General features: G+C 43.5%; 2 protein-coding genes across 4 annotated transcripts; one reads left to right on the top strand and one right to left on the bottom strand.

The window, feature by feature from the left end:
- Nucleotides 1-9,588: 9,588 nt before the first annotated feature.
- On the top strand, nt 9,589-68,375 carry ELMOD1 (ELMO domain containing 1). Of its 3 annotated transcripts, XM_068144805.1 has the most exons (13): nt 9,589-9,764; nt 31,585-31,679; nt 40,167-40,307; nt 43,617-43,762; nt 43,924-43,952; nt 45,157-45,254; nt 53,041-53,170; nt 56,442-56,575; nt 58,425-58,493; nt 58,806-58,829; nt 60,543-60,593; nt 63,274-63,407; nt 66,944-68,375. In XM_068144805.1, exons 4-13 carry the CDS (start codon nt 43,618-43,620, stop codon nt 67,114-67,116), a joined length of 987 nt encoding a protein of 328 aa, XP_068000906.1. In that variant the 5' UTR covers nt 9,589-9,764; nt 31,585-31,679; nt 40,167-40,307; nt 43,617; the 3' UTR covers nt 67,117-68,375. The 3 variants fall into 3 exon arrangements, with proteins under 3 accessions (XP_068000906.1, XP_068000895.1, XP_068000915.1); XM_068144794.1 differs by lacking the exon at nt 40,167-40,307 and having other exon boundaries at nt 9,590-9,764; XM_068144814.1 differs by lacking the exons at nt 40,167-40,307; nt 58,806-58,829 and having other exon boundaries at nt 9,590-9,764.
- Nucleotides 68,376-86,431: 18,056 nt separating this feature from the next.
- On the bottom strand, nt 86,432-88,770 carry SLN (sarcolipin). Its single transcript, XM_068142361.1, has 2 exons — nt 88,618-88,770; nt 86,432-87,071 (listed from the first exon to the last, which is right to left on the bottom strand). Exon 2 carries the CDS (start codon nt 86,961-86,963, stop codon nt 86,868-86,870), a length of 96 nt encoding a protein of 31 aa, XP_067998462.1. The 5' UTR covers nt 86,964-87,071; nt 88,618-88,770; the 3' UTR covers nt 86,432-86,867.
- Nucleotides 88,771-120,316: the final 31,546 nt, after the last annotated feature.

Below are 120,316 nucleotides of genomic sequence, written 5' to 3'. Positions count from 1 at the left end.
CAGAAAAAAAAAAAGAAGGGAAAAAAGTCTCTTTCCTTTGGAGCATATACTATGCACCACACAACTATCCCATAGGCAGGAGTTACAAGCATACTAAGGACGTGAGGCTAATCAGGCACATTCACCAGCCTCTGAAGGTAATCTTTGGTCAGAAAGGTGGTCCCACGTCTGTCCTTCCACCAGAGTCTGGCATTACATCACACTATACCTTTGATCCATGCAGTGAGTGGCAAGGTTTAAGAAAATGCAGTTTAAGAATCATGACAAATAGGATGCATTTTGGGAGAGCAGTTTGTTACAGAAATAAGAAGAAACCTCTTAGCATGAAATCCGGCTCAAAATCACCCGTCTCTAGTACTGTAGAGGAGTACTGTGGTAAATGATTAGACACAAGATGAATTGTTTTGGAATAACATTCATGTAATAGATAAGGACTTTGGCAAATATCTGTTGACCTAAATGCAAAATGTGCTGCTGCTGCTGCTTGTGATAGGAAAATTGTCCATAACAAACCTCCGCGATGCCAAAGGCTTATATTTTTCAGGAAGATAGCAAGGCTGGCTCTGTGCTGCATGTCATTTTGATTCAGGTTTTGTGCTGTTCAATGCAAGATTTAAATTTTCTTTCTAAAAAAAAAAGAAAAACAGCCAAAAAAAAACCCACACCAAAAACCCAACCACAAATATGAGACTTTATCTTTTTAGCAGTTGTATAAGACTATGAAGAGACATGAGGAATCAAGGCCCTGGTAAGATCAATGGGATTTTCAAATACTAGCAAACTAGAATCTTTTATTCACAGAGACTGAAGTAAGTGCTATCAATATGCCTTCTGATTTCTAAGCTCTGGGCTACACTCTGTTCATACCACTAAGCTTTTATTCATAAGACTTTGGAGTATATTTTTTTTCCCCTTCCTTTCATGCAAGCTGAAATTTTCCTGTAGTCTCTAGATTCAGGGTACTGAAACTTTAAGACATACATTAAATAGCGTAGATCTCATGATAAAATGGTAAGGTCTGGCAACACTGGTTTTGTGGCACAAATGCATAGTTATTGGCAGGGTCACTTCCATCACTAGAAGGTACAATCCCCTTGTGGAGCAAGTTTCTTTAGCATAACAAGACAAGGTGTTGTGAGCAGGAACATTTCAGTTTTGCAGTGGGACATCTATAGATCTTGTCATAGAATTGTCTTGATTGGAAAAGACCTCTAAGATCAAGTCCAATTACTGACCTAACACCTACCATGGCCATTAAATCATGTCCAAGTGCCATGTCTACATGTTTTCTGAACACCTCCAAGGACAGTGACTCCACCACTTCCCTGGGCATCTTATTTCAACGCTTGACCACTCCTTCAGTAAAGAAATTTTTCCTAACATCCAATCTAAACCTCCTCTGGTGCAATTTCAGCCATTTCCTCTCATTCTATCAGTTGATACTAGGTAGAAGAGACAAACCACCACCTCACTATAACCTCTTTTCAAGTAGTTTAGAGAGCAGTGAGGTCTCCCCTCAGCCTCCTCATCTCCAGACTAAACAATCCCAATTCCCTCAGCCATTCCTTGTAAGACCTGTTCTCCATTCACCAACTTCATTGCCCTTCTCTGGACACACTCCAGCAATTCAATGGTCTTGTTGTAGTGAGGGGTCCAAAACTGAACACAGTATTCAGGGGACAGCCTCAGCAGTGTTGAGTATAGGGGCTCAACCACTTACCTACTCCTGCTATACCTGATACAGCTTCCTCCTTCAGTAGCTCCTGATACGCTGTCTCCTGATAGCTTTTCTGCTCACATAAAACTGCTCAGTGAATGCTTCCCAGCCTTCCAAGTTTCACATGCACCAATGCTAATAAGCAAATCACACACTGCAGGCAATCATTTTGCCCTCAATTTTCATTTGCTAAATTTTCTTTGGTCATAATCAATCTTTGAGACTTAGAGCTTTAAACCTTTCCAAAACCATGCTTTTACTGCTGGAAGAATACTACTGGCATTTCCACTCTATAGAACAAGGAGAGCTCTGGTCATGCAGTTTGGAGCAACAAGCCACTGTCAGATTCTCATATACACCTCTATCATCGCAGGTTTGTTTGAAAGTGCTATAGTACTACAATAACACATGTCCATGCACCATCTACCAGAGGCCTGGAGATTATTATATCCAAAAGCCACTGCTGGAAACACATCTCAAAAAAAATCCTGAATTCTCTGTTAGCTCTCTGCTGAACAGGAACTGCTGCTTTCACTGCCCAGGTGACAGTTACTCTGCAATTTGGGCAAAGTCTAGGGAAGGTCTTCTTGTACCGGTCTCATACACTTTTCAGAGTGTCAGAAAAAGAATATGAAGTACTGAAAGAACCTTGCAAAACACTGTTCTCTCCAGCCACTGAAGCCATCACCACAAGATTTAGTTTAGCCTTGAAAGCAACATTGTTAGGAAGATTCAAACAAAATATTTCTGTTTTCCTGAATATTATCATCTCTTCTTCAAAGCCTTGCACATATTTTGCTTTCTGTTCTTGGTCTTATGACTGTGTTCCATGACAAGGCAGGAACTTTTGTTTTGTTTTAATTATTGATTGAATTGTATTATTCTCTTGTGACCCTATAGTCAAAATCTTACACTAACCTGGAAAAAAACAGTTCTGTCACAAGCAGTTCAGATTTGGCAGGCATTCAGAAAGCAATGTAACCCTACACAGGGATCCTCCCTGATATCTGCACCGAGCAGGCATTCTGCTTTCCTGCATATCCCTGGAAACCATAATTTCTCACAGTTGTATCTTCAGGGTATAAATGTATCATAAGGACAATCATGGAATACCAGAGGCAGTGAATTTTTCTACCTCATCAATCAATACATTTTAAGGATACAGTGCTTGTAGTCCAGACACAATCTGAAAAATTGATTTTTAAAGGCACAGTATTGCTTACATATAGAGAACTAAATATTGAATTTCTGTCTTAAGTGAGATCTACAGTGCCTTCAGAGAGACTGGAGAGAATATTGCAATGTAGAATAGAATAGAATAGAATAGAATAGAATAGAATAGAATAGAATAGAATAGAATAGAATAGAATAGAATAGAATAGAATAGAATAGACCAGGTTGGAAAAGGCCTTTGAGATCATCAAGTCCAACCCATCATCCAACACCATCTAATCAACTAAACCATGGCACCAAGTGCCTCATCCAGTCTCTTCTTAAACACTTCTAGTGATGGTGACTCCACCACCTCCCTGGGCAGCACATTCCAATGACCAATCACTCTTTCTGTGAAGAACTTCTTTCTAACATCCAGCCTAAACCTCCCATGGTGCAGCTTGAGACTGTGTCCTCTTGTTCTGTTGCTGGTTGCCCAGGAGAAGAGATTAACCCCTACCTGGTTACAACCTCCCTTCAGGTTGTTGTAGGCAGCAATAAGGTCTCCTCTGAGCCTCCTCCTCTCCATGCTAAACAACCCCAGCTCCCTCAGCCTCTCCTCATAGGGCTTTTGCTCCAAACCCCTCATTCCCTAGTCTGGGACTGCATCCTTTAATCTCCTTTCAGACATCATCTCAGGAAGTCTCATCAGCTGGTGGTCATACAATGGATTCACGTGCTTTGGAAGTATAGCCATGCAACCACATGTTACAATTTTCTGCAGGAAAACATGGTCAGTTACTTGGGTCACCCCACTTGCTGCTCTTGTTACCCAGTTTTCATTGACTTCTCTGTATCTGTATGCACACACAACACATCTGAAAAACAGAAGATGTAATTTTTTTGACTGAGTTGGGGTGGGGGGTGAAGAAAAAGAACATTTAGCCAAACTTAGTGGATTTTTTTTTTCACAAACACTACTTCTCTCTGACTCAGTTTGCCAATCTGCATGACATTTATATAAATATTTACCCAACTTGCCAAGGATTGTGAATGTCCATGAATCATTGTTTTTGTAACACTTTGTAATTCTTGCCTGAAATGTAACATATGCATTCAGAGTATAGATCTGATTAATGGCAGAGGATAACTGAAGAGAAGAATGGAAGAATACATAAGAATTACCAGTATAAATAAAGGATTACCACATCACTTTTCCCCCCCAGGCTTGTTCAAAGGCTGTTCAGTCTGCAGAAGAGAAGGCTCCGAGGTGACCTCATTGTGGCCTTCCAGTATCTGAAGGGGGCCTACAGGAAGGCTGGGGAGGGACTTCTCAGGATCTCAGGTAGTGATAGGACTAGGGGGAATGGAATGAAGCTGGAGGTGGGGAGATTCAGGCTGAATATGAGGAGGAGATTCTTCCCCATGAGAGTGGTGAAACCCTGGGATGGGTTGTCCGAGGAGGTGGTCGAGGCCCCGTCCCTGGAGGTGTTTAAGAGCAGGCTGGCTGAGGCTCTGTCCAGCCTGATCTAGTGTGGGGTGTCCCTGCCCATGGCAGGGAGGTTGGAACTAGATGATCCTTGTGGTGCCTTCCAACCCTGAATGATACTATGATACTATGAAATTCTCTATTACAAGTGTAAATCTTTAGTTTTCACACAGACATAAAATGGTTGGTAGATATTTTAAGTGAAGATTAGGATGCAGTCTGATGTTAATCAGTATATTCAAGCTTGCTCACTGCTGTTAAGATAAAAAGGCATGTATGTATTTAAAATTCACATCTACAGCACTTTATTTTACTCTTTCTGTATAGAAATATCAAACAGAATTATTTAAATTAAAACATTATCACATTAAATGTTCTTGATTCATACAGAAAGTCCTGCCTGGCAAAATTCGTTCCTTCAAGAAACGGGTAAACTAAATGAACATACTGGCTGCTTCACTTAGCTGTCATCTCTCTAAAGGCTACATGAGCAAGCCTGACATACTTCATCTTTCATGCTATCATCATCTACATGCTCTTGTTATTGTCTCCCATGTTAAACTTTACCAAATCTTCAGTCAAAGAAATGTGACTGAAGCAAAGTGTGGCAGTGTAAATGAACAAAATACCAAGGAGAGAGGTTTTAGAACTGATCATAAAGGTTGTGTGCAGATTGCTCTATCAGTGCACGAGAGCCACGTAACACAGCCTCTCAGGACAATTCTGTAGAGTGTTGACATACATTTGAAACATGACAATAATTACAAAATCACCGTGATTCTTGCAATAGACACTATCAATAGATAGCAAGAAAATAGTTTTTAGTTTGGGGAACCAGATTTCTTAAGAAAAAAAAAAAAAATACAGAAGCTAGAGATTAGAAACACTGGTTAGGCCACACCTCGAGTCTTGTGTCCAGTTCTGGGCCCCTCAGTTTAGGAAGGATGTTGACTTGCTGGAACGAGTCCAGAGAAGAGCAACAAAGTTGGTGAGGGGTTTGGAACACAAGCCCTGTGAGGAAAGACTGAGGGAGCTGGGGTTGCTTAGCCTGCAGAAGAGGAGACTCAGGGGTGACCTTATCACTCTCTACAACTACCTGAAGGGAGGTTGTAGACAGGCGGATGATGGTCTCTTCTCCCAGGCAGCCAGTACCAGAACAAGAGGACACAGTCTCAGGCTGCGCCAGGGGAGGTTCAGGTTGGATGTTAGGAAGAAGTTCTATACAGAAAGAGTGATTGCGCTATGGCATGGGTTGCCCGGGGAGGTGGTGGAGTCGCCATCATTGAAGGTGTTCAGAAGGAGACTTGATGGGGTGCTTGGTGCCATGGGTTAGCTGTTCGGGTGGGTTGGATTGGTTGATGGGTTGGACGCGATGATCTTGAAGGTCTCTTCCAACCTGGTTTGGTTTATTCTAATAAAGGTTTATTCTAATTTTGTCACCCCACAGCAGGATGGTTCTCTATAACATACTTCTGCAGTGTTCTGCAGCTCAATTGCAGGAATGCATTTTGGGGGAGAAGGATATCTGCAGGGAAGTCCCCATACACCTGTCCTATACACAGGATACTGTCCTGGGAATGGAATCAGCACCTACTTGCATGTGAATGGAGACCAACTAGAGGAATGCATGATTGAATCACCCGATCCAGGATAATGTTCACTACCTAAACACTGCTCATAATGGGGAGTAAACCACAGATCCCACCCATTAAATCCCAACATGTATATATATGATTATATACCACATTATATACTCAACACTCTCATGTAAATAATTTCTTTCTAATCTAAATCTACCCTCTCTACCCCTTGTCCTATCAGTACACTCCCCGGTAAACAATACTTCATCTTTCTTTTAGGCCCCTTTCAAGTACTAGAAAGCTGCAATAAGGTCTCCCTGCCTGCAGTCTTTTCTTCTTCAGGCTGAACAACCCCAAATCTCTCCGCCTATCCTCATATGGTAGGTGATCCATGCTCAAACAAAATTGTCCTCCTATCTGCACCTTTAACTGAACATCTCATTCAGCTGGATCGTATAACACCTCCCAGAAGACATCCCTAGATGTTTACTTGATGACATCCTACACCTAAGGTAATCTGAGTTCGATTCTTCTGTGAACAAAAGCTGTAGTTACCATCAGACTCACTAATGACAGCACTCCCTGCACCAGAACAAGAGTCTCAAACTGCGCCAGGCAAAGTTTAGGCTTGATGTGAGGAGAAAGTTCTTCACAGAAAGAGTAATTGGCAGTTGGAATGTGCTGCCCAGGGAAGTGGTGGAGTCACTGTCCCTGGAGGTGTTAAAAAAGGGATTGGACGTGGCACTTGAAGGCACAGTTTAGTAGTCATAGGTGTTGGGTGACAGGTTGAACCTGATGATCTTTGAGGTCTTTTCCAACCTTATTGATTCTATTATTCTATGATTCTATGATTTTTTCTTGCTACTGGCTTTATAAAGGCTCCATTTCATGACATAGCAGTGTTTGGTCATTTCTTGCAGAGGTCTAACACCAAGACCCCATACAGTTTCATATAAACATGTGGGTTTCCAATTCAGAAACAAGGTGAGGTGCCTTTTCCTAGGGAGTGAGGGCAAATAGCTATCTAAATCAAAAGCAGACTTCGTATGTTGCAGTAGGAAAGCCATAGAGTTTTTAATTCAAATATTTTCCACACAAGCTAAAAAAGTTTGATGAGCTCAGGCAAAGTAATAAAGAAACACAGCAGCTGGTCTTGCAATACTTAATCCACTATTGTTCCTTTAATATCACAGGTATCATTACACTTAGCAATACGCTTCCACTACAGCAATTTTCTTCTAAATGCACAGCACTGTCACCAGTTGCCATAAAGTATTATGGTCTCTTAAATCTTGCTTGGGTTAATAGAGCCAGAAGATCAAATGCTAAGACATGAAAAATAAAAAATTTCAGCTGATCCACAGGTCTTAGGAAAACTGTGAGTAGATCAAAGACGAGGGTATGGTTCATCACATTCTGATAATACCCAGCTGACACAAGGGTTCCCTGATGCCCAGGGCAGGTGGGGAAGATTGAAAGGTTTGAAATTATGCTGGGAATAACCTGCTTCACCCTGAGTAAAACCTGAACAGATTGATAATAAGGGCTATAGCTTTTGTAAAACTGGGGTAAGACATTTCCTTATGTATAAGGGGGTGGGGAAGGAAGGGGTGTGGTTGGTTTTATTCCTTCTCCATCTATCCTTCCTAGAACTTTCAAGACCAGTCTGGGACTGCTAAGATTGTTAGGTAAAGTGTATTCTTTCTCTTGCCTGTTTTCAGTTTAAAAATACCAAACAAGTATTGCTGAAGTATTTCTGCCATCATCTGTGTTATGAGAAAATTAAAATTGTTATTTGTTATAAAAAGAAAACAAAATAAACCCATAAAAACATTAACTACAGTGTAACTCTTTATGGTGCATTTAATGATGCTTGGGTGGCATGTCTTCTGAGAAAAGTGCTGGATGGTATCAAAACACATTAGGCTCTTCACAAGGGCATAGCACATGTACTCTTTATCAGTCTTGTCCTTATCAGTAAATTGTGCAACAACAGGAGCTTCCATCCAAAATAATGGGGGACTTGAGCTTTGATTGTTATATATTTTTTCCCACCAATATCTGAGCTAGGTATGTTGCTATCTGATTTTTTTCTGCTGTTTCTGTCACCTTCGTTCCCACACTAAATTAATCATGCAGGTGACCTTGGTGGTTTTTATTACGCACAGCAGGCTCTATGAGCTATTGCTGGAAAAGTGTGACATTGCTCAACTTGTGGAGTCCTGTGTCTATTTTTTTCTAGGATGCCTTTCATTGCCACATCTAAGCACAGGATATGTGTTCTGTGACATGGAGTTTCTTTCATTTGTCATAAATCAAAAACAATTATGCCCTTAGAAGGAAAGTACGGCATAGTAAAATGCTCTGTAACTACTTATAATCAAAAGAGCTGGTTGGGGTTTTTTTTATCCAGACCCCTCTAAGCTTTAAAATGCTGGTTTGCCTCAATTTCCCATGAGAACAATGATGATGAATTTAGGAGGCATTGTAATCCAGGTAGCTTCTGTCCCAAGACACTGAGTGAATAGGTACACTGAATTGCAATTTGCCTTTGCAGACTCAATTTATGGCCACTGCAGGACTACACAGTAGCTGTGTACTGCTATGTGATTCCAGAGAACAGGCAGGAGACCATCTGGAAAGTCCAAATCTGTTGATCTGGTTCTCTAAATTTGCCATAATAGTAAAGGACTAGTGTCAATAACCTTTCCCAGCTTAACTTTTCAATTCCTCCACATTTGTGGACAGAGTATGGCATCTGGGAAGGTAGGGCTAGTTCTGTAGCACGGGTCTGACTTTTTATGCCCAAGATGTGTCTTGCATGATTATGAATGGTCTCACAAAGCTCTGTTCACAAAGCTATTTTGGGAAGCATAACTTAACTCTGCAATTGAAGCTCCTGAAAAGTTCCCCAATATTGGGCTTGCTGTGTTCAGAGATATATTGACCTGCTGTGGCTCCTTAAACCTAGTGCCAGAGCACTAACACTCGTTCCTGAGAGGCTCAGGAAGTGAGAGGATGCATCAGTGAACAGGCAGTGTGGGTAGAATTCATTGGAAATTACTGAGGAACTAAAGGGTGAATGTCAGGAAGATGGAACCACACTTGTCTCAGTGGTGTCCAGTAGCAGAAAAAGGGGCAGTGAATGCAAACTGGAACACAGGAGGGTGGCAGAGCTCTGGAAGGGGCTGCCCACAGAATGTTGTGCTGTCTCAATCTCTGGAGGCATTCAAAATCCACCTGGATGTGTTCCTGTGGTTTACTCTAGGAGATACTGCTCTACCAGGGTATTGGAATGGATGAACTTTAGACCTACCATTCTGTGATGGGACAAAGGACTATTTTTCTGGTTGCAGTGATGCATGAAATTAAGCTTGAAACCTTGCTTCAACGTGCAAAACATAATGGAACTACGAGACGAGGTATCAAAGCTGCAGTCTAATGCCCATCATTCAAGCATTGAAGCTTGGGCGCTGATGGATCGCTCAAGCTATAGCAGAGGCTGCTGAAACAGAGCTCTGGCGAGGGAAGGGGCCGGGGGCCGGCGGAGACGGGCACGCAGGGATGCAATGCACACGGAGGAGCGTTCAGTCCCCGGGTACCCATCGCCACCGGTCCCCGGCCCCTTCCCCACCCCACGGGGCGGGCTCAGGCCCCGCCGCAACGTCCCTCCGCGCTCGCCGGTAGGCGGCACCGCCACCCGCCTTCCTCCTCCTCCTCCTCACCTTCGCTCCGGGTGACCCAGATCAAGGCGGCGGTGAGGAAGGACGGCCCGGGACAGCGGCTGCGCCGCGTCAGCGGGGATGTAGCGGCGCGGAGCAGAGCGGTGAGTGCACGGCGGCGGCGGGCCCGCGGGTCGCTTAGCGACGGGAGGTGGCTGCCGGCATCTCATCGCAGCCTCTTGTGCTGCCCGCACACCCCACACCCACGCACTCTCCCCCCCACCCCTCAATCTTTGCACAGTGGTGGGAGCGAAGTTTTGCCCTTTGAATGCGGGACTCTCCTTTGCGGGACTCTCCCTTGCGGCGGGAGGAAATTGGGAGGAAGCTAGGGAGGAGGGTGGTGGTGTGTACATTTGGGGTTGGTGTTTTTTTGGTTGATTGATTTAATTTTTTTGTTTGGTTTGGTTTTTTTTCAACGTCCCATCCTTTGTAATTCGTATAAGGGGCGGCCGCGGGAGGCCGGCGCTGGGCTGCAGCCGGGGTATGGCTCTGCGGCTCCGCAGTGGGCTCTGAGCCCTGCCCCAACAGCCCGGCCTGGTTTGCCCCACCGCTGTGCCTGGCAGATCTCCAGAGGTCTGTGGATCTCAGCTACACCGATATGTGGACATGCTAATGATGATTTTGGTTTATTTCTTTTTAATGGCATGCTTTGCTTCCCTGCCTCCTCATCATCCCCCCGCAGGCCATTGTGTATTGAAGTTACACTTGCTCCTGAGTTAACTCTAGGATTGATGCTTGTAGTCTTTTACGTTTCTCTTTGTCTTTCCGTTTCTGCTTTTTTTTTTAACATTTCCATTAAAATGGCTAAAAAAGAGTAGCTAAAGCATATGGCAGAAGTAGGAGGGGGAGAAAAACACCCTTGTCCCAATTCAGTCAACTCAACAGTCAGATCACAACAAGCTGGGTTTTTTTTGTGTTTGAAACAAAGGAGCCATTTTAGAAACTGAAAGAAATTTATTTTGTGGCTTGCATGCTTCAGTAAATCCAAGTTTTCATTCTTATCTCTTCTGTTCCCCCTTCCCTGCTATCCTAATTTATCCCAAAATGCGGTCCAACAGAAGAAACGTCATCTCTTAAATCCTTCATCATCCCTGTGCACTACAGCAAGCTTAGCGTTGCCTTCTGTTTCAAAGGGGTTTGTTATGCATTTTTAAAGAACATTATTTTGTACTGCTAGCTCCATGAATAGTTGAAGCAGTTGAGCCTGCTTGTGATAAGAACATCTTGTCTCCCTAGGATGAGAACAGCAAAGACTCATTGTGCGCAGTAATTTTGTAGGTGTTGCATCTTACGTCTATTTAGCATATTTAGAAAAGTGCAAGTACAGAGACGAGAAGAGAATAGAATAAACCAGGAAGCAAGCATTGATATAAATTCCATACTGGATTGCACAACAAACAGACACTGGAATGTCAAACTCTGGTAATGGGGTGATTAACACATAGTGAGAAATCATTCATCGGGACCATCCAGGTCTTGAAAAAGAAATGAAGAAATTAGTTCTAGAGACACAGTATATGAAAAATCAATAGATGGGATGGAATGAATTGCCATCTGCATCAGAAATTTCCAGGCTCCCCAGGGAGGAGGTTGAATCTCAGTCTCAGGAGGTGTGTTTCAAAGATGCAGAGATATACTGCTGAGGGACATGGTTTAGCATCAGATTTGGTAGAGTTAGATGGACTCAATGATCTTAAATAATAGGGTCACAGAGCACTAGAAAGATCAAGAGAAGTGACAGAAATCTACCAAGGATAAAATTTAGTACAGGGGAGTCTTGCCTTTTCTGAGGAGAGTGCTTTTCTCTCACTTCCTAAAAAATGTGGACCAATGCATTTCCAAACCAAACAGGTGAAGTTACACGTGGAAATATCTTTTGGCTTTTCAATTCTCATAATACAAATATTGGTTTTGAGCAATATTTCAACTAAAACTAATGCAAAAACACGTTGCTGTAGCAATTGACTTATCACCAAGGTTAACAGATGCTTGGAGATAGGAAGCCTATGATTTTCAGGAGTGAAATCATGTGACAGCATCAGATGCTGTATGTGTCACTCTAGACAGAAAGCTGGTAGAAAATACTTACAGGGAATCACTAAACAATTAGAAAATCCTGTAAGACAATACATTTGTAAATTCTCTGGAGGTTCACTGATACACAGTAAAACATGTTCTGCTAGTATTAAAAACTTGCTAGGCCTAAACATGTAACCAGTGTCTACAAATACTGTCCCTGATCAGCTCTTGAGACACGGCTTTATTAGCCGTGGGACAGCATCGCATTAGCTGCATTGACATTTGTGAACCCAAAGATTTCCTCCGATCAAACATCTTTCTGTCACTCTTGTCAGGGAATTACAGTCCCTTGAGCTAAGCTATACTTAAGAGGGGAAGCTTCAGGGTGATGTTGTGTTAGGTGGTTATTTTGTTATCTATCATCTCTGCTGCAGAAACGGAGTTTTGCTGCTGCTTGCAGTGATGGAAGCAGAGAAACTGCTGTTGCATAAATGTTCCAGACTGCTGCTAGTATTTAACATAACTTTAAAGCTGTCCAAAGAGCTTGTATTTAAGGAATGGTGAGCTGTAACAATGTTAACAAAGATTCTGTTTAGCTGTACAAATAGGGCATAGGTGCCTAACAGGGAGCCAGGCAAGCTTTGTTTTTCCTGAAGGGTCATTTGATGTATTGGCAGAAAATTGCAAGAAGACCAAGCCTGGGGTGCCTGGAGATAAAATCTTGTTGGATTTACTGCCTCTGCCTATGAGACTCTATTTCTTCTGATTTTGTTTGGGTTTGGGTTTGGTTTTTTATGAACATCTGCACAGCCTTCTTGACTGGAAAGTTTGTTTTATTTGACATTCCTTTGAAATCTTTACTTGATGATCTAGACCAAAAGACTGCATGAAATATGTTACCCTCCTTGAATGCAAGCTTTGGATACCCCTTCAGGGTAGGGTTTGCTGTAATACTGTGAAGGAAGCCACAGGGAAAGATTGCAATAGGGGAAGAAGGATAAAGTAAGGAAAAATAAAGTGAAACTAAATGTAAAGCAATGTTGAGAATGGTTCTGATAGTGCAGAACTGAGGCCACAGTTGGGGCTTAGCATCCTCAGCACCTGTGTAACTCAAGCTCAGCCATATAACTGTGCCCAAGTGCTGAGCTGTGCTGCGGGATTTGCCAAGCCTGAGCCTGAGGTGGAAATGCTGCTTGTTCCTGCCAGGCGATAGAAAGAGTAGTCTGACAGCAGAGGCTGCAGGAGCAGCTGTCTGAGTCACTTCTCACTGGTACGAGGGACTGCATGAACACTCCTCTTTAAGGCAAAGCCAACTTTTTGGTGGTAAACTGAACTGTCTGAGTTGTCCTTGAAACGAATTATGGATATGTTTACATTAGCTAATTGGTCTGCAGCCAGCTTGAGTATCTGACACTTCCTATGGAGACCTTCTCCAGTTGCCTTGTGGTGGTTCAGGTCTCAGAACAGTCTCACTACAAGAGACCTGACCTCTCACAATGAAACTAAACCAGGAGGTCTGTTCTGTGAGGATTCCCAGACAGCTACTGATTCATGCATGAAAGATACTGGTTTCCTGAAAATACTTCTCATCTGTAATCATGGGAGCAATTCTCATCCAATTTAGCCTAAAAATAATGAGGAGCCCCACACCAAGTTTGTTGGCTTTGAACATTTCTGGCAGTTCAGTATTCTGGAGTGCTATGTTTTTCCACTCCCCTGCAAAATGTGAGCACAAATTTCTCAGCTTTCTGTTACAACTGAGAGACCCTTCAAGAAGATAGTTTTCCAGCACTTTTAGTAGGTACAGTATCTAGACAAAACCAAGTGGGCATGGTGTTTTTAATGTGTTCTAATCTGTCTGCAGGTCCTCAGGCCAAGTACTCCATTCTGGTTTAGCCAGCTACCATGGCAGATATACAAAGGAGGCTGGAGAACAGGAGAAATACAGGAGATGCAAACACTAGAATTGAGAACAATCAGCAGACTGAGCAGGTGAAATTGCAACTTGTTAGAGCAGATCTAGGAAATGCAGGCTGCTGTGGTCCTTATGTCTGTGTCTACAGGAAACGGCGTACCTGCGAGCTCTCCCCTCTCTGGTGGTATTTTATCTAGAGTTACTTCCCAGGCATTTTTAGCGTTAATGTATATGTCTGCACTAATCTTTTAGCTGAGTCAGAGAGTGTGCTTTTGAAGCAAATGTGCCAGTTGTCCCTGCCTTTTTGTTCTTCACTTTGTGAGCTGGTCTTGGAGCACCTGAGAATATATGGAAGGAACTGTCTTGAGAGCACACCACCTTCAGGCTGGCATTCAGTCCCAAGCACTAGGTTGGAGCTACTCCAGGATCTGTATCAGGGATTTTGTTTAAAAACAAAAAGTCTTTCCCCCATCTGAAATAATAGTTTCCGTTTCAAATTCTTGGTACTGTTTGTGGTTTTTTTCCATGCCAGAGGCACTTCTGCTGGTCTGTGCTATGCACTGATATTGCTGTAGCTTTTGTAGTAGATACTTCTTTTGCTTCTTCAGGGAAGGGTGTTCGGGTAGAGAGATTAAGAGACAGGACCAAAACCAAGATAGTTGTATGAGGTCCTGTCTCTGCAGCTCCCTGTATCATGCTGCTAATCCTCTCACAGTTAACTGGTATCTTCTGAAGGTGCATAAGGAAGGCTCTTTCTGTGAGGAGTGCTTATTTAGGACTGGGTACAACTGGCTATCAATTTCACAAACACAGGAGTTTCTGTTGGCGTATACACCATCTGCCACTCGAGCTCATATTGTGGGCCTGTATCTGAGTGTGCCAAAAGTGAACTGCTAAGTTCCTTAGGACCCCAAAGTTGTGATGCTACTGGGATGAGCATTTTGAGGAAGGACTCATGTGGCCAGTTCCAGATGGCACCGATAAGGAACAGAAGTTTTGACACTGATGTGTTGCTTTTTATTCTTTTTTTCTCTCTTTTCTTTTTTTTCTTTTCTTTTCTTTTCTTTTCTTTTCTTTTCTTTTCTTTTCTTTTCTTTTCTTTTCTTTTCTTTTCTTTTCTTTTCTTTTCTTTTCTTTTCTTTTCTTTTCTTTTCTTTTCTTTTCTTTTCTTTTCTCTTTTCTTTTCTTTTCTTTTCTTTTCTTTTCTTTTCTTTTCTTTTCTTTTCTTTTCTTTTCTTTTCTTTTCTTTTCTTTTCTTTTCTTTTCTTTTCTTTTTTCTTTTCTTTTCTTTTCTTTTCTTTTCTTTTTTCTTTTTCTTTTCTTCTCTTCTCTTTTCTTCTCTTTTCTTTTTCTTTTTTCTCTTTTCTTCTCTTTTCTTTTCTTTTTCTTTTTTCTCTTTTCTTCTCTTTTCTTTTCTTTTTTTTCCTTCTCTTTTCTTCTCTTTTCTTTCTCTTTTCTTTCTCTTTTCTTCTCTTCTCTTCTCTTCTCTCTTCTCTTCTCTTCTCTTCTCTTCTCTTCTCTTCTCTTCTCTTCTCTTTTCTTTTCTTTTCTTTTCTTTTCTTTTCTTTTCTCTTTTCTTTTCTTTTCTTCTCTTCTCTTTCCCCTTTCCTTTCCTTTCCTTCTCTTCTCTTTCCCCTTTCCTTTCCTTTCCTTTCCTTTCCTTTCCTTTCCTTTCCTTTCCTTTCCTTTCCTTTCCTTTCCTTTCCTTTCCTTTCCTTTCCTTTCCTTTCCTTTCCTTTCCTTTCCTTTCCTTTCCTTTCCTTTCCTTTCCCTTTCCCTTTCCCTTTCCCTTTCCCTTTCCCTTTCCCTTTCCCTTTCCCTTTCCCTTTCCCTTTCCCTTTCCCTTTCCCTTTCCCTTTCCCTTTCCCTTTCCTTTTCTTTTCCTTTCCTTTTCTTTTCCTTTTCTTTTTCTAAACTAGTCTTATTCATATATTTAAAACAAAAAAATAAATCCCTACCTTTTATTGTCTTTGAGGATGCTTCAGGGTATTGAGACTTGTAGCAACAATTTGTTACTGCACCGATAACAACTGCATGATCGGATGGGTGGGCAGGTGATAGGAATTTGGCACCCTAGTACAAAAGTAGTCCTGTGGTCATGGAAACTGTAGTTCTTTTCCATAGCTCTGGTAGGCAGTTATAAGAGCAAGTCTCTTATTCCCTCTCCCACTCTGCTTTCACAAAGCTGCACACGTATCAACATTGTCTTGGATGCATGCCATCAAACAGGTTGTGCCTCTGAAACACAAAGATCAATGTGAGGTTTGTTAAATTTCGGCTTGCTAGGGCCTTCATGCTGTCAGTGTTAATGCAGCCTGAGGAGAACAGATGGATTGAAGGAGGAAAAGAGGAGTTCTCGCTGAACCGTGTGAGAAAGGGAGAGGAGTGACGGTGCTCCCAGGGGAAGATATGGAAAACAGGACATACGCTGGGCACAAATCAAGACAAGGCCATACATTCTGCCCTGACTCTTTGGTGGGGGACTACAACAATATCCCCAAGGATCTGAGATAGTCGTGTTCTTTTTTTAACCTTATTTGTTCTGTCTGCCTGCAATACAAGTGGTTTGGATCAAGGTTTGTTGTTTTTATGCATCTTTGGAGTGTTAAGACACTTGTATGTGAACAAAATGCCCTAGAATTGCTTGACTGAGGTTTCTTGTGGAAGGGGAAAACGTTTCATCATCTTGTTACACTATAGGCTGTTTCAGCCAGCATGAGTTTTCTTTCCAACCTCCCTTTTTTTCAGTATTTCAGTATTCCTAAGGTTGGAAGGGACCTCAAAGATCATCAAGTCCAACCTGTTACCACAGACCTCACGACTAGAGTAGGGAGGACACTACTGCCCACTGCAGGCTTGAACTCACGACCTTCCCATTAAGAGTTTTATGTGCTACCAACTGAGCCACCGTACCAGTTCTGCTTATGTTATAGTAATTATTTGAAACCCCAGGGCATTCTTTTTCCCCAGGGGGAGTTGAATGGTTCATCATGAGCAAGGGAGTGCTCATGCACATCTTGAACATCCAGTTAACAACACATGCAAGCCAAACAATTAGGGACTAGATCTGAAGCATTAAAGATTAGATTGTGGTAAACAATTTTGTCCAAAAAAGAACCAAACAACAACAACAACATTGAAAACAGTGGAGAAAACATTTTCTCCACTGAATATTGAGAAATTGTTGGTCTGCACAGTGTGCTGTATCATACAGGTTACTGAGATATTATGGGTGTATCTGCTGCAAGTGTTCTGGAGACTTGTTTTATTTATTTTCTTTTGGAAATTTTATATAATCATCACTTTACACTTAGGAGGTAATATATAAGACTATTTAAAAAACAAACTGAAAAACAAAACCCTATGCCCCATTATTCTAAGTAGAAAGAGATATTAAAGGAGGAAGTATTTCAGTGTTGCATTGTGTTAAGATTAAGTGTGTTATGGCAATGCTGTCAATCATCCTGTCCTAGTTTATATTTTTTTCTGTCTCTGCTTTGTTCTTCCCCCCTCAGTAATGGTTGCAAGAACAGATTGCAGTAGTGTCTCTCCTCTCCTCTCCTCTCCTCTCCTCTCCTCTCCTCTCCTCTCCTCTCCTCTCCTCTCCTCTCCTCTCCTCTCCTCTCCGAACCTCTCCTCTCCTCTCCGAACCTCTCCTCTCCGAACCTCTCCTCTCCGAACCTCTCCTCTCCTCTCCGAACCTCTCCTCTCCTCTCCGAACCTCTCCTCTCCTCTCCTCTCCTCTCCGAACCTCTCCTCTCCTCTCCTCTCCTCTCCTCTCCTCTCCTCTCCTCTCCTCTCCTCTCCTCTCCTCTCCTCTCCTCTCCTCTCCTCTCCGAACCTCTCCTCTCCGAACCTCTCCTCTCCGAACCTCTCCTCTCCGAACCTCTCCTCTCCTCTCCGAACCTCTCCTCTCCGAACCTCTCCTCTCCGAACCTCTCCTCTCCGAACCTCTCCTCTCCGAACCTCTCCTCTCCTCTCCTCTCCTCTCCTCTCTGAACCTCTCCTCTCCGAACCTCTCCGAACCTCTCCTCTCCAAACCTCTCCGAACCTCTCCTCTCCGAACCGAACCTCTCCAAACCGAACCTCTCCGAACCGAAACTCTCCGAACCGAACCTCTCCTCTCCTCTCCTCTTTTCTCTTCCAATTTTCTGCTACCAGGTCATTGTCTGCATGCTTTGTTACCTAAGACTGGGCACCTAAAAGAAAGCAAACATCCAGCAGGAAGTGACAAAAGGAAGGAGAGCACTGTAGCACCTCACACATCCACTGACTTTTTCTTTCCTACTTGACTGAGAAAGAACATCTTGTGCAGTTACTACGTAAGGATGGTTTCTGGGCTGTTCCTGAAAGTGTTTCCTATGCCTTGCTTACTAGCTGGTATAACTTTGTTGACTTTCAAACCATTCTTTACATCTTTACCTTTTGGAGATGTTCATCACCTTTTCCTTTTGCTTATCTTAGAGGGGTGTTTGTGTAACTGTGCCACTCCTTGCTGTGAATGCACCTGTGACCAAACTCCATCCTAGCTTGCTTTCTCCACTACTTGCAGAAGCAGTGCTTGATTTAGGTGCAGCTTGCACTACAGAAGGGTGAAGTGAGTCTTGATACAGTCACTTTTACAGCTGTTTAGAACCCTTGTTAATGGAAATTAAAATTTGGTAGTATGCTTGAGACTCTTCCAAGTTGAAGAGTCAGCTGGTAGCTGCTCATACATAGGCCTGTCTGAACAACAGAGTTGGAAAGATGCATATGAAGTGATGGTTTTAAGAAGGGCTCAAACCTGTTTCAACTAAAGTATGGAGTTTGCAGTGTTTATTGCAGAACCTTAAGAAAACTTCCTTGGTCAAATAGATGGTATCTTCCACTTCTCTTCACCCCAGACACTGGTAAAACTAGAGCAATCTACCCTGCACATATACTTCTGGGCAGGAAAGTGCCTAACCAGAGCTTCTAGCAAGGTCATGTACTTGGAGCTGTCCTGATTTCCTGCCTCCTGGGATGCAGAACATCTCACTGAGCAGCAAACAGGAGATGAAATAGTAGGCCATAAAGTTTCAGGAAAAAAAACCCAACCTGCAGTGGAATTTTAAGTCCTCTTCTCTGCAGATCAAGTATGTTGCTCATTATAGTTTCCCTGGAGATTCCAGGACCACAGTCAGCTAACAACTGGAGCATAACATTTGCTATAGGATTCTCACAGCTTCACAAATGTGGTACTTCATGACATCATCTGACTGGCTTACTGCGTGGGAGGTCATTGTTCTTGAATCCTGTCTTTGGCAACAGTGTAACGGTAAAATTTTGGCCACAATAACCCCATGCAGTGCTAACAGGCTGGGGTCAGAGTGGCTGGAGAGCGGCCAGGCAGAAAGGGACCTGGGGGTACTGGTTGATAGGCTGAACATGAGCCAGAAGTTTGTCCAGGTAGACAAGAAGGCAAATGGCATCCTGGCCTGCACCAGGAACAGTGTGGCCAGCAGGAGCAGGGAGGTCATTCTGCCCCTGTACTCAGCACTGGTTAGGCCACACCTTGTGTTCTGTGTCCAGTTCTGGGCCCCTCAGCTTAGGAAACATATTGACTTGCTGGAAAGGTGTCCAGAGAAGGGCAACAAAGCTGGTGAGGGGTTTCGAGCACAAGCCCTGTGAAGAGAGGCTGAGGGAGCTGGGGTTGCTTAGCCTGCAGAAGAGGAGGCTCAGGGGAGACCTTATTGCTGTCTACAACTATCTGAAGGGAGGTTGTACCAGGTGGGGATTGGTCTCTTCTCCCAGGCAACCAGCACCAGAACAAGAGGACACAGTCTCAGGCTGTGCCAGGGGAGGTTTAGGCTGGAAATTAGGAAGAAGTTCTATACAGGAAGAGTGATTGCCCATTGGAATGTGCTGCCCAGGGCGGTGGTGGAGTCATCATCACTGGAGGTGTTTAGGAGGAGACTGCCGTGGTTTAGTTGATTAGATAGTGTTGGGTGATAGGTTGGACTCGATGATCTCAAAGGTCCTTTCCAACCTGCTCTATTCTATTCTATTCTATTCTATTCTATTCTATTCTATTCTATTCTATTCTATTCTATTCTATTCTATTCCATTCCATTCCATTCCATTCCATTCCATTCCATTCCATTCCATTCCATTCCATTCCATTCCATTCCGACATGTAGAAACTCTCATGTACCCGCTCCTGCATGTCTGTCTCAGAGAGCTCTGTAGAAAAGTTGTGTCTTGCGGGGCAAAGTAATCTGGATGCAGCGATGGGAGCAATTTTCTGTTAGATTAGTATAAATTGTGTCTGACCTTCACCAAGTTCCTGAGTAAATAATTGCTTTATGCTCCTCTAGCCTGAAAGATTTGTCTGACCTTTGTCCTAACACCTCTGGTGTCTGTGCCTATGTTTGTTTGTTTGTTTGTTTGTGTTTTTGTTGCTGTTGTTAGTTAATAAAATAAATATGGAAGTCCTTGGTTGTACAGGCTGATGCTTGGTGTGAAGTTGCATTGATCTGACAGTTGAATTAGCTCTGCCTGATCCAAGCAAATATAACAGATTTTGGAAAGGTAGGAAACGGGATAGAGCAAGCGTCTCTGCTGTGGTTCTATTAATGTTGTAGATCTGTATGTGACCTCATAGTTTCATAGTTATAATTTCATTCAGGGTTGGAAGGGACCACAAGGATCATCTAGTTCCAACCCCCCTGCCATGGGCAGGGACACCCTACACTAGATCAGGCTGGCCAGAGCCTCAGCCAGCCTGGTCTTAAACACCCCCAGGGACGGGGCCTCGACCACCTCCCTGCACAACCCATTCCAGGGTCTCACCACTCTCATGGTGAAGAACTTCCTCCTCACATCCAGCCTGAATCTCCCCACCTCCAGCTTCATTCCATTCCCCCTAGTCCTATCACTACCTGAGATCCTGCGAAGTCCTTCCCCAGCCTTCCTGTAGGCCCCCTTCAGATACTGGAAGGCCACAATTAGGTCACCTCGGAGCCTTCTCTTCTGCAGACTGAACAGCCCCAACTCCCTCAGTCTGTCAACCTGTTGATAGGATGCTTCTAACCCATGAGTGGCAACATGTTAGGAATTGGTAGGACTCTAAAACAAACCTAGACTTCAGTTAATTTTAGTGGCAAGTAAAGACAAGTAAAGTTTTTTACCTCGTACCCTCTTCATCTAGGCAATGAAGTGGAAACCAAGAAGGGAAAACAAAAGAGCATCAGTCATTTGCTGTTGGAAACAGTGATTTGGGATATTTTTCACGAGCCTTCTGCAATAATTAGACTGGGAGCTCATCAGGCACTCTTTATGGATTTTATGCATCCAGTCTTGTAAGACTTATTCCAAAATTGAAGGACTGTTGCTACAAAGTGTGACGTTTTATTTAGAACAGGCTTTCTTGAATTACAAGCTGTTGTATGATATGTCTGGAAACAGAGCGAGTAGGCCAGAAATACTGCATGCTGTGTAGGCACACATGAGCCACCCAGAAGATGATGCTGTTCTCCTGGGTGAACTCATCAGTGGTCAAGTGATTGTTCACAAGCAGTGACTAAAAATGATGCCTTTTTATAATGCAGGAAGGGGAGATGGGGGAAGTTTTGTGGACTGAAGGCCGTTATCAAGCATGAGACTTCATTTTTAGCTGATACATCATCTGCTCAGGCCTCTTTGGAGTAAAATACACTTTCCTCAATAAATAAAGTTTAAGGATGGAAGCATTATAAACAGACACTTGGATGCTTTAATTCCTGTTGAAATTAAGCATCTGATTACATTTCTACTTCCTTTGCTTTTTAACTTTGTATTTAGCACTAGAAAGAGAAGGTACACGGTGAAGTCTTCACTGGTGAACTGAAGTGGTGTCATACAATTTTGTCCTCAGCCTCTTTTGAGAGTGTGATAGAGCAGAGCTGATAGAAATTTGTAAAAGCAGATTATTACCACTGTTCTGCATGTGAAATATGGCTATATACATGCACATTTCCCTTGTTGAATTATTGGGATTTAGTTTGCTTTACAAAGTCAGATGCAGAACCATAGCCTTTTTTACATTAAAGAACAAAGACGACCAATTTACTGTGGAGACGCTTCTACAATGCTGAGTTTTTGTTTGAGGTTATTTTCATCGAGCTGTGGGTTATCACTGAGCAAAAATCTACTGAGGAATTGCAGTGTGTAGGCTGAACTGGCTGGTGCTAGAGGTAACTTGCCATGAGGGGACTGATGAGTAAGTTTTCTTAAACCCAAATGCAGTCCTTACAGGTATTGTAGGACCCTCCTGATGCATCCTTTTCTGTCTTTAAAGAGGCAGAAAAGGACTGAAGTGCTAAGTTAGGACTACAGAATTGGAAAATTTCAAAGCACTGTTCTGTGGATTGTAGGAAGGGGTGGGTTGTGCTCTTCCACCCTCAATTATTGTGATTTTATGCTTTTTGCCAGGGCTCTTTCTTTGTACTGTTTAGTTGTGTAGTGCATGCTTATTCTCACAGGCTCTCTAAGACAGGACTAAAATTCAGTGAATTTTTACTTCATGCCTAGCCTTTCCCTCACTCTCCTGGTGAAGTATAAAATGTCAATGTGTGATGGAGATTAGGAAAGGAAAAAATCTTATTATCTGTGACAGAGTGACTGCAGTCAAGTTTTGCTTATTAGCTTCATCAATCAAGTGTGACATGTTGTTCCAAGACTTGCTTCTAAAGAATGCTTGGAGTACTGCCTCATCTTGGGCACACATAGGTGAAAATACTGGTTTGTGCTGGGATGGAAAACTGAGTTCACACAAAACAAGCATCCTCTGTTGATCTTTGAGGCATGTCCTGCCGGTGGCTGCCTCTATTTGGGTCAGGCAAAGCCATTTCTGAGCCAGCACAAAGCTCTTTCAACTCCATGGAACTGGGGTTTGAGGTGACCTGTTGCTGAGAACCTTTTTGACAGTAAAGCCATTTCCCAGGATGTCTTCTGAGTTGGAGAGGTCTATACATCCTTCTTGCTATAACATTCAAAGACCTATGAAAGACTATGCTCATTTGACATGGTCAAAGATGCTCTGGTTTTACTGGGTTTTTAAATACATTTTGAAGAGATGTTGATTCTACCTTTAGTAAATACATTTTAAAGAGATGTTGATTCCACCTTTAGGCATGAATGCAGGTTGGAAGATGCAGGTTGATATGTTTCAATTCCATGAGGTAGCCTGATAAACAATACCTGCTGGGAATTAGCATGGCTTCCCTAAACTAGGGTCCTAGAGTCATTAGAGTTTCATTTGTGTTTGGGATTTTTCTCTGTTGTATTGATACTGGCAGGACTCTTGTAGTCTTATTCTAGAGTTGTAGATCCCTTTAAATTACTTATTTCAAGTTCAGTGGTGGAGGCTTTCTGGTAGGAGGAGTGAGGAGAGATGAAGCAGAGGAACTAATCCTGTTGCATTCTCAAGCTAGGCTTGTTTCTTGGGAAACACTGCAAATTACACAGGATTTTATTGACAGGTTGGTAGCTCTTAAACTAATAAAACAGCAGGGACTTGGGCACCCTGTCTATTCTATGAAGTACCTGGGCATAACTTAGGATATCTGAGATTTCCCCATAAGAGTGACTGGGGGGAAGCAGAGAATCAAAAGCTGGCGGATGTCCTGCCTAGAGAAGGTGCAGCTTTCTGATGAAATTTTTCAGGTCTTCCTTCAGTTGAGAGTTGAAATCTCTAAGGATGGAGGCTGCACAACCTCAGCCCATGACACTGCCTGACTGTCCTCTTGTGGAAAATTTTTTGCTTTATATCCAAGCTGAACCTCTCCTGTTAAAGTTTATACCTGTTTTTCACTTTCTTGCCCTGCACTGCTGTGAATAGTCCACCTAAGACTTCTCAGTGACTTCTCTCTAGAGGCTGGGTGTGATGTTAGGTTCCCCCAGAGGTATTTCTGCCCTGGGCTAGAATAGAATAGAATAGAATAGAATAGACCAGACCCGACCAGACCAGACCAGACCAGACCAGGTTGGAAGAGACCTTTGGGATCATTGAGTCCAACCTATCATCCAACACCATCTAATCAACTAAACCATGACACCAAGTGTCCCATGCAGTCTCTTCCTAAACACCTCCAGTGATGGTGACTCCACCAGCTCCCTGGGCAGCCCATTCCAATGGCCAATTACTTTTTCTATGAAGAACTTCCTAACATCCACTCTTCCCCAGCCTCCCCATCATTGTCAGTGGCCTTTGCTAAAATCTTTCCAGTTTATTGATATCTTCTGGTTATTGCTGTGGTCCAAACCTAGATATTGACTAACTGTGGTCCAAAGAATGCTGAGCACAGGAAGATAATCCCTTCTCTCAATCTGCTTACTGGCTCTGCTTGTGTTCATGCAGCCCAGGGTGCTGCTGTCTGTCTTTGCAAATCGCTGGCTTCTGGCCAGCTTGCTATCCACTAGGATTTAAGGGACATTTCATAATGTATATCAGCTATTCTTTCCCATTCTGATTCTAGTTATCACAGGATAGAGAAGCATTAACATTTCCACCAAGGGTGGGGGTAGAAAGTAATATACAGTAGCAAAACACTTTTACTGATATAAGGCTCAAGACTGATGTCCCTCACAAGTTAATACTTCGGGGGCTTTAGCGGCTTTTGAGGTGAATAAGGAGTAGGCGGCAATCCAGGATGCTACGGGAAAGAAAGTTGCAAACCGAAATCATCATCATAATGGTAGCTGATGGCTTTCAGCTCAGAAAGAACCTACTTTGAAACTGTAACAACTAAACCTAAAAGTAAATGAATGGATATTTTTTCCCCCTCTGCACTCAAGATAACTACCTGAAGGGTGGCTGTAGCCAGGAGGGGTTGGTCTCTTCTCCCAGGCAACCAGCACCAGAACTAGGGGACACAGTCTCAAGCTGTGCCAGGGGAAGTTTAGGCTGGAGGTGAGGAGAAAGTTCTTCACTGAGAGAGTTGTTAGCCATTGGAATGTGCTGCCCAGGGAGGTGGTGGAGTCACCATCCCTGGGAGTGGTCAAGAGGCGATTGGACATGGCACTTGGTGCTATGGTTTAGTCATGAGGTGTGGGATGACAGGTTGGACTTGATGATCTTTGAGGTCTCTTCCAACCTTGGTGATTCTGTAATTCTGTGATATGACTGCTATTATTACTTTCTATTTCAAACATAGAGGTTTTTGTTGCTTTCGTTTTTCTTTATTTTTTTTGTTGGGTGCTGGTTTTTCTGGGTTTTTGGGTGTTGGGTTTTTTTTTTTGGTGAGGAGAAAAATTTGGATGAACTGTAATCTAATGATCCACATCAACCAAGTCCTATATTCAGCCTGTTCATCTTAACAGTTCTGATCTGTCTTTTCAGCGCAGCTATTCATTCTTCATAATTAAAATATAAACCTCCTAAAAATGTTTGCAATATGCTAGGTGAGTCATTAACTTGCAAGAAAAACTACCTTGGGTTTATATTTTACTCTGAAGATGTGAATATTTATATTAAATAATACATTTTTTCCCCTCAGCTGTATCTGCAGCTTTCTTGAAGACACAGCTTTTCTGAAGACAAACAAAGCAAACCCTTGCCTTCAGATAAAGAAGTGACTTTTTAAGGCTTACTCTTGACTTTCAGCCTCCAGCAACTGTTAACCTTTCAGATTGATGCATGTTGTGCTGCACCACTTAAAAGATATTAGAGTCACAAGAATTCAAACAGTTAATGTTTATTAAAGGAAAGCTTCCTTTATGTTTTCAGACAGATCTTGCATTCATTTTTATTTGATGTGATTCATTAGCTTCTCTTCCAAGAAAAGTTGCATTTAGGCTTAGGAGGGGAAACTCTTCCCTCGTTTAAGTATATGAAACAATTGGCAGTGAATGGATATGTAGGGGTGTTGTTGTAGGGAGGAGGAGGTTGATTTGTGGAATTAGTGTGCTATGGGATAAAGTCCTACAAGCTGAGAAAATAGCACATGTAAGATCCAGACTGTATCATTACTCTATCATCTTCAGTCTAGAGCCTTAGAACATGAGTCTCTTCATGCCAAAGAGCAAAATTTAAGCATTGGGTCTAGGGGATTTCAGTGGTGGTGTGGTGGGTTGAAGTTTCCCATTCACATTAACTAAGCATGACTAACTCAGTTGGAAGCAAATGGAAGCTGTATTTAAAAGCAAACACTACACTCCACAATGGAATGCAATGAATATGTACAAAATATACAGTATTTGCAATATTATACAGGTATTTGCAATTAGAAAATAGCACAGCAACCTCCCCTGCACTCCCTCTGGTTCCCCAGAGAGCAGGGAAGCTGCTCCACTGCCCTCCATTCCCTCCCCCACCCCCCACCCCCCCACCCCCAAAAACCTCCTCTCCCCCTTGTAAGAAAAGAAAAGAGGAGCTGAGAGGAAGGAATGTTAGCTTATCTCTCTCGAAACCAGCCAGAAGCAGTTGTTATCTCCCCAGCAGAACAGCCAAGCCAAAGAAAAAGAAAAGGAATGGGAATGGAAGTGAAATGTGAAAGATGTTATGGTACAACTGCCCAATGAATTTGTTCAGAATAATCTTTTGTCTTCCTTTTTACACCCAATAGTGATTTATTTATATTTTTCTATTTTTCTGCTCAAAATCTGCAGCTGAATTTTAAAGGGATAGCCTAAAACTGCCACAGGTGGATCTGTGGTTTTTTTGGTATAAGCTACTCCTGGGGAATTAATGAAAGTCAACCATCGCTATATGATATAAAATCAGAAAAGGCTCCAAAGCTGCCTATAAAAGGAATAGAGAAGAAGTATCTTGTGGGTTCCTCAATAAGAAAATGTGTGCAGTAGCTTAAAGCTGCAATATTTTCTTAGGCTGCAGGAAAACACAGCTGCAAGTTTACAAGTGAAACAGCATAGAAGTACAAAGTCAAGCTCTCAGAGACAGATGGGTGCTGTGGCCAACAGGTTGCTCACCACCTGCCGGTGCTGGACAGCCTGCTGTGATTGGCACTTCCTGAGAAAAGTGGTATTTCAAAAATGCAGGAAGTTGAGTCTTCAGAAACTTGTATTTCAATCTCTCCAAATCCATAACTACTGTCAATTTCTCATCTAAATTGTGTAATTGTGCTCTTGTGAGCTTGTTAGCTTACAAATATTCATTACCCTGATTATCTGTCACTTAGTATCATAGTATCATAGCATCTCTCACGGTTGGAAGGGACCACAAGGATCATCTAGTTCCAACACCCTGCCATGGGCAGGGACACCCCACACTAGATCAAGCTGCCCAGAGCCTCATCCAGCCTGGTCTTAAACACCTCCAGGGACGGGGCCTCAACCACCTCCCTGGACAACCCATTCCAGGCCTTCACCCCTCTCATGGTGAAGAACCTCCTCCTCACATCCAGCCTGAATCTCCCCACCTCCAGCTTCATTCCCTTCCCCCTAGTCCTATCACTACCTTTTTCTCCTGTGTCTTCACTTTCCCACAAGTGGACCTTGACAGCCTTCTAGACCTGCAGACATATAGCTCTCTGAAGAAACTCTTTCCTTAAGAAAACAGAAGGTACTAAGTCCCTCTCCCTGGCCATAAATCTTTTTTTTACTCCCTCCCCCCCCCCCCCCCCCCTTTCATTCTCAGCACACCTAACAGCAACCAACTGAAACTTTTGTGCAAACTCTGAAGTGTCATTGTCAGCCAAACCTATACTTGTTCTTCTTGTTCACTAAGATGCTGCATCAACTTCACTGGAAGTGAAATAGAATACTAGTTTGTTTTGCATGGGATTTTTTTTTTCCACTCAAAAAGGAGATTGTCAGAAATTAGGTCTTGTGGCTATACAGGTTTATGAATAATTGAACTTACTCAATGGGTTGTCCAGGGAGGTGGTTGGGGTCCCATCCCTGGAGCTGTTTAAGTCCAGGCTGGCTGAGGCTGTGGCCAGCCTGATCTGGTGTAGGGTGTCCCTGGCCATGGCAGGGGGGTTGGAACTCGATGATCCTTGGGGTCCCTTCCAACCCTGACTCATACTATGAATTGTGGTAATCTTTTAAAATAGTTAAAACACTGTTTTCTTTACAGAAAATCCTTACTGAACTCCCTTAGAGAATCACTTAAGAAGGTATATGAAAATAGGGAATGCTTCCCTCTAGTCTCATTTGTTTGAAGATGGCTGTAAATTCTCATCTTTGGACTTTACTTCCCAGTCTAGCTGGGAATTTCAAAGCTTAATTCCATCTACATGTGTGTGTCCACATAAGTGAACTGTTGCAAAACTCACAGTCCACCTTCTAAAGGCAGTTGGTAGCGCATAAGACCCTTAATGGGAAGGTCGTGAGTTCAAGCCTGCAGTGGGCAGTAGTGTCCTCCCTACTCTAGTCATGAGGTTTGTGGTGACAGGTTGGACTCGATGATCTTTGAGGTCTCTTCCAACCTTAGTGAATACTGAATACTAAAAGTTTTTGTTCTTGCCTTTCTGCTCACCCATGGTGTGATGTACCCCTAAAGACATGAGAAGTAAGCTTAGAAATTCCTCAATTAGCTACCTGATAACTGTGATGTGTCATCATCATTTTAGTCTGAGAGTCTACATGATTGAAAAAAAACCTTCCTGATACTGCACAGTGTGATAATCCACTCTTTTGTGTCACTCACTTTAAAATAAAAAAAATTATCTTAAAATCCTCCTAATTTTTGCAAGATACAGGAGAAGTCTTGGCAGAGTGGTTCGTAGGTCAAGAGTTTTCCTCACCATATACTTTGTCCTGGTGAAGCCACATCTGGAATATTGCATCCAGTTCTGGGCCCCTCAGTTCAAGGACGGGGAACTGCTTGAGAGAGTCCAGCTCACAGCCACAAAGATGGTTGAGGACGTGGAACACCTCCCTCAGGAGGAAAGGCTGAGGGAGTTTGGTCTCTTTAGCTTGGTGAAGAGGAGGCTGGAAGGTGACCTCATTAATGTTTATAAGTATGTGAAGGGCAAGTGTCAGGAGGACAGAGCCAGGCTCTTCTCAGAGATCCTCAGTGATAGGACAAGAGGCAGTGGGTGCAAGCTAGAGCATGGAAAGTTGCGTGTGAACAGAGGGTGACAAACCACTGGTACAGGCTGCTCAGTGAGGCTCTGGAGTCTCCTCCTCTGGAGACATGCAAAAACAACCTGGAAGCGTTCCTGTGTGATCTACTCTAAGTGATCCTGCCCTGGCAGAGGGGTTGGACTGGATGATCTTTTGAGGTCCATTCCAACCCTTGATGTTCTGTGATTCAGTGATTTTTTTATCTCTCTACTTGGCAGATGGCAGGATTTGCAAGCCCTGTCTGCCAGACATTAAAGCAAACTTTTACTTTATGAACCAAGACATTCTCAAGCTGCTCCAGGGCAGGTTTAGGCTGGATGCTAGGAAGAAGTTCTTCATAGAAAGTGATTGGCCATTGGAATGGGCTGCCCAGGGAGGTGGTGGAGTCACCATCACTGGAGGTGTTTTAAGAGGAGACTGGATGGGGTGCTTGGTGCCATGGTTTAGTTGATTAGATAGTGTTGGATGATAGGTTGGACTTGATGATCTCAAAGGTCATTTCCAACCTGGTTAATTCTATTCTATTCTAAGACAGCAGCATGGATTCTGTACTTTTGTGCTGGACGTCTTGCTCCTAGGTCTTGAAAACCCTCTTGGTAGAGTAAGGTGGAATTTGATTGCTTTGTGATCCAGTGGAGGAAAATGGCTTTTGCAGCTGTAGCCTTTCTGTGGACCTGGTTATTGTCTGTGCTGTAGAGAACTACCTGCAGAAGACTGCAGGGTGAACTGCTCCTCTCAAAGCTGGATGGTTGGATGTTGATTTCTGTGACATCAAGACTTCAGTTGGAAAATTTCATTCTAGTGACTTCCTGCCCCCTTTTTAATTAAAGGGAGAGAACAAGGAGAATTACTCTTGTAATTGGAAGGGCAGGCTTTTAAAGTTCAAAAATCATCACTTTTAACCACTTGTCATGCTTGCTATGTCAGTTATGCTTTTTCTTTGCAACCAATGACCTTCATGTGAGTTTAACTTTCTGGGTAGAAGGGCAGGGGTTTATGAACAGCAATGCTGACTTCTTAAAATACAGGGGTCTAAACAGTCTGATTTTTAATGAGCATTCAACCCAAATTTTTTAGTTGGCTGTAGCTGGTACCTGTTCTTGAAGGGACAGTATCCTGAAGCTCCTACCATGCCACACTTGGATGAACCAATTCTGGACTTCAGACAAGTGGAACTTCTCTTCCAGTTAAAGCAGCAGTAAAAAAGCAGCATAATTTTCAGCAAGTGCCTTGAGCAGAATCAAGAAGGAGCTGACCTCAGGGGCTGAGGCCAACACACTTTCCAACACACTTTTAGAAGGGGTTGATTTGACAGCTCCTGGCACTTCTGGCGTGTTCCTTACTCTGCTGCCCTTATGGGTCAAATATTGTGGTGAAGCTTCCTTTGTTCAAGTTGATGCTAAAAAGCTGAGACTCAGCTGTGAGAATCTTTCACAAACTGTATCTTTTAAATAGAAAATTATTTGACTGGAGAAGGGGAGCAGGTTACATCCCCTCCAGTTTTTGCCCATCTCCTGTGCTTGCTGCCGTTGAAGACCCATCAAAAGCTGTAGCAGGAAGTGTTAGGAGCCTGCCTACTGTGTTCATTAGTGAACCAGACTCTGATGTTAGCATCTCTGTGCCCTTGCAAGCAGGTGTCACTGCAGCCAGCACCAATTACAGCTGTATTCAGGGGACAGCAACATGATTCAGCCAGTCAGAAACAATATAAATGAAGCCTTCACAGCTCAAGGATTATATATTTTTAGCAAGCTGTATGTGATGTAATCCAAGAAGATAGCTGCATTTCTCTGAACTTAAAGGCTTGTTCTGTTTCTGTCAGCAGGCAACAACATAGAGTAAAACTTGCAGGCTAAAAAAAGGGAGAGAATATGAGCACAGGGTACAGTAACGTGATTTTTATCCCATCAGTACTGATAGGTCCTGCAAAAGAAAATACATTTGAGGTTCTCTAGATTTATCATATTGTGACCAAAACCAAAAACCAACAAACCAAACAAACCCAACAGCAACAAAAACAACCCAGTTTTTTTATAAGGGTTTCAGGTACTTTTCAGCATGCTGTATTCAGTGCTAATGAAAAATGGACTCTTAAATGATTGCTTAACAGCAGGGCTTTCGTTCAGGCCCCTGTGTGTGTTTTCTTGCAACAAGTAAAGATGTTTTATTGCCTTTTACAGGGCATGCAGCACAGTAATCTGAGAAGTCTGCATCTCTTAATCAAATATTGCTTTTATGTGAATACTCCATTTTAGAAATCTCAGTTAAAGAGCTGATGGCTGGGAAGTGCCTTCAGTACCTGGCCAAGGTTATATTCTTCCCGTGAAACTAAATAGCAATCATCATGAAAATTAACTGTAGGGCATCAGATCTTAGAATGGATGAGCAACCTGGTCGACTGTATCTATCTGAAGACCTCGTGTGTATCATTTAGTAAAGTTGGTCACCAGGAAAATTGATTACTTGATATCTATAATGAATTAAATCAGGGCCCAATAGTAGCTCTTTGCTTACATGCTACTTTTACCCAAGGTCTCCAAGCAGCATAGCGAATTCTGGGCAACAAAGGGCTTTTCACAGTGGAGTGAGCCAAGTGTCTCTTCAAACTGCCACTTGGAAGCTGCTGTGAACCAGATAGTTGTTTGAAGGACACAAAAAAGTGTTTGAAGGACACAAAAAAGTGTTTGAAATTGTCTTTCTTCAAGCTTTCTTACTTATTTCTGTACTCTTATTCACATTTTTTACTTTTCTGAAAAGAGACATGGGTAGCAGAGTCCAGTCAAAATATATGCTCAGGCTGAAGAGCAGACTGATATTTCATTTCAGCTTTATTGACATGAGATTTCCTAACATCTTTCCTGTGTGTTTCCAAAGGTGTTTGTTTCAAGAGCAATTTGGAAAACTGAAGTGCCACTTTTTTTTTCTCTTCTATTAGTAAATATATCTCAATTCTATTTTTACAGCACTGATATTGCCCGCAGAGAAGACGCCATCAGTGATCCATCGATTAAGGCTCCAGCAACACAAACCAAGCCACCACCATGAAACACTTCCTGAGGTAACTGCTCTGCATTTTTTTCATGGTGTAAACTAGTTTATATTGGGTTGCTTTTGGTTCACCTAGATTTTGTTACTTAATTAAAGCTCTTTAATTTAAAATTTCCTTTCTAGTTCCTTATAGAAGCCAAAAATGTGGGAACTGTCTTGGAGCTTGGAGCAGTAATGTATTAAATCAGTAGTGACTGATGTGGCAGGGGAAAATAGGAGAAACAGTAGCAGAACAATGCTTGAAGAATGTTGTGCATTTTCTTTCCCATTGTCATATGTTGTTTGGAATTTTTGAGTATTATTTGTGAAAGCATACAAGGGAAGATGCTTGGTGAAGATGTGCAGGTGTTTCTGAAGCTGATTCTGCTCAGTTTGGGGAGAAATGTCACTTACTTACTTGCTCCTGTGTGTGACTTGCAGTTGTTGCTCTGTAAACCAGGGCTAGAATGGGGGACTTGCTGACACGAGCTGTAGGTGCAGGAAGCCCATGTTGTCTTTGTTCTGTAGTCAGTGGAAAAAGCTGAGCAGTTTGATAAAAAGAAGTTGAGTCAGTGGAAAAAGGGATGCCATCCAGAGGGATCTTGACAGGCTGGAGAGGTGGGCCTATGACAACCTCATGAGTTTCAACAAGACCAAGTGCAAGGTCCTGCATCTGGGTCAGGGCAATCCCAGGCCCCAATATAGCTGGGCAGTGACTGGCTTGAGAGCAGCCCTGAAGAAAAGGACTTGGGGGTGCTGGGGGATGAGAAGCTCAACATGAGCCACCAGTGTGCACTTGCAGCCCAGAAAGCAAATCACATCCTGGGCTGCATCAAGAGAAGCACAGCCAGCAGGTCAAGGGAGGTGATTCTCCCCCTCTACTCTGCTCTGGAGAGATTCCACTTGGAGTACTGCATCCAGTTCTGGAGCCCCTATTACAAGAGGGATGTGGAGGTGCTGGAACGTGTCCAGAGAAGGGCCACAAGGATGATTAGAGGGCTGGACCACCTCTCCTATGGGGACAGACTGAGGGGGTTGGGGCTATTTGGTCTGGAGAAGAGAAGGCTCCAAGGAGAACTTATAGTGGCCTTCCAGTATCTTAAGGAGGTCCACAAGAAAGCTGGGGAGGGACTTTTTAGGATGTCAGGTAATGGTAGGACTAGGGGGAATGGGACAGAAATAGAAACGGGTAGATTCAGATTGGATGTTTGGAAGAAGTTCTTCACCATGAGGGTAGAGGTTGCCCAGGGAGGTGTAGAAGCCTCATCCCTGGAGGTTTTTAAGGCCAGGTTGGATGTAGCTCTGGGCAACCTGATCTAGTGCGAGGTTCCCCCATGGCAGGGGGATTGGAACTAGATGATCCCTGAGGTCCCTTCCAGCCCTAACGATTCTATGATTCTATGATTCCTAGAAACAAATACAGATCAGGAGCTTAATTTGTGTATGAACCAAAGAATTCATGTTCTGTCTGGCTGGGGAAAAACTTTTTAAGAGGGATGAAACATATGCTTCTGTACAGAACATCTGTCACTGTAGTTTTCTCTCATTTTAGACTGTTTATAGCTAAGAATCTTATACACTATGGATGTCACCATTATTTTCTCTAGCATAATCATCTGTCAAGATTTTGCTGCCAAACAAGCCTTGGCTTAAGGACCTCTGTGGAGTGTTTGGGTCAGTTTCCTCAGGTATCTAGAGCCAGCTGGAAAAGGACTCTAAGTGGCACATAAACAGTTTAAAAGTATAAAGTAATTATTTACTTGCTAACACCCACAAAAGACAGCTAAGATTTAATGAGCCTTTAGGCTAAGTGTTAGTGTGCTCTCTACTGACATTGGCACCAGTCAGAAGGGAAAGGATTTGCCTCTGCAGCTCTGCAGTCCTAAATCTTCCACTAACGTCACTGATACTGATCCAGTGACCTGATGATTCACAATTAGCCTGGCTAACATCCCTTTGGTGATGTCTCCTTTGTGAAAGGCTCCCAAGTTAGAGCCTTTCTTCTTGGATACTGTCAATGATTTCCATCTTGGCAGCCCCATCCTCTCTAATTTTTTCTTTCTTTCTCTGAACAGACTTGCTCAGCAGCCTGACTCAAGGTCACAAATTGGTACTGTATGGGATCTGGGTTGTTAAGTCCTGCATACATGGGACTCTACCATCCTGTGGGTGGGAGCTTCCATCTAAGGTCACACAGGGTGCTGCAGCTTGCCCCATAATGGCCTGGTATCTTTTGAGCATAGTGTAATTTTGCTCCTTGCTGATGGAGAATCTGAGCCTGCTGACAACTTCTAAGCTCCTGGCTCTTTCCTGATGACAGTGAGTGCCTTGCTACTGCCCATTCTGCCCTCCTTTGGCTATTCTGGCTGATTTGGTGTTCTCTCCATGCTGGATAGAGTGTGCTATTTTGGAACATACGGATTCCTAAGGCTATCTTGAAGAAGCTACCTACTACTTCTTTTCAAGGGATTTCTGAATTCTGAAAGGGAAAGGGATGTCTGAAAGGGATTTCTGAATCCTGAAAGATCTGAGAAGTCTCAATGATGTTATCTTCTTTTGTGTAGCCAAGGTAGATCTGCTGAAAAGCAATTGCTTATCTAAATAGTACAGTTTAGACCTTTGTCACAGGAAGGCCACTATCCCACATGCTGAACAGAAAGTCAGGTTAAGGGATGTAGGGAAAACAGACCACCTTAAATAAGAAAACACTGTTGGAAAAGGAAGGCTATTCTGTTTGCTTACAGGCATGTAGAACTTCTTACTTAAATCCTTTCACATGAGCTGACATGAGTACAATGCTCATATTTTGTAACTCTAGAAGAAGTATGGGGAGATGAAGAAATCCTAATGGCAGGTTTGTGTGACAGGGAATAAAGCAGTGAAGTTTGGAGCTGCAGGAAGATATGCAAGACAAGGATATTAAGCCTTCTGCCTTGGAAATTAGCACAATAATTAGACTGTCATTATGGTATGATGCTTTATTGCTATTGGCATGTATTTACTTGAGGCATAGGGTGGATGGTTTTGGTTTGGGTGGGGTTTTCTATGTGTGTGTAGTTTTTCTTCTAACAACATGCTCTTACAGGTAGTCTTTACCTGTTGCAAAATGGCCTGCCTCTGGAGTTAACCTATCTTTGCTGACAGTTGCCATCTGTACTTTAACTGGAACATTAAATGGTTGCTGTAAAAGTAACTTTAAAAAGATGTATTATACAGTATATTTCTAATACAAAGTCCAGCCATTTAATGGGACAACAAGATTCAAGAAGATGGGTGTTTTGGTGCCACGTAGTAAGACTGCTTTGAATAAACTCTAGTCCTACAATATTTGAACAATTGCAAAACTTCAAAATATGTCCTGAATTGAACTGGTTGCCTTTCCAAGGACTCTACTACACAACTGAATGGCAAAGCTGGAACATGTCCAGAGGCGGGCAACAAAGCTGGGGAGGGGTTTGGAGCACAAGCCCTATGAGGAGAGGCTGAGGGAGCTGGGGTTGCTTAGCCTGGAGAAGAGGAGGCTCAGAAGAGACCTTATTGCTGTCTACAGCTACCCAAAGGGAGGTTGTAGCCAGGTGGGGGTTGGTCTCTTCCCCTAGGCAACCACCAACAGAACAAGAGGACACAGTCTCAAGCTGTGCCAGGGGAGGTTTAGGCTGGATGTTAGGAAGAAATTCTTCACAGAAGGAGTGATTGCCCATTGGAATGGGCTGCCCAGGGAGGTGGTGGAGTCACCATCACTGGAGGTGTTTAGGAAGAGACTGGATGGGGTGCTTGGTGCCATGGTTTAGTTGATTAGGTGGTGATGAGTGAGGGGTTGGACTCAATGATCTCAAAGTTCTTTTCCAACCTGGTTAATTCTATTCTATTCTACTCTAAAGAACGGGGCTGTGCTTGCACAAATGACAGCTACTCTGACATCCAGATCTTTCATAAGGATATAATTTTTAGATTGGAAGATCCTTACTTAACAGAAGCTCATTTCTGGCTTTTCATCTACCTGTCAACAGCTGCTGCTTTCCAATGGAAAGAGAAATTTTATGTATTTATATTTTTTAACAGTCTAGTACTTGGAATAACTAAATACCTAAATTTAGGTGAGTGCTGTTGGGCAGTAAACTACAGGATTCTTAGGCTCACGTCTCCAATCCAAGGCAATGTCCAAACTAAACTAACTGTTCTAGATTTCTTTCTGAGCTCATTCTGGTATGAATTATGTTTGAAGTCTGAAATACCACTTATGAAATAATAAAACAGTTTCCCAGTGAAATATTTAATCTTTCAGTACTTTCTCTTTGTAAAGATATTTTGAGGAGTTTGTCAGTGGCACCTCCACTTTGACTGTAACTTATCTTAAACATCTGAAGTAACAACTCAGAGAACCAAGTAGGGTTTTTTTTTCAATAAATCCTAGAAACTTGACACCTTCTCTTGATCTACTGCAAAACAGTCTGTCTGCAAGCACTAGCAGATTTTGAGCATAAGTTCTGTCTTACTGGAGTCACATCAGATAAAATGAAAGTCAAGCCAGCAAAATGCAGAGCAGAGGAAGTGTAGAAAGCTGCTGTTAAAAACTACTCTCACGTCCTCCCTAGTTGCCACGGTGACTTGCTTTCATGTCTAAATGGAGAGATAAGGTGGATTTCAGTTGTCAAGTCTGCAAAAGCACAGAATGAATAAAATGTGTTTTAAAGGAGCTAAGAGCAGGTTTGCCTGTGGCAGAAACGGCGATTTGTGCGTTACTTCTTGGCTGACCTTGTATACACACTGGAAGTTATACAAATAAACCAAAGGTAGTTAAGTTAATTAGCTTCTAAAACGGTAGTAGCACTTGCTTACTCACCTACTTGCACAGCTTGGCACCCATAACTAATGTGTCCTTGACTTCTCAAGCCGTAATCAGAATTCTCTGGGAGAAAATATTGATGTGTAATGCTTTCTTCTCCGAGCTGAGTATGTCCTTGAGGAAAATCAGTTGTGTAAGAATCTTTCTTATCTATAGGACCTGAAACAGGACATGCAGGAAAGAAAATGATGTGTAGGTAAATTCAGTGGCTTGCATTTTATTCTTTGAAACTAGTAGGATTGTGCTTTTTACTTCTTTTTCTTTTTTTTTTGGTTGGGTTTTGTGTCTTGTTTGCGTCTCCCCCAAGTTTTAATCCCAGTGGGTATCTAGCTGAAGTTTTTGTTTTACCCAAAGCACATTTTTGTGTTTGTTACTAGCTCTGAAAATAGTGAGGTTCTGGAACTATGAGGGAGAAGGAATAAGCACCTTCTAATTTATTAGTTTCAAAATCATTGCACAATAGTTAATCTCTGCTTTCCTTCATGTCAGCATGTTGCATCATGCATACTTCTTCTGTTCAGGCAAACATACCTCACACAGGAAAGAGCTTCACAAAAGTCCTAGACAACTTTGGAAGGACTTGTGCTCCTAACCCCTCCCCAGCTTTGTTGCCTTTCTCTGGACACATTCCAGCAATTCAACATCTTTCCTAAATGGAGGGACCCACAACTGGACACAGTATTCAAGGTGTGGCCTAACCAGTGCTGACTACAGGGGCAGAATGACTTCCCTGCTCCTGCTGGCCACAGCCAGGATGCCATTGGCCTTCTTGTCCACCTGGGCACATTGTCTAGAGAAGCCTGACATCTTTAAATAAAAAGCCAGATTTTCTGAAAATGTGATGTCATAGTGTCATTGGAGAGAGCTGTAAATTCTAATAATCATCTCATGCTGTTCCCATCACACAGACCAATATCAGCTGGGGTAGTTGAGGACAAACCTTGACATTCCTTGTTGAGAACCACTTCTGTTACTCCCTTTGCAATGTCAGAGTGTGAAACAACATGCTTGGAGCTCTCTGCTTCTTGCCACTGTGAATTTTTTACCCCAGGCAGTGCAGGATGTGCTATGGAGAACAGAAGTGCTGTGACTGGAGCAGTAGTATACTTTGTGTGTTTTCCTCCCAGGCTACGACCAACAGAACAAGAGGACACAGTCTCAAGCTGTGCCAGGGGAGGTTTAGGCTGGATGTTAGGAAGAAATTCTTCACAGAAACAGTGATTGGCCATTGGAATGTGCTGCCCAGGGAGGTGGTGGAGTCATCATCAGTGGAAGTGTTTAGGAAGAGACTGGATGGGGTGCTTGGTACCATGGTTTAGTTGATTAGATAGTGTTGGATGATAGGTTGGACTCGATGATCTCAAAGGTCTTTTCCAACCTGGTCTGGTCTATTCTACCCTATCCTATCCTATCCTATCCTATCCTATCCTATCCTATCCTATCCTATCCTATCCTATCCTATCCTATCCTATCCTATCCTTTCCTATCCTATCCTATCCTATCCTATCCTATCCTATCCTATCCTATCCTTTCCTATCCTATCCTATCCTATCCTATTCCTTTTTTTTATCTTTTTGGCTCTATATGTCTCTGTTTTGCAAGGATCCTAGCAACTGTAGATCTTCCATTCTTCATCCCCTCCTGCAGAACCTCTGCTGAGCCCCACTATTGCTAGTAGGGATGGGTGGGTTGCCTGGTTTCACAGCATTCTTAATAGCCTTCCTAGGTAGTGACTGCCTAACTCCTTTTTTGGTTAAAGCTGTTCTTAGCAGAAAATTAGAGCTCAGAAGGAGAGTGACACACAGGTGGGAAGATATTAAAAGAGTTAAAATTAGAAAAGCAAGGAAGGAGGAAAGATTGAATAGGTGCATTTACCAGCCCTTAGCTTGTGTTTGCTAATTATACAAAGAAGAAAACTTTACAATTCTTTGGCTGTTGTGGTGGTAGCTTTAAGCATTGGTAGTATTCCATAAATCTCTTCCAGGCCTGCAAAGGAATACTCACTCTTTTGAGAATATTTTTGGGAAGTTTAATATTTTTTCCTGTATATATTTTTCTTGGCAGCAAAGAAACAGTCAAGTATTCATCTCAGAGTTCAGTGGCCCTTTCTGTGAGCCTAATTGGGAGAACTATGATGAATTGTGTTGATATTACTCAGGAGCTAGCAGGTAGCTTCTGATGTCCAAGTGATTGGCATCAACCACTGGGAATGTGTAACTCTAAGCCCTACTGGGAGGACAGCTCTGTTATGTTTCCATCATCCTCAGCAAGGACCTGCCTGTTGATTTGGCCTATATGCATCTGTCTCTGTCCAGAGAGGGAAAGAGACTTTTGAATATTTCTGTGTCATGAAATTAGAGGCGCAAATGAGGCCAAAATAGCAACAACTAGACTATTTATTACACCAATAAAGTGGATGGATCAGAAGGAGAGAGAATAGGAGAAGGAGAGAGGAGAGAGAATAGGAGAAGGAGAGAGGAGAGGAAAGGAATTATATTACCTCACTCCTCACCCCTCAAGACAGCTTGAGTCTGTGGAGGAAGGGTGCTGCAGCTTTGGATGTAGAGGAGATGTTGGGTCAGTGAAGAAAGGCTACTGCAGCTTTGGCATAGAGGAGATGTTGTCCTTGTTGGATGTGAGCTGGTACTTAGGACACGGAGAGAGGGTTCCTCTTGGTCTGCTTCTGCCAGGCTACATGGTGATGTCTTTGTCATTTTTCTCTCCTGGTATTCTCTCCGTTTTCCTTCAGAGCAGCATTGCCCCAGGCTTTTCCTTCTTCCGTGTTTTCCTTCTCAACACCATTGTCCAGGTTTTTTCCTTTTGTGTTTTCCTTCTACTGAGCTAGTAGTTGTTCTTTCATACAGTTTTTATGTGTGTACATTCAAGAGAGTATGGATAGCAGCAGCCTCTGCCCATTTCCAGGGCAGCTGCAGTCTGGTGAGCAACCTTCATCTATGCACCTTCCCAAGAGTCATTCCAGTGACGACTGCCCAAAACACATCAGCTATTGTCTGGGCAAGCAGTGAAGGTGATTTTACCTCTGTTGAGTCACATCGAGAGAGACAAAATTTAGTCTCTCACAGCATCAACATCTTATTATGCCATTTTTTTCTTTGTTTTAGCAGAATAAATGTTCATATGAACTCTTGTAAATGTGTTTTCCATATGTAAGGATAAATCTGTAGATCTGTACAGCTGCATGTAGGAGGAGCTTGGGATGCAGAAGAGTAGAGTGCAAGTCTTCAAGGAACAGCTTCATTTCTGTAATACTTACATCCTTAAAACTCACCTCAGGATCTAAGGTATTGCTGTACACGACTACACAAACTGCTGGTGAAACACACTTTTCTGTGCTGAGAAACTGCAAAGGCAAGCAGGAAAGAAAAACAACCACAATGACAACATACACACTGCAAAAAGCAGGAAAAAATATCCACAAAACACAGAAGAGATTGAGTGAAAAGGAGGTTTGGAATTGGACCCTAAACCTGATCAAAAATTAATGTCACAGTGCTGTAGTCAGATGTAGCTCATGCTACATTTCCACGTGAGTTCTTGTTCATGATACACTGTCTTTTATAGCTGCCAGTGGCTTGATTTTGCTTACATGAACTAGTGTAGTGGCTACCATACAACTTGCCTTATTTAATCATTAGTGTGCTTTTATTGCAGGATGTCTACAAGCAAGAATTCCCTATTCTAAAGAGCAGACTTTTGAAACCAATCCTGTGTTGCTTTTTGTGCTGTTCATGTTACAAATGGAAGATTTCAACTGTTGTAAGCTTGAGATGGATGAGTAGTAGAAAACTGAAGGTACCCACAAAGGCTAACTTCATTCTATAAGCTGCCTAGTCAAAACTAGTTTCTTAGCTTTCTTAGTAATAACTGCTAAGTATATTTTAGTGAATCACAGATGTAGTGTTTGTGTGCTGTGGTGACATGTTTTCAGTAGATACATCTTTAGTAGCTTATTTTTGTGCAAACTATAGCCCAAACAAATCTTTTAATGGGAGAGGTTTGTGAATCTCTCATTGAGCCTAAAGGCAGCATCATGTGATTCAAAAGAAACTAACAACACCCTCACCAGCTCCCCCAGTCTTATCCACAAAGTTTTGAGTAATGAAATGGATTGTGATGTTTCAGCTCTGGAGGCAGTTAAGTGTAGTCATGAACCTTCTTAAAGGAAGTATGTGGGTTTTATGGGAGCTATATTGTTCATTAGAAGGAAATCTTTTTAGATGGGCTGTTAACATGAAATTGAGTCCTCCCTCGTTTCATATAAATGATCTCTGTGGGTAGTGAGTTGGTCTAAACCAGACCTATCCTTTGGGGAAAAAAACAGGTCAAGGGAAAGTAACTCTAATTTCTATTACAAATGTTTAGAGAAAAGCTCAGAATCCACCTTCCAGTTTGACAATAATCCCATGTATTCGTTTCTCTGGACCTTCAGTCTGACTATAGAGCTGGGATGTGCTGAGGAGGCTGAGGGATGGCTATAGATTGTGTCTGGATTCACCAGGGATGGTGGACTGAGTCTGTGAGGGCTGATATCAAATGTCTACTGGAAAACCAACATATCTAATGGTACTAAAGGTGGCAGTTGTAAGTGTGTGAAACTGACTCTTAACTGTCTTATATTTCTTCTGGCTATGGGAAACTGAAAGAATGATTGCTCAGCTGCTAGTGGACTTCCCTTCTAGTCACTACTCTTGTTGTTAATACTGGAGGTGATAAGCTGCTGTGAAGCACATACGAACTCCTCACAGTAGTGTGCTCTGGCACATGTTGTGGGGAGATGGAAGGAGAATGACATGACATTTATAATATTTCAGTGTTGGCAAGTGAAACTTTCTTGTGTATCTTAACTTGATTCTAGCAGGGGAGTGATTCCTCGTTCTTTAGATTTCACTTTGTATCTAAAATAGAGGCTTCCTATTGCATGAAGACAAGGAGGTTGCCTGCATGCAGGCATTTGGGAGTGTTAAGTGAATTAACTTAAAGTGTGAAGATAAAGTGGATGCTTTTAAAGCATGTTAAATACTTGTGTGGATGCTCTCTATTTAGACATAAAATGGTTTTAGTTCCCTTGGCTTAATCTTCCTCCAAAGGAGATTAAATAGAAGTGAACATAAAGCAGATTAAACTCCTGTGGGGGCCTTAACTGAGTTAACTTTCCTTCCCTGAATGTTCTTCTACACCATGCCTCTAAGAGTGTTTGTAGGAAATGATGGAGCTCTTCAGGCTCTCCACTGACAAGGGTAATATAGTCTCCTAACAGATAACTGTCCTTTGAAAGCATCAGTGATGTGTAGAGGAAATAATGGGGTAATGATCACAGTATCACAGTATCACAGTATCACTTAGGTTGGAAAGGACCTCGAGGATCATCGAGTCCAACCTATCAACACAGACCCCATGACTAGACCATGGCACCATGGCACTAGACCATGACTCCACATACACACAGCCTTGGAAAATAATGGGCTGAATATTTCTGACCATTTAATAGCAATCTGGCATATCAAACCTGTATTGATATTTTCCCATAATACAGTCACAGAACATAATCACAGAGGTTGAGGTGAGAAAGGACATCTGCAGGTCATCTAGTTCACCTGAGTGCTCTAGCAGGGCCACCTAGAGCCAGTTGCCCAGGACCATGTGTAGATGGCAGTGTTCCCATTACCATGGCTTTGCATTTTCTGAGATGTGCTTCCAAACCCAAGGAGCCTAGGTGGATTCTCTCCCCTCAGCCTCAAGTGCTAGTGCACCCTGTAGAATCTTCACCTTCATAGCCATAGAGACAAGAAAGCTGAAGTCTCTCCAAATAAGTTGTGCCCATGAAATCTGCTTTTTGAGTGTGTTATGTAATTGTGGTAGCTGTATGTGGGCTTTGGTAGCAGCTGAAATGCTAACAAACTTTAAAATAGGCTTCATACACGAGAAACACTCTTTTTCAGTCCTTCATGGGAGGTAGTTCAGGCTAGGAGGGACCTCAGCAGGTCTGTGGTTCTAGAAGGAGCTCACAGCAAGTCACCTCTGAGGTCAGACTAGGATCCTCAGGGCTTAAAAAATTCTGAGGAAAAGGAAAGGAGACTGCACAGCCACACTGTCCTCATGGGGAGAATATTCTCCTTATATCTAGGTTGATCCTGATATGTTTCAGCTTATGACTGTTGGTCCTTGTCTTCCTGCTCTGCATCACTGTGAAGAGCCTGGATCTGCCTCCTTCATGGTCTTCCCACAAGCACTGGCGCTGCTGTTAGGTAGCTTTGAAGCTGTTTCTGCTCCAGCTCTCCCAGCCTCTCCTTGCAGGGTCTGTGATCAACCTTACCATTTCAGGGAATTCCACTGAAAACCATCTGGTTTGTCAAAGTCTTTTTTGTATTGCTGGGCCTCAAAACTGGATGCAGTGCTTAAATAAGTGCTTTCTTGGCTTGCTGTCAATTCTGTACTTTGAGAAATTGTGCAGCCTCAATGCTGTATAGCAGCTGATCTTGGGAAGAACTGGCAATCCTCAGGACAGGGAAAGCTTTGCTTTCCTTAGTCATCAATCTTCACTCTTTGGGACCTGTTGATTCATATTTGTCAGGATAACCAGCCACTCTGCTTGGAGCAGCTGGATGCAGAGGCACAGCTAAGCCTGGGTGTCATGGTTTTGTGCATCCTCAGCAGCCACGATAGCAGAGTGAGCTGTGCACCTTTCTCATGTAGCCCTGTTTCACCAAAGCATGGGCAGGAAGTATACAGCCTTTTATTTTAAGAGGACAAATCATTTTCTGGAAATACTCTTTTGAAAACTCCATGCTTCCAGTTCCAGTGCTCTGTGTGTGATCTTGGTGGTGTTGGGGTTTTTGTTTTTGTTTGGTTTGGGGTTTGTTTGTTTTGGTTGGTTGTTTTGGTTGGGGGTTTTCTGTTGGTTTGTGGTGGTGGTGGTTAAGGCTAAAAAGACTGATTGAAGACTTACCAGGATAAACATTTGCAGTATGAATGCTGCTTTTGCTTTAAAGGTGCCTTTAGGCAATGGGAATTTGGGGTGAGGAAGTACCTTCTGCTTGGGCGGTGGCCTTGTTGAAACAAACTTTGCTCAAGACTTATTTTCAGGCTTCTTCTATTTGGCAGGATGTTTGTCCAGGTATGCCTGTACTTCTACTGCAAATGCTTGTGGCGCTGCCTGAAATTTGTGGTCAGGAAACTAACAGGGCAATGTGAATTGCAGAGGATCTGTTACAATACCAAACCTGGAGCTGCCAGAACTATGAAAATAGGTAACTGCAAATTCCTTACTTCTGCATGCTTTTGTACCTTCCTGCACGTGCAGAAAGTCACACAACAGTGTGACTTCATTCTTACATGTAAACAAATTGTTCATTGAATCCAATATAATCTTGGCTTGTCTGATGTGCTTTCAAATGCTCTTCTCTTGCAGAGGCATCACTGAAAGGTTCAAAAAGTAAGGTGAGTAAAAGATCTCATCATTCACCTTTTTTGTGGTATCCTGTGCAGTTGGTTTGTTCAGTCTGCTGTTTGCTCACACTAAATCATGTTAAGGTTTGATACAATTTTGTATCAAAGCTGCCTTCTACTGCAGAGGGTCTTGGTTCCATAATAGGCAGGTTAGCTTGCAGAAGTCAGGGAGCATCAAATGCTCCAGGGACAGGCATGCTGTGGTGCTGACGAAATTATGTGTTGTAATTTGGGGTCATATAGCTTCATTCCTTGCCCTGCCTTAACAGTTCTGTAACCTGCAGTCAGTCACTTACACACTTTACACCTCAGGTTTTTTGTCAAAAGCATGGATAAAACAGGCTGAAGGCAGCAGTACCTAGATAGCCCAGAGAGCTTTGATCACTGCTTTCTTTTTAAATACATTAATGGAGAAGAGCCTCTGTCATCCTTTCACTGTAGCACTGATTGTGCTAATATTAATTCTTCTTACAAAGCATTTGTGTATGTGTTAAATGGCATCATTCAGCTGCTCATTTCCCTTTGGCATGAGGATTGGTGAGGTTGAAAAGCTTACCTCAGCATTAGAAAAACTGATGTCACACGGCTCCTTGTTCAGCATAATGCTTCCAAATGTTCTTCTAGCACAAACAGAAAGGCAGAATCTTACTTAAAAGCTTGCATTTAAAGCACTTGTGTAGTTTTGAGACACACCACCAGGGAGTTCGACCTCTTGGGGTTTTTTTGGAGGTCATGGTGATTTTTTTGCATACTGAACTTCCAGGAGCATTCCTACAGTACGATGACATGCAAGGGAAAGGAAACTGGTTTGCTGTGCTTCTGCAACATGTTGGGAGAAGGGATGTCAAATGAACAATTCCAGTGTAATTAGGTGGATGGTATGAAGCTACCTCCTGATCAAGGGCCCAGTGCAGATCATCTTCACTAGCACGCACCACAGAAATGCCATAGACTGGGTACAAGAGCATGGCAAAGCGATTCAAGTTCTTACAGTGTTCTGAAACTCATCAGCAATGTTTAAAACACTATAAAAGTGGAGGGTGGATGTGTATATATGTGTGTGTGTATATATATATAGAGATGAGATTTCTGAGCTCTTAACTTAGAAGGTTTGGGGTATCAAATTCACCATTGTTAACTTGAATTGAATAATAGCTTCCCTAAACATTAACATGTGTTTAAAACCTCTTTTTAGCGGCTGCAAACTTCAGTAAGTGTGCACCCTGATGCTATTGAAAAAACTATAGATGACATCATGCAGCTGAAAAGGATTAATCCAGATGTAAATCCACAGTAAGTTCTCAGTTTCCTTACAAAACAAATAGGAATTATTGATTTCTTCAGTGCTTAGCTCCATGGAGAACTGGTGCTCCATAGCTGTTGTGACACACAGTTGGAAGATGAATTCTGTCTCTCAGTATAAAACTCCCAACTTAAGCTTTGCTGTCAAAAAGCTGATGGAAAAATGAATGCTCTTTCACCATGACTGTAACAGGCAAGTCCTGAATCACACTGCCATAGTGTATTGTCAATGCATTGATTTATGGGGGCCACTTCCCCAGGAATAAAATACCACCAAAGCAGGTGATCCTGGCAGTGACAGTGATGGCTTCTTAGCAAGGCTGTATGTGGCCTTTTTGAGTAGGGAAGAAATTATCACACTCTAACTGATATAACCAGCATACTAGGTTACATTTTAAACCTGCCTTTACTTACCCAAACACAAATTTTAGCAATACAATGTAGATTATATTCTTCAAATGCTACAAGACGTTAGTGGCAGGAATGGATTGACAACAAGCCATTACAGTTACAGTCACATGTTTTAAGAGTAAATGATAACACTTTTCTGTTTGTCTAACCTTTCAGCCCCTATCTTAAGTCACAAGATGGCCTAGGTCAGGCATCAGTGGGAGAAATGTTAAGGATTATATTATCCAGGTGATTGGTGTGAGGTTCACTCCTCTTCCCAAACTTGAAATTGATGTACGTAATCCAAAATAGCCATCCATAAATTGATGGCTGCTCTTCTTTTAAGTGATCAGCAGCATCAATGGGTAAGGTGGTCTCAAGGTCTTGATGGAATACCAAAGCTCAAAGACCTATCTGGTAAAATAGTTTTTGGTTTGGTTTTTTTTTTGGAGGTGTCTCATTACCGCAATGGCCTCCCAGCCCTGTGCTGTCAGTGGAAAGTACAGTAACTGAATAGTCATAAAATAAGGCTTCACTGATCAGAAAGGAATGATCACTAGATGTCTCTCTAACTTGAGAGATGACTGTTGTGGACTTGACCATTGTCCATCCAGATTGAAAAAAAACAGTAACCCAGCCATTAGAGAAGGGAATAAATGAAGGGGAACAAAACAAAGAACATGTATCAGCCTTATAGATGAGAAGCCCTATGAAGTTCTGAGAGTGTGCACAGAACTTTTCCAGGGGTGTCTCTTCACTGGACCTTGCCTACATAACCCTCAAAGGGAGTGTGGGGAAGGAGCAGCTGCTTCAGGCTTTGGCTACTGAGAGGCTTCCCATCTGTCAAGAATTCCACAGCTCTGATATTTTCATATTGCACAGGATGTTGATAGCTGAAAGTCAGAAAAAATCAGTGGTGGCATAATTAGTGAAGGTGGCTTGTGAGGGAAAAACTGCGCTATGTAAATGCGCACCGTTGAAAGCCTGGCCTGTGGACATCAGTAAATGCAGCATTAGCAATCAGGCTGAGTCAAGTACTCACTTCTCAGTGTTGGGTAACTGGGTGGAATAATTAAAAGAAGAAGTAGAGAATTTATTTAAATAGTGTTTTATAAGATACTGGAGATCACCACCTGATTCTTCCCATGGCATTGCCTCTGAAAAAATGCTGTCATTCTGAAGACAGAGAGTGAGCAGAGGTGCAAATCATTTCTGCTTGCTTGAATCAGGCACCCAAATCTTAAGTTACATTTTGAGTGATCTGATCCTAATATTAAGCAAAAAAAAAAACAACCATGACACAAAACAAAAAAACCCAAACAAAACCAGAAAAAAAACAACCAAAAAAAACCCAAACCCAGTGGTGTTCATATGGTCAACAGAGAACAAGAGCTTCATTATTTTTGGACTAGAACCCTTTCATTCAACATTTTCCAGGACTGAGTCTTTCATCTTCATCTCCACTCACAGAATGATAGAATGGTTTGGGTTGGAAAGGACCTCCAAAGTCCAGGCCCCTGCAGTGAGCAGGGACATCCTCCATTGGATCAGGTTGTCCAGAGCCCAGTCAAGCCTGACCTTGAATATCTCCAAGAATGGGGCCCCAACCACCTCCCTGGGCAACCTGTTCCAGTGTTCCACTACTCTCATGGTAAAGAACTTCCTCCTAATGTCCAACTTAAATATACTCTTCTCTCATTTCAAACCATTGCCTCTGGTCCTATCACCACAGGCCTTTGTAAACAGTCCTTTTTCAACCTTCTTGTAGCCCCTTTTCAGATACTGGCGGGTTGCTATTAGGTCCCCCAGGAGTCTTCTCCAGGCTGACCAACTCCAGCTCACTCAGCCTGTCCTTATAGGAGAGGTGTTCCATCCCCCTGATCATTTTCATGGCCCTCCTCTGGACCCATTCCATGTCCTCCTTGTGTTGAGGACACCAGAGCTGAACACGCTGTTGTTGAAGAACCATTTCAAAACAATGAGGAACGTGGGCCCAGGGTGTGCAAGATGGTGTCACACACATAGAAACACACTTTGCCACTGAATGGCTCCTTACATTAAATAGATCATTGTTCTGCTAAACTTTTCAGTGCAGATGCTGAGTTTTACACGAGCCATTTATCTTATACTAAAGCTTTCTGCAGAAATGTCATCAAAAGCAGGTCAGATGTTTCTTTAGAGAGGATTGAGGAGAAACGAGCGGCTTGCCTACTCTTGAATGTGCAAAAAACCTTCATCCAAGCTGTCTTTTTTCAGAAGCTCTAGCCTTCTCTTGCATACTAGAGGCTTGAAATCTCCTGGGGCAAGGACAATGGGACATGTGTCATAGTATATGTGTTTCTGCAAATCTGTATGTAGTCATTTCAGCTAATGTAAGAGCTTTGCAGAGCTGATCTAGCATCCCAGGGGTGTTTGCACTGAGCTGTTCTTGAAAGCTATGGGTTGCTGTGACCTGAAGAGGAAGAAGTGGCCACAGTAATTTCCCTTTGTCAATACCTCTGAGATAAGTGTGTGTTTAGTGGTGGGAGAAGTAGGTTGAATAACCAGGTGGTGACGTGCAGTCTATGTTAACTGTGGAAGCAATCCCTGATATACTCCCAGTTTTGGACTAACCTCCATCTGGTGGAGCACCTGGAGCTGAGTGTAGTGGGAGTGCAAGCCTGGGTAGATTGCTTCTCTGCTCTGAGAACTGCCACTGCCAGCACAGGAACAGCTGCTGATGTGGGGCATCAGCAGTTCACCCACATCCTCTGCTTGGCAAGGGGGAAAGCAAAAGCTTAATGGAGAATAAATCTTATAAGGAATGACTGAGGGAGCTGGGGCTGTTTAGTTTGGAAAAGAGGAGGCTGAGGGGAGACCTCACTGCGCTCTCTACAACTACCTGAAAGGACATTGTAGAGAGGCTGGTGCTAGTCTCTTCTCCCAGGTAATTAGTGATAGAACAAGAGGGAATGACCTCAAACTACAACTGGGTAGGTTTAGACTGGACATTAGGAACAAAATTTTCACAGTAGGCATTGGAATATGCTGCCCAGGGAGGTGGTTGAGTCATCAACCCTGGATGTGTTTAAAGGTTGGATGTGCTGCTTGGGGATCTGGTTTAGAGGCCAGCTTTGAAAAGGAGTGTTATCAGTTGGACTTGGTGATCCCGAGGGTCTTTTCCAACCTGAATGTTCCTGTGATTCTGTGAAAGGGAGAATGCAGGAAATAATTCCACAACTCCCACTACATGCCTCCCCCCACCAAATAACATTGCATGGAACATTCAACTGGCTTTATCAATAAATCCCTCAGTTTAGGAAGGAGGTTGACTTGCTGGAATGAGTCCAGAGAAGGGCAACGAAGTTAGTGAGGGGCTTGGAACACAAGCCCTATGAGGAGAGGCTGAGGGAGCTGGGGCTGCTTAGCCTGGACAGGAGGAGACTCAGGGGTGACCTTATTGCTCTCTACAACTACCTGAAGGGGGGTTGTAAACAGGCAGAGGTTGGTCTCTTCTCCCAGGCAGCCAGCACCAGAACAAGAGGACACAGTCTCAGGCTGCACCAGGGGAAGTTCAGGCTGGAGGTCAGGAGGAAGTTTTACACAGAGAGAGTGATTGCCCATTGGAATGGGCTGCCTGGGGAGGTGGTGGAGTCACCGTCACTGGAGGTGTTCAGGAGGAGACTTGACAGGGTGCTTGGTTACATGGGTTAGTTGATTGGGTGGTGTTGGGTGATAGGTTGGACATGATGATCTTGAAGGTCTCTTCCAACCTGGTTTATTCTATTCTATTCTAATAGAGTGCAAATGTGACTTGCTTTGTGTATGGTTTTGTGCAATTTGGAACTTAAAAATACTTTGTTGTTTGGATTTCATGATGTAAAATCATTCTGCTTTGCCACTGCCTGTAGTGTTCTGCTCTAAACTACTCTGGGGTTAGAGTAGTTAAAAACATCGTGGCTGTGGTTTAGCGATGCATTACAGCAATTTGCATGCAGCCTTATCAGGCTTTCCAGCTTTCTTGGAAATGCAGCCTTTGTGTGAAACTGCAGAGTAGAGCAAGTGAAGCATGTAAAAATAATAAAATGAATAAATGCTAAATTAAATAAATCAATCAAAACCCCCACAAAACAACACCACACACCCCCAGCAAATAACATTGCATAGAACATTCAACTGGCTTTGTCGACAGAGTGCAAATGTGACTTGCTTTGTGTGTGGTTTTGTGCAATTTGGAACTTAAAAATGTTTTGTTGTTTGGATTTCATGATGTAAAATCATTCTGCTTTGCCACTGCCTGTAGTGTTCTGCTCTGCACTACTCTGAGGTTATAGAGTAGTTAAAAACATTATGGCTCTGGTTTAGCGATGCATTACAGCAATTTGCATGCAGCCTTATCAGGCTTTTCAGCTTGCTTGGAAATGCAGCCTTTGTGTGAAACTGCAGAGTAGAGCAGGTGAAGCATGTAAAAATAATAATAATGATAATAAAATAAATAAATACTAAATTGAATAAATCAATAAACCCCCCCCAAAACAACACCACACACCCCCAGCAAATAACACTGCATAGAACATGCAACTGGCTTTATCGATAGAGTGCAAACGTGACTTGCTTTGTGTGTGGTTTTGTGCAATTTGGAACTTAAACATATTTTGTTGTTTGGATTTTTGTGTGTGTGTGTGTGTAAAATTATTATGCTTTGCCACTGCCTGTAGTGTTCTGCTCTGCACTACTCTGAGGTTATAGAGTAGTTAAAAACATCGTGGCTGTGGTTTAGTGATGCATTACAGCAATTCGCATGCAGCCTTATCAGGCTTTTCAGCTTTCTTTGAAATGCAGCCTTTGTGTGAAACTGCAGGGTAGAGCAGGTGAAGCATGTGAAAAATAATAATCAAAAATAAATAAAACCCCCCCCCAAAAACAACAACAAAACCCAACCAAACAAAAAAAAAAATCAGCAAAGGAGGGAGCACACTGCATAGTTTATTCTGAAAAGGTTATTGCCATAAAGAGCATGAAATTGCAGCGAAAGAAATGGCCTGATGGTGACATCTCTGATTCTGTAGACTAATCTCAAAAGATAAGCAATGAAAATCCTTCTGCTCAGAAAATTGAACAGTATTATGGAATAAACAAAATGGTTCAGTATACCAAACAAGGCAGATGAGGAACCTGTACAGCTTAATATCGGTGCAGGCTGTGTTCCACAGAGGAGTGAAGAATTAGATTTAGCTGTGCCCTCCAAATTCATGGTAGGCACTCAGATAATTTCAGGCGTTATTAAAATTGTATGAATTTATTCCCATATAGCATTAAATATTCTTACAAGCAGGGCAGCTGCAATTTTTGTTACAATGAAAAGAGAGCCATTATGATGACTCTTAACATGAGACCAAAAAAAATTGCTGCCTAGAAGCAGATCTTTGAACTATATCACCTTTGGATTGCTGTCCTTTTTAAACCATTCTTACAAGCATGGCAGTTGGGTACTGCATAACTTGTATTGTGTATAATAAAACCTTAGCCTTGAATAAGCTGTTGTTATTTAAAGCCTTGGAAGCCACATATTTGTTGTTTTTTTAATGATGCATGAGGAAATGTAAACTTTTTGTTACAATGAAGAGAGAGCCATTATGATGGCTCTTAACATGAGACTGAAAAAATGCTGCCCAGAGGCAGATCTTTGAACTATACCACCTTTGGGTTTCAGTCCCTTTTATGCTAGTTTTTGTGGTATGGAATGAAAAATAATATTTTTCAGCTTTTTGCTGAGTTTCCCCTTCCCCTCACCCCTTTTTACATTGACATTTCTGGTCTCAGGGCATTGTACGAAAAGCTGTCATTTGAATGAGAGGAAAGATTCAATGATGTGCTTGTTGTAGGCATTTAGTGCATTCAGCGCTGCTGCATATAGTTAGAACGAGATTTCAGTGTGAAAATTCACCGTTCAAAAGTCTTCAAAAATCCCCAGTTTTAAAATCTAAGGAAGGTGCTGAATAGGAGAGGAGAGGTTCGGAGAGGAGAGGTTCGGAGAAAAGAGAGGAGAGGAGAGGTTCGGAGAAGAGAGGAGAGGTTCGGAGAGGAGAGGTTCGGAGAGGAGAGGTTCGGAGAGGAGAGGAGAGGTTCGGAGAGGAGAGGAGAGGAGAGGAGAGGAGAGGAGAGGAGAGGAGAAGAGAGGAGAGGAGAGGAGAGGAGAGGAGAGGAGAGGAGAGGAGAGGAGAGGAGAGGAGAGGAGAGGAGAGGAGAGGAGAGGAGAGGAGAGGAGAGGAGAGGAGAGGTTAGAAGAGAGGAGAGGAGAGGTTCGGAGAGGAGAGGTTCGGAGAGGTTCGGAGAGGAGAGGTTCGGAGAGGAGAGGTTCGGAGAGGAGAGGAGAGGAGAGGTTCGGAGAGGAGAGGAGAGGAGAGGAGAGGAGAGGAGAGGAGAGGAGAGGAGAGGAGAGGAGAGGAGAGGAGAGGAGAGGAGAGGAGAGGAGAGGAGAGGAGAGGAGAGGAGAGGAGAGGTTCGGAGAGGAGAGGTTCGGAGAGGAGAGGAGAGGAGAGGTTCGGAGAGGAGAGGAGAGGTTCGGAGAGGAGAGGAGAGGAGAGGTTCGGAGAGGAGAGGTTCGGAGAGGAGAGGTTCGGAGAGGAGAGGTGAGGAGAGGAGAGGTTCGGAGAGGAGAGGAGAGGTTCGGAGAGGAGAGGAGAGGTTCGGAGAGGAGAGGAGAGGTTCGGAGAGGAGAGGAGAGGAGAGGAGAGGAGAGGAGAGGAGAGGAGAGGAGAGGAGAGGAGAGGAGAGGAGAGGAGAGGAGAGGAGAGGAGAGGAGAGGAGAGGAGAGGAGAGGAGAGGAGAGGAGAGAATTAACCAGGTTGGAAAAGACCTTCAAGATCATCAAGTCCAACCTATCACCCAACACCATCTAATCAACTAAACCATGGCACCAAGTGCCTCATCCAATCTGTTCTTAAACACCTCCAGTGATGGTGACTCCACCACCTCCCTGGGCAGCTCATTCCAATGGCAAATCACTCCTTCTGTGAAGAATTTCTTCGTAACACCCTGCCTAAACCTCCCCTGGCACAGCTTGGGACTGTATCCTCTTGTTCTGGTGCTGTTTGCCTGGAAGAAGAGACCAACCCCCACCTGGCTACAACCTCCCTTCAGGTAGTTTTAGACAGCAATAAGGTCTCCTCTGAGTCTCCTCTTCTCCAGGCTAAACAAGCCCAGCTCCCTCAGCCGAGACCATGCATTTCACAAGACCTTGTTTAATGTAATATTGATCTCTTGGAAATTCTCCCATTGTAATTAAAGTGTCAGACTGTCAATTCCTTGGTGTAACATTACTCAGGTGAATTAACCAGGCATGTGCTCAGTGGTGCTGTTTCACGGCTACATATAATCACGTTGTTCTCCTTCCCTGCCCCCTCAGGTTGGGGGTGTCTCTTCAGGCATGCTTGCTGCAGATTGTGGGGTACAGAAATCTGATTGCAGAGGTTGAAAAGCTGCGCAGAGAGCCCTATGATTCAGAGAATCCGCAACATGAGGAAATGCTTCTGAAGGTAGGTGCTTAACAAGTGCTTAGAGGGACATCCTTTATCCAGGTCAGCTCCAAACAGCCTGGTTTATAGACCTCTTGAAAACACCAGGAGGTGTTGTTGCCTTCCTCCATGGTGTACCAGTTTTTAAGATAAGACTATAGAGCTTATTAATCGGGTCTGGGTGTAACACCTGCCAAGCAAGCAGCTAGCTCCCTGTTTGATAAATGCATGTCCCTTGGCTGGACTATAAGCACTGGATACCCAGCTTGTACTGCTGATAACAGCTCTGGAAAAATAGCCCTATGTCTTACTTCCGTACACCTTTCTTCAGCATGAGAAGGATGTTTTTCTCTCTCAACCAGAATAAAAGGAGTTTTTCCCTTCTGTTTCTTGTGTTTTTTGAAGACATTGTCTGTGTATCCCCATGGCAAACTTCATTGTGTGGGATGGAAGGCTGGAGATGATGACTTACACATTATATTTACCAAATACACTTTCAGATTAAAACAAAAATGAAACCACTCTTTAGCTAACACACACAGAGTGATGAAAACTATGCCAGCTGGGTTTTACTTACTTCATGCTTTCAGGAAAGCCTTGCACTGGAGCAGATGTATGAAAAAAAAAATAAAGAGGTATTTTTTCAGGAAGATGATTTTGCAGCCATAAGCAGAGGGAGAGCTAGAGAGCTCTTATGTTAGAAAAGAATGTTTGGAGATAATAAAGAGGGTTCAAGGTAGTGTAGAAGCGAGTCCTAATATTTCTTCTGATCCTGTTTCTGACCGTAGCTAATGCAAGGTGCTTCAGAGAAATGGCAAGAAACACAGACTAACAATAAGTAGCTTATCTATAAACAGAATGCCTTCTTACAGAATTTTCAGGTCATTTGTAAAAACACACCACCTCTCTGGATGTTTTGAAATGCATTAAAAATACATCTGTATTGAGAATTTCAATGCTACCTGAGCTTCTGCTGCGCATCCAGGGGGATTTGCAGCACGTGATGGTAAAGCTGCCTTCCATGCTCTAGCTTGAAGTGTAGTGCTTTACACAAGTTACTGTGGGAGCTTCTGGAAATTTTACCTCAGAGATTTGGGCATTCAGGTACTCCCAAAAATCCTAGTGACATCTTATATAAACACTTATGGATGCAAGTAACTATTTCTGAAGAATGCCTCAAATGGTCCAGGAATTCCTGTAAGTGTCTAGAAACTTGTCTTTAAGGTTGCTTCCTTGCTGGGAGGTGGGAGTTTCATGAAGGAGCTGTCCAAATCCAGAGCTGTCCCTTGAAGGAGTGGTCTAGCCACCAGGTAGGATGGTGCAGATGGACTTCTTCTTTTCAAGTCCTGCCTCTGTGCAGCCAAATATGCTCGTGTGCATAAACAAGCTCAATGTGCTCATTTTTGTGGGTAGAGTAGACTTCATCTAAAAGGACACACAGGTTTACCCAAGCAAGGTGCACATGTCTTGGAGGTGGGAGATCCAGGTACCAAACTACAGTGCTGGTCCCTGAAAATACCAGGTACCTTGTTGATGGTTTGAGGAGAGCCTTTGGCTCCAGAGAAGCATTTCTAAACACATTGAGCATCTACAAGAATTGGATCTGAGAACTGGAGCTGTGGTCTGTGGTCTCCTTCCAAGCCTATGAGGACAAAAGTCTGATTTTTAGATGTTCTTGAGTATCATGTCAGCAATGATGTGTAAGTGCTTAAAAACATAACTTCATGAGAATAAAAGCAGAACGGACACTGTCTGAGGGGTCATTAAACAATGCAGTTTAGGCTGTAAATCCATAATGTTGAAGAAAGTATCAGCTTCACCATCAGTGCCCAGTGTAACCTGTGTATTAGCACTTGCTTACAGGAGGTGCTTTGCTTTTGTGAATTCTCATGTCAAATGCCAACCTGTCCAAGAGTTTAATTCTGTTTCCAGCCCAAGCTGGGGAAGAATAGGCCAATTGGATTTCATTTCTTCTAGGTATTCTGTTATGTGATCTCTGCAATGGGTAATTGGAGTTCCTAATGTCTATCATTTATTCATGCTTAACAGCAAAGCACTTTATGAATGAGAGAAAGATTAATTTAGTGTGATTGAACTAATGAATAATACTCTATTTACCATTGATGGATGAACAACAAAGATAGCAAATATGATTTTAAAAATGATGATTTATGTAGTCATTATGAAGTGTAATCATTCAAGCTTTAACCTTCTTAAGGCACTTAGTTTTAATGCAGTTCAAATTGCTAACATGAAAAAAAAATGTTTGGGAAATCTGCCTACAGCTTCTTCCTTTGGGTAGGCTTTGTCTAAATGCGTTCCTTGAGGCCTTACTCACCAACTCACAGCCTATGGAGAACACCCAAAGTATATTAAGAAATCAGAGGGGGTGAGCTTGTGATATGCCACGAGGTCTGTGCAGAAGTACCTATTTGTCAAGCATGTCAATTTAGGCTGCTTTTGAGTGCCTAGCAACATGACATTTTGGTGCTAAAGTCATTGGACCAATACAGCTAAGTAGATTTATTCCAGCTGAGGATCTGCTTCGCCTTTTTAGTTGTTGGGTTTTTGGTATCTGAGATCAATGAATTATTCACTCCTTAATTAAATATGAAGGTGGCAACTGCTGTTCTTGTATGGAATTCTTTTTTTTTAATGTTATCTGATTTGCTTTTCAGCACTGTGGTAGCCAAGTCAGCACTCTTAATTTATAACCCTTCCAGAGAGTTGGAAAAGATGATGGAGAAAAGATTGCTGCAGAGCCTCAGGGACCTGGAGGCAGTTTGCCTGACACTCTGCCAGTGATTTACAAACAAATTCCAGGCCATTCTCTGTGCTTATGGAAGCATGGACCCAATTTGGTGCACAAAGCATGAACGAAAGAAGTCCTTGTGTGAGATGTTCTCTCAATGATCCTCGAGGTCTTTTCCAACCTTAGCAATACTGTGATACTGTCTAGTCATGAGGTCTGTGGTGACAGGTTGGACTTGATGATCCTCGAGGTCTCTTCCAACCTTAGCGATACTGTGATACTGTGATGTTACAGCAGCTGCCGATGAGATCAGAAGGGCCTTGTAGGGCTGAAACATCTGCAGTTCTGAAGAGAGGTTTTGGACTTACCTCCCACCCTCTTCACCCCCCAGGAATATAATTTGGTTTCATATTTGGGTTGCTGAGATAGCAATGCTGTGATGTTACATCAGAACTTAACTTGGTTTGGGGGAAAAAAAAAAAAGAAAAAGCCATGCCAATGTGTGGAAGTTTAATTATCTTTTACCTGTAATCTTCCTAGTTGTGGAAATGCTTGAAGCCCAATTCACCACTGAAAGCTCGGATTTCGAAGCAGTGGTGTGAAATTGGTTTCCAAGGTGACGATCCTAAAACAGACTTTAGAGGGATGGGTCTCCTGGGCTTATATAACTTGGTGTAAGTATATTCATCCGTAGAAGGGTTTATGTGTGTCTGAAGTCATTAAAAACCACATTACTTGTAGATTTTTAGCATGTGGGAATAACTTATTTTAAAAGTGTGAGGGACTTCATATAAAAAAAGTGAAATACTTTCTTTGCTGGCCCAGTTTTTTGGAGGACATCTCTTTTCAGCAGCATCTCCTTCCTTTCAGTGTTCCTAATTTAACTCAGTAATACCACTTGCTAAGCTGCTAAGCAGTTTTTTCTTCTTCCTTTTTTTCCCCCTCTCTTAAGTTTCTCTGGCACAGTAAGTTAGCAGTCTCTTCCTATAAGAAAGAAACTGGAAAGCATATTTTCACTACTATCTAGCTCTCTTTGTACAAAATACCCTGGAATTGTGTGGGTGGGAGGGTTATGTTACTGCTCGGCTTTCTTGTTTGGGAATTTCATGCTGAATTCTTAGGCAAAACACTTGAAATGCAGCCACTGATGGCAGACTTCTGTAGTTGAATGGTGTGATGGGTTAATACCCATCCTGAAAACAAGGTGGGGAAGGGCTTGCGAGTGCTTTGCCCTCCCCGCAGGGCATTTACCCGCTGGGAAACTGAGTCTGTTCCACTCCCCCCTCCCTGCCCAGCTGGGGTATGAAAGAGAGGACACTGCAGCCATTAGCTCTCTTTTTGGCTCCTGCCTTCCTGGATGAGTGCTACTGCAGCTGCCTTCCTGCTCCTCTGCCACATGATCAGGCCTGATCTTTCTCCCTGCTGCCTCCGTGCCTCTTCAGAGAGAGACTGGTTTTGTATTCTTGGGGTTTTCTTTTCCTCCCATCCATCCTCATTCCTTGCCCTTGTGAACCTCACCTGTTATTCTGTTATTGTTTTATATATGGATAGATATAGATATAGATATAGATATAGATATAGATATAGATATATAGATACAGATTGTTTAAAGAAAACTCTTTACCTCTCTACTTCCAAGGCAACTCCAAATTATTTCTTGGTGGATTTGCTCCTTCCCTTTCTTTTTCCTCTCTGTTGGGAGGGAGGAGGGGGAAGTGGGAGAAGGATTCTCAGCCTTGCCCCCATCTGAGCCCTTAAGTCCCAGTTAAGGCTCAAACCACCACAAATGGCTACTTGTTTCTGTTGATACTCAGAATTAATCAGCGATTTTGCATCACTCTTCCTTCCTGCATCACATACTAGGTGTTAGTACCACATCTGTTGTTGCTAATTTGGGAATTGATCAATGCCTGTCATTTCCTCCAGCCAGTGTATCTAATGCAGGTAAAGTTATGTAACGTGGAAACATTTGGTAAAATAAACCTCTCCCTATAAGGGCAAAGAGTAGTATTTTCAGCTTTTACAGGTTGGAGGACATAAATCATCCACTTTCTGAATGTCATTCTCTAGCAAAATTCAGGTGACAACCCAGACTCTTAACTCTGTACTTGAGCTTCCAGTGGAGATGAATCCCTGCCATGTATTTCACTTAGTTTCCCATGGTGATTCTTATATTGCTTAATGAATATGCCAGGTCAAGAAGCCTGGATTGCTTTCTCTTGAGCCCAACAGCCAAAATGCTCTAGTAATAAGCAACAATTTACTGCAGGATGGGTAGAAAGGGGACTCTGGTAATGCACATTCACTAAGCACTTACAGGATTGCATTCATTACTTGAAGCTACTTTCATCTTTCATTTTGGGGGTATGTGTGCTCACTTAATGAATTTAACATGTTAAGTGCTACTCATGTTGCATAACACATGTAGTGACCTTTCAAATGGTGTGTATGGACAGCTTAGTATGAGTTAAGATGCTTTTTATGTTCTGTTTCTGTAACAGCCCCAAATATATATGTCTGCAGGTATTTTGCTGAATGGGACACTGAGATAGCCCTGCAAGTTCTCTCTGACTCGCTTCATCCTAAATACAGGTAATGCCTGAGACAAGAAAAAGTAACTTAAAGAGAGTGCTATGCTGGCTGGTGTTTGGGGGAGGGGGCTGGGGTTTTGTTTTGGCTTTATTCTTTTTGTTTGTTTGGGCATATGTTTGGGTATTGCCACATCATACCTGTTTTCAAGTACTGATCCTGAAAACTGATGAAGTCTGAGAGGCAAACTTACTGCATCTTGGAAACAGTTACACTTAGTGTTAGATGGTTTTGTTTATACTTCTAATTTCAAGTGCTTTTGTGTTTTTATTTACCTTTCTTTTAATTCTTTTTTTTTTTCTTTTCATAATGAAGGGAAGTCACTAAGAAGGAACTAAGGTATTTTTTTTTTCATTTCTCTTGGTTTTATGGGAACCTACATGTAAATGAAGATCAAACCATACCGCACTTCTGCATCTTTTAAAGTGAAAGTCTTGGTTGCAACACCAAGGTTTCCACGTTCCATTCTGTAAAATTAACTCAGGTGTAGCTAGTGGTGCAACACTGGCTATATCTGAGCATGCTTATGTATAAAGAATGAAATCAACCTTGTCTGATGCAGCCAAAGCACTGTACTTTAGACCTTTTTAGTACCAGGCTTAAGGAGTTTGAGTGACTTTTACCTATATGGAAAAACATCTTGAGCAGTGCCACTATGGTCACAACAGCTGTGACTGACTTGATAATCAAATGTTGTCTAGGCCAAGGACTTGTTAGCACAGCTGAAGAGTCATGGAGTGCTGTGTGAGCCCATGCAATTTCAATCCTTTGAAAGGTAGATTCTGCTGGCTGGTGCCCATGGTGTCCTTCCTGGTGTGGTTACCTAGCAGCCATCCTAGATTCTGATGTGATCATGATCAGTGTAACTTCTGTTTCTGTTGAACTGCATTGCTTGTCCACATCCTACATGTGCCACCTTTATTTTTCAATGTTTGCTTGAGGGTTTTTTTTTAAATGATGTTCTGCCACAGCTTACAAAGATGGTTAAGATTTTAGCAAACAGGTGAAGACTGATATATTCCTGTACACTGAGTCTTTTAGGAGGTGAAGTATGTCCTCATGCATGCCACCTCTTAACACTCAGGTCAGGATAGGTATGAGCCTATTAGCATCTTGAATACTTAATGGCAACAATGTTAAAATACTATATTTACAACACTTTCACAAATGGCTGCCTAGAATTTGGGATCTAAAACTTGCAAGTTCCTATCTGACTTACCAGGGCAAAATTCCCACAGGCATGTATAGGTGTAAAGCACTGGTTAGGGTTGCTTCTTTGGCTGCTTTTAGCTGGTGATAAGTGCAGGCCATGGTTTCTGCTGAACTTTCTTCATTCGAGTGGATTAAATCCAGCTTAGTGGAGTGCCAGATGACTGGTTGGATCACAGAGCTCTTGTAAACAAAAATGTTGTTGAACAGCAGAAGTGTAGCCTGAAATTAATCTGTTCCCTAACTAATACTGCTTTAAGGAAGAAAGCTTCTGTGTCCTTGAAAAGCTCTGGGTTATGCTGAATAGTGGGAAATAATGTTCCTTATTTTTGGCTGTTGAGTGGTTTCTAACTTGGCTGGACATAAAACTTTCAGTTAGAGGTGTATCTTTCGTGTTTGCTACCTCAGGTAAATCATGTCTTTAGTGATGAGTGTCAGATATAACTTTGAAAACACAAAAGGCTAAACCTGTCTCTGATTACTTAAAAGGAATGCACTCTTCTCAACTTCCTGTATAGTGCAGACTCAAATGAAGTGGGTCATCTTTGCAGGCAATGTAGATACCAACTGGCTTTTACTGAGAGCACTGATATAGGTGCATACTTCATAATGATGAGACAAGTTTATCAACAATGCTATGAAAAGCCAGTTGCTCATTTCCAGTCCTTTTATATCAATCTATTAGATTAGATGTAGAGTTAAACGCGATTAGCCTTATCAATGGAGGCAATTGACTGTGTTCAGTCAATATTACAATACAAAAGCAACTGGAAGAAAATACTTGCCAGATAACAATACTTGGCAATACCTGGACTGTAATTATTTATTTATTTGTTTCCTCAGCCACCTCAGCAAAGCCGAGTGGGAGAAGAAAAAGTTTGATAAGGCCATTGGGTAAGTGTAAAGAGACTTCTAAAGTTGTCACAAACCCAACAGCTAACAATGATGCTGATTTGAGAGGAAAAAGCTGTTTCCTGGTTACTTTCTAAAGGAAATGTCCGTGTGCAGGCTAACAGCTATTGTCTTAACCACACTTTGATTTTGATCAAAGATTACAGGAAAAACAGTTTTGAAGTAAGAATTAGGGGAAAATGACTTTAAAAAGATGTAGCACAGAGACCCTTTCTCCATATACTACGAATAGTGCAGTGATGAATATCAGTTTAATTCATCTTAACACATAATGTGATCGAGTCTCACTTCTTACTGGCAGAGACAGCTTCTGATCTGCTTTCAGAAAAGTATAATAGGTGAAAAAAATAGTGATGAGGTGAAAAACAGTGGTGAGGTGGTTGGGGTTTTGTGTTTCTGATTTTTTGGGGGGTGTGTTGTTTTTTTTCCTTAAGCAGTGAGCTTGCTGTTGCTGCATTATTCATGAGTATGGAACTGTGTGTGCATTTGAAAGCCAGTAACATGTTTTAATGCTCATGTTTCATTTTTCTGTGAAACTTGCCATTAAATTCTAGACTTTTGTTTTTTCCCCACCTGAAATACATCAAAGGTTAAAGAAAATGAAAGTATTTTGGTTTATTTGATGGAGATAATTGAAAAAAAAATGCCCATGACAGTCTACATAAGACAGTTATGTTTACAGGAGAGGAAAACAAATAATTGCTGAATAGCTAAACAAGTTTGCTTTTATCATGAAATGTCAGTGTTGGATATTATATATTTTCTTGGGAAATAGTCACTGCCAGAAATGTCAAGTTCTTGATGCAACAGACTCATAAATAACTCAGTTTCTGAGTTATTAGAATAAACCTTTATTAGAATAAACCAAACCAGGTTGGAAGAGACCTTCAAGATCATCGTGTCCAACCCATCAACCAATCCAACCCACCCAAACAGCTAACCCATGGCACCAAGCACCCCATCAAGTCTCCTCCTGAACACCTTCAATGACGGCGACTCCACCACCTCCCCGGGCAGCCCATTCCATAGCGCAGTCACTCTTTCTGTATAGAACTTCTTCCTAACATCCAACCTGAACCTCCCCTGGCACAGCCTGAGACTGTGTCCTCTTGTTCTGGTACTGGCTGCCTGGGAGAAGAGACCAACATCCGCCTGTCTACAACCTCCCTTCAGGTAGTTGTAGAGAGTGATAAGGTCACCCCTGAGTCTCCTCTTTTCCAGGCTGAGCAACCCCAGCTCCCTCAGCCTCTCCTCATAGGGCTTGTGTTCCAAACCCCTCACCAACTTTGTTGCTCTTCTCTGGACTCGTTCCAGCAAGTCAACATCCTTCCTAAACTGAGGGGCCCAGAACTGGACACAGTACTCGATCTCTTAGCAGGACAGGAGTTTGGTTCATGAGTCTGATTTTCTCATTTCTGTCACCAGCATGCTCTGATTTAGGGTTTTTGCTTGGGTTTTGGCCTGTGTATCTAGTTCTCTGTTAGGAAGAGGCTGGTGGTGACTCAGGGGGATCATTTTCACAAGCTTTTTAAACATCTGAATGTCTTCCTAGAAGTCATTGTTGAAACCTAACGGTCCTAACTGTGGGTAGTGTGCTCCAGTGGGGCAAATGATGAGTCACCTTGCAGACACTTGTGGAGTGCTTGCCCTGCATCAGAGGCATGTGTGGGCTTGTTCTTATTCTGTAGGAACAAATCCATGCTGCTCTACTGAATATGCTGGCACAGTGATGAAACTCCAGTTTTCACTGTGACTGCAAGCTGGGGTCAGAGTGGCTGGAGAGCAGCCAGGCAGAAAGGGACCTGGGGGTACTGGTCGATAGTAGGCTGAACATGAGCCAGCAGTGTGCCCAGGTGGAGAAGAAGGCCAATGGCATCCTGGCCTGTATCAGGAATAGTGTGGCCAGCAGACTTAGGGAAGTCATTTTGTCCCTGTACTCAGCACTGGTTTTAGGCCACACCTTGAGTACTGTGTCCAGTTCTGGGCCCCTCAATTGAGGAAAGATGTTGAGTTGCTGGCACATGTCCAGAGAAAGGCAACAAAGCTGGTGAGGGGTCTGGAGCACAAGCCCTATGAGGAGAGGCTGAGGGAGCTGAGGTTGCTTAGCCTGGAGAAGAGGAGGCTCAGAGGAGACCTTATTGCTCTCTACAACCACCTGAAGGGAGGCTGTAGCCGAGTGGGGGTTGATCTCTTCTCCCAGGCAACCAGCAGCAGAACAAGAGGACACAGTCTCAAGCTGCACCAGGGGAGGTTTAGGCTGGAGGTGAGGAAGAAGTTCTTCACAGAAAGAGTGATTGGCCGTTGGAATTTGCTATTGGAATGGTTTAGTTGATTAGATGGTGTTGGGCAATAGGTTGGACTTGATGATCTCAAAGGTCTTTTCCAACCTGATTAATTCTATTCTATTCTATTCTATTCTATTCTATTCTATTCTATTCTATTCTATTCTATTCTATTCAGGAAGCACTGCTACTAGAGTGTACAAAGCAGGCAGGATAAATGTTTTTCTTGTTTCCCCACCCCCCTCTCACCCTTGGAAGCTCATGAAGAAGGGAATTAATGCACCTCAGTAGCACGCAAAATCTGCAGTGTCATCTGTGTTTCCTGTAATACACCGAAAGGAGACAAACTCCACAAACACTGCTGCTTCTTTCTCTTACAGCTATTCTTTTGCTATCGTGGGCATTAACATAACAGACCTTGCATACAACCTGCTTGTGAGTGGAGCTCTGAAGACCCATTTCTACAACGTTGCTCCAGAAGCACCAACACTAACTCACTTTCAGCAGACGTTCTGTAAGTGACAAGGGTTGGGAAACACAGGGTTTGTACTCCTGCTGACACCTTGTGCTACTCATACTTAAAAAAAAGGTCTCTACTGACTCAGCACAGGGGGTGTGCTGGTCTTGCTCTCTTGTTTCTAGGATGTTTGTATTCAATTCTTAGTTGTGATGGATGCCCTACCAAACCAAGGGGTAAATTAGACAAAACTCCTAAAAAAACCCAATAAAATAAAATATTACCAAGTGCCTGAATAAATCCAACTGACCTAGTATATTTCTATCTACACGGCCTTGAGGTGGCTCAGTTGGTAGTGCATAACACCCTTAATGGCGAAGGGCGTCAATTCAAGCCTGCAGTGGGCAGTAGTGTCCTCCCTACTCTAGACATGAGGTCTGTGATGACAGGTTGGACTCAATGATCCTTGAGGTCTCTTCCAACCTTAGTGACACTGAAGTGTTGTCCTCCACATTTCAATAGAGTTGTCCCCCCTCAACATAATGCTTTCCCAGTCCTTTCCCCTGTAGGTGAGCATCTCTTCTATAGCATGACATGCTGTGCATCCTTTCATGGTAGGAGCAACACTTCTAATATTTTTCACTGTATAGGCAAGAAACTGATAACAAGAAGTAAAAATGCACTGGTCTGCATGTTTATAACAATTGCAGAGTGGTTTTGGTGTCTCTGTTCTTTGGGGTTTGATTGGTTTGGTTTTGTTTGTGTGGTTGGGGTTTTTCTTAAAGTTTGGCTATTTAAGTAACATTATTTTGTTCTGCATCTGGTGTTTTCTTATTTTTTAACAGCATAAATAACAGTTACTAGTGTCTTGTGCATCTCTTTCATTAAATAGTCTAGCCTTTTCAGAACAAGACTCATTCACCCTAAATCTTATGTGGGCAGTTATCATACTGTATTGGAGCTCTCCCCTTTGTGATGGTTTCTGGGTTTCTGCCTTAAATAGGTAGGAATTCTGGATGGTTTAGCTGCTAGGCTTTTGTCCTTGGAGGTCAATGGCTTGATAAGTAAAAATAGATAGATATCTACTTAAATATTCACTCATGCATCTTCACATGATTTGTTCACTGGAGGGGTTGCTCTGTCTGTCACATTTCTAACGTGCCTATGGCCTAGTGAATGGATGTGTCTGGTACAGTTGATATGTCTGCTGATCAGCACAACCAGTCCATCACGACAACACTGAAAGGAAAGCTGATTTTGATAGCACTTCCCTCCATAGTCCATACAGGTATGAATTATGAAGTGGGATAAAACTTGCACAGGTCTCTGGTGTAGCAGTGGGCCAGTAAAAGTTGTGACTGATCCTACATACTCTGCCTGCCATCCTAGGAAAAAACTTGAGGTTATCAGATGGACTTTATTGTAGAGAAAGCATCAACAGACAAACCTTCTGGAGCAAAGATGATTCACCCAGAGATTATCTGTTTGAGTCAGACAAATCCCTGCACTTATGCTTTTGCAGTTTCTCTCCTCTCCCTGCCCCAGTCATCCTATGTTTCCTTCAAATTTCCTTCAAACTCAGACCTTATTAGGCTACGTTAAATGCCTGCAGGCTGCCTGACTGAGCCAGAATGTCAAAATTTTATTGCCCAGCCATGAGCCTTGCTGGTAGAGAAACACCTTCTGAATGCTGATCCACTATATTACCTCATCTGCACTCTTCTGCTCTTTCAGACTATGGCAATACATATGAAATGGAGAGTTGTGCTTGGCCCACTGCTTTGGGGCTCTCTTGCTTTCTCTGACTGCACAAGCAATGCATGAAACTGCATTGCCCAACAGTCACTGCTGAAGTACAGAAGGTGCCACATGGAAATCTCGTAGATTTGAAGGGGGATTGGAGTGTGTGTGGGGGGGTAAAGATCTAACAATATTTAATTCTGTATATAGTAATTGTTTAAAAAGCTATTTTAGCGTTTCTTTGGAAGTAACATCTCTTTAGAATGAAAGAGTCTGTGACTGTTGGAATATATGGAAGAGACCTGGAGATGTACTTAAATTATTTTTCTCAAATTGATGATGGAAAACTATCACCACACAAATATACCTTGAAATTTAAGTTAGGAGCATGTGTGTTGTAACAATCATACCATAGAAATAAATGCATAAATGCAATCAAGCCTCTTTTTTTTTCCCCAATGCCTTTGCTTTCTGGAATACAGAAAACTTAGTTACACATTTTGCTGTGTTGAAATGAAGAACTATACTTCTTCAGTGGTTCATCTGCTGTGGAATTTGGGGTAAAGAGATTTGGTCCAGTTCATTCAAGTCCTAGTGCAGGATGTCATGTTTTTAAGGACAGCACAGAATGGAGGGGGGAAAGGACTTACTCAGACCCTGTATCTTAAACCCACTTTGGAATCAAGTTTCTTCCTGTAATGGGGTTTTCTTGCAAAAGTTAGTGTATCTGTATATCACCTTATTTATCTTATCAAGACCACAGGCATAAGTGTTGAACATTTCCAGCAAGGTCATGCACACACAAGATAAAACTGTGCATGAGGAGGAAGTGTTAATACAGGAAGACATGATGGTAACTTATCTACAAGCAAGCTCTCCTTTGGTCGAGAGTAAGCAATGCTCTCATGAGGAAATCTCTGTAAGGCAGGACTTGAATATAAACAAGAGGCTGTTAAGGCAGCATCAGCAGCATCTTCCCCTGCTTTTAGAAGAGGAGGCTCAGGGGAGACCTTATTGCTGTCTACAACTGCCTGAAGGGAGGCTGTAGCCAGGTGGACGTTGGTCTCTTCTCCCAGGCAACCAGCACCAGAACAAGAGGACACAGTCTCAAGATAGGCCAGGGGAGGTTTAGGCTGGATGTTGGGAAGAAGTTCACAGAAAGACTGATTTGACATTGGAATGGGCTGCCCAGGGAGATGGTGGAGTCACCACCACTGGAGGTGTTTAGGAAGAGACTGGATGGGGTGCTTGGTGCCATGGTTTAGTTGATTAGATAGTGTTGGTTGATATGTTGGACTCGATGATCTCAAAGATCTTTTCCAACCTGGTTAATTCTATTCTCTTCCATTCTATTCTGTTCTCATCAGTTTCATATTTTAGTTCATGTATGCATACATCAACACAAGTGGCTTCTTGTATATCTTGTGATAAGTTAATAGAATAGAATAGAATAGAATAGAATAGAATAGAATAGAATAGAATAGAATAGAATAGAATAGAATAGAATAGAATAGACCAGACCAGACCAGACCAGACCGGAAAAGGCCTTCAAGATCATCGCGTCCAACCTATCATCCAACACCACCCAACCAAGTAAACCATGCAACCAAGCACCCTGTCAAGTCTCCTCCTGAACACCTCCAGAAGTTCTGCCAGTGTATAACATTCACCATTTTTCTTTTGTCCAAAGTGGGTTGTCTTGTATCTGCATAGTGTTATGAGGTATCAAACCTCACTGATCAGGATTCTCTGTGTAAATCGTGCTTGTTAATTGCAGGTTTCCTTCTAATTTTGAGTGTGGTCTTCACACACTGTGCTCATTTCTTCTACTTCTCTTTTTTTTTATGGTGCAGGCTACTTAATGCATGAATTCCACAAATTCTGGATCGAAGAGGATCCACTGGACATAATGGAGTTCAATCGCGTCAGAGAGAAGTTTCATAAGCGAATCTTGAAACAGCTCCAGAACCCAGAGATGGCTCTGTGCCCTCATTTTGCTGCGTCAGAAAGTTTAATCAATATGTAGTTTCTCATTCAATTTTATTTGGAAACACCATCTCACTCTTGTGTTACATCACTCTTTAGACCATCACTAGCATACTGAATGACCATGGCGATTGTATGCATGTTTTTGGTGCAGTATCCATCTACTTTGTCACACGTACTAGATCCCCTTCTGCTCCTCTTGGTGGGGATTTCTCATGTTGAATGGGTGCCCATATTGCCCCATTATGCAGTGCTACATTCTGAATCGATGTCCAAGTATCAGAGGTTTTTCTATTTTTTTAGACTTTCCTCATAACTCAGCATTGACAACTGAACTGTATTTCTCTAGCTGTGTTTTTGTATATGTGGAATAAGTAGCTGGATCTTGTATTGTGGAAGCTTTTTAACTTCTTGGTATGTTTCAAGACAACTACTGGCATTTCAAGCGAGCTGTGTGTTTGGGCCTCATCTAGAAGATGATAATGTGTGTAATTTAATCTGATGCAGGCAAACACATTAAAGTCCAATTTTCTTCATGCAGACATTATATGCTTAATGCAGAATTAATGAGGCTTATGAGGTACAAGTTGCAGCGAGAGGAGTTTATGCAGAATTGCTATCGGACACAGCTGCATGAATACCAAATGGTCTGGTGATGCTAACACATTCACAGTGAACTGCAAACACACTCACAACTACTGGATACTGGCAGGGGCCAAAAACTGTCATCAGGCTGTTGTCGCCAACGCCACCGTGCTGAAGCACGGTCTAAATTCCTGCACAACCCTTTGAATACACAGGGGTTAAGTTTTTGTGTCACATGTTGGAAGGCAACGTGATTTGGTCACATTGTGCTTGGTGAATTCAGGGGGACAAAAATGTTTGGGTTTTTTCCTTTCTTTTTTTTTTTTTTTTTAAACTACTGAAAAATGTTGCTTTGGTTCTCAGTTCAGTTCCTGACAACTGGGAGAAATAATTGATTAGAAGGTTTAGAGCAAAACCACTTGAGTTTCCCAGATTACTTATCAAAAAAAAACCAAACCAAACCTTAAAATGGCAAATTGCCTTTTTTTTCTAAAAGCAGAAATGAGTCAAAGTGTCTGACACTAAGATTGTGTAGTATATTGAACAGCATCTACCATGGCATTTCATACCCATGGTAATTTTTTACCTTCTAAGCAATCAATTTTAGTATTATATGTTTGTGTAAATCACTTGCATATGGAGATTAAACTGAGTAGTGTCCAACTACTTGTGAATTATGTGAATAAATTATATGTCATTCTAAACTGATGCACTGTGTGCTTTATTTTTGAGATCCACAGTTAGGCTGGAGGTGAGGAGAAAGTTCTTCACTGAGAGAGTTGTTAGCCATTGGAATGTGCTGCCCAGGGAGGTGGTGGAGTCACCATCCCTGGAGGTGTTCAAGAGGGGATTGGAAGTGGCACTTGGTGCCATGGTTTAGTCATGAGGTCTATGGTGACAGGTTGGAGTCACTGTCATTGGAGGTGTTCAGGAGGAGACTTGATGGGGTGCTTGGTGCCATGGGTTAGTTGTTTAGGTGGGTTGGATTGGTTGATGGGTTGGACATGACAATCTTGAAGGTCTCTTCCAACCTGGTTTATTATTCTATTATTATTCTATTCTATCTTTGAGGTCTCTTCCAACCTTGGTGATTTGGTGATTCTGTGAAAAGTCTTTTACTTTAATGGATCAGATAATTGCCCTAATAATTTCCCTAGTCTGAAGAGTGATCTGAACTTCCTCAGCTATTCTTTTTTTAATACCATATCTGATTACAGCTTGGGCCATTACTTTGTAAGTAGAAAAAAATCCAGCCATCAGTGTTCTTGAGAAACTCCTTGGGTTTAAGCCCTCTCATTTCTTTCCTGAAACGTATGTTTGGGGATCAGGGCTTCCCTGCAGGGCTGGAAACTTGCACTCATTGCAGAGTTTATCAGCAAAATTTCATGAGTGTGGCAGTAATTGGCCTTCTCCAATGAATTTGGAAATATGGAATGGGAATTGTTGCTATTGCATATTTTGCATGAAGATACAAGGAATCAAATCTGGCATGGTTAACTCTCTACTGTTCATTTTGGAAAGTGGTTATTTATAATTAGCAGATATTGAGGACTTCTTTGCATCACTCTTGAAGCTTCTAAAATAAGTTTCTAACAATATTTTGCATTGTTCCAAATCTCTTGCCTTTTTTCCCTGCCTCACTCTGTCTTAAATACCTTCTGCAGTTTGTTAGGTGACAGTGGTTTATTTTTATTACTCTGCACTGGACTTCATGGAGTTGAGGGGGTGGGAGGCACAAAGGTCCTTGCTACCTTCTTGCTGGTGTGACCCTCTCAGTTGTTATGCCTTGTCTCAAGGTATCAGCTTCAAATAAAATCAGAAAATGTCATCTGGCTCAGTGTCAGATTGTGTCATTATAATCTAGTCACTTTGGATGATTGTTTTTCCTGTCTGGCAGAGAGATGGATTCAATGAAACTAACTGTGAAATTCTTTCTCCTGGGGAGCCCCTGTTTGCTGGTGCCTACAGAACTTATTGTCTTGCTTTGGCCTGTGACATCCTTGATCTCAAAATCCTTATCAAACCTGAGGCAGAGTATGTCCCCCGTGACTGACTGCCCAACTGGATGTGTGTGGCACATTAAGGGCACAGACCCCTGAAGAATACCTGATGAGTCTTGCGGATAGCTCAGAGAATGGCCAGGATCCGTTTATTGTGAGAAGACATACAGCTTAGATACCTGTAGCAGCAGTTGTGAGCAAGCCTCTTTCTAGCAGTACTTTTCCATGCTAGCCAAACAAAACTCATGTAAATGGTCATTGAGTAAGCAATAATAATAATAATAATAATAATAATAATAATAATAATAATAATAATAATAATAATAATAAACAACAACCAGGTTGGAAGAGACCTTCAAGATCATCGTGTCCAACCCATCAACCAATCCAACCCACCTAAACAACTAAACCATGGCACCAAGCACCCCATCAAGTCTCCTCCTGAACACCTCCAATGATGGTAACTCCACCACCTCCCCAGGCAGCCCATTCCAATGGGCAATCACTCTCTCTGTGTAGAACTTCTTCCTAACATCCAGCCTAAACCTCCCCTGGTGCAGCCTGAGACTGTGTCCTCTTGTTCTGGTGCTGGCTGCCTGGGAGAAGAGACCAACATCAGCCTGTCTACAACCTCCCTTCAGGTAGTAGTAGAGAGCAATAAGGTCACCCCTGAGTCTCCTCCCCTCCAGGCTGAGCAAGCCCAGCTCCCTCAGCCTCTCCTCATAGGGCTTGTGTTCCAAACCCCTCACCAACTTTGTTGCCCTTCAAATATTGCCATTTCAAATATCTGCACTACAGAGGTCAACAACAGATGTCCTTTGTCTGTTGTTGACCTCTGTAGTGCAAATGCTCTCTACCTTAGTGCCTCCCAAGGTTTTGTTTTAATGAGCACGTCTCTTTCTTTATCAGAACACTGTGTTTCAGACTCAAAAATGATTAACTCATTTTCTTCAATTCCCACAGATGTGCACTGAGGGGAGGGATGTCTGTCTGAGGGAGGATGTCTGTCTGGAACTGCCTTGCCTCCTCCCCAGGAATGGCCTCTTAGTGCAAATCCAAAATTTGTTTTAAAAGTTTGAATTTGCACAGTCAGCAATACATCTCCAAACTGGCCTGTGAGGAGCCAACTTCCCTGGGGAGATTAAAATCAAGGAAACAGGGTTAACAAAAAAATAAATTGAAACAAGAAAGAAAGAAAAGTTGTTTCAAGAAAGTAGAATCAACGTTTGTTCTCACTGCAGAATGCAGACCTGGGGTTAATTATGAGTAGAGAATATTTAAGCTGGATCTCTTGAAAAACTTTCCATGTCCTCAGGGTTGCTGCTCTTCACCTGACATCTCCCAGAGGCTCCTGTGACGGTGGCTGGACATCTGCTGCCAGGAAAGCATCATCCCTGCCCATGCATGGCTCAGGCAGCCAGTGCTGCCTGCCCTGCCTGTAAAGCTCTTCTGCACCTTTGGGTTTTTAACAGCTATTTTTCTCAGGCAAATATTTTATGCTGGCAGCACTACGAACCCAGGGGTTGTGAAAAGGCATGGCTGTGCCCGTGCAAGTCAAGGCAGATTCCCACAGCACAACACTTCCTTACCCCAGCTGACATAAATGTGAGTTGTTGCCATGGCTCCTTCAACAGCGTGGGTGGACACCAAACTGTCTTCAGTAACCTCAGTGTTCCACCAGCATCCATGGAGCTGCAGCTGTGATCAGGATCTGTGCCTGGGGTTGTGATTTGAGCTGGGAGGAGAGCAAGTGCTGCTTCAGCATCCTGTTGCTTTTTTGGCTTGTAGCTTTTTTTCCCTCCTTTGGGGAGGGAGAGACATTTTTCTTGAAGCTGTTGCTGGCTCTTTTGGGAGGTACCTTTTCAAAGGCTTGTGCTGGTGGTTGTATCTACCTACTGTCATTAGAAGCAAAAAAAAAACCCTACGTCTTATCTATGCAGTTTGTCTTGGAGAATTGTATCTCCTGGTTGTTTTCTGGAGCAGCACTGATGCTGGACTGGAAGATTCCTGTCAGGTAGAGGGTAAAGAGGATAAATCCGTTGTGCTCATTAATGGAAGAGCAATCTTTAAAAGCACCTGTACCTGCTGTGTGGTCTGTGCTGTCCCCAGTCGAAATAAGTGCTGTTAGGCAGAGCAAGTAGTATGTGAGCAGAGTGCTGATGCTCAGCTTAATGAACTTAGATCTGCCACTACAGACCCAGTCACTGATAGCATCATGCACAGGTTTGTTTCCTTTATGCAGCCAATTTATCATTTCCTTCTTAATCCTCCCCTTCAAGGGCTATGGTTAACTTTTAACATTTCATTTGCTGATTCATCCATTTCTATCCTAATGTGATCTGAGGTTTTTGACCCTTCCACAGGGGTCACCAGCATGGCAGGGCTGTTCACTAGTGGGGTTTTGCAGATTGGAGTTATTCCTGAATGAGCTTTAGAGGAAACCTCAATTCACAGCTCTGCCACTTGGATGGATATGACTGAGGTAGGAATCATTTACAGCCTGAGATGCTAACTGTGCAGTTCTTTAAATGCTAAGTTGTCATGTTTGGCAAGTACTGCTGGGAGATAGGGGAACTCTGTATATACTTCCCTCTGTCCCCAGTTTGGCTCTTGGCAAGCTCAACATTGTCAGCATATGACAATTTTAGCATCACAGAAAGAATCCTCTGTGAATGATCTTCATAATCTCCAGTTTTCAGAGAACTGTTCTACTTTTGATCTTGCTAACCACCCAGATTTTCACCTTTCACTCATCCCCTGGAAGGGGGTCCAAGATGAGCTGGAATTTTGCACTAATGAGTCCTCCAGGCTATACTGAAAGAGACAGTATGGCTTTCCTCTCTACACTTGCGTCTGCAGGATGGAGCAGCTAAAAATCACATGAATTATTAAAATAGATGTTTTGCAGAAAACAATCCCCAAAAAAGATAAGAAGATGAATTATTCATCATTTCCCTCACTTTGCAGCAGTGCAGTTTTTCTGTAAGACTTGCCAAAGATTAGGCAGGAGTCTTTCTACATGATCATGGAGGAATACAGCAGGACTGGCTTTGTGCTTTCCCCTGTAAGTAGCACACATAGAAATCAGGTCATTACTTATTTTAGTAAAGGAAACTGTTATTCTCTATATAGAACTCTAATTAGACAAAGAGATTTAATTCTAAAACCTCCAAGCCAGAACTAGGTACAGCAGTAATGATCAAAATGAACTATGGGGAAGGGCAAAGGGCTTGTTGCTTGTGTTGCTGTGTTCTAGACCTGGGCTCCACTGGACTGAAGGTCTGTAAAAAACATGTAACTAAAGTTAGCCAAGTTCTCCAAGGAGCTTACAGCCTGAAGCAAGGGAGGTGAGCAAGACAGTAGCCAATGGTGCCAACACATACCAGCACAGGAGGAGCTAGAGAAAGGGACATGAAGAATCTTGTTGTATGTCTATGGGCAGGTTTTTTTCCAACTGCAACAGCAGGCACAAGGAGGTGACTGAAAAACCTAACCAATGGATAACTGGGTGACACTGTAACATACTGGAAATGGGGACAGACATATATCTGGTGCATGCAACACAGCTGAGAAGCTCCTTGAAAGAAAAGTGTAGTGTGAAGTGAGAGAGTTCATGCTGACAGGGGAATTCAGAGAGAAGTCAATGTGGTTTAACATGGTGCTGGTGCAGCTGGCACAAAGAAGTTGGCAAGGGATACATACCAGGGTCATGAATGGATCTGAGGATGGCATCAGTGTGTGGCCCAGGGCCTGAGAAGATGAGGACCAAACCGAGGGGCAAATTTTACTTCTGGATATGGATGAGAAAGACTGTGCAGCTTAAGAGACACCAGTCAGAAAGTATCAACAAGATGTGGACATAGCCTAGATGTAAAGCCCTGAAGAGAAAAGTGAAGCCCTTGGTCATGGTTCAGGGACAAGATTAGAGTGTTCTCTACAGCTGGAAAGAGCTTTCTGGGCATACCAGTCTTAAGACAGGGAGAGTTGTTAGGAAATGTTGAACAACTTGCGACTATAATATGGATATCAGGATAAAAGAAGTCTGGGACTCGTCAGCAGGGCAAGAACTGCCAAGATTGTGCTTGTGAACAAGATTAACCAAGAAGAAAGTGCTGAAGCAGGAACAAAAATACAGACCAATGGCAGAACTCTGTGGAGAGGCCCATGGATAGAAAAAATCCTCCACAAGACTTGTGGCAGTAATAGAAACTAAAGGGAGACCAAATTTGAGAAAACACTTGAGATATCCAGTATCAAAGGTGCTTTACAGTTGAGTGCTGTATATTTTTCTTGGTGATGTGATCTGTTCTGGGCAAATTTCACAGTATCACAGTATAACTAAGGTTGGAAGAGACCTCAAGGATCATCGAGTCCAACCTATCAACACAGACCTCATGACTAAACCACGGCACCAAGTGCCACGTCCAATCCCCTCTTGAACACCTCCAGTGATGGTGACTCCACCACCTCCCTGGGCAGCACATTCCAATGGCTAACTACTCTCTCTGGGAAGAACTTTCTCCTCGCCTCCAGCCTAAACCTCCCTGGCACAGCTTGAGGGTGTGTCCTTTTGTTCTGGTGCTGGTTGCCTCAGAGAAGAGACCAACCCCCACCTGGCTACAACCTCCCTTCAGGTAGTTGTAGAGGGCAATGAGGTTGCCCCTAAGCCTCCTCTTCTCCAGGCTAAACAGCCCCAGCTCCCTCAGCTTCTCCTCACAGGGCTGTGCTCAAGGCCTCTCCCCAGCCTCGTTGCCCTTCTCTGGACACCTTCAAGTCTCTCAATGTCCTTGTTAAACTGAGGGGCCCAGAACTGGACACAGGACTCCAGGTGTGGCCTGAGCAGTGCTGAGCACAGGGCAGAATGACTTCCCTGCTCCTGCTGGCCACACTGTTCCTAATTTCCTCTTAATTCTTCCAGCAAAGCACTCCTGCAGTGCCTATCTCATCACAGGCTGATCAGCAGTGCATACACCCATCAAAACTAGTATCAAAAGCAGTAAACTAGTATCAAAAAGCAGTAAAACAGCTCAGCCCTTTAGCTTCTGTCACCTGCCCTTGACCAAAGTATCCTTCTGGCAAGACTCATTAAGCTCACGAGCCCTCTTGCCTGCTCAAAGGCAGATGTGAGTTTTGCTGAGTTGCAGACTCCTGGGAGCATCTCAGTCTTGTGGGACCAACTCAGTCCTAGCTGATGGGAACAGCACGTGCCTGCACATTGTGGCACAGACCTCTCAGGCTGCTCCAGCCTGTCAAACATGCCTGCTCACCCCAGTGAGGCTACCCCTATTTGATGTGCTGGATGAAAGGAAGGCCAAAGGGGCAGGATGCAGATGTGAGGGTGCAGTTTGCTTGCCTGTCTTTGACAGGGGTATTTGAAATGCTGATTTGGCTCTGGATAGTATTACATGTTCCTCTAAACTGTTGTGACTTAGCCATCACCGGCTTCTTCACTTTCTCCCAGTTTTCCATTCACATTGGTTGATTGGTTTGAATTTAAGCCAGCTCACACACACTTGGCCTCAAGTTTCCACACCTTTCTTCCCCCACCCCTTTAGTTTCTTTCCCTTTCACCCTTTGTTGCACACATTTAGCAGATCACCATTTAGCAGAGGATGTTGATGTCACCCCCCCGTAGCTCTGCGACCAAAAAAACACCAGAAAAAGAATGGTGAGAGAAGTCTGATCCAGCACCAGCTGACTTGATGGTCCCCCTCCTTCCATCCTGCTCTGACCCAGCTTGCAGGGCTGTGACACCAGGGCCATCTCAAGGCTGCTGCTCCAACTGCTTGGTGCCTTTTATGAGGGCTGTGGAAAGGGAGTATTAACACATGGCTGCATGGCAATGCAGGGCTTCTCTAACTCAGCTGCTAATTTAGTGCATGAGGTTGTTCTGCCCCAAAAGCACCCTCAAGCTCCCACTAGGGTCTCTCCAGGGAAAAATCAGCTTCTTTTGTCTTGCAATGTAATTTATTTGTCCATGCCTGAAATGGGCCTCAGTTAGTGTAAGTCATGCCTGTCTACTGTGAAACTGCAAATTTGCATTCACTCCAAATCTGGCCAGATGTGAATCCAGCAATGGCAAGGAACAGGTAACCCTGTGCCCCGGCAAAGACTTCTAATCCCAGCACAGCACTCTCACGGTATCACAGTATATTAGAGGTTGGAAGGGACCTCAAGAGATCTTCAGGTCCAACCCCCCTGCCAAAGCAGGATTACCTAGGCTAATCTGCACAGGAATGAATCCAGGTGTGTTTTGAAAGTCTCCAGAGAAGGAGACTCCACAGCTGCTCTGGGCAGCCTGTTCCAGAGTGCTCTGGAGTGCTCTGACAGAGTGCTCTGTCACTCTCACTGTAAAGAAGTTTCTCCTCATGTTGAGGTGAAATCTTCTATGTTCAAGCTTATACCTGCTGTTTCTTGTCTTAGTACTGTGCACCACTGAAAAGAGCTTGACCCCTCCACTTGACACCCACCCCTCAGATATTGATAGACATTGATGAGATCCCCTCTGAGTCTTCTCTTCTCAGGACTAAGTAGCCCCAGAGATCTCAGCCTCTCTTCATAGGGGAGGAGCTCAAGTCCCCTAATCATCCTCATGGCTCTCTGTTGGATTCTCTCTAGCAGTTCTCTGTCTGTCTTAAACTGGGGAGCCCAAAACTGAACACAGTATAACAGGTCATAGTAAAGAGGTGGAAGAACCTCCCTAGGCCTGCTGGACACACTTTTATTGATGCACCCCAGGATACCATTGGCTGTCTCTGTCACAAGGGCACATTGTTCCATGCAGAACTTGCTGTCCACTAGGACTCCAAGGTCTTTCTCCATGGAGCTGCTTTCCAGCAGGGCAGCCCCTAACCTGTACTGGTGCCTGTTGTTATTCCTCCACAGATGCAGGACCCTGCACATGTCCTTATTCAACTTCATGATGTTTGCCTGCACCCAGCTCTCCAGCCTGTCCAGGTCTCATTTGATGGCTGCACAGCCCGACAGAGTGTCAGCCAACCCTCCCAGTTGTGTATCATCAGCAAACTTGCTGAGGGTACTCTCAATTCCTTCATCCAGGTCATTGATAAAGATATTGAGTAAAAGTGGACCCAGTACTGATGTCTGGGGAACAGCACTGGCCACAGGCCTCCAAGTTGACTCTGTGCCACTGATGATGATCCTCTGAACTCTGTTGTTGAGCCAGTTTTCAATCCACCCCACAGACCTGCTGTCTATGCCACAGCTCCTGAGCTTTTCTATGAGGATGTTATGGGAGACAATATCAAAAGCTTTACTGAAGTCAATGAAAAGACAAGTCTGAGGGAGATGTGAATATCAACTATCTACTAAGTGGGTCAGAAAATCTTTCTTGCTTGGTGGTATCATTGGACTTGTATTAAAAGCTAGACTAAGTATTCATATCCTCAGAGACTATTTGAAAAGCCAGTCAGTGAATTTCTTTTCATGTAGAAATATCAGTGCTTTTGGAGAACTGAACTAATTTCTGAGTCCAACAGAGATCCAAAAGCTACAGAGAGGTTGTGCAGTGCATTTGGGAGCCTGCAGCAGTCCAAACACTTTTGGAGCTGTCTGAACTGCAACTCACAGAGAAAGATGTTGGTACTTCAGTGTTTTATTCTTATATTCTCAATTTGCACCTATAAATGCAAATTAAAATTGCTGTCTAGTAACAGGCAGCCAGTACCAGAACAGGAGGACACAGTCTCAGGCTATGCCAGGGGAGGTTCAGGCTGGAGGTCAGGAAGAAGTTTTACACAGAGAGAGTGATTGCCCATTGGAATGGGCTGCCCGGGGAGGTGGTGGAGTCGCCATCGCTGGAGGTGTTCAGGAGGAGACTTGACAGGGTGCTTGGTTGCATGGTTTAGTTGGTTGTGTGGTGTTGGATGTTAGGTTGGACACAATGATCTTGAAGGTCTCTTCCAACCTGGTTTGGTCTATTCTATTCTATTCTATTCTATTCTATTCTATTCTATTCTATTCTATTCTATTCTATTCTATTCTATTCTATTCTATAGTATCTTTTGTGATCCTCTTAAATTTGTTATGAATGTCTATAATCTCTGCCTGTGAGTCTCATGCATAATGGTAATTCACTTCATCATGGTCCTATTCCCTTATTTTTCAGGCACAGCAATGACAGCTCCTAGACATTTGAATGATGAGGAGCGTTGGAGACTCTCATCCACTCTGAGAGACAATTACCTTTGTGGTAGAGCGCTGTGGGAGACAGTGCAGCTTGTGCCATTTGGGTTGGGTCATCTGTGATGATAGTGAAAATTTAATCAATAATGTGGCCCTAATATCAAATTCTTACATTACAGAGAGGGAGAGAGGGGAGACAGACAACTCCAAAACATTTTCAAGAACAGCATCACACTAATTGCCTTCCCCGTGCCCGCCCCACCCTCACCCCGACTATAACCATGGAATGTTCTAGGGTAAAAGTAAAATTTTTCTCATCTTGTGCAGAAAGCCCTCAGAGGTTTTGGGTGACCCTGTTCCCCGTCTGCTAGGTGCCTCCCGCGTCCTGCCCTGCAGCAGCCGCGGTTGCAGCGCCGCCGTCTCAGCACCCTGGACAGCGCCTGGCAGGGCAGGAGGGGACGGGACCAGAGAAAACAGGCGGGACCGCTGGCCTAGGGCGGCTTCCAGCGCTGCTGGGACTGCAGGACTGTAAAACCAAACATACTCCCTGCTAGCTCCTCAGAATCACAGAAACATTCAGGTTGGGAGAGACCCTCAGGATCACCAAGTGCACCCCTACTCTGCAATGTTCACCCCTAAACCAGGCACCACATCCAAATGATCAGTCCTGGGACCTGTCTTATTCAACATCTTTGTGGGGGACATGGACAGTGGCATTGAGTGCACCCTCAGCAAGTTTGCTGATGACACCAAGCTGTGTGGTGCAGCAGACATGCTGGAGGGAAGGGAGGACATCCAGAGGGACCTTGACAGGCTGGAGAGGTGGGCACAAGCCAACCTCATGAAGTTCAATAAGAGCAAGTGCAGGGTCCTGCATCTGGGTCGAGGCAATCCCAGGCACAAATACAGGCTGGGCAGTGACTGGCTGGAGGGTAGCCCTGAGGAGAAAAACTTGGGGGTGCTGGTGGACAAGAAGCTCAACATGGGCTCTCAGTGTGCACTTGCAGCCCGCAAAGCCAATCAGATCCTGGGCTGCATCAGGAGAAGTGTGGCTAGCAGGTCGAGGGAGGTGATCCTCCCCCTCTACTCAGCCCTGGTGAGACCCCACCTGGAGTACTGTGTCCAGTTCTGGAGCCCCTATTACAAGAGGGATGTGGAGGTGCTGGAACGTGTCCAGAGAAGGGCCACGAGGATGATCAGAGGGCTGGAGCACCTCTCCTATGAGGACAGACTGAAGGAGTTGGGGCTGTTCAGTCTGCAGAAGAGAAGGCTCCGAGGAGACCTAATTGTGGCCTTCCAGTATCTGAAGGGGGCCTACAGGAAGGCTGGGGAAGGACTTCTCAGGATCTCAGGTAGTGATAGGACTAGGGGGAATGGAATGAAGCTGGAGGTGGGGAGATTCAGGCTGGATGTGAGGAGGAGATTCTTCACCATGAGAGTGGTGAAACCCTGGAATGTGTTGTCCAGGGAGGTGGTCGAGGCCCCGTCCCTGGGGGTGTTTAAGAGCAGGCTGGATGAGGCTCTGTCCAGCCTGATCTAGTGTGGGGTGTCCCTGCCCATGGCAGGGGGGTTGGAACTAGATGATCCTTGTGGTCCCTTCCAACCCTGAATGAAACTATGAAACTATGAAACTATGAATTAAACACATCCAGGGCTGGTGACTCAATCACCTCCCTGGGCAGCACATTCCAATGCCTGACCACTCTTTCCGTGAAAAAAATTGTTCCTAATGTCCAGTCTAAGCTGACCCAGTTGTAGCTTGAGGCTGTTCCCTCTTGTTCTATCACTAATTACCTGCAACAAGAGACCAGCACCAGTCTCTCTACAATGTCCTTTCCGGTAGTTGTAGACAGTGTTAAGGTCTCCCCTCAGCCTTCTCTTTTCCAAACTAAACAGCCCAGCTCCTTCAGTTGCTCTTCATAAGATTTATTCTCCAGGCCCCTCACCAGCTTCATTGCCCTCCTCTGCACTCGCTCCAGCACCTCATTCTTCTTGCATCTACTCCCATGTTTCAGCCCCTTGCTGCTAGTTGGCTGCTGGAGCAATAGCACTTGGGATGGTTCTTAGGGACCTTCAACAAAACTGTTAACCAAATTAAGTTAATTATCCTTTAGTTTCTGGTGGAAATCAGAGTCTGGCAGTCAATGTTGAGCCTGTGCCCTTTTGTGATTTGGAACTGTGTTGGAAGATTTTCACTCAGTTTGCCTATGAGAGTTCAACAAGTGTCCAGACGACACTCTTAGTCACATGTTTTAATTTCAGATAGCCCTGCAAGGAGCAGGGAGTTGGACTCAATGATCCTTATGGGTCCCTTCCAACTTGACATACTCCATTCTGTGACATGTTGCCTGGATAGGAATCAGCTGTTGTAAATGCCCTCACCTTAGAGGAATATTGCCAAGAATCTTGCATTCCAAGGCTTGAAGAGGCTGCATTAGCCTGGAGGGAATAAAATTACTCTAGCACTTGTCTTCACTGAGGCAAGCATTTTCCACACTGGGAAACCTAGTCACCTAAACACTTTCCATATTCCATCAAGAAAAATGTGGCCTGTTCAAATGCTTGTGTTAATTACTGTAAGGAAATTGCATCAACTTTGCTTTAGTGTTTTCCTCCATTGTAAAACATTCTCCACTGAGCTGGGCTGGGGAGCCTGAGACCTATTAAGCACTTAAAGAAGGATAGCCTTTGGTATTTGCTTTCATGGAAGCTCCCCCAGAGACAGTACCCCTATCCAAGTTCAGGCAGCTGTTGTAAAGTATTTCTGAGATGTGTTTGAACCTATTATTAAAAAGCACTCACAGCATCTCATCATCTTGGCAGCCCCATGTCTTTCAACAGTGTAGCGTAGTATTCAGTTACACCTTCTCTTAGTTAGACTAAGAAAACTGCTCTGAAATCTCTGTCACTAATATTCAAGCCCATTACTTTGCATGCAAGAGAAATAGTTTCTTGCTTTCTTCTTTGCTGCTATATATTTGAAGGCTGTTAGTAATCTTCTTTCCTCTTGCTTGGCTCATCCCCATCCCCAGTGAGGTGCCTTATGTCTGCTCCTGGGGCTGCCACTAGCTGCTCCTGGGGCTGCCACTAGCTGCCCCTGGCCTGCCCCTGCTATATGGCTGGGGTGATGGGACAGGTCCTGGCTGCCAGGCCCTGCTCTTCCACACTTAGGCAATCCCTAACTTCTGCAGTACCCTGGTGATAGGCAAAACAAGAATCAATAACTCCTCATAACACCTTCTGAGTTTTAGCAGTCTATGAGTTAAGCTTCCTGTGGATCCATCAAGTCTATCCTCACCTTTACCATCTTGATGTGTTGGGTTTTTTTCCCTTCTACAGATTTGTCTAAGCATTTGAAAGTATATCTGTCCTGTTTTCCTCCTGAACATCTTGTGAGTTTTACTGTTCAGTTCTGCTCTGTGAAACATCTTTCTTCATTTTATATGTCCCTGTTACATTTGCTATTTACTTTGTGGACCAGGAAAGCATAACTAGCCAGTCCAAGTGCCCTTATTTGTTACTACTCAAATCCTTTCCTCAGCCACCTTATTGTTTCAAGTTAAAGAGATTTAATCTGATTCATTTTGTCTCCAGATGAAGTTGTAACCTTGTTTTTTATCATTTATTTATGCCTCTCTGCATGTTTTTCCAACGCTGCCTATGGAGCTGGTGTGTTCAGGGAATTCTCTGCAGTGATTCCTAGATCTTGCCTGTGTGCCAGTGACTGCAGTGCTCAAGTACTTTGTGTGTTGGAGTAATTTTTTTCCCCCCTATGTGTCCTACTTCACATTTGCCAACCTTTAATGTTATCTACCATTTTATCACTTATCATTGTCACTGAGGTGACATGCTGCAATTCTTCATCTATGGCACGTGTACCACCAGAAAATGTTGCAGTCCTCCTTCTTTTCCTGTGAGTGTGTTAAACAATGCGGTTTCACCTTTTATTATGCAATTTTATTGTTCACAGACACCTTTTCACAATATCACAGTATCACAGTATAGCCAAGGTTAGAAGAGACCTCGAGGATCATCGAGTCCAACCTGTCACCATAGACCCATGACTAGACCATGGCGCCAGGTGCCACGTCCAGTCTCCTCTTGAACACCTCCAGGGATGGTGACTCCACCACCTCCCCGGGCAGCCCATTCCAATGACTAATGACTCTCTCAGTGAAGAACTTTCTCCTCACCTCCAGCCTAAACTTCCCCTGGTGCAGCTTGAGACTGTGTCCTCTTGTTCTGGTGCTGGTTGCCTGAGAGAAGAGGTCTTTTGGTCTTTCAAACAAAGGGAGATCTTCCCTTTCTATCCCATGACAGTTTAGGGGTTTTTACAATGTATCAGTTAACTCACTTTTACTGACATGCTCACTGACTCTTTCAGAGTAGTGATAGATACCAAAAGTAGGATTTCCCTTTGCAGCCTTACTTATTTTTTTTCCACTTGTGTGCCTTTGAATCCTATCTTTGGATTGTTGTGGTTTGGGCTTTTTTTCCAACATGAAAAAGAAACTTCCTGTCTGTAGCTGCCCAGCTCTCCTCTGCATCCCTCTTAAAAACTGATGCTGCATCTACCACCTTCTGTTCCTCTGGCACCAGCCTGACAGGAGCAATAAGCTACCCTCTACGATAACTAGGGAGGCAATTTCATATCTGATCTTCTTTTAAATTACCTAATAATCATCATCTGATTCTACTAAGATATTACTGTTCATTACACTGACTTCTGGCCCTTCAGCTGAGACCATTTCTCCAGCTCATCATTTGCAGATAAAAGTTCTGGTGTAGAAATCCTCCTATGCTGTTCAACAGTGAGCACTGCCAGAGGTATATAATTAATTTACCTTTCTTGTACCAAACTTAGATTCCTTGAGTGTTTCTGTTCTGCATCTATCATCTCCAGATCCTGCAATCTCTGTGGCAGGTTTCCTGTTTCTGATGTGGTTTATTATTAGCTTTTGATGCATTTGGCCTGGTTTTACTCAACATTTTTTCTTGCCCTCCTTAGGATTTTTTTATTTAACTTTCCTGAGTTCCATCCAACTTTTTTCCACTTTTGATGCATTGTCTGTGTTTCAAACAGTAGTATTTTTTAAGTAATTAATTCCTATATTTTCTGGTTCTTCTTCTGACCATCCTGTTCCCATAGGGATGCTTCACTCATGCAGTTTGGTCACTATCACATCATTATATTTCAAAAGTGATATTTGGTCCTGATTCTGTGTGCTGTTAATGGCTGTATATATCCTAACCCCACTGGTTTGATCTTCAGCTCCTCTGAGCCACACTCATTCCAGGCCTTCATACACACGTGCAGGCACAGCAGCACAGAGCAGATATGATCAGGAATGGACATAGTTATGGTGGACTGTGTGTGACTCTGGCCATGAGATAAAATTGACTGCCCACCTCCTGGGAGGGCAGAGGTGAAACATGAGGAAAACAGTCATTTAAAAGAGAGACATAGCTCTGTCTGCTCATCTGGGTACACAAAGAGGCATATATGCAAAGCCAATAGATCAAGACACATCCATGTAAATGCTTTTCTGCACCCTACTGTTCTAGGTCTGCATTTAGCTAACAACTGCTGTCAAAACCACAATATTGCTCATCTCCCTCATCCACCCACTACAGCAAAGAATATATACAAAATATACAGGGAACGGAACAGAACAGAACAGAATAGAATAGAATAGAATAGAATAGAATAGAATAGAATAGAATAGAATAGAATAGAATAGAATAGAATAGAATAGAATAGAATAGAATAGAATAGAATAGAATAGAATAGAATAGAATAGAATAGAATTAACCAGGTTGGAAGAGAACTTTGTGACCAAGTCCAACCTATCATCCAACACTATCTAATCAACTAAACCATGGCACCAAGTGCCTCATCTAATCTCTTCTTACACACTTCCAGTGATGGTGACTCCACCACCTCCCTGGGCAGCCCATTCCAATGGCCAATCACTCTTTCTATGAAGAACTTCTTTCTAACATCCAGCCTAAACATCTCCTGGCACAGCTTGAGACTGTGTCCTCTTGTTCTGTTGCTGGTTGCCTGGGAGAAGAGACCAGCTGGCTACAACCTCCCTTCAGGTAGTTGTTTGTTGCCATTCTCTGGACACATTCCAGCAACTCAACATCTTTCCTAAACTGAGGGGCCCAGAACTGGATACAGTCTTCAAGGTGTGGACCCACCAGTGCTGAGTACAGGGGCAGAATGACCTCCCTGCTCCTGCTGGCCACACTGTTCCTGATACAATATTTATTTATACATTTACAATATTTACAGGCATTTACAATTAATAAACAGCAGAAGGACCCTCCTGGTCTAAGACCAGGGGAGCTGCTACTAGCTTCTCCCTCCCTGCCGTCCCATATCCAGTGTACACAAAAGGGACAAGAGAAAGGAGCAGAGAAGTTAGAACTTAGCCAAAACAGTGCAGCCAAGGTCAAGTAGAAGCCAGCAGAAGCACAAAGTTAGTATCTCCCAGCCTGAGGAAGCGAGAAGAGAGGGAAATTATTTTGCAAACTAAATCTTATGGTAGGTAACTCTCCAATAGGACTGTTTAGAACTATGATTATTTTCCTTTTTACACCCAATAGTGATTTATTTACATTTTACTACTTTCTGTTTAAGATCTGTGAAATAATTTTAAAGGCATAGCCTAAAACTAGCACAGTGGTCAAGCACAAGTGCAACACAGCAGACACCCACACTGGCTGACCTTTTCCCTTCATTTGGCATGAATTTGTGCTTCTTCACAAACCTTCACAGGCCAGCCCAGTTTGAGTAGACATTAGCGTTAGCTGATAAGCATAAGGGAGCCTGCTTGAAAATGCTGTCATCTCTCTTTAGAAGCTGACAGCTGAACTGCTAAGCTAAGAGGTCAGAGTTGATTGGCTTGAGCACCAGCTGGATGCGGCCCTGGGAAGCACGCCAAAGTCTTTTCCAGCTCTGACCTGCAAGACACTAATCTGCAAGTAAACTCTACACACAAGGGGCAAATCAGCTCAGCTGTGTAGGTGGAGGATGATTTAGGAGCCCCACAACAGCATCTCAGGGTGTCAGCATCTGTCAGTCTTGATCCCTTCTAGCTCGCCACACCACCAAAATAATTATTGTGCAAAATTCTTCTTGAATCACAAGGGCATCTGTTGCCTTTGGAACACTTCCAAATGCAGTTGTATAAATAGAACCATGCTGGACTTGTTACACAAAGAGGAAGCTATTTCTGCTTCACATTTTCTTGGTTTGGTCCAGAGAAAATGTGTGTGCATACACAGGAATGCTGTGTTGATAAGGCTGGGAACTTCAAGATTCTATTCCCCTCCTGTGTTATCTGCTGACCACACACACAACAAACACACACAACAAACACACACACAGAGCTTGCACAGTGTATGATTTTTTTTCCAGAGAAAAATGAATTTGGGGTGAACTTCTGCAAACTGAAAATTGTCAGCAAGAAACAGTTTGTAATTAACCCACCTAGAAATGCAGCACATGTGCTTCCTCCACGTCAATCACTTTGGGTTGTTTTTCATTCTTATGTCTCTTTCCTTGCATGACAGTTTCCTACCCTGTGACTTGGAGGTGACCCATCATGACTCAAAAGAGTGGTTGGTTGTGCCACACAGGCTAGAGAACCTGCCTGACCTGGAGCATGAGCAATAGAGGAGGAAACCACACAGCCTACAGCAGTCATGACATCATTTGAAAGCAAAATGGACACAGCTAGATTTCAAGCATGGTGTTTGCCAAATTCTGTGTTTCCTCAATAGAAACCTGTTTTGACTGAAAACACCTTTGATTGATAAAAGCATTTTATTAAACACCACTGAACAGCTTTCCAATATTCAGCCAATTTTCAACCCCAGGCATCAGGACAGGCTGGGGCCAACCAGCTGTGCAGATGACCTGAGGCTCACCGTGAACACCAAGCTGCCCATGATCCAGCAGCGGATCCTTGCAGCAGAAGCCAAATAGCCTCACAGCAGATGGGGAATGTCTAGGAGGAGTTTAATTACCAGTTTCACAAACTCTGGGGCTGTGGGCTCTTCAAGCTGGCTCAGGACTTTTGAGCAGGTGATGACACCATCACAGCAACCTAGACATACTCGTGCCTCGTTCTGCGAGGCTGAGCGTGGCCATGCTACAGTACCTGGCATGCTGCAGGGGACCCCGGGGGACTGCCACCCTTGGCAAAAGGCTCACAGCAGGGCTGAGATGCCAAGCAGGCACCACAGCCTGTCACTGATCTGTGATTTTCCTCCAGGCACTGCTCCAAGCATATTCCAGCCAAAAATAGGATCCTGGGAATCCCTGCCTAAAGTCCAGCTACAGAAAATGCAAGTATTGACAATGCCCTGGTAGGACAGAAGTTCTTTTTGAAGCCCACATCCATAAACACCAAAGGTGTAAGTCAGTCTGGGCAGAACAGTGACCTGAACAGACCAATCACATGGCCTGGCATTTGTTAAGCTGCAGGACTTCCACTCTACAGCCATTTTTCAAAAGCACAGATAAAGATGCAGGTGGAAGGAACAAACCAACCACACAGACACAAACTGCAGTCAAGCCAAGAGAGTGATAAAGAATGCTACAAAAAATGGGTTTACATGTTCTTTATTTCAGTGAAACAAACAAGTGAAAGTAGAGGTTTCACATTCCTTTCTGATAAGAGAGTTCGTGCTTCTTCAGTTAGTTACATTGCATACTGCATTTTTACGCCCTCAGGAACCCAACATCAATGCCAAACAAGCTGGCATGGCAGGCAGGGATCTAGAGCATTCACAGCAGTCATCACAAGGGACAGCCACATCCAACAGTTCTTAAGGATCCTGCATTTTGCATTTTACAGCTAGACCATTACAGAATAAAATAGTTATACAGACCCATCACAAACCTTAGCACAAGCAACAGATGTGAGAGTCAAAAAAAGATTCACAACACTCTCAGCTGACTGAAGCTAATTACACTGGTGTGCTGTGGGTGTTACTCATGCCTGCAGAGAGACACACTTCAATCACCTCTCAGAGTTTCTGATGCCTTTCACTCCTGATAAGACTTCACAAGGAGCCACATGAGCAACACAGTGATCAGGACGATCATGAAGTTGAGGAAAAGTTCTCGTGAGGATCGTTCCATTTTCCAGGGGGCAATCAGGGAAGAGCAGAAGTCAGGAGGCAAAGCAAAGGGAAAACTTCAGTGACTTGCCTGGCAGTGTCGTTGAGCTCAGCCTTCAGGTCCCAGACTCTTTCAAGGAAAAAGATAAATGTGTGAAGAACAGATGCACGAAAGTGGCAGGTTCAGCAAAGCTATTTTTGTTAGCATAAATAAGCATTGTTTCAGTGGCTCAAAGATAGTAAACCCTGGGGGGCACTAAAAAGTAAAAGCTCTCTCTGGCACTTTACCACCTTCTTGGATTTCCAGCATTTGACAAGTGAACATTCTCAGTGTCACCCCAAAATACACCACGCAAGGCTGACAGTTCGTGGTAGTTAGTGCTGCTTTGTACAAGCATTTTCAAACAGAAGGTGCTCAAGCCCCATTTATTCTTTTCAGCAGACACACACTGTAAATGCACTACTGTTTATAGTTCTTCAAATTCTTCTATTTGTTTGCAGTTTTAAAACTAAATTAGGTGCAAACTACTCTTTTTAAAAAGAATGGCTAATAAATCTGAGTAAGTTATGCAACAGCTTAAAGAATGGAATGGAATGGAATGGAATGGAATGGAATGGAATGGAATGGAATGGAATGGAATGGAATGGAATGGAATGGAATGGAATAGACCAGACCAGGTTGGAAGAGACCTTCAAGATCATCATGTCCAACCCATCAACCAATCCAACCCACCTAAACAACTAAACCATGGCACCAAGCACCCCATCAAGTCTCCTCCTGAACACCTCCAATGATGGTGACTCCACCACCTCCCCAGGCAGCCCATTCCAATGGGCAATCACTCTCTCTGTACAGAACTTCTTCCTAACATCCAACCTAAACCTCCCCTGGCACAGCCTGAGACTGTGTCCTCTTGTTCTGGTACTGGCTGCCTGGGAGAAGAGACCATCATCTGCCTGCCTACAACGTCCCTTCAGGTAGTTGTAGAGAGCAATAAGGTCACCCCTGAGTCTCCTTCTCTCCAGGCTGAAGCATGAGGAGAAGCTAAGGATAGACTTTTTTTATTCTTCTTTCTAAAGAACTTAGAACTTTCTTGAGTTAATCCCATGGATGAAAAGAATATTTTCTCAAGAAACATCTGACTTCCCTGCACTGTCAAGATGATACAGATGTCTTCCTTCAGAAATCCCATTCAAGTTGCACTCAAAAACTTCTCTGTTGGTTATTGCTTCCATTTACTTTATTTTTATGTGGTTTAGAGTTCATGTAGAGAAATGAGAATATTTTGTCATGACCATAATACACTAACCCTCTCTATATGATGTGCATATAAAAGAAAAACCTTTTAGAAAATCAAGCATAAACTCCAGACAAATAATTTCAACACAACCAAAATCTCAGCAGAGAATCCAGATCAGGCTGTAGCATGTATGGTGCAAACAAGGGGAGCCCTCAGACCATACCAGCTGTGGTGGGTTGAAGTTTCCCCCAGCATTAACTCAGCCACACCAGCATGAAGGCAGAGAGTTGAAACAGAAACTGCTTTAGTTTGCAGATTAAATATTAAAAGCTCAGTGCATGCAGTTAACAAATTCTTACATTCCCAGGTTGTTTTGCCCTTTTATGCCCTTGGACAAGAGAAAGTCTGACTTAATCAGTAAGCCAAGATTTTTACCTTGAGGAAGTAAATGGAGCTCAGTAGTTCTGCCTCTGGACTTTGAGCCTCTGCAGATACTCTCTGCAGATGCTCTCTGCAGATACTCTCCAAGCTTCTGCCTATCTCCTACTCAGTCTGGATGCCCCTTCCCTCTGTGGGAACTAAAGTAGGCTGAGGAAGGAGAGCAACAAGTGCATTGGCAACCCAGGTGCTGACATCACCCCCAAAACATTTTAAAAGGGCTGAAGTGGGCTGGAGGATTTGGTTAAAGGCTGCTATGTAGTGGGCTCTGTGGGCTGATTTGCTTCTTTTAGTTCTTCTGATGTGGTGGTAAGCAGAGCTGTGTGCAGCCCTTGGGAGTCAGTGGGATTTGATAGAGAATGGAATTTGGCCCATTAGTGCCTTTCCCAATGTGGGGGAAAGAAAAGAAAGGGAAGAGCAGAAGCCCTTGTGGAAATATCTGTGCAGAATTCAGAATCTTTCAAGATGATTTCCAGAGTATGGAGACCGGTGTACATGTTTACCTTCTCAAGTACAGCTGGTGCTGTTCTATACAACTATAGTCTCCACAGCTTCTCAAGTTAGTATACATTTGAAAGAAAGTGAAAAGGAGCAAAATATTCTTTGTATTTGAATACCCACATTGGCTGCACAGAAAACTTTGGGACTGGAAAACACAATTTCTTTAAAGAGCTACTGACTCACCTGCATGCTCTTCCCTAGCTGATTTTCAATGCTGATGTTAATGCCTGAGCACATAGAGAAGCATTCCTGCCACCCTGAAGCATTTCTTTCCAGAAAGCACACTGCTCTGTGTCCTAAACAGCTGTAATCCCCACATCACCTTATCATTGCCCAAGGCACTTGCTATATAAGTGAACAAACAGAAAATAGCTATTTGTTTGCTTTCAATTGATACAGCTGAAAGAGAGTCTCAGCAAAGTGTGCTGAGCTGAAGCAGGAGCAGAGCCTGCCAGCTTTGTGCTGCTGTGGGTTTACCCCCTTATTTGTGCCTTTGCTTCAGATGAATAACATATTTCCACTGAAGTCATAGGGGTCACTTCTGCAACACGTTGCTGACAGATGAGCGTGAGGATCCTGATCAGGTTTAAGAGTGTAAGGCTATCCACAGCACTGGCCTTATTTTCACTGCCAAACACAACATGATACATAGCAAGGAGATTATTTACTGATTCTTACTGCCTTTTGTATATTTATATTCCATCATGCTAGGCAGTATTGTTGCTCAGAGTATCCAAGCTTGATGTGACAGTTCCCCTCCATCAGCTCCCAGGTTTCTTTCTCTGCACCATCACTGGCACTCACGTTATGGTGCAATGCCCCCAGTGAGGGAGGTTATATGGGAAGCTATCTGGCTGGAAACCAACTCAGTGACAAACACAACAAAACAAATAGCTATGGTAACTAGGGGGGAGGAAGGGAGGGTTGGAGGGTTTTACTGGATGATCTCCCTAAATAGTCTTCCCACATAATCACTGGAGGTGGGAAAGGGAACAGAATTTGAGAAATCTTCCCTTTTATTGGCTTAACTGCTTTGCCATTGCCCTCCTAGACACCAAGGCAAGATATTCATAAAAGCCAACATGCTGCTGGAGAGTCCTGTGCTAAAATACACAGATGAAAGAGCAAAGGCTTAACTCATGCCTTACTCAGGACTTTGATGTCTAAGTAGGTTTGCAGGGTCCTAGTGCAATGCATGATCTGCTGAGCTGTGCCAACAAAGCCCATCCTCTCCAAAAAACCCCAACATTGGCAAACCCATCTCACACTTACAGAGAGTTTAGGAAATCCAGGTTCAAAACACTCCACCTCATCCCAAGAGAAGCAGGGTGTGTGTCTGTTGTAGGTTAAGGGTCAATTGTAAAGCCATAAATCAAAAACTCTTCCCAAAGGGGTGGAAAAGTCTGTCCCAGGAGGGAGGCATGGGATATTGTAATATGTTATTCCATTCCCTTTTCCTGTATCTCTCTAAGAGACAGCACTTCTGCAGTTTGCTCTCTCTGATCCGGGTGCATGGCTTTGGTTTTCACTTGCAGCATGGGGGAGGCTGGCTGGTGGCAGCTGTATCTCTTGCTGCATAGAGAGGCTTGCCTTCAGGACCTAGCTGGGGTCTAGGCCAGGGCCAGTTCTGATTGTTTATACCCTTTTCCCTTAATACCTCTTTGTACTTGGTCTTACTTTTGTAAACATTATTTCTCTTGAGCTTCCAATTCTGTGTCAGTGTTTTTATTTACTCCTTTGGGGTACATTCCACGTTCTGTCCTGAGCCTGAGGCTCCACCGAGTACAATGTCTGCCATGAATCTGCCCTAGGCTATTCCCTTCCCTGGCATGGTCTGAAGCAGAAATCTCTGTATTTCTCATGCAATGGCTATTCTGCTTCATCTTTAATCACACATATATCCACCAGGAAAGGGAGAAACATGTGAGTGTCATTGATCCTGATTATTGAATGTTGTATGTCAGTGGCCAAATATCTCCCTTGGGCTATGCGTCTTGGAGCTTTTGGAGTTTATCTTGCTCTCTGCCAACAGAAAAGCCAACAAATGTCTTTCTTTAAGTGGAACCCCTCAGGTCTAGTCATTAGGCCTGTATCTGTACTTCCACACTGCCAAGAAGCCACTTACTGCTCACCTCCTTCTTCCTGGATTTCATCCATACCAGCTAGGAAATGTCCTTTCTTCACAGCAAGGAGACAGTGCTATACATGTCATCATCCAACATACTCGATACATACCCAAACTCCTCTCTACAGGCACAGATATTTCCCTCAATTTTTGTGCTAAGGATCTGTGAGAGACTAAGTCTTGTCTCTCTTGATGTGACTCAACAAAGATAAAATCATCTTCGCTGCTTGCCCAGACAATAGCTGATGTGTACTGGGCAGACACCACCAGACAGTGACTCTCTGGAAGGTGCATAGATAAAGGTTGCTCACCAGACTGCTGCTGCCCTGGAAATGCTAGACAGAGGCCACTGTTATTGATACTCTCTGGAATATACATACTTTTAAAATTGTATAAAAGATTTGAGCAACTACTGGCTCAGGAGAAGGAAAACACAAGAGAAGGAAAAGACCAAGACCGGGGCAATGCTGCTCTGAAGGAAAACAGAGAGAATACCAGGAGAGAAACATGACAGAGACATCACCATGTAGCCTGGAAGAAGCAGACCAAGAGGATGAGAGGATAAAAGGATGATTTGTTTAACCAAGCAATTAACAAAGCAGAAAGAAGAGAATTAACAGAATGGTTTCACTTTAAATGCTAAGCCAGATATTTAGGTACTGTGCCAAATATTTTTCTCATTGACACATTTTTTCTCCTTCTTTTTCTGACAGATCTGGATGTTCTCAGATTACATGTGGCCCTGCCAAAACTCCTTCTTCATGCCTTGCATACTCAAACTTCAGGCTTTAGTCTACATTTAAAGTTGCTTTGAATATCTCAAGTTCTTCTCAGCCTACTAATAGAGTATAATCCTTCAAAGACATTCTTACATAATTAGAGCAGATTGTGTTCATTTTTCCTCTCATCATTACCTTTCTTATTAAGTGCAGTATATATATATATTTTTTTTTATCTTCTAATAAGTAGTTGATGCTTAAACTGGCACCTGCATACTAGTGGAACCACAAGTATCTCCTTAGAATAACCCGTTGAAGCATTCATGTCTTATCCTATCTGTATGAACCCAAGTTTTGCAGCAGCATGCTGTATTTGCAGTCTCAGTGTGTATTCCTCATAGCTATCATAGAATCAAAGAATCAACAAGGTTAGAAGAGACCTGAGAGGCCTTGAGCACAAGCCCTATGAGGAGAGGTTGAGGGAGCTGGGATTGTTTGGCCTGGAGAAGAGGAGGCTCAGGGGAGACCTTATTGCTATCTACAACTACCTGAAGGGTGGTTGTAGCCGGGAGGGGGTTGGTCTCTTCTCTGAGGCAACCAGCACCAGAACAAGAGGACACAGTCTCAAGTTGCATCAGGGGAAGTTTAGGCTGGAGGTGAAAAGAAAGTCCTTCACAGAGAGAGTTGTTAGCCATTGGAATGTGCTGCCCAGGGAGGTGGTGGAGTCACCGTCCCTGGAGGTGTTCAAAAGGGGATTGGATATGGCACTTGGTGCCATGGTCTAGTCATGAGGTATTGCATGACAGGTTGGATTTGATGATCTTTGAGGTCTCTTCCAATGTTATTGATTCTAAGATTCTAAGTCCAACCTGTGCAGAACCACAGTCTACTTAGATACAGGTGGCTTGAGCTGTGTCTGTGAGTCAAGACTTCTGGCCTTTTATTTTGAGAGCTAAATGAGTTGGCACTGTTCTTTTCTCAGTCCCCACCAAGAAATGTCATTTATTATTCCTGTGTAAAATCGCTTATCCAGCAGATCAAGAGAGTCTGACAGACAGGATCATATGTTAGCATCAGCATATCCTTTGAGGCTTAATAAAGTGCAAAATAAAACTGAAGACCTCAAAACAGGGAAGGATATCAGATTGGTAGAAGTAAAAGAGAAATCACTAGATATTCAGAAAACCCAGCCACAAAAGTAGTTACTCAATGCATCTGCATGCATCTCACTCTCTACAACATAATAGATGCTTTGAACAAACCTTTAAATGCCACAGGCATCATTCCTTCAAACCACAACAAACTATACATCTATTTATTTAGCAGGACATCTGTGATAGAAACACACGGAATGTAAAGATCTGGATTCAGTTCCATTCTCCTTCAGGGCAGACAGGAAAAAGACTGCACAGCAACAGATGCACAAAATAGAGAGAGGTAACTGCCTGGCACTGCTGTTCCTTCAGGTCTTAGGGAGCTTCAGAGATAAAAAATGTGAGCATGTATGGACAGTGTCCCCAGGATGAAATGTCAGCACAGTGAGGATCTTAAGGACGTATATTCTGGGTGCAGAGAACAGAAGTAGAACATCTTTCCCCAGGTTGTTGATATTTGCTCTTTACCAGTCTCATCCTTTCATAAATCACTGAAATTGCTGGTGAATAAGACATCCAAATTTTAATGGTCTCAACCCTCTCTCTTACAATCTTTCATTCATGTTTAGTTTTGCTTCACACTGGCTTGTTAGGCTGATCCTCAAAAGGAGCACAATAGGGAATGGGTGGCAGTCAAGGAATCATTGCTTTTCAGTGTCTGAAGGATGAGATTAATCTCTCCCAACAATAAGCATCACACTACAGTTGGTGGGGAGAAAAAGTCCTCCAACTGACAACTTCTTTGACATAGAATAGACCTTTATAGTCCTCTGGAAGGTATTTAGCTTTTTCTTCTCCACAGTTATGCAAGATGATAATGGCCAGAAAAGTCCAGGATAACAAGGAAAAATGTTTCAAAGTAGACTGCAATAACCAAAGCATGGGCCTCAAGTCAGATGAAGGTTTACAATTATTATCAGGCCATAGTCCCTTGTTCCCTGTCAGAGGACATTTATATTCAGATTTATTCTTAGGATATTTTTAATCAGGGTTATTTTATTGTTTTGGAGTTTGGTTTTATTAGCTTTGGACATCTTTGTGCATTTTCAACTGGACAAAAACTACAGTACTATAAGCCACACCGTAAAGCTGCATGGTAATGTAGCTACACCAATAAAAGATCCCATGCAGCCCTGAATTTACAACTAGTGAAGGGAGGTTGTGGTGAGGAGGGGGCCAGACTCTTGTCCTTGGTGGCAAGTGACATGGCTACTGGAAATGGATGCAGGCTGCACCACAGAGGTTTAGGATAGATGTTAGGAAATATTTCTTCACTGAGAGCATTATCCCAGGTTGGAAAAGTGTCCCCAGGGCAATGGTGAAGTTGCCATCCCTGGAGGTGTTGAAGCAGCTTGTGGACCTGATGCTTAGGAACATGGTTTAGTGTTGGCCCTGCAGTCTTGGGTTGAAGGTTGGACTGGATGCTCTTGAAGGTCTCTTCCAACCAGGTACATTCTGTGACTCCGCAATTCCGTGAACACAATGGGGAAAGAAGACAACTTGAAGTCACTTCTAAGGCACTGTAAATCAGAAGCAAGATAAGTAGGATAAAGAGAGACAGACCTCAATTTTAGACTAATTTAGCTGAAAGTCTCCAAACTACTTTAAATGTCAGGTCAGGTGTGAAGAAAATGTTGATTCATCTGCAACAACAGTGGCTCAGTCACAATCAACACAATGACAACGATTTAGGAGATTATGTATCAAAGATGAAATAATGCAGAAATGTTGTATAAAGTTAACCAAAATAGATATATTTTACATCTCAGCTCATAACATGCTCCCACTTGCTCTGAATGGAGCTGAATTCTGGGTCACAGCCTTCATCTTTCACTGGGCTTTAAGGAAATGTATTAAAAGGCAGCTTCTCCCAGTGATGCTAAACATCAGACCTTGCAGTTAATGAGTTTCTTCTGGAAGATAATGAAAAGCTAGTAGGGGATTCACAACTATGCACTGGGATAATACTCTCACCACCCTCCCTTGTACAGCCAGTATTGGCAGAAGCAACGGGCAGGCTTTTGAGCTTAACTGTCTTAAAGCTAATTTCAGCAATCAGGGTCAAGGTCACAGAGAGGCAGATTGTTGTGGCCACACTCTTGCACACTGTTTGAGCTAAAAATGTACTGCTAAGTGCAGCTGCAGTTTGGGCAGACAGACCAGACAGGTACACAGTAAATCCTTGTGACTACAGGCCCCTGCACTGGAAACATCTGCAGGAGCAGGGGAATCATGACCTTTGCCATGTCAGTAAAAGTTCCTTAGTGTGACAGACGCCACTTCTGGGGCTTATGCTTGAACCAGCAGACTTCTGCCCACAGATACAAGGTGCTAAGGGACCAGAGAAAAATATCAAGTCAGCATTTATTGAAAGAAAAAACAATGTGTGTTACAGTTTGAAGGGGGAACTTTAGCCTAGACCCTGACTGCAAAGAAGGAAAATAAATTACCATTGGATGCAAAAGAAAAATAACTATAAAATCTATATAATTCATTGGATTGCTAATGAGAATATAAAACAGAGGCATTAACAGTTCGTTCTATCTTTTCTTCTCCTGTTGCTTCTGCTTGCAACTTTCCTCCCTTTCTCCCTTGTGGCCCCACCAGGGTATCTCTGTTTTGACTACTGTGTGAGGTAAAGGGAAGGAGGGAGGAAGTTGGGGGAGGAAGTGGACAGGTCCCCTGGATCTGATATTTTCACAGAATCACAAAGGTTGGAAGAGACCTCAAAGATCATCAAGTCCAACCTGTCACAACAAACCTCATGACTAGACCATGGCACCAAGTGCCATGTCCAATCTCCTCTTGAACACCTCCAGGGATGGTGACTCCACCACCTCCCTGGGCAGCACATTCCAAGGGCTAATGACTCTCTCTGTGAAGAACTTTCTCCTCACCTTGAGCCTAGACTTCCCCTGATGCAGCTTGAGACTGTGTCCTCTTGTTCTGGTGCTGGTTGCCTCAGAGAAGAGACCAACCCCCTCCTGGCTACAACCATCCTTCAGGTAGTTGTAGAGAGCAGTAAGGTCTCCCCTGAGCCTCCTCTTCATTGCATTTCACATTTCTAGATTGCAGTTTGCTTGTAAATATAGCTTCATTTGCTTCCATCCCAAACTGAGCTGGTCTGGCAATTTCCATTGGGGAAGGGGGGGCTAATTCTCTGAATGAGTTGGGGGTTAATTTCAACCCACCACAATGTGCAAACAAGTAGAAAAAATGTGTGTAATGGGTTTGGAATTTACCACCACATTAACAAAAACTCAGCTCACTCAGTTGGGAAAGCAAATGGAAGCTATATTTACAAGGAAAACCACACTCTACAATGGAATGCAATGAACATGTACAAAATCTACAGTATTTACAATATTATACAGGTATTTACAATCAGAAAACAGCATGGAAACCTCCCTGAACCCCTAATGGGATTCCAAAAGGAGTGAGGGTAGCTGCTCCAGCTCTCCCCTAACCCACACACACACACACCCCCTTTCTATGTTTAATTAGAAGGAAAGAGAAAAGAAGTTAGGAGTGCTGTTAGCTCAAAGTGTTATTAGTGTTCTTATCTCAAGGTCAGTGGCAATAAGATCCTTCCAGCTGAGCAGAGCAGAAAGCAGCCGCTAGAGAGAAGGGAAAAGAATGAATGTGGGAAACGGGTCTGCTAAGGGTCCCCTTCATACATCTGGCCAATGAAATTAGTTTAGAACAATCTTTTGTTTCCCTTTTTACCCCCAGCTGTGAATTGTTTATACTTCTCCACTCTTCTGCTCAAAAATCTGCAGCTAACTTTTAAAGGCATAGCCTAAAACTGCCACGATACGTGAGAGAGATTGATGGTAGAAGCTGCAGTGAAAGAAGAACACATTCAAATCAGAAACAAAACCAATACTTTTTTAACTTGTTTGTGGGTGGAGGAAATTTCTACAGGTGATGAAGGAAAGACTTTGGTGTAGTAGGGTCATAGGCAGGGAAGTGCAGCTTCCCATACTTGGGCCTTGGTGTTCAGTGCACTTGCATCAAGACTACTTGATGCTCTTGAAGCTATCAATATATTGCAAGTCTCCAGCAAAGGGTCCAGCCATCCTGGAACAAAAATAGATGCAAAACAACAAGGATGGCTGTGAACTTACAGCCTGTTGTTTGCAGCCTGGTAACCAGTTGTATAAGCAGAGACAGGGTGCTTATCTCTGAAAAACAGGGATGAGTTGCTGTAAAGTTATTTCTGAGTAGGAGTCTGGCCATGAGCTGCCACTGATGTCAAACAGGTTCTCCACTTACTTTAGCCTGGAGTGAGGTGTCTGTGTGCTCACAGCCTGGTTTAGTTCTCATACATGAAAAGAAGCAAGTCTCCAATAAACTATGTCCTGGCACCACATAGAAATACAATTTTTATCTCTGTGAACAACCATATCAGCACTACTGCTATGTGAGAAGCTTTCAACTCTAGCTCATACAGCTGTTGCCTGAGTTTCTTAATACCCAAAGTCATCTATAAGGCAGTCTGTAAATATTCCCTGTGAGGAAGGTTTGCCATTAGTTACTAGGTAGCCAGTAGCTGTTGTGCCAACACACCCTGGTACTTCCAGCCAACAATGTTTGTGTGGTTTTACAGAGCTGTGGGGTGATGGACCTATTTCTGAAAGCTCACAGCCCAGCTGTGAGAAGCATTGATTGCATTTCAAGAAAGCAACACTATTTCTCCTCAGGCAGGTAGCAGCCTGCCCAAGTCCTTGTGACAAAGCTGTGGCAGCCATGGAGAAATATTAAGCATTCCTGTCTGGCTCTAAAGACCCAGAGAGAGATATGCCCCAGTGGGGTGATGAGGCCTGTCCTGAAGGATAGGAGAGTGATGCAGTGGAGCAGCCAAGTGCATACACCATCTGAAAGGAGTGGAGGGAGTACACTCTCTCCCTCTGTACCTGGGAAACTAATCCTTTGACAGTCTTTGAGAGCCCCACATGAGTCTGAAATTCTGGCTAAACATTGGTCAAACTGGCCCTCAAATCCCTTTGGGAAGTGAAATAAGCAACAAATTCTGAGTGATGCTCTCTACCTGTTAGTGTGAGCTTTCATTCCCTCCCATTCTCACAGATGCACAGATTGTATCAGGTTGGAAGACACCCTCAAAGGTCATCTTTTCCAATCTCCCTGCAGTGAGCAGGAACAAGTCCAGCTAGATCTGGCTGTGCAGGACCACATCAAGTCTGATCTTTAGTGTCTCTAGGGACAGGGTCACACCACTCTAAAACACCACCAGCGAACTCTTTGACAAAACAATGCATATTGGTTTAAAACAAACCAACCAAACAAAAACCCAACACCAACAAGAAAGCACAAAACACTATGGTAGGGCATCATCTCTTCAACCAGAAGATCCCAACAGTGGGCAGTTTATGTAGTCCAGCTTCTACTCTGAGAAAACAGAGACCCCATCCTTGGGAACATGGAAAGGAATCAGTGTCCTTCACTAGGGACACTCAGAGAAGCATGTGAACAGAACCAGCAAGCTGAAGTCATACTCTGGAACCTGTCTGGGTGGGGTCTTTTTAAAGAGCAGTCCAACAGATAGCAAATACCTTCCCTGGTTCTGGAACTGTGAAGCTCAGATGTGGATTAGGAAGCAGCATACATCCACACAGAAACCACCAAAAGTAAACAAGAAGTCTGCAAACAGGACATGTGGAATGAGCTCTGGGTGCAGCCCATGACTGGTAGAGAGGAAATCACACTAAGCTGGATATCTGTAGCAGAACCAGGAATACTGCTGAATTGAAACAAAACCCCCCCAAAGCTTATCTTTATGAATGATTCATAGCCCTGGTGTGAGAACAGTTTAGCAGTCATCAGTTACATACAGTTATTTACAGACGTTTGTGAAGACAAAGATCCCTCAGTTAACTCAGGTGATGCCAGAAGCAGGGGGAAGCCACGAGGGCTGCAAGGCCTAATGCTTTTGCAAGATTTAGGTGTACTCTACAAATACAAACAGATAGATAAACTGCCAATAAACAGTACCTAAAATAGATTTCTGTTGACCCACTACCAAAACCAAGTGAGAGACACCCCTCAGGACAAGCAGTATTGGTTTTCTGGGTCTGAGGCTGTCAGAGGAGCTCTGGTATGATTAATGCAGCATTTGTAGTGTTAATTTTTCAAACTGGCCCCATCCAGCATTCCTATAACAGGCTGAGCTGGCTTTGCATAACAGTGCCAAGTAATTGTAGCAACCCAGATAAGTCGCTGATTGCTGAGAAAAGCGTGGAGATCAAAAACGGATCTTAAGTAGAGATGTGCTAATCAACTTCCCTTTATTAGAATAAACCAAACCAGGTTGGAAGAGACCTTCAAGATCATCGTGTCCAACCCATCAACCTTCCTACAGCAGGTTTTCGTTGTGCTAGTCAACCCATGAAGGACCATTGAATTCAAGAGGAATTGAACTTCACTCATTGAGTTTAAGAGGGATCTCGCCATCTTTTTGAACTGGGGCTAGATTTAGAGCACACTGAGCCCTAAGCACATGGTGGCATTGCTTTTGCTTTTGTTAGGACAAACATTGCTAATAAGGGCTGGAGAAACATGATGGGGAGATAAGGCAGATCCCCACTCAGGACTGATCCACTCTCCATCTTTGAGGTGTTTATACAAAGCCAAAGAGAGTCAAAAGGTCTCCAATGACTTTCTGATTGCCTCATTTACCCATGAGTAACATGAAATCTGAAATGAGCCTTGGCTCAAGACAATGCAGACTGGAGTTTTGTTTAACTAACAAAAATAAATAGCTATTCTTTCCATAATTATATGGAAATGATATTTTGAGAATGATATTCTCAACAATCCAGCACTGCCCTCCCCCCACTCTCCAAATCCCAGCAAACCAAATACAGCTGAGCTTTAAGGGACTGTCAGGATATAACCCTAAAAAAAACAACCAACCAAACGTTTAAAGAGCCACATCGTGGAACAGCCCAAATCAGCACCTTTAGTCTGGGCTCCCTCAGCATTTCTTTCCCCTTGCATGATCAGAGTCCGTACTGGTGGCCTTTTGGTTGCTCTCCCACTCAGTTTTGCTATGCATATGTTTGTCTGGGCTCTTTGCAAGACAAGAGTTAAGAGGGAACAACTTTTAACAAGATCACTAACATACAGGGAGCAAAGTCTTTTAACACTAGACAGCTACAGCAGTAGGATTAAGCTTGTGCTTGTGTTTGTGTCAAATATTCCTTGCCCTCTTGTTGTCTTAGTAATCATATTTTGTGCATCACTGATGAAGAGTTAAATCCACTTTTGGCTTTCTGCAAAATCCATTAACACATCTCTGGACTAGCAGATGGAGACTTTGTTACCTGAGGATACACAGCTGCAGACAGACAGCAGCAAGTGAACAGTACACAGACACCTACATTTATACCTGCAGACTTGAGGGCTGTGGGGAAAAAAACCCAAGGCCATCCACTCCTTGCTCAGCTATGATACCTTTCACTTCCCTTTTCTGAAACAGGAAACTACTCACTTTATCCTCTCAGGGCTTGATTAGGCAACCACTAATGTCAAACCTGGGCACTACCAAACCAGTTGTTAGCATAACTTTCTCTGGATCAGGACATGGACATATTCCTGCAGAAGTACTCAGCTGACCTGCCAGCACACAGTTGATGTTTATGGCAGCTGGAGCCAGGCACCCCACCTTCCCTTCACCTTGGGCGCACTGCTCAGTCCTGGTCATTTCACATGGTGCAAACACTTGCAGAGCTGCTTCCAAGGGACTCTTGTTGAAAATGCTGTGTTTAAAGCATTGACTGACTACACTTCTGGCATCTGCCCCTCTGAATCATAGAATCATGGAAAAGATGGAAAAGACCTTGGAGATCATCAAGTCCAACCTATCACCCATCACTATCTAATCAAATAAACCACGGCACCAAGTGCCTTATCCAGTCTCTTCCTAAACACTTCCAGTGATGGTGAGTCCACCACCTCCCTGGGCAGCACATTCCAAGGGCCAATCACTCTTTCTGTGAAGAACTTCTTCCTAACATCCAGCCTAAACTTCCCCTGGCACAGCTTGAGACTGTGTCCTCTTGTTCTGGTGCTGGTTGCCTGGGAGAAGAGACCTGTCTACAAACTCCTTTCAGGTCTGAAGTCTCTTCCAGTTCTTCCTGACTGGAAGAGGTGCTATTTGCCACCTTCCAGATCTTTGTGACCCCTGAGACAATTTCTGGATAAACTAGTAGCACACATGAGTTCCTACTCATTTTAAATCTTCCCTGCAAGAGAGACTAAGAGACACAGGTCAGTACACTCTGTTGCTTGGCTTGGTAATACTAACAAAATCAGTACTTTGCCCATGGATTATAGCAGCCATCTGACACCTACTAGACCACTCAGGCTGAATGACATGACATTGACCTGTGTCAGCCCTGGCTAACTGAACTATCTCTTAGTCTAGCAGTAACATCCAGGGAGTCAGTCTCTGATCATCTGCAGAGCTCCTGTGGGGCTCACTGTACTCTTGGAGAAAAGAGGCAATCTGTGCCAGGTCAGACAAGAAACTCATTACCCAGGAAACATCAGAGGGATGTTGCTTCATTAACTTGAGCTAAAGTTCAGCTTTGCTACCCCGACACACTGGCAAGGTTTGATGTTGATGATTACCTGGATGAGAAGGGTATGTGAACCTTGCTGTCTTGTGTTGTTTTCTCTGCAGAGTCCTCCTTGCAATAAAAAATGTCTGGTTCTGTGCCAACTATTTTCTGCTGTTTGCCCACATGTGGCTTGGGTATGACTAGCCTAAGAGAAGGGGAGGTGCTGGTGAAATGTCACCCAAGGAGCAATGGAGTAATGGAGTACGTGTGTGTGCATACACAGGGGTGAGGCAGGATGTGAGGGACATTATGAGCCAAGGAACTCACTTGCTATCCCCCAGAGGGGCATGCCCCTGCCTGATTGTGCCTTCCCAAGGCACTTGACTTGGAAGAAAAAGAAGTCTTGCCCTGACAGTGCCCTAATTATGAGCATAAATTAAACTTGGTAGCAGGGAAAAGTAGCCAAGCAGAAGCCTATTCAAATTCAGGGAAATTGGTGACAGATAAGTCACAGTGTCTTAGAAAACCCTGTTGGGTCCAAAGTACTGACAAAGAGGTTAGTAGGACTCTGGGACTCCATCCAGTAAAAGCAGAAGTGAACATACCTGGAGACAGCTTTCTACATCCAGTCACAAATAATTTTGAACAGGATTGACACCACCATCAGTTTTTGTTTGGTCAACTGTGGTGTTTGGTCAACAGTGGTACCTAAACTGGGATTGACCATTATAGCCAGCCAGGGTTAGTGCTTCTGGCTATACTGCACTAGCCAGGCAAATAAGAGCCACTTCAGAAATGTCAGGGAAATTAATGTAATGTGAGGCAGAAATATGCAATCTGAAGTGAGATTATAGGAACAACTGGTTTTACCAACTCATCTCAAAATGCCTCCTTCAGCAGAAATTCAGACTATTACACATATAAAATGCAGTAGGTGAGCACACAAAAAGTCCACCCCAGGTATAGCCTGCAGAGACTGTTTCTAAAATCAGGGTTATTTCGGCTCCTTTCATTCTGTCACCAGACTTCTGTTCCTCAGTCCATAAACACCCAGCCCAGACCTATGTATCTTATTTCTTCAAGCTATGAATTTCATAAATGCCTTTGGCACTTTACCAGACCCATACCTGTGAAATGACTGTAATCTCAGTAAGAGATACTGCTGATCCCACCTACAAATCTAACCTTGGATAGGGGTTGTGATCTCAGTGCTGCATATCTTGTCCAAAACACATCACAGAAGTCATGCAGGGGGTGATGAGTTTTCTGACCAGCCTTCTGAAAGCCAGGTGGAGGTTGGTCTCTTCTCCCAGGCAACCAGCACCAGAACAAGAGGACACAGTCTCAAGCTGTGCCAGGGGAGGCTGGATGTTAGGAAGAAGTTCTTCACAGGAGTGATTGACCATTGGAATGGGCTGCCCAGGGAGGTGGTGGAGTCACCATCACTAGAGGTGTTTAAGAAGAGGCTGGATGGCACTTGGTGCCATGGTTTAGTTGATTAGGTGGTGTTGGGTGATAGCTTGGAGTTGATGATCTTGAAGGTCTTTTCCAACCTGATTAATTCTATTCTATTTAATGCACAGTGAAGTGAAAAAAAAAATGCAGCCATTGGTCTGCAGCATCCACAGCACCCACCCTGACTGGCTCTATGGAGTACCCAGTACCCACCAAGCCCTGTTCCCACAGAGGAGGGAAATTTGTCCTTCTGAAATCAAAGTCTTTTTTCATGATTCGGTGCTCACCAGCTCTGCAATTCTGCCAGACTGACTACTTTATATTTTTTATTCTCCTTCTGCTGTGTTTGAGTTAGAAATTTCAGGTTCCCATGCCAGGTTACATGTGATATCATTTGATATCATTTGATGTAAGTCCCACTGGGTTTAACATAAACCCAAAAGTATCTCCTGTGGGAGGCAAGCTCTTTGACTGCGTCATGACCTAAGCCTTTTGGACTGATGTGACAGCCCAGCCGTTACACCAATTTCTGTGGTAGGAAGTCTTAATCCCATGGTACAGTCTGGCAACACCACCTCAGTTTTAGCATTGATTTCAGGACAAAGCATGGCTTGTCACACCTGACCTTTATCTTCTCTCACAGCTAGGTGCAAATCCTCATCAGCTGACTTGCTGAAAGTTTAGCTAAGCTCCAGTTAAATAAAAGGACAAAAAAGCGGCACAAGATGAGGATTCAGCTACCCATAAATGTGTCAGGACTGTGTCTCTTCTGCTCCTTGTCATTTCAATTCACACAGGGAGGAGTGGAGGACTCTGTTCACCCCCAAACCCCTAGAGATTTTCCCCCTGTCATAAGGATGGCTCCTGACTCTCTGCTCCTCGCTGTTCTCAAGGGTCCCATCTGTACCAGTAAAGAACACATACCCAAGACACACATTTGGCTGGGCCCCATGGATGCATATGCCTGTGCATGGCTCAGGTAGTGTGCCATTGTGTGATCTTTCATAGGATCCAGTTTGGATATGATCATCCTTCCCATTTGAAAAGGGAGGATAGCTTAGCCATGTGCGCAGCACCCAGGCCATGACATCTCTCTTGGAGCAAAGGACTTCCCCTGGCCTGTTTTACTTAATAGCACAGATACAGCTAGGACTAACAATGTGCCAGGTTGGTCAACCTTGCCACAGCCTGACCTGCCCTTTTCCTGTTCCCTGTGCAATTCTCCTGGTGGACTTTATTGGACCTTTATGCAGGTGCTTTTGGGCTGAGACAAAAAGAAAATTGTTAAATTGTGCTTAGGAGAGCAGTAGCAGCAGCTCTGCATGTCAGAAATGCAGGAAAGGGGCAGGGTTGAGACAGCTATGAGAGCACAGAGCAGGATGGCACTCATGGCAGAAGGGTTCCATGCTATTAATGGTGCCACCAGGGAACAGCTGTTCCAATTATGGTCTCTAAAATATTTATGAAATAAACTTCTGGAACGTGATAAGGATGTGTAAAAGGATGTCACCTCCTGGGATTCATGAAGCACTAAAGCTGCAAGGTTGTGGTCCTATGGCAAAGAATGACTGTGAAGGAGAGCCACCACTCTCTTCTGTTGCTTTGATTTGTAGGACATAGGTTTATAGTCAAGAAGCCCTTTGTGCCAAGTGCTTTCCAGACAAAGGATTAGCAAAAAACACATATGCAGACTTGGGGAAATGGGTGCCAAACCCAACAAGGTCTCACAACTCAGAAGAGCAGAGAGAGATTAGTCTTTGTTGTGGAAATCCTTGGGAGCTTGATGCAGGCTATAAGAGCATTCCCTCTTCTTAAGCTAGGGTTTTTCTCCAGCCTTCCATGCTGTTGTTTGATATTCACTTTCCAGGGCAGGAAGAGAAGAGACTCACGGCTGGGGCAGACAGAGCAGCACAAGATGGAACATATCACAGCTCTGGCATCCTCATTGCTGCAGTGCATGGCAGGCAAACAGCACCACTGAGCTGAGTGCAGAGGGAGAAGCATCCCACCGATGCCACCACTCCTGCTATCAACACAACACCCCCACAGAGGGACATGTTCTCTATCTCAAATATAGTTGGAGTGCCCTTTGGAAACAGAGTGCAAACAGAACCCTGGGGAATTGCCCAGCACCCGAGGAGCCTATGCTGTGATTTCATGGTGATGTAAAAGTGAAAACCTAATTAGGCAAGTTCAGGCAGCCAAACCACAGGAATCTTGTGTCTTTTTTCCTACTTGAGGTGTAGACACACCTGTCAATGCATATCCAAGTAGGCAAATCACTAACAGCTCCTCTCCTAATTTCAAGTCTTTATGAAGGGTAGCGTGTTATACAGGAGGCACCATGGATACTGCACCACAGGAATATCCTGAATTCATATTATACATAGTCATAATGTGTATGGGCATACATAAATGTAGAGTAGAGTAGACCACACCACATTGGAAGAGACCTTTGAGATTGAGTCCAACCTATCATCCAACGCTATCTAATCAACTAAACCATGGCACCAAGCACCCTAGTCATTAAGCCTGGCTAGTACCTGCAACCCTAAAACCTGCCTGGTGGCAGGAAGGCAGGAAGACAAGGTAAGTCCATGTGGCTGCATGGCTTTCACCTGGCTACATCCCACATTTCCTCTTTCTGCACAATTCCAGCTACTGGAAAATATCAGTGATATGAAATCGCTTGCACTGGGGATTGGATGCACCATTTAACATTAGGAACAGTCTCTCTGAATGTTTGTAAAAGACTAAATTTTTTTAAAAACACTGTTTTATTTTACTAAGAAAACCCTGGAGAAAATCACTGAAACACTGGGTGCCTCTCAAGTACGTCTATTCTCCCATCCCCCTTTTGGTAGGACTGTGGAGGAATTGTTCACAGTTTATTTCTTACTACCTTTTGTGAGAACTGTTCACTGCGGTGATGAATTAATAGAATAGAATAGACCAGACCAGGTTGGAAGAGACCTTCAAGATCATCGTGTCCAACCTATCATCCAACACCACCTAATCAACTAAACCATGCAACCAAGCACCCTGTCAAGTCTCCTCCTGAACACCTCCAGGGATGGTGTGACCATTTGAGGCTGTCCCCTTAAGAAAGGGAATATTGTGGTCGGATGTTTGTAAACGAAAGACGGATCTAAACTAATTTCATTGGTAGATTGGGAGGAAGCACCTTTTGAACTGGGAGTACAGCAGAGTATCCTGGGCATTCCTGCACTTTTCTGGTCAGTCTGTCTTCCCCTCCTTCGGTGGCTTGCAGCTCGCAGCTCCTGGGCTTTCGGTCAAACCTGACCTTGAAACTGATAAACTGCAAGGCCTGTACTAACTGCTTTTCAATTAACACATAACTGCTTTTAATTTTTTCCTCTTTTCTCTCTTTCTAACCCTCTCTGGGGAAAGGGGGAGAGAGGGGGGAGCAGAGGTGGGGAACCCCCTCAGCAGAGGGGGGAACTCTCATTTCTGTGCTACTTTGTTGTATATTTCTGTATATATTGTAAATACTGTAAATTCTGTATATATTTCCCTGCCTTTCCCTAAACTGCTTTGTAAATATACAGCACCCACTGCTTTGCTAATTCAGCTGTGAGGTTTTTTTCTTCCCTTTCCAGGGGGAGGAGAAGGCACGGCCTTTCCCTTCCGACCCTACAACAGATGGTGACCCCAGCACCTCCTTGGGCAGCCCATTCCAATGGGCAATTTACATAAATACATCTGATCTGCAAGTGCTGTTCCATCTCTTAGTGTTCCTGTAATGTATTCATGGCCAAAATGTGAAAATTTCAGTAGAGAAGCAGTTAATGTTTACTGCAAATTGTAGCTTCAGTGTGCTCAGGGAGAGATAGCACAGCTGGCAAAATAACTTCCCTCTAGGGCCTGATTTAAAACCCAGGAAAGCTAGAGAGACTCTTCCATGCTTTTTAGTTCAAGGAGTACTTATTCTGTCTGCCTCTTGGGCTGTTTGTGATGTTGTAAAAATTGGATGGACCTGCAGGCCAAGACATCACAAAAAAAAAGGGAAAGTATTTTCAGGTCTGCTTATTTCATTTGGACTAAAAAGATCTTTGCAATAGGATGCTGGATGCTTTATTGCAAAGAAACAGAAAGAAGAAAGCTTAGAACACTTACTTCCTTAGGAAAGGGGTTTTTCTTATATAGAATCATAGAATCAGTAAGGTTGGAAAAGACATATATTCCCCCCATTCATAAGCCTGTTATTTATTTTACAGACAGCAAGTTCTTTTCTTTGAATTTCAAACATTCTGAGTATCACTGAAGACCAAACTGTATTTTTTCCCATTTGATAAATGGTGTTCCAAAAAGCTGTTTGCTATAAACAGTTCATGGACAATGAAACAGTTATAGCAGCTCTTCTTTATTCCTAGATAATTCCAGAGGCAAGGAAGGGGAGGGACTGGAGGGGAAAGATAATAAAGATGTATACAGAAAATCAGTGTGATATTTTCTTTGCTCACCTGTCTGTATGATTAAGACTATGGGATGTACAGCCAAACTACATCATCTGCATACCAGGGCCAGTCTTTCTGAGAGCCTCCAGCAGTCTGTGGAGAGAGGTCTAACTCAGCCTCTTTAGAGACCCCTCCACGTAGTCTCAGCCAATGAAGGCCACTGCAGAAAGGAAGATGGTAGGCAGAGAGGTGATGCTAGGGCAGATGGTTGCCTTGGTCCCAACCACCCCTCACTGGGATAGTCTCATCTACAACCCCTCAGAAATGTGGATGGCTTTTCTCGAGTGAACCTCACAAGATATGACGCCTGGCCAAGCCCTTCACAGAGGTGCGAGGTTCCCCAGCAAGTCTGGCACTTTTAAGGAAGGCAGAGTCTTGCTGCAGTTTGGATCTCCTGAGGGAAAGGAAAGCTCTAGTGAAGTCTTTAGAGACCGGTAAAACCAGGAGGAAATTCCTGAGAGTGCTGAAGGACTGGGACAGATTTTGCTTAATACAGCTTGAGTTCTCCAGCTTCCACAGGCCATTTGCTTCACTCTCAGGTGAAGACAAATGAAAAAAAGGGCAGCTGTGTGTATGAGCCAAAGACATTCACATTTCTGGCTGCCCTAGTTCAAAGAAATAGACAAATACCTTCTCATGCTGCTCTTGGAGATGGAGAACCACCAAAAGGAATATTTTCATAACTGGAAACCATTAAGGAAACCAAAATAACCTTCAAGTGCCTGTTATAATCATTTGTTTCCAATAGAAACTTGGTTCCTGAGCACAGGAAGGCCACACCCATGGAGCAAGATGCTCCCAGCAGGCAGGAAAGGAGGATCACAGTATCACAGTATAACTAAGGTTGGAAGAGACCTCGAGGATCATTGAGTCCAACCTGTCACCACAGACCTCATGACTAGACCCTAGCACCAAGTGCCACATCCAATCCCCTCTTGAACACCTCCAGGGATGGTGACTCCACCACCTCCCTGGGCAGCCCAGGTCCCTCTGTTTGGGAGCTCTCAGCCACCACAAAGCAGGGCACCCTGACCACAGCAGAATGCAGCTACAGAGCAAAGGATTAAAGGAGAAGACAGACTCACTTGGATAGACAGTCTGTGACGGATTCAGCACTAACCCTTTTGTTGTGACTGAAATAAGTTTACTTTAAAATTACAACCCAAAGCCAGCAGTGATCAACCTCATTTGTCAAAACTTTAAGTTATGAGATGTTTATATTGTGCATATATTTTATGTGCTATCATTATCTTCTGTGATAATATGATGAAGATTTTTTTTTAAAGCTATGTCAAAACTTACATTTTTCAAAGGAAACAGCATCTGCAGATTCCCTCTAGGTAGCAACTTTGCTTTCCCTGTTGGTACTGTGGCTGCTTCATGGTTGTGAATATGGGTCTTTTACCAGAGTTTTGGAGTTTGTTATAAGCTGTGGCTAGATAGTCTGAAGCTCTCAGTGTTTTCAGAGAGGTAAATGACAGATTCTGGTAATTTGTAGTGGGGTGTCTCAGTCCAGAGAGGAAAAGAGACTCAGTTCTTTTGAATACTCCCGTGTTGTGAAATTAGAGACACAAACTAGGCCAAAATAGCAACAGCTAGGCTATTTGTTACACAAATAAAGTGGATGGAACAGAAGGGGAGAGAGAGAAAATAGAGAATGAGGGAGAGAGAAGAGGAAAGTAATTATATTATCACACCCCTCACCCACCAAGACAATTTGGGTCTGAGGAGGAAAGGTGCTGCAGCTTTGGCACAAAGATGTTGGGTCTGTGGAGGAAAGGTGCTGCAGCTTTGGCACAAAGATGTTGGGTCTGTGGAGGAAAGGTGCTGCAGCTTTGGCACAAAGATGTTGGGTCTGTGGAGGAAGAGGGCTGCATCTGTGGCGTGGAGGAGAGGTCATCCTTGTTGGCTGTGCTGTCCTCTGAGCAGCCTCTGCAGCTCCATGAATTGTAGCAGTCAGAACTTAGGACATGGAGAGAGGGTTCCTCTTGGTCTGCTTGTTCCAGGCTACATGGTGATGTCTCTGTCATGTTCCTCTCCTGGTAGTCTCTGTTTTCCTTCAGAGCAGCAATGCCCTGGTCTTGTCTTTTCCTTCTTTCGAGCCAGTAGTTGCTCACATCTTTTATACAGTTTTTTAGGTATTTATATTCCAAACAGTATTGATAGCAGAGGCCTCTGCCCATTATTTCCAGGGCAGCTGCAGTCTGGTGAGCGACCTTTATCTATGCACCTTCCAGAGAGTCATTGTCCAGTGGTTTCTGCCCAATACACGTCAGCTATTGTCTGGGCAAGCAGTTAAGGTGATTTTATCTTTGTTGAGTCATATCAAGAGAGACAAGATTTAGTCTCTCACACAGGGTGAAAGTTAATCTTTAGAGATGCAGAATTGCAGGAAGAGTTTGGATTTTCAATCATTAGTCCTTGCTAGAACAGCATCTAAAATATTCTTTACAGCCTGCAGTTATACATAAAGTGACACCAGCTCTGTTCTAATATAGGTTTGGCAGGTTTCCCAGATTGTAGTTGCATGGTCTAAAACCACCAAGGCACAACATACAGCCATAGCCAGCTGTGGACTACATGGCTGAGGCATCGTCATGCATCGCTGCTGTGGAATCTGGGACTCTGAGGTTCCCCCACAGCCATCCCTGGCACGTGTATCCATCCCTGCCACAGGACACCTCTCAGCTCTTGTTTCAAAATCTCATTAAGGACTGGCTAGTCATCATCTGATCCCAGAAGGACTTGTTTGGATGAATTATTTCTACAGTGAGGACCCTGCAGTATGTTTCAGCTAAAGTTTGGTGCCTTTACCCTGTCAGGCACAGAAAGCAAGATAACAGACAGAGAAGGATTAAGAAGATTAGATGACTTTTCACTTGAGAGGACTGGTTGAATAATCCACTGCCACATTCAGGTGAAGAAAACTGTTGTCTGGCTATCAAGAGGCAAACACCAAATGGATGTAGCTGCACACCTATGTGAAGTTGGAGGTGCAAGGACAAGAGAAGAAAACCTCATGAGGGTTAGTAGCTTTTAGATACCAACCTCTTTTCTGAATAGTGGCAAAAAAAGAGGAGACCTTGAGTCCCTTTTGGGAGCAGAAGCAGAAACAAAAATATTAAGCATAAACAAGGAAAACCAGAGAATAAAAGACGACTGCTTGGTCTCTTCTCCCAGGCAACCAGCAACAGAACAAGGGACACAGTCCCAAGCTGTGCCAGGGAAGGTTTAAGTTGGATGTTAGGAAGAAATTCTTCACAGAAAGAGTGATTGGCCATTGGAATGGGCTGCCCAGGGAGGTGGTGGAGTCACCATCACTGGAGGTGTTTAGGAAGAGACTGGATGGGGTGCTTGGTGCTATGGTTTAGTTGATTAGATAGTGCTGGATGATAGGTTGAACTCAATTATCTCAAAGGTCTTTTTCAACCTGGTTAATTCTATTCTCTTACTGATGAGCCCTCAGGCCTGATGACCTGGACTTGGTGTAGATGAATGACCAAGACTACAGTCAAGCAGTGCAAACTGTTAGCTCCATGGCATCATGTACTCAGAGTATGACTTTCAGGGACTACATTCTGTCTGTGTAGTGACAACACTTAACACTGTGTAAGAATTACCCATTAAAAAGCTTGTTGCTAATGAGTGAATTTAGCACACAATTTAAAGTTGGCATCATTTGCCAGTACTCTGAACACTCCCATCAGTGGTCTTAAATCACCTAGCTGGTATAGTAAAAGGTATGTTCAGTTCCATAGGTAGGACCTACCCAAGCTGCCACTGAGCCAAGCCTCAGTCTTTTATGCTGAGAGCTCATGGATCAGTCTCCTTCTGTTGTTCTGCCTACCAGACCTTGTTTGAAAATGTCATTTTGGTGTGCTCTTTCAATCTCATACTCTTCAATCAGGTGCAGAAGATTTTCTCATGATCAAGATGAGCTCCATACTGCTTCATCAAGGTGACTTCAAACCACTGTAGCACATCTACCTTCATGATGAGAAATAGAGGAACGTTATTTGGAAAGATGCTATGGCTATTTAAAAGATGAGCTCAAGCTATAATTAGGCAGTGTTCAACTGGATGTGACCCTAACCCTATCCTAACCCTGAACAGTAATGTAATACATGTGTGAAAGAGTAAAAAAACAAAGCTGTAATGCCAGCCCCCAAAAAGCAGATAAGCAGATATGTGGAATAAATCAAGAAGCTTAAAAATATAAATATAAATTAAAATGCAAGACTGAAACCAGCACTGGATTTACAACCCACATTTTGCTCCAAACCAAATGAACTCTTAATATTTCTTGCCTCAGCAAAGGAGAGAGGCGAGAGCACAGAGACAGCAGTCACTATGGGGAAGCCAGGACCCCACTGAGGTGTTCTGCAGCACCACAGACACTGGTGGAGGCAAAGCCACCCTCAGAGTGAGGCAGGAGCCTTGCACAGCCCTCTCAGCAAAGCAGTACCCAGCAAGGCCACCTCAGCTGCCCAGCTCCATCCACCTCTGCTGCTCCTCATTTCTCCTTTCCAGCCAGCAGCACTACAAAATTTGCCCATTGCTGCTGGGTGTGGTGTCAACCAGAAAGAATTAGCTCCAAAACTCACAGAGGCTTTCAGAGGAGAGTGAGAATATCAGTTCCTCTAAGGAACCTTGGGGAAGACCAGCTCCAGGGATATCTGCTTTCTGCTGCCCCTCCAGTTGCCATTAATGCTCCATGCAATCCCATTTGTTCTCTCTGATGCAGCATAGCACCAGTTTCTGATCTTGTACTGATTTCTGAACTGATTTTAGTGGGAATGGTGTTTACAAGAACCACTTGTAACTCGACCTACTTATGCTTTTTGGTCTAAGAATAACCTGTGCAGGCTGCTGCTGCCTGCCCAGACTGACAGCTGTTTCTGAGATCACTATCAGACATACTTTCAAGGGTGTTTTCCACTGTAGGAGAGCTACAATATGCCTTTGACAGGTTTCAATTGTTGATGTGGGGGGGTGTGGTGGGTGGAAGGGTAAGGCCAAGAAGCCTCTTCCCTTCCCCCTTTGTAAAGTAAAAGGGAAAAAAAAAAAATTGAAGGGAAAGGAAAAAAAAACTCGCAAGCTGAATTAGCAAAGCAGTGGAGCTATATTTACAAAGCGATGTAGGGTTTGCAGGGAGATATTTACAAATTTACAATATCTACAATATATACAAAGATATACAACAGAGTAACACAGAAATGAGAGTGCCCCCCCCGGCAGAGAGGGGTCCCCCACCTCCGCTCTCCCCTCTCTTCCCCCCCTTTCCCCAGAATGGGATAGAAAGAGAAAGAGAAGAGAGGAAAAAAAGTTAGAAGCAGTTCGTGTTAATTGGAAGGGAGTTAGTATACAGGCCTGTTATCTGGTTTTCAAGGCCGAGGCCTTGGCAGAAAGCCCAGGACAGAAAGATGTTGCCTGAAGAAGAGGCGGAAGCAAGACTGACTGAGAAGTGCTGGAAATGTCCAGTATAGTCCCAGCTCAGAAGTGCTTCCTCCCACTCATCCAATGAAATTAGTTTAGACTATTCCTTCCGTTTACCAACTTCCGTCCACCATATTCCCTTTCTTAAGGGGGCAACGTCAACCGGCCACAGTCCACCCCTTCTAAACAATTTCATTGGCTGTTCATACTGCCCATCTAATCCAAACCGATATTTACAGTTCATGAGTAAAGTTCATAGTCCATTCCGGCTATGCTCAGATGTAGATGATTCAAAAGTCCAAGAAAGTCAGAAAATGGAAAAAATGGAAAACAGTTCATTTCTTCACCGACGAAGCGAAGAAAAGGGAAACAGGGATTTTCAGGGTCTCTTAGTTGACTCAGGGCTCTCAGGGATCTCAGGGTTCGTGCACCGTAGATTCCTCGTTGATTCTTCCTCTGGACGCGATGTAGCTGTACAACAGTTCAAAGTTAACCTCTTTCAGCTAAAGTTAAATTTCTTTGTGGAATACACTGAATTTCACCATTCTCTTGCATTACCCAATAAGTGTGACCCGGACCTTCAGCTGAAACCACCCCTCGGACAGGTTTAGCCTCTCCTGAGGGTGAAAATACCCAAACAGTTTTACCTAACAGATTCTTTTCTCTAACAACAGGAACTCTATCACCTTCCACTTTCCGTAGCAGATCTGAATGTGCAGGTCCAGCTCGGTTCACTGAACCTCTACTATTTACCAGCCAGGTTGCTTGTGCTAAATGTTTTTCCCAGTTTTTCAAAGATCCACCTCCCATGGCTTTGAGAGTGGTCTTCAACAAACCGTTGTAGCGTTCAATCTTCCCTGAAGCTGGTGCATAGTAGGGAATGTGGAATATCCACTCAATACCGTGCTCTTTTGCCCAGTTCTTTACAAGGTTGTTCTTGAAATGAGTTCCATTGCCTGACTCAATCCTCTCTGGAGTTCCGTGTCTCCACAGGATCTGTCTCTCCAGACCAAGAATGGTGTTGCGTGCAGTTGCATGTGGAACTGGATAAGTTTCCAACCATCCAGTGTTTGCCTCTACCATAGTAAGCACGTATTGCTTACCAGAACGAGAACGTGGTAGAGTGATGTAGTCAATCTGCCAAGCTTCACCATACTTGTACTTAGACCATCTGTCACCATACCACAAGGGCTTAAGTCGTTTTGCCTGCTTAATAGCAGCACAAATGTCACAGTCATGGATGACTTGTGTGATAGCATCCATGGAAATGTCTATGGATCTGTCATGAGCCCATTGGTATGTTGCATCTCTGCCTTGATGTCCTGACGAATCGTGAGCCCACCGAGCTAAGAATATCTCACCTCGGTGTTTCCAGTCGAGATCAAGATTAGAGTCCATGTCTACTTGAGAAACTCTTGCAGCTAGATCTGCCTGATGGTTGTGTTGCTGTTCCTCAGTAGCTTTGCTCTTAGGAATGTGAGCATCGATGTGTCTCACTTTCACTGGAATTCTCTCGATTCGATCAGCAATGTCCTGCCATAGGTTGGCTGCCCAAATAGGTTTTCCTTTTCTCTGCCAACCACTCTTTTTCCAGTTCTTTAGCCAACCCCATAGAGCATTGGCTACCATCCATGAGTCGGTGTAGAGATAAAGCTTTGGCCATCTCTCACGTTCAGCTACGTCGAGAGCTAGCTGGACAGCTTTTACCTCTGCGAACTGACTGGATTCTCCTTCTCCATCTTTCGCTTCTGCAACTCGGCGTGTTGGACTCCACACTGCAGACTTCCACCTTCGCTTGTTTCCAACAAGACGACAGGAACCGTCTGTGAACAAAGCGTATTTCTTTTCATCATCAGAAAGGTCATTGTAAGGAGGAGCTTCCTCTGCACGAGTTACCTTCTCCTCTGGAGGTTTAGCACAGTTGATACCTTCAGGCCAACTTGAGATCACCTCCACTAGACCAGGTCTTTCAAGATTTCCCATTCGAGCTCTCTGTGTTATCAGAGCCATCCACTTAGACCAGGTTGAGTCTGTGGCATGATGTGGTGTGGATCCTTTGCCTTTGAACATCCAATTCAAAACTGGTAATCTGGGAGCTAGAAGAAGTTGTGATTCAGTTCCAATCACTTCAGAAGATGCTTTCACTCCTTCATAGGCAGCTAAGATTTCTTTCTCTGTTGGAGTATAATTAGCCTCTGAACCTCTGTAACCTCGACTCCAGAAACCAAGAGGTCGTCCACGTGTCTCTCCTGGAGCTTTTTGCCACAAGCACCAGGTTGGACCATTGTCACTCGCAGCCGTGTACAAAATGTTCTTAATGTCTGGACCATCTCGGACAGGTCCCAGACCCATTGCTTGAACTACCTCTTGCTTTATCTGGTCAAAGGCTGCTTGTTGTTCAGGTCCCCAGTGGAAATGGTTTCTCTTTCGAGTCACATCATACAGAGGTTTCACAATCTGACTGTATCCAGGAATGTGCAGTCTCCAAAATCCCACTATCCCCAAGAAACGTAGGGTCTCTTGCTTGTTTGTGGGACTTGCCATGGTAGAGACTCTATTTACCACATCCACTGGAATGTGTCGGCGTCCATCCTGCCACTTCACTCCCAGAAACTGAATCTCTGTGGTAGGTCCTTTCACCTTGTCTCGTTTGATGGCAAAACCTGCATTCAGAAGAATGTCAATGATTTTGTTACCTTTCTCGAAGACTTCCTCAGCAGTTTTACCCCAGACGATGATATCATCGATGAACTGGATGTGTTCTGGAGCACCGCCTTTCTCCAGAGCATCGTGGATCACTGCATGACAGATGCTTGAGCTGTGGATCCAGCCCATTGGCAGCCTGTTGAAAGTGTACTGGATTCCTCTCCAGGTGAAAGCAAACTGAGGCCTGCATTCCTCTGCTATGGGAATAGAGAAAAATGCATTAGCAATGTCTATGGTAGCATACCATTTGGCCTCTTTTGATTCCAGCTCATACTGTAGCTCCATCATGTCTGGTACTGCTGCACTCATAGGTGGTGTCACCTCATTTAGGGCTCGGTAGTCTACCGTCAGACGCCAGTCTCCATTCTGCTTCCGCACAGGCCACACTGGACTGTTGAAAGGTGAATGAGTTTTGCTGACGACTTTCTGACTCTCCAACTGACGAATCAGATTCTGAATGGGCAACAAAGAGTCACGGTTGGTTCTGTATTGTCTGTGGTGCACAGTCTGAGAAGCAACCGGCAATTTAATGTCCTGTATCTTATGTTGTCCCACAGCTGCAGATTCATCAGAAAGTTCAGGTCTGGCAGACAGCTTCAATTTTTGTCCATCAATTTCTATAGAAGCTACTCCAAAAGCCCATTTGTAACCTCTAGGGTCTTTGAAACGCCCTTCTCTCAGAAAATCAATTCCCAAAATACAAGGTGCGTCAGGTCCGGTCACAACTGTATGCTTCCTCCATTGTTTACCAGTTAAACTTATATTAACCTCTACCTTACTTAACTCTTGAGATCCACCAGTGACTCCCAGAATAGTTATAGACTCTGATCCCTGATAATTTGATGGTATTATGGTGCACTGAGCTCCTGTGTCAACCAAGGCCCTGTACTTCCGAAATTGTGAAGTGCCAGGCCACTGGATGTACACATCCCAATAGATTCTGTTATCTCTGTTATCCCTCTCCTCCCCCTGGCGGGAGGCAGGGCACCCCTAGTTATGGGGAACATGTGCACATGTGCATTGCACATATTGTGCAGGGTTATAACTTTGCGTGTTATAACTGGAGCCACTGTTGGAGCCATAAGAGTTGTTCTGGGGAACTGTGGAAGTAACAGCTACCCTTCTGGTATTGCTACCTCGGGTTCTGCCACTTTGCAATTCCCTCAGCCTCCTGAAAAGATTAGAAGTTGGTTGGCCATCCCAGCGGTTCATGTTCTCACCGAACTGATCACGCAGAGTTATCCAAATAGTTCTACGTGATTGCCTTGGTGGTCTGTTTTGGAATGTCCTGTTTTGGAATGACCTCCTTGGAGGACGTGTATTCCTCACAGATGAGACTTGTACCCATCTGGAGGAAGAATTGAAATTATCCCTTTGTGCCAATTGGGATATGGAATTTCTAAATTCATCTTTTAACTCTCTTATGCAATTCTGTATATCACCAGACATTGTTTTAATGGCCGACACCAAAGAACCACGTGTCATGCTATCCTCCAATTGTCTCATTTGATCACTGAATTGGCCAACCGTAGGAGAAGCTCCACCATAACTTCTTGACACAATTCTGCTTGCCAGAATGTTTGCATAATTAGAAGGAGCAAGTTTGATGATCTTTTTAGCAAGACCAATACCCACAGGAACGTCATCAGGATTCAGAGTTTCATGTTCACCATAGAGTAGCTCTCTAACAGCAAATTCTCTCAAGCGCTTAATTCCCTCATCTATGGTAGTCCAGGGTTTAGGATTCCAGGGAAGATCATCTCGGGAAGGGTATCTCAGGGCAACCGCTATTAAAAGGCGTATCCACAGATTAACCTTACCAAAAGCTTCGCCTAGATGCCTATCTATTCCATTGTCCCTTGAGAGAGTTCCTAACTGAGCTGCTGACTTGTCTCCAACTGTTAGAGCTGAAGCACCTGTATCATAACACCTACTAAGCCAAGCTAGAACTGGCTCCTTATCTGCCCTGGTGAAATCTTTACGGACATTTCTCAATTCTTCCCGTGGTGACGAACAGTCCGTAATATCATCTTCATCTTCATCTCCCTGAATTCTTTGCCCATAAAATCCTGCTGTCATTCTCCTAAGGATCTCTTTAAGCTGAGAACCACCTTTGCCAGCTGCCTTCCTAGCTTCATCTCTATCCTGCTTTGATCTCACTAGGTTAGCTAGATCTTTAAAACAAACCTTCTCTTCCTCCTGAGCAGGATCTTTTAGAGTAGAGGGCCCCTCACCAGGATCAGTCTCCTCCTCTTCTTCTCCATCTTTGCCCTTTCCAGCTCTAGTCTTTAAAGGAGCCACCTTAACTGGAGCTGTGTTTGAATTTACAGCCACCTTAATGGAAGCTGACAGGTCCTGAGATAAATCAGCTGCTGGGGCAGTGACTTCCGGTCCCACCGAGGGAGTGGGTGGAAGTGACGTTGCTCCATTACTGGCCGACGGAGAAGAAGAAGAAGGAGAAGGAGTGGGAGAAGGAGTAGGTGCCATGTTGATACCAGCCGATGCCCTTGGCTGCTTGCCAGAATCAGCAAAGTCATTTAGAGCTGCCTTACCAATTAACTTTTTAGCCTTCTTTTTAACTGACACGGATTCTGCACAGTCCTCATCACTAGATGACTCTGGGACTGATCGAGAGCCACGGCGTTTTCTTTTTGATCTAGTTTTAATAACAAAACAAGCTCTGGACACCTTTTTCTCTCGCCGTAAAGAAATCAGGAGATACACGTTAATTATCACCATCAGCAGAATTATAGACACCAAATAAATCACCTTTGGATCCCAGGCATCACCTAAAGTTACTGTCTCCTCAGGCGGAATCTTAAAACCCTTTATCTCAATTGGGAGAGTGGTGGATGTAACATTCCTGTATCTCACTGGCCATAATAAATTAATACATTTTCCATACCATAATTTAACTCTATACATAACCCACATATAAATTGTCCGCACCAAATATTTACCCAGGTAATCCAAAATCAAACCCAAACAATACCTGTAAACCAGAGCCCCAAAAATTGAAAAGAATAATCGCTCCACAAACCACAGTACCTTCATGTTTGCTAATTCAGCTGGAAAACACTAAATCAATCAAGTAATAAATTAAACTAATTATCGAGCCCCACGTTGGGCGCCAATAAAAAAAAAATGTGGTGGGTGGAAGGGTAAGGCCAAGAAGCCTCTTCCCTTCCCCCTTTGTAAAGTAAAAGGGAAAAAAAAAAAATTGAAGGGAAAGGAAAAAAAAACTCGCAAGCTGAATTAGCAAAGCAGTGGAGCTATATTTACAAAGCGATGTAGGGTTTGCAGGGAGATATTTACAAATTTACAATATCTACAATATATACAAAGATATACAACAGAGTAACACAGAAATGAGAGTGCCCCCCCCGGCAGAGAGGGGTCCCCCACCTCCGCTCTCCCCTCTCTTCCCCCCCTTTCCCCAGAATGGGATAGAAAGAGAAAGAGAAGAGAGGAAAAAAAGTTAGAAGCAGTTCGTGTTAATTGGAAGGGAGTTAGTATACAGGCCTGTTATCTGGTTTTCAAGGCCGAGGCCTTGGCAGAAAGCCCAGGACAGAAAGCTGTTGCCTGAAGAAGAGGCGGAAGCAAGACTGACTGAGAAGTGCTGGAAATGTCCAGTATAGTCCCAGCTCAGAAGTGCTTCCTCCCACTCATCCAATGAAATTAGTTTAGACTATTCCTTCCGTTTACCAACTTCCGTCCACCATATTCCCTTTCTTAAGGGGGCAACGTCAACCGGCCACAGGGGGATAAAAATTTAATTTCAGTACTTGTGACCTAAAAACAGGCTCTGAGAAAACCTGCCCACCCTCTCCCCACAGCACCACTCAGCAGCTACCAGCCCACCATTTCATTGTGCTCAGCATCCAGGTCTTGCTGGTTCATTGCAGACTGCACCAGACCCTAATTTTACACCTGCCTTTACATCACCTTATTCTGATTTTCACTTCATTCTGGCATTTTTTTCCTCCCCTCAGGTTTCTGGTGACAACTACCTTTGGTTTTGGTTTGTTCTGTTTTGTTTCTAACTCTGATTTTTTCCTACCTTTAGGATTACATGGCACCTTCTAGCTAAGAGCTGTTATATTTCTCTCCCTGAGAAACACTTGTGTGAGACTGAAAAATAACATGCTGCGAGTGTTGGGAGTTGCAAGGGAGGCAAACAGGGTGCAGAAAAAAGTTTCAGTTCTTAAAGAGAGCAAAGGAAGAATCTTAGCTACTTCTTGGTCAAAGGGTAATGAAGTCCATGCAAATCCCTCAGTACAGTTACAAGGGGGTGCAAGAGAGGGCAAAAAGCAGCAGCTGGCCTGCCCCTGGGCCCTGGTACACCAGGCAGGCTGCAGCACTGCCCTCATTTGTTCCATGGCTGCAGCCTTCAGGATGTGTGGCTCTAATTGAGTTGTCCAGCAGTGTGCCCTCCATAGAGCACTGTGGACCTCACAATCACCTCGACTCTCCTTGTGCACCACACAGGCAGCTCTGCATGGGAAACTGGGCAGGAACAGCTGCTGGAGAGTAATCCCCC

The sequence above is a fragment of the Melanerpes formicivorus genome, unplaced genomic scaffold, assembly GCF_026170545.1.
Source record: "Melanerpes formicivorus ecotype bairdi unplaced genomic scaffold, bMelFor1.0.p_v2 SCAF_1, whole genome shotgun sequence".
Classification (NCBI taxonomy): domain Eukaryota; kingdom Metazoa; phylum Chordata; class Aves; order Piciformes; family Picidae; genus Melanerpes; species Melanerpes formicivorus.
This window is presented reverse-complemented; position numbering and strand designations above follow the sequence as displayed.

What these genes read in the sequence shown, in the direction of transcription:
- ELMOD1 (XM_068144794.1), top strand. An exon ending in TGAAAGGTTCAAAAAGTAAG is followed by an intron (nt 43,953 to 45,156) that starts GTGAGTAAAAGA and finishes ACCTCTTTTTAG; the next exon opens with CGGCTGCAAACTTCAGTAAG. An exon ending in ATGAGGAAATGCTTCTGAAG is followed by an intron (nt 53,171 to 56,441) that starts GTAGGTGCTTAA and finishes TAATCTTCCTAG; the next exon opens with TTGTGGAAATGCTTGAAGCC.
- SLN (XM_068142361.1), bottom strand. Translation starts at nt 86,963, where the DNA reads ATGGAACGATCCTCACGAGAACTTTTCCTCAACTTCATGATCGTCCTG.